This window comes from Mytilus galloprovincialis, chromosome 11 (genome assembly GCF_965363235.1).
Source record: "Mytilus galloprovincialis chromosome 11, xbMytGall1.hap1.1, whole genome shotgun sequence".
Classification (NCBI taxonomy): Eukaryota; Metazoa; Mollusca; class Bivalvia; order Mytilida; family Mytilidae; genus Mytilus; species Mytilus galloprovincialis.
This window is the reverse complement of record NC_134848.1, coordinates 77,808,911-77,922,628: the sequence shown is the minus strand read 5'-3', so window position 1 is coordinate 77,922,628 and position 113,718 is coordinate 77,808,911. Positions and strand designations below refer to the sequence as shown.

Below are 113,718 nucleotides of genomic sequence, written 5' to 3'. Positions count from 1 at the left end.
AAAATGACATTGCTTTGAAAAGAAATTTAAAGGAAACTAACCACTGTTTCATTTATTTCATATATTTGTTCGCAGTGAACATTAAATATTTGGATAAATAGATAAAGCAAGATGTGGTATGAGTGGCAATGAAACAACTCTCCGTCCAAGTCGCAATTTATAAAAGTGAACTATTATATGTCACGGTACGGTCTTCAAAACGGAGCCTTGGCGGCGGTATTTAACCTTCTAATGGTATGACACCTTTTCCCTTATATGAATCAATAGTCTAACATAACAACATTAAAAGATTCACCATACAATATCAGTTGGAATAATTTAACTCAATCAAAAAACGTAGTACGACAAATGAACATACACTGAACTAATAAATTTGATATATGATACAATGTTAATGCACAGTTAATAAAGATAAGTAATGAATTATTTAAGTAAAAAAAATATATCTAAAGCAAGCATTTATATATAAAGTACGTACCCCCTCATGCATAAATTGGATTCCTTTCCGGCTTTGTCTTTACTTTTGATTTTATCGACGACTTTCAAATTAAGTGGTCACGAGAATAACTAAAATACATTAACTATCAAAACGAGCAACGGGCGTAACACAATTTATATCTGTTACATGTTTAATTAATATCAGTATCTAGATGATGACATTCGATTTCGTGATTTTCTTTTCGAGATTTCATAAAATTATTTCTTAAACAACCAATTTATGTTTAGTTGGGTAGATTGCATCTAAAGGACATATACTATGCCATATTAAATCATTCTTATAAGTTTTTCCACTTTTCCATGATCAGACCTTTTGCTTTTGTTCTGATCATTATTTATTTTCTTACCCCTAATTTATTTTCTTGTGCAGTCAAAGGTCAAAGTCATATTGTTTTTTTTTTAAATTTTTGCTTATTTTCACTTCTTTTCAATAACCGTTTAAGCCCCAGTCCCACTAGACCACGATCGCATCACGCTCACCGCGATCTGAAATGAATTCAGATCGTGGTGAGGTCGCGGTATGAGCGGCATGAGAATTTAAATTTTCGTTGCTTTCACGATTCGACTACGTCCTCATTACGCTTCTACAACGATCCCGCTATGATAATACCACGTTCTCGCCGCGCTTATTCTGCGACCTCACTACGCTTATCAATATCTTTCTACGCTTTTCACGTTCTCACTACGACCATAACACGAGTTATCCGATTGCAACATCATCTTTCCACGCTTTTACTGCGATTACAGCACACTTTTAACACGTCCATACTACGTTCATAACGCGCTCATTCCGCGATCTTGTTACGCTCCTAGCAGTAACGTCAATATCGTGTTTCATATGAGTACTGTATCATTCCTACTATTTCTAATTAATACGTCGATTTCTCGGAAACAACACAGTCATGCCACCAAAATCTACTAGAGCACGCGGTGGTAGGGGTTGATGTAGAGGGTGCAAAGTAGCGAATCCTGATCAAGCAGAGAACGTCATACTTATTTCCAAATTGTAACCAAGAAACTAAAATTAAAATAATACAAGACTAACAAAGACTTGGGACAGGTGCAAAAATGCAGCGGGGTTAAACATATTTATGAGACCTAAACCCTCCCCTATACCTCTAGTCAATGTAGAAAAGTAAACGCATAACAATACGCACATTAAAAAATTCAGTTCAAGAGAAGTCCGAGTCTGATGTCTGATGTCATACATTTATATCATGAAATACATAAAATAAAGGAAATTATAGCATGTTAAATTGTTTTACAAACATGTTATAGTTGTTTAAAAACTGTACTGGTCAGTGGTAATTTAAATTCGTTTTTTCAAGAATACGAAGAAAAAGAAAAAGCTATGAAAATAAAAAAAAGCAAACCAGAAACTTTTTTTTAATTGAAATACTTCATTGAAAAATAAGAAACTGTAAAAAATATATAGATCTACATGTAGTCTATAAAACTTTAAGTATATGTAAATAATTATTTTAGAGATCCGAAAATAAAATGAAAGAAAAATATGGGATGCTTAAGAACATTGGATTTAATACTGAAAAACATGAAGCATTAACACAAATGAAATAAATTTTAGCCAAATTGAAATCAACTTATTTACAAATAGGCTTTTATTTGAACTAGATAAGTTACGCAGACAGCATGGAGCGTCACTTCGCTATCTCCTTAAATGGTCATTTTAGCTTCTGTCAATTAAAGACGACCTTTGTGATAACAATATTCGAAAGCTTAACTTTGGTTTGCGTAAACTTTACAAAGAAAAATTGAACATGTTCAAAACAAGAAACGGGACATACCACAGCAGACAAAATGAGTTCCTCCATAATGTTTACTGTAACTATCCAAATGAAATAATTGTTGACATGAACGAATCAACAGAAAATAGTACTGTAAATAAGGAAACTCTTACATAATTAGAAAATGCTTTCAATAAAGTAACAATACAGAGCAAAGTAACAAAGACTGAGAATACAAAACTAAAGATAGAAAATATCAGCCGAGAAAAGATAATACAAAACCTAGAGAAATTGTCTATCATTGCAAAACAAATTAACCATGAATCTACTAAGAAAATAGACACAAAAAAGAATATACAAGTCATAAAAACAAATATTAAATCCTTAGAAAAAAGGTTGCTGCTTGAAAAAAAATCCATATTAAAACAGTTAAAACCATATGCAGAATGGAGAAGAAAAGGCTGAATTGAAAAATTAAGTATTGGGAAGGTATTGCCAATAAAACCCGTCACCAACAGCAATCAGCACTCAAGAAATACAGATACAAGAACTCAGAAAGAACTCTGAAAAATTAAAGGTTAATGAAGACAAAATTAAGAAATTTTCTAAAATAGTAAATGAGCAAGCAGAACAGATTGATTATCTTACAGATTTAAATGACCGTACAATTGAACTTACTACCGAATCCAAAAATGGTCAATACACTTTTAACAGTCAAACAGATCAGTGTGTAATGGACCTTCTTGACTGTGGACTTTCATTTGAGAAAGTTGTACCAGCAATTAAAAATGTTTTATGTATGTGCGGGTTTAGATCAAGATATAACATAAGAGGTGAAAGACCTACAATTGTTCTCTGAAGTTGTCTTTTTAAGGATGTTCGATACTCTGTTAAAAAATAACAAGCTTTTCAAAAGACTATAATGAATTGATAGTATATAAATAAAGAAACTAAAAAAGGTAGGAAAAAAAATGAAGGGTCCGTCCATGTGCTCGTTTTCGAGATAAAAGCCATTAAAAATTTGTCGGAAAATAATTCTCTCTTGATTTTTCATATATTTAACATTAGCACTTTATTTGTTTCAAAGACTTAAGAAAAAATAACAAGAATTTTATAATATTTTGAAATATGGCTGTTAAAACTGTATGTAATAAAATTATGAAAAGAAAAGTAGGGGTTAGTGGGTATTTTTTTTAATGACAATACATGGATAAAACCAGAGGATTCCGAAAATATGGCAAAAATTTAAAAAAAATGGAGGAGCAAACATCCTTAATTGTATCTACTTCATGTATCGTCACGGAGGTGGATCTGTTACAGGATGTGGATCTGTTACAGGAAACTTAATCTCCATAATTATGAAACAAGATTACAATAACCTAAGTTAGTGATCATTACGGCTACACATTTGCTTCCGGAATACATGTCATACTTATTAAAAACTTGACAATATTAAAGATGTATACTCACTGAAGGATTTATATAGAATATCTGACATAAAAGACACTACTTCGTTGTTATCCATTTGTTTGATGTGTTGACGCTTTTGTATTTCCATTTGATTTGGACTTTCTATTTTGAATTTTTATTTTTTCGAAGAGTTTTTTTGTTAATTAACTGATTTTTCAAATAAACATATTTGTATGCTTCTAACAAAACTTTTTCCTTTGATTTAAAGGTGGTCACAATTATTTGAATTTAAATCTAAATATACTCCGTACAACCAGACACAGGGAGTTGATAACAGGCACATACATGCATTTAATTTTCTGTGTGTGAAATGAACAACACTTGGCAAAATGGTAAAGTTGCCTGACTTAGTAACCCAACAGGTCACATGACCTCTGAGACCCACATCACAAATGTGTGCAATCACACAAAAGAGCATACGTGTGTGGATTCATTTTGTACAAAGTTGATATAAAAAGGTCAAAAGCTAACACTACAGTCATTTGGGAATTTTATATTAAAAAAATTTCCATAGCACTGTTGCAAATACACTGTTTAACGATGAACTTGTAAACATTTAGAATCAGTTTATTTATAATATTGATTAGCTTACCCGGATCGTATTTACTTGAAATGAGTTGTCAGACTGATTGTTCAATTTGATTTTGCACTTTCTTAAAGTTGGACGAGTCGGTTACAAGAGTGGGGCGATTTTTTCATAAAGTGGCGATATAGTGTGGGCCGATTGGTCAGTGGGGCGAGTTGACATTGTTTGATATCTACTCATCGTGTTAGGGGGTCATAAAGGGTATACATCATAATATATAAAGTATATTATAACAATGTATAATGGTTGTGTGGCGTTCTAAACTAGATTTGAATCTAAAGTCGCGCGTTGATTTCGTTTACGAATCCACTACTTCTTATTAATTCTCTACTACATAAGTGTTCCTTTCTGATGCGTTCAGGTTTTTATACGCCCTTCGGTTCTTTTAGATTGGGAAATAAAACTCACTTATTAATCTACAAATACACGTTAAAAGTCCTTGCCTAGACACAATACAAATATTACTGTAACTGCATGAAGAAATACACAAATGAATTGTTAACACCCAATAATCTAATTTTGGATGTAACGCGTCCTCTGATTGGCTGACGTTATTTTGTCATCAGCCCTTAGACATAATTATGTCATGTGACCGTGAGTCATCAACGTTTTTCATGGTTTTCTACGCTTTTCAATGGAATTCAGAATTAAATGATAAGAAATGACTATACTATTTTTTCTGTCTATTCGAAATAACATACAAAATGTGGTGCACACTGTAAAATAACCCGCTACGGACGTTATTTAGTGTGCACCAAATTTTTATGTTATTTCATCATAGACAGAAAAAATATTACAGTCATTCCTTAAATAACCCTGATAACGGTGCATGAAAAATACAAGTCACTTTGTAAGTAATTTATTGTACCAATTTAGTTAATTGAATGGGATGCTATGAAGTGTTTTTTTTTCTATTTGTTAGTCTATTTGTAATGACATTTGTATCGCGTAAACATTATTTTTTCAACGATGTTTACGAATGAACTACTAGTAGTCAGAATAATTTCTTTTGAATAGCAATACATGTTTATTAAATAAAAAAATCAAGAGTATACTCCCCCGACCGTATTGTGCAGTACGTGGCTATTATTCATTAGAATATAAAAATCTGTTATCAGTTGATCGTTTGATAGAGTAAGATGTAAAGAGTTCTGGCACGAAGAGAGCACGGAATTATTAAACATCTACACACTACACGAAAACGAATATCAATACAAGAGTTTTATGAAAAGTTTAACATTAAAATTCATCTCACATATATGATCATGTCTTTTTATTGTAGTGATAAATTGACAAACCATTACGTTTGTTTCTAAAGTAAAAATGTGCATCCATGACGATTGTTTTGTTAAACTATCAAAGATTGGCTCCAATGTTGATGTAAATTATAGTTTGCATGTTTATCAAGGGAAATAATGACCTTACACAGGTAATTATTTTATGCCTTGACGCATAGTTCATTGAAACATGGTATCGTCCAAGTTGATTCTTCGAAAGAATGACCTATCGTTCTGAAAGAAAATATAGGTATATATTAAACACTTTTTATAAGTGAAAGTATATTTTTACTACACTGTACGTACATGATGTAAGTATAATCATCTTCAAGTGTATTTACAAAGTTGCCTGCTTGATCAGAATGATATCAAGTCTAGGTATTATGTCTGTTTGGGTCGCCCAATCTCGTCCATCTGGCGGAGCTATAAACAGTTCAGAAACTTTCAGGAATGTTTGGTTTGTAATGCTCTTCAATTTCGTCCTTTATTTGACTTTTAAAACATTTTTTGATATGAGGGTCACTGATCAGTCTTTTGAAGATGAAATGCGCGTCTGGGGGAAAGATAGAATTCTAATCCTGGTATCTATGATGGTTTTTTTTTATTTGTACCTTTGATTGTTTTAAAAGCATTTGTCATGCTTCATAGATTTCATCCATTTTGGATAAACCTTGTTAATTTGTCTGTATACTTAATATGTATTTTATTTTGGGAGTTAAAGTCATTGAGATTAATTTCTACAATATGTATGTATTACGACATCTTATTTTTGAAATAAATTTGTCAGCCGATTTGACCATCAGCACTTTTAAAAGAGTGCATATAAAAACTTCCAGTTTCAACTCAGAGTCCAGCTTTCTTACCAATGCCAACCGCAAATCAAATTTGTTTGAACTGAAATGTAATAATAAAATTCAACATAATTGTCACACACATAGGAAGTGGGTACACTACTACAACTGGTCAATTAAAAAAACTTACTTCTTCTGAAGAACAATGATGATCCACCTGATGCACATCGATTTATGAATGGGTGGAGCAGTTTGAATAAATATATTGACCGGTAATGCAACTAATAGTGTACGCATTTACCGATGTCTTGATCAAAACTACTGGGGATATGATTTATTTTCAAAAAATCAATTCTACGGAAAATGCATTTGATAGTCGCTAATTTTCAACTTTTCTCTGGTTTCATTATATAGTATCATATCATTTATTGATGTAATAGGCTATTTGTTTTTATCCACAGGGCTATTGCAATGTGAAACATTAAATGTTACACAAGGGGGAACTGTAACAGTTGGACGACAGTTGTCTCAACTTGATAAACTAAACCTGATGAGTTTCGGAAAGTCTGTTTCCTTTGTTATTCGCCGAACAAACAAATTATATCCGCCTTCAGGACAACATGTTTTCCTGTGTGATATAATTGTGTATTTGTTATTAATATGTTATACATTTGGTGCAATGACCATTTAATTTTCCATAGCGGCCTCGGTTATATTACACTATAAAGACAAAATATAGAATATAAAAACAAGGATATGTGATAATTACCTTTTATTCACCAACAGTAGGTTACTGGCCAAATGAAATAGAAGTTAACAAGTCCCGTATTGCCTGTTACGATTAGCAAAACTTATACCACATAGTGAGCTATAAAACGCCCCGAAATTAGTAGCTATGGAAACTAATGCAACTTTTCCATTTATGTTAAACATCGTTTAGTTAAAAGAAGACAAAAATCAACTGCAATAATACAACATCGTTCGAAAATCAAAACAATGACTATTGAAAACAATTCATAATTGAAAGTGATAGCTTTGTTTGTAAAAGACTTGTGAATATAATAGTAATATTATCACATACTGTTACGAGGGTAGTATGTAAATCTACATTAAGCCTTACATTCTTTAAAATATTGATACTTGTGCCGGTGTAATAAAAGCCAAAATTATAAAAAAAAAACTTTAAGATACAGAAAAGAAAAAGAAGAAGTAGTATCCATCGTTAACCTAAGTTGTCAATATTGATGCATCCGTGCTCATAAAACCATCAGAGAAAGCGGAAAATGATTATCACAACCAACAAAGTAATAACGCTTGGACAATGATAAATGTCATACAGTTTTGTTTACCTTTTAGAGTTGTTATATCACTTTATCATATGTTTAGTAGTAAATACAGTAGTTTTGCATATGTGATAAATAGCCTGCTGTTTAATCCATATCGCGCAACTTTGATGCGCACCCTTTATCGCATACCCTTTATCACACCCCTACCCTTTATCGCATACCCTTTATCACATCCCTACTTTTTTTTTTTTTTTTTTACATAAAGTCAGTTTTGGTTTTCCTACTTTTTTTTTTTTTTTTTTACATAAAGTCAGTTTTGGTTTTTTTTTGCTTAAGAAAAATTTTCCTCAAAATAGGTAAATTTTTTGAATGACGTCATTGTTTGGTATGTGACGTCACGAACGTCGAGTTTTCACATTGTATGTGACGTCACGAACGTCAAGTTTTCATATTTTTTGGCACACTAAATGCAACTATGAAAAATACAAAACACACAAATTAATACAATAATAAACAAAATATTTTTAAAACAACAGCACGCAAATTGTAAGGTAACCCAGGTGCTTCGGATAAGTAATTGAGCAGTTCTTTTAAGGCATTTGAAACAAGACAAAAGTAGAACTGAAGGTAACCCAGTGTTATGGATCAGAAAACAGTTCATATAATATAATACTCTTCTGTTGAAATATATGATAAAGCGTATAATACATGGCAAAATCCGTATCACATGCCGTATCACCCTCGACCAATATCATCCCTCGGGCCTAAAGGCCCTTGGGCTGATATTGATGTCTCGGGATGATACGACATATGATACGGATTTTGCCATGTATTATTCGCTATGTCATGTTCTTATGGAAATAAATGTAGTTTCGTGTTCCTGCAATCAACCATGAGTTATAGTCAATCAATATTTCCAACCGTTTCTCGAGTACAACTTTCCCTCTTATAAGATGATCTCCAGTTATAGATTCTAGTTGTTGATGGTGTCCATCTTTTTATTTACTTTACAGTTTATCCTGTATTTGTTTTCGTGCTATTATGTTCCTTTTGATCGTATGACTCATGGCATCTTTTTTATTTACTGTAAAGTTTATCCTGTATTTGTCTTCGTGATATTATGTTTCTTTTGGTCGTATGACTCATGACGTGACTTGGTATTTTTGAATCCAACTAAGACAACAACAACTACCTGTATAGTTATGACAGATATATTAATCAAAGCTTGACTTCTCAGTAAGTTGTGTTACACATAAATACATCAAGTATCAGGGTAAGCATATCCTAATGACTGATGGTGTAAGAGGTGGTGATTGCTTAGGGTTAACGTTAGATAAGAGTCAATTAGCAATATGCATTATTGCGTACAGTATTATCAGTTGGGTCAGGGTCCCTAATAGACCTTGAGATGAGGAACTCAGATGACGTAATTAAAAAACAATATTAGTCCGCGATACAATTGTGGATGCTGTGATTTTAAAAATGGACATAAATGAACAATAAGAACTGTTTTATAGTGCTGATGTGATGAGAAAAGGAATATGTAGATTTGACCTGAAATAAATTATTAGAAAGGACAATTTTTTTATTGAGTTTTATGATCAGAATTTTGGGATTATTTCATGTGGAGAGTGACATTTTTCACCATCTTCCGGGGTCCAGCAATTTGCGAAAAAAGTAATCTCACTTGCCACCCCGAAAATTTAACCAAACATGTATAAATGTATCAGCTTCGATATGAGCCATCCTACATGTTCAAGTAAACGATATGGACTGAGCAATGGAGGAAAACGTTACCATTGTCGCCTATGGAGAATTAATTAAAAATGTTGACCCAAATTGTGAACTATTATTTCAAAGGTGTTGGAGTGTTTCATGGTTCAATGATCACAATTTCGGATGGGAGCTGCTGAAATCGAGGTCAGTTACACTCTTTTAGTGCTAATTGATTAAAAAGAATACAAAATGGCTACCAATAATTTAGATTTTTATCAAAAATATACCAATTTTATACTTATAAACAGTGAAGAGGCAGAAAATGGGGCATGCATTATTTGGACTGGGGCCACTCAGAGGAGAAATAATTATATTCTAGGGATGATCAATGTCACATACCCAAATGCCAAACGTACTAAAATGAATGTTGCACGTTTAGCAAAAATTTTGCAATTGAAATCTACTGATTTAGCCAAAAATTTAGATGCTTCACACCTTTGTCATAATGCATTGTGTGTGAATACAGACCATATTGTTTTAGAACCTCGGGAGATTAACAATCAAAGAAAAATATGTGTAGCTGCACACCAATGCACCACACATATTGTGCATGGCACAAACTATACTAACTGCATGCTGAATCTGAAATTGTGGTTTGTTATGATTTTGTAGTAAACATATGCACCTTGCACATTTTACCTCCACATTAATCATCTCTGAAAATACAAGTTTTTAACACAAGTAAAAAACGAAAATGGGAAAAAAGCCCACCCTCATACCCCCAAGACACTGAAACAAACATGGCAAACATTTTTATGCAAGATTATAAGCTCAGTCAAACATTTATGTGGTTTTTTTCGCCAGTGTTTACTAATTTTTACAGTGCAAGGGGAGTAACTCTTGATGGTTTCATTACTGTGTCAGAAAACTGGGTCATTCAATCAACAGGTGATCACAGGAAGTAAACATGCGGTAGAGAACTAAATGAAAGTGAAACATAGAGACAAATCAATGAACAAAGTATGACAGTCATTAATTAAATAAGTTAACAAAAAACAAAAGAAAAAATAACAGAAAGGAAAAAATCCAAATATGACATCGAGTTACAAAGGCAAACTGTGAATGACCTAATGTTGTAATATTCATTTTACATGGTTTTATTTTGTTTATAATTTTGTTTCAAGGTATGTGTTTTCCAATAAATGCATGTACTGTGGCATGCATGCATGCATTGGGAGATATGAAGTGGTCTTTTTGTCTGATACAAGGTTTATTTCAGTGTCTTGGACCATTATCCCATTTTCATAACAAACTTAAAATAAACAAACTTTTTAATTTAAAATAAAACACAACTAACTCATATCATGCTCATATATTCCTGAAAAGTGTTTGTTTTAATATAATATAAGATGTTTAGTATTCTCTGTAAATAAATAAATAACTACATATGCTTCCTGAAAGGCTGAAAGAAAACCATATTGTGTATAACCTTTTAATATAAATGTTAATCTGGCCATGAACTACAACCTGGCTGTGGAACGAATTCTTTCGGACTTGAATTCTGACATAGCTTTGGTTCTAACTGATGTTTTTTATATCCACTAATCAACCTGTTTCGCACTCTCTTGTTTAACAAGAAATCGATAGCCTGTTTTTTACGAGCTTTTAACCTGTTTAATTTGACACGTAAACTTTTTTGATATGCACAATCATATATTTCACGTTTACGTATTTTTTTCAGAGCCACTACAGCACGAGACTTTCTACCCAGACCACAACCTACAGCTTTTAGGGTCTTAGCCAATGCAACATCCCGTTTATTATTGACTTTCAAGACTGCTGCAGATGCACGGCCTAAGGCATTGCGAGAAAAATTCTTATTCTTCGGTAGGTATGTAGAAATTGTCCTATTGACGGACTCACACTTATTTGTATTGCTGAAAAATTGCATCTGATTTAATGCGGTCTGAGACAGTTTCATTTCTAACAATGATTCTATTAATAATTTGTCAGTCTTATTTGGTTTTAAAGACCCATTTTGTAAACCATGACTGCTAAGGTTAATAGATTTGTACCACCAACTAGTTTTTATACCACCATTACATAGTGTTATGCTCCATCTACACGTATCGCTACAATTACCACTATAACAATTCACAACAGACTTAACAATGCGTGGCAAACATTTTGAAATTTGTTGTCGGTCACCATTATATTTTGCAAATAAACATTTCATTATACCATGTGAACGTAATTTTAAATCATTGGCAAAAGCTATTTTAATATCATTCCTCTGGGCCTTTGTAGCTCCAGGGAACATACCGACACTAAATTTTGCTCGCAATACCTCACGGAACTGACTTTGACCCCGGTGAATAGTATCTGCCAGTCTATTTACTGACCATAAAGGGTCAAATATTTCTTGCATTGCTTCTTGTAGACCTTGTACACTTTTTGCATCCCCATCAGTAGTACAATAGTCCACAAGTAAATCAAGTTTAGCAATTTTTTTACCTATTTCATACCCAAGATCCTTCTCACTCAAAGGATCATACCTATTTGTATTTGATGTGCAGTACTCGTGATTAGGACATTCAATGTCATAACCTTTACCGCGTAACCATGCACCAACCCAGCAAAGTTTGTTTACAAGGTGAAAACCAATGATATCATGATTGTCAGTTTCATTTTCACAGGCAATACCAATGACTTGTGATGCATTTTGTCCCATTTTATGCCTACTTTTTATATGCACACTCTGATAGGTACCATCCATTTGTAATTTTACAGGACTATTTTTATTTAACCCTAAGGTTTCATTTCTCTTTCTGAAACTCTCAACCACTTGTTCGGTTTCATTTTCCGCAAGTTTTACAACCTTGTCACAAACAGTATTTGTTATTCTCTGCATTGTTCCTTTTGACATAGGAGGAATACATGAACTAGTTAAAAGTAGTCGCGCGCTATCATTACCAATATTACAGTTTATCACGCCAGTCTGAAACCCATAGTTAATTGTAGCACTCTTGCGACCAGCACGTCCTGTGTCAATTTCTCTAAATAGTTTATATTTTTCTGAAATAAATTTACACTTGGTACACTTCATTTTCCAAATCCAACCAAGACCCCATTGAGTCTCTTGTACCAGTTCAAAATGTGGAACAACACACTTTGGACTTTTATTTAAATGACATATTATAAGACTATTGATCATTAAAATATTAAGATCTCTATCTACTGTTCTATTTTCAGTACTTTTCTCCTCTAAATATTCATCTAAATAATCATCTGACAATTTATGCGGTCTGAGTAGTTTGACTGTAGTCGCACATTTTTCAGTTTGGGGAGCTACATAAGATTTTTTATCGTAACTCTCTTTTGAGTACAGCTTAAATTCCTTTTCTGTAAGGCGGGGTAACCAGACAGATTCTGTGGTGTTTTTAGGAGTCAAATCTGTAGTGGAATTAGAAAATTTAAGTTTAGGTGGTGCAGGTAAAACTTGCATAGATAAATTTTTTAAAACCTGTGTACATGTAGATGGAGCTGTAGATGGAGCAACACCATTAATAACACTACAACCTTGATCTGTTGTTAGGGATACACAACGCAATAGATGGGCTTGGTTACCAACCTTATATTGGTTTCTTTTCCTTTTCCCTTTCATTATTGAATAAATACACACTCTGTTATGTTTGTATAATTCTAAATTATGACATCATAAAGTCATGACGTCACAAAAGCGATGACGTCACAATGTTATCTTCACTAAAGAAAAGCACCATTTTTCCCTATTTGAACACTCACACAAAAAGAACTCTAAAATGGTTATTACTTGATGGATTTTAAAACTAAAACCTGTTTTAGAATTGTCTGTGAATGATCTTAACAGTTATTAAAAAATAAAAATGTTCTATTCCTTCTATGAAAGAAATAAATATCAAAAACATTATTTTCTGAGTGAAAAAATCCTTAAATCTACCTTATTTACAGTAAAAAACACAATATTTGCATGATTCATCATCTAAACATGATGATTTTTATAAAGTCAGTTAGGTAATGAAGGTTTGTTAAATGGCACTTTAAGCTATGAAGAGTCTTAATCAATGTCTAAATTGTGAATTGATAACATATGGATTTTGTGCTTTTTTTCTACTAAAAGATATAAGGAACAGTAATAAGCATGCTTACTTAAAAATACTAAAATTTAACTTATTTTATTTCAGATGCGGAAAAAAACTTCACAGAATTGTTCGAAAAGGTGTACCGAAGAAATTCATTCTGCAATACAAGTGGAATCTGACATTTTCTGATCTAAATTGTGAACTATTATTTCAAAGGTGTTGGAGTGTTTCATGGTTCAATGATCACAATTTCGGATGGGAGCTGCTGAAATCGAGGTCAGTTACACTCTTTTAGTGCTAATTGATTAAAAAGAATACAAAATGGCTACCAATAATTTAGATTTTTATCAAAAATATACCAATTTTATACTTATAAACAGTGAAGAGGCAGAAAATGGGGCATGCATTATTTGGACTGGGGCCACTCAGAGGAGAAATAATTATATTCTAGGGATGATCAATGTCACATACCCAAATGCCAAACGTACTAAAATGAATGTTGCACGTTTAGCAAAAATTTTGCAATTGAAATCTACTGATTTAGCCAAAAATTTAGATGCTTCACACCTTTGTCATAATGCATTGTGTGTGAATACAGACCATATTGTTTTAGAACCTCGGGAGATTAACAATCAAAGAAAAATATGTGTAGCTGCACACCAATGCACCACACATATTGTGCATGGCACAAACTATACTAACTGCATGCTGAATCTGAAATTGTGGTTTGTTATGATTTTGTAGTAAACATATGCACCTTGCACATTTTACCTCCACATTAATCATCTCTGAAAATACAAGTTTTTAACACAAGTAAAAAACGAAAATGGGAAAAAAGCCCACCCTCATACCCCCAAGACACTGAAACAAACATGGCAAACATTTTTATGCAAGATTATAAGCTCAGTCAAACATTTATGTGGTTTTTTTCGCCAGTGTTTACTAATTTTTACAGTGCAAGGGGAGTAACTCTTGATGGTTTCATTACTGTGTCAGAAAACTGGGTCATTCAATCAACAGGTGATCACAGGAAGTAAACATGCGGTAGAGAACTAAATGAAAGTGAAACATAGAGACAAATCAATGAACAAAGTATGACAGTCATTAATTAAATAAGTTAACAAAAAACAAAAGAAAAAATAACAGAAAGGAAAAAATCCAAATATGACATCGAGTTACAAAGGCAAACTGTGAATGACCTAATGTTGTAATATTCATTTTACATGGTTTTATTTTGTTTATAATTTTGTTTCAAGGTATGTGTTTTCCAATAAATGCATGTACTGTGGCATGCATGCATGCATTGGGAGATATGAAGTGGTCTTTTTGTCTGATACAAGGTTTATTTCAGTGTCTTGGACCATTATCCCATTTTCATAACAAACTTAAAATAAACAAACTTTTTAATTTAAAATAAAACACAACTAACTCATATCATGCTCATATATTCCTGAAAAGTGTTTGTTTTAATATAATATAAGATGTTTAGTATTCTCTGTAAATAAATAAATAACTACATATGCTTCCTGAAAGGCTGAAAGAAAACCATATTGTGTATAACCTTTTAATATAAATGTTAATCTGGCCATGAACTACAACCTGGCTGTGGAACGAATTCTTTCGGACTTGAATTCTGACATAGCTTTGGTTCTAACTGATGTTTTTTATATCCACTAATCAACCTGTTTCGCACTCTCTTGTTTAACAAGAAATCGATAGCCTGTTTTTTACGAGCTTTTAACCTGTTTAATTTGACACGTAAACTTTTTTGATATGCACAATCATATATTTCACGTTTACGTATTTTTTTCAGAGCCACTACAGCACGAGACTTTCTACCCAGACCACAACCTACAGCTTTTAGGGTCTTAGCCAATGCAACATCCCGTTTATTATTGACTTTCAAGACTGCTGCAGATGCACGGCCTAAGGCATTGCGAGAAAAATTCTTATTCTTCGGTAGGTATGTAGAAATTGTCCTATTGACGGACTCACACTTATTTGTATTGCTAAAAAATTGCATCTGATTTAATGCGGTCTGAGACAGTTTCATTTCTAACAATGATTCTATTAATAATTTGTCAGTCTTATTTGGTTTTAAAGACCCATTTTGTAAACCATGACTGCTAAGGTTAATAGATTTGTACCACCAACTAGTTTTTATACCACCATTACATAGTGTTATGCTCCATCTACACGTATCGCTACAATTACCACTATAACAATTCACAACAGACTTAACAATGCGTGGCAAACATTTTGAAATTTGTTGTCGGTCACCATTATATTTTGCAAATAAACATTTCATTATACCATGTAAACGTAATTTTAAATCATTGGCAAAAGCTATTTTAATATCATTCCTCTGGGCCTTTGTAGCTCCAGGGAACATACCGACACTAAATTTTGCTCGCAATACCTCACGGAACTGACTTTGACCCCGGTGAATAGTATCTGCCAGTCTATTTACTGACCATAAAGGGTCAAATATTTCTTGCATTGCTTCTTGTAGACCTTGTACACTTTTTGCATCCCCATCAGTAGTACAATAGTCCACAAGTAAATCAAGTTTAGCAATTTTTTTACCTATTTCATACCCAAGATCCTTCTCACTCAAAGGATCATACCTATTTGTATTTGATGTGCAGTACTCGTGATTAGGACATTCAATGTCATAACCTTTACCGCGTAACCATGCACCAACCCAGCAAAGTTTGTTTACAAGGTGAAAACCAATGATATCATGATTGTCAGTTTCATTTTCACAGGCAATACCAATGACTTGTGATGCATTTTGTCCCATTTTATGCCTACTTTTTATATGCACACTCTGATAGGTACCATCCATTTGTAATTTTACAGGACTATTTTTATTTAACCCTAAGGTTTCATTTCTCTTTCTGAAACTCTCAACCACTTGTTCGGTTTCATTTTCCGCAAGTTTTACAACCTTGTCACAAACAGTATTTGTTATTCTCTGCATTGTTCCTTTTGACATAGGAGGAATACATGAACTAGTTAAAAGTAGTCGCGCGCTATCATTACCAATATTACAGTTTATCACGCCAGTCTGAAACCCATAGTTAATTGTAGCACTCTTGCGACCAGCACGTCCTGTGTCAATTTCTCTAAATAGTTTATATTTTTCTGAAATAAATTTACACTTGGTACACTTCATTTTCCAAATCCAACCAAGACCCCATTGAGTCTCTTGTACCAGTTCAAAATGTGGAACAACACACTTTGGACTTTTATTTAAATGACATATTATAAGACTATTGATCATTAAAATATTAAGATCTCTATCTACTGTTCTATTTTCAGTACTTTTCTCCTCTAAATATTCATCTAAATAATCATCTGACAATTTATGCGGTCTGAGTAGTTTGACTGTAGTCGCACATTTTTCAGTTTGGGGAGCTACATAAGATTTTTTATCGTAACTCTCTTTTGAGTACAGCTTAAATTCCTTTTCTGTAAGGCGGGGTAACCAGACAGATTCTGTGGTGTTTTTAGGAGTCAAATCTGTAGTGGAATTAGAAAATTTAAGTTTAGGTGGTGCAGGTAAAACTTGCATAGATAAATTTTTTAAAACCTGTGTACATGTAGATGGAGCTGTAGATGGAGCAACACCATTAATAACACTACAACCTTGATCTGTTGTTAGGGATACACAACGCAATAGATGGGCTTGGTTACCAACCTTATATTGGTTTCTTTTCCTTTTCCCTTTCATTATTGAATAAATACACACTCTGTTATGTTTGTATAATTCTAAATTATGACATCATAAAGTCATGACGTCACAAAAGCGATGACGTCACAATGTTATCTTCACTAAAGAAAAGCACCATTTTTCCCTATTTGAACACTCACACAAAAAGAACTCTAAAATGGTTATTACTTGATGGATTTTAAAACTAAAACCTGTTTTAGAATTGTCTGTGAATGATCTTAACAGTTATTAAAAAATAAAAATGTTCTATTCCTTCTATGAAAGAAATAAATATCAAAAACATTATTTTCTGAGTGAAAAAATCCTTAAATCTACCTTATTTACAGTAAAAAACACAATATTTTCATGATTCATCATCTAAACATGATGATTTTTATAAAGTCAGTTAGGTAATGAAGGTTTGTTAAATGGCACTTTAAGCTATGAAGAGTCTTAATCAATGTCTAAATTGTGAATTGATAACATATGGATTTTGTGCTTTTTTTCTACTAAAAGATATAAGGAACAGTAATAAGCATGCTTACTTAAAAATACTAAAATTTAACTTATTTTATTTCAGATGCGGAAAAAAACTTCACAGAATTGTTCGAAAAGGTGTACCGAAGAAATTCATTCTGCAATACAAGTGGAATCTGACATTTGCTGATCTAATATGGGTCAGGGTCCCTAATAGACCTTGAGATGAGGAACTCAGATGACGTAATTAAAAAACAATATTAGTCCGCGATACAATTGTGGATGCTGTGATTTTAAAAATGGACATAAATGAACAATAAGAACTGTTTTATAGTGCTGATGTGATGAGAAAAGAAATATGTAGATTTGACCTGAAATAAATTATTAGAAAGGACAATTTTTTTATTGAGTTTTATGATCAGAATTTTGGGATTATTTCATGTGGAGAGTGACATTTTTCACCATCTTCCGGGGTCCAGCAATTTGCGAAAAAAGTAATCTCACTTGCCACCCCGAAAATTTAACCAAACATGTATAAATGTATCAGCTTCGATATGAGCCATCCTACATGTTCAAGTAAACGATATGGACTGAGCAATGGAGGAAAACGTTACCATTGTCGCCTATGGAGAATTAATTAAAAATGTTGACCCAAATTGTGAACTATTATTTCAAAGGTGTTGGAGTGTTTCATGGTTCAATGATCACAATTTCGGATGGGAGCTGCTGAAATCGAGGTCAGTTACACTCTTTTAGTGCTAATTGATTAAAAAGAATACAAAATGGCTACCAATAATTTAGATTTTTATCAAAAATATACCAATTTTATACTTATAAACAGTGAAGAGGCAGAAAATGGGGCATGCATTATTTGGACTGGGGCCACTCAGAGGAGAAATAATTATATTCTAGGGATGATCAATGTCACATACCCAAATGCCAAACGTACTAAAATGAATGTTGCACGTTTAGCAAAAATTTTGCAATTGAAATCTACTGATTTAGCCAAAAATTTAGATGCTTCACACCTTTGTCATAATGCATTGTGTGTGAATACAGACCATATTGTTTTAGAACCTCGGGAGATTAACAATCAAAGAAAAATATGTGTAGCTGCACACCAATGCACCACACATATTGTGCATGGCACAAACTATACTAACTGCATGCTGAATCTGAAATTGTGGTTTGTTATGATTTTGTAGTAAACATATGCACCTTGCACATTTTACCTCCACATTAATCATCTCTGAAAATACAAGTTTTTAACACAAGTAAAAAACGAAAATGGGAAAAAAGCCCACCCTCATACCCCCAAGACACTGAAACAAACATGGCAAACATTTTTATGCAAGATTATAAGCTCAGTCAAACATTTATGTGGTTTTTTTCGCCAGTGTTTACTAATTTTTACAGTGCAAGGGGAGTAACTCTTGATGGTTTCATTACTGTGTCAGAAAACTGGGTCATTCAATCAACAGGTGATCACAGGAAGTAAACATGCGGTAGAGAACTAAATGAAAGTGAAACATAGAGACAAATCAATGAACAAAGTATGACAGTCATTAATTAAATAAGTTAACAAAAAACAAAAGAAAAAATAACAGAAAGGAAAAAATCCAAATATGACATCGAGTTACAAAGGCAAACTGTGAATGACCTAATGTTGTAATATTCATTTTACATGGTTTTATTTTGTTTATAATTTTGTTTCAAGGTATGTGTTTTCCAATAAATGCATGTACTGTGGCATGCATGCATGCATTGGGAGATATGAAGTGGTCTTTTTGTCTGATACAAGGTTTATTTCAGTGTCTTGGACCATTATCCCATTTTCATAACAAACTTAAAATAAACAAACTTTTTAATTTAAAATAAAACACAACTAACTCATATCATGCTCATATATTCCTGAAAAGTGTTTGTTTTAATATAATATAAGATGTTTAGTATTCTCTGTAAATAAATAAATAACTACATATGCTTCCTGAAAGGCTGAAAGAAAACCATATTGTGTATAACCTTTTAATATAAATGTTAATCTGGCCATGAACTACAACCTGGCTGTGGAACGAATTCTTTCGGACTTGAATTCTGACATAGCTTTGGTTCTAACTGATGTTTTTTATATCCACTAATCAACCTGTTTCGCACTCTCTTGTTTAACAAGAAATCGATAGCCTGTTTTTTACGAGCTTTTAACCTGTTTAATTTGACACGTAAACTTTTTTGATATGCACAATCATATATTTCACGTTTACGTATTTTTTTCAGAGCCACTACAGCACGAGACTTTCTACCCAGACCACAACCTACAGCTTTTAGGGTCTTAGCCAATGCAACATCCCGTTTATTATTGACTTTCAAGACTGCTGCAGATGCACGGCCTAAGGCATTGCGAGAAAAATTCTTATTCTTCGGTAGGTATGTAGAAATTGTCCTATTGACGGACTCACACTTATTTGTATTGCTGAAAAATTGCATCTGATTTAATGCGGTCTGAGACAGTTTCATTTCTAACAATGATTCTATTAATAATTTGTCAGTCTTATTTGGTTTTAAAGACCCATTTTGTAAACCATGACTGCTAAGGTTAATAGATTTGTACCACCAACTAGTTTTTATACCACCATTACATAGTGTTATGCTCCGTCTACACGTATCGCTACAATTACCACTATAACAATTCACAACAGACTTAACAATGCGTGGCAAACATTTTGAAATTTGTTGTCGGTCACCATTATATTTTGCAAATAAACATTTCATTATACCATGTGAACGTAATTTTAAATCATTGGCAAAAGCTATTTTAATATCATTCCTCTGGGCCTTTGTAGCTCCAGGGAACATACCGACACTAAATTTTGCTCGCAATACCTCACGGAACTGACTTTGACCCCGGTGAATAGTATCTGCCAGTCTATTTACTGACCATAAAGGGTCAAATATTTCTTGCATTGCTTCTTGTAGACCTTGTACACTTTTTGCATCCCCATCAGTAGTACAATAGTCCACAAGTAAATCAAGTTTAGCAATTTTTTTACCTATTTCATACCCAAGATCCTTCTCACTCAAAGGATCATACCTATTTGTATTTGATGTGCAGTACTCGTGATTAGGACATTCAATGTCATAACCTTTACCGCGTAACCATGCACCAACCCAGCAAAGTTTGTTTACAAGGTGAAAACCAATGATATCATGATTGTCAGTTTCATTTTCACAGGCAATACCAATGACTTGTGATGCATTTTGTCCCATTTTATGCCTACTTTTTATATGCACACTCTGATAGGTACCATCCATTTGTAATTTTACAGGACTATTTTTATTTAACCCTAAGGTTTCATTTCTCTTTCTGAAACTCTCAACCACTTGTTCGGTTTCATTTTCCGCAAGTTTTACAACCTTGTCACAAACAGTATTTGTTATTCTCTGCATTGTTCCTTTTGACATAGGAGGAATACATGAACTAGTTAAAAGTAGTCGCGCGCTATCATTACCAATATTACAGTTTATCACGCCAGTCTGAAACCCATAGTTAATTGTAGCACTCTTGCGACCAGCACGTCCTGTGTCAATTTCTCTAAATAGTTTATATTTTTCTGAAATAAATTTACACTTGGTACACTTCATTTTCCAAATCCAACCAAGACCCCATTGAGTCTCTTGTACCAGTTCAAAATGTGGAACAACACACTTTGGACTTTTATTTAAATGACATATTATAAGACTATTGATCATTAAAATATTAAGATCTCTATCTACTGTTCTATTTTCAGTACTTTTCTCCTCTAAATATTCATCTAAATAATCATCTGACAATTTATGCGGTCTGAGTAGTTTGACTGTAGTCGCACATTTTTCAGTTTGGGGAGCTACATAAGATTTTTTATCGTAACTCTCTTTTGAGTACAGCTTAAATTCCTTTTCTGTAAGGCGGGGTAACCAGACAGATTCTGTGGTGTTTTTAGGAGTCAAATCTGTAGTGGAATTAGAAAATTTAAGTTTAGGTGGTGCAGGTAAAACTTGCATAGATAAATTTTTTAAAACCTGTGTACATGTAGATGGAGCTGTAGATGGAGCAACACCATTAATAACACTACAACCTTGATCTGTTGTTAGGGATACACAACGCAATAGATGGGCTTGGTTACCAACCTTATATTGGTTTCTTTTCCTTTTCCCTTTCATTATTGAATAAATACACACTCTGTTATGTTTGTATAATTCTAAATTATGACATCATAAAGTCATGACGTCACAAAAGCGATGACGTCACAATGTTATCTTCACTAAAGAAAAGCACCATTTTTCCCTATTTGAACACTCACACAAAAAGAACTCTAAAATGGTTATTACTTGATGGATTTTAAAACTAAAACCTGTTTTAGAATTGTCTGTGAATGATCTTAACAGTTATTAAAAAATAAAAATGTTCTATTCCTTCTATGAAAGAAATAAATATCAAAAACATTATTTTCTGAGTGAAAAAATCCTTAAATCTACCTTATTTACAGTAAAAAACACAATATTTTCATGATTCATCATCTAAACATGATGATTTTTATAAAGTCAGTTAGGTAATGAAGGTTTGTTAAATGGCACTTTAAGCTATGAAGAGTCTTAATCAATGTCTAAATTGTGAATTGATAACATATGGATTTTGTGCTTTTTTTCTACTAAAAGATATAAGGAACAGTAATAAGCATGCTTACTTAAAAATACTAAAATTTAACTTATTTTATTTCAGATGCGGAAAAAAACTTCACAGAATTGTTCGAAAAGGTGTACCGAAGAAATTCATTCTGCAATACAAGTGGAATCTGACATTTGCTGATCTAATATGGGTCAGGGTCCCTAATAGACCTTGAGATGAGGAACTCAGATGACGTAATTAAAAAACAATATTAGTCCGCGATACAATTGTGGATGCTGTGATTTTAAAAATGGACATAAATGAACAATAAGAACTGTTTTATAGTGCTGATGTGATGAGAAAAGAAATATGTAGATTTGACCTGAAATAAATTATTAGAAAGGACAATTTTTTTATTGAGTTTTATGATCAGAATTTTGGGATTATTTCATGTGGAGAGTGACATTTTTCACCATCTTCCGGGGTCCAGCAATTTGCGAAAAAAGTAATCTCACTTGCCACCCCGAAAATTTAACCAAACATGTATAAATGTATCAGCTTCGATATGAGCCATCCTACATGTTCAAGTAAACGATATGGACTGAGCAATGGAGGAAAACGTTACCATTGTCGCCTATGGAGAATTAATTAAAAATGTTGACCCAAATTGTGAACTATTATTTCAAAGGTGTTGGAGTGTTTCATGGTTCAATGATCACAATTTCGGATGGGAGCTGCTGAAATCGAGGTCAGTTACACTCTTTTAGTGCTAATTGATTAAAAAGAATACAAAATGGCTACCAATAATTTAGATTTTTATCAAAAATATACCAATTTTATACTTATAAACAGTGAAGAGGCAGAAAATGGGGCATGCATTATTTGGACTGGGGCCACTCAGAGGAGAAATAATTATATTCTAGGGATGATCAATGTCACATACCCAAATGCCAAACGTACTAAAATGAATGTTGCACGTTTAGCAAAAATTTTGCAATTGAAATCTACTGATTTAGCCAAAAATTTAGATGCTTCACACCTTTGTCATAATGCATTGTGTGTGAATACAGACCATATTGTTTTAGAACCTCGGGAGATTAACAATCAAAGAAAAATATGTGTAGCTGCACACCAATGCACCACACATATTGTGCATGGCACAAACTATACTAACTGCATGCTGAATCTGAAATTGTGGTTTGTTATGATTTTGTAGTAAACATATGCACCTTGCACATTTTACCTCCACATTAATCATCTCTGAAAATACAAGTTTTTAACACAAGTAAAAAACGAAAATGGGAAAAAAGCCCACCCTCATACCCCCAAGACACTGAAACAAACATGGCAAACATTTTTATGCAAGATTATAAGCTCAGTCAAACATTTATGTGGTTTTTTTCGCCAGTGTTTACTAATTTTTACAGTGCAAGGGGAGTAACTCTTGATGGTTTCATTACTGTGTCAGAAAACTGGGTCATTCAATCAACAGGTGATCACAGGAAGTAAACATGCGGTAGAGAACTAAATGAAAGTGAAACATAGAGACAAATCAATGAACAAAGTATGACAGTCATTAATTAAATAAGTTAACAAAAAACAAAAGAAAAAATAACAGAAAGGAAAAAATCCAAATATGACATCGAGTTACAAAGGCAAACTGTGAATGACCTAATGTTGTAATATTCATTTTACATGGTTTTATTTTGTTTATAATTTTGTTTCAAGGTATGTGTTTTCCAATAAATGCATGTACTGTGGCATGCATGCATGCATTGGGAGATATGAAGTGGTCTTTTTGTCTGATACAAGGTTTATTTCAGTGTCTTGGACCATTATCCCATTTTCATAACAAACTTAAAATAAACAAACTTTTTAATTTAAAATAAAACACAACTAACTCATATCATGCTCATATATTCCTGAAAAGTGTTTGTTTTAATATAATATAAGATGTTTAGTATTCTCTGTAAATAAATAAATAACTACATATGCTTCCTGAAAGGCTGAAAGAAAACCATATTGTGTATAACCTTTTAATATAAATGTTAATCTGGCCATGAACTACAACCTGGCTGTGGAACGAATTCTTTCGGACTTGAATTCTGACATAGCTTTGGTTCTAACTGATGTTTTTTATATCCACTAATCAACCTGTTTCGCACTCTCTTGTTTAACAAGAAATCGATAGCCTGTTTTTTACGAGCTTTTAACCTGTTTAATTTGACACGTAAACTTTTTTGATATGCACAATCATATATTTCACGTTTACGTATTTTTTTCAGAGCCACTACAGCACGAGACTTTCTACCCAGACCACAACCTACAGCTTTTAGGGTCTTAGCCAATGCAACATCCCGTTTATTATTGACTTTCAAGACTGCTGCAGATGCACGGCCTAAGGCATTGCGAGAAAAATTCTTATTCTTCGGTAGGTATGTAGAAATTGTCCTATTGACGGACTCACACTTATTTGTATTGCTGAAAAATTGCATCTGATTTAATGCGGTCTGAGACAGTTTCATTTCTAACAATGATTCTATTAATAATTTGTCAGTCTTATTTGGTTTTAAAGACCCATTTTGTAAACCATGACTGCTAAGGTTAATAGATTTGTACCACCAACTAGTTTTTATACCACCATTACATAGTGTTATGCTCCATCTACACGTATCGCTACAATTACCACTATAACAATTCACAACAGACTTAACAATGCGTGGCAAACATTTTGAAATTTGTTGTCGGTCACCATTATATTTTGCAAATAAACATTTCATTATACCATGTGAACGTAATTTTAAATCATTGGCAAAAGCTATTTTAATATCATTCCTCTGGGCCTTTGTAGCTCCAGGGAACATACCGACACTAAATTTTGCTCGCAATACCTCACGGAACTGACTTTGACCCCGGTGAATAGTATCTGCCAGTCTATTTACTGACCATAAAGGGTCAAATATTTCTTGCATTGCTTCTTGTAGACCTTGTACACTTTTTGCATCCCCATCAGTAGTACAATAGTCCACAAGTAAATCAAGTTTAGCAATTTTTTTACCTATTTCATACCCAAGATCCTTCTCACTCAAAGGATCATACCTATTTGTATTTGATGTGCAGTACTCGTGATTAGGACATTCAATGTCATAACCTTTACCGCGTAACCATGCACCAACCCAGCAAAGTTTGTTTACAAGGTGAAAACCAATGATATCATGATTGTCAGTTTCATTTTCACAGGCAATACCAATGACTTGTGATGCATTTTGTCCCATTTTATGCCTACTTTTTATATGCACACTCTGATAGGTACCATCCATTTGTAATTTTACAGGACTATTTTTATTTAACCCTAAGGTTTCATTTCTCTTTCTGAAACTCTCAACCACTTGTTCGGTTTCATTTTCCGCAAGTTTTACAACCTTGTCACAAACAGTATTTGTTATTCTCTGCATTGTTCCTTTTGACATAGGAGGAATACATGAACTAGTTAAAAGTAGTCGCGCGCTATCATTACCAATATTACAGTTTATCACGCCAGTCTGAAACCCATAGTTAATTGTAGCACTCTTGCGACCAGCACGTCCTGTGTCAATTTCTCTAAATAGTTTATATTTTTCTGAAATAAATTTACACTTGGTACACTTCATTTTCCAAATCCAACCAAGACCCCATTGAGTCTCTTGTACCAGTTCAAAATGTGGAACAACACACTTTGGACTTTTATTTAAATGACATATTATAAGACTATTGATCATTAAAATATTAAGATCTCTATCTACTGTTCTATTTTCAGTACTTTTCTCCTCTAAATATTCATCTAAATAATCATCTGACAATTTATGCGGTCTGAGTAGTTTGACTGTAGTCGCACATTTTTCAGTTTGGGGAGCTACATAAGATTTTTTATCGTAACTCTCTTTTGAGTACAGCTTAAATTCCTTTTCTGTAAGGCGGGGTAACCAGACAGATTCTGTGGTGTTTTTAGGAGTCAAATCTGTAGTGGAATTAGAAAATTTAAGTTTAGGTGGTGCAGGTAAAACTTGCATAGATAAATTTTTTAAAACCTGTGTACATGTAGATGGAGCTGTAGATGGAGCAACACCATTAATAACACTACAACCTTGATCTGTTGTTAGGGATACACAACGCAATAGATGGGCTTGGTTACCAACCTTATATTGGTTTCTTTTCCTTTTCCCTTTCATTATTGAATAAATACACACTCTGTTATGTTTGTATAATTCTAAATTATGACATCATAAAGTCATGACGTCACAAAAGCGATGACGTCACAATGTTATCTTCACTAAAGAAAAGCACCATTTTTCCCTATTTGAACACTCACACAAAAAGAACTCTAAAATGGTTATTACTTGATGGATTTTAAAACTAAAACCTGTTTTAGAATTGTCTGTGAATGATCTTAACAGTTATTAAAAAATAAAAATGTTCTATTCCTTCTATGAAAGAAATAAATATCAAAAACATTATTTTCTGAGTGAAAAAATCCTTAAATCTACCTTATTTACAGTAAAAAACACAATATTTGCATGATTCATCATCTAAACATGATGATTTTTATAAAGTCAGTTAGGTAATGAAGGTTTGTTAAATGGCACTTTAAGCTATGAAGAGTCTTAATCAATGTCTAAATTGTGAATTGATAACATATGGATTTTGTGCTTTTTTTCTACTAAAAGATATAAGGAACAGTAATAAGCATGCTTACTTAAAAATACTAAAATTTAACTTATTTTATTTCAGATGCGGAAAAAAACTTCACAGAATTGTTCGAAAAGGTGTACCGAAGAAATTCATTCTGCAATACAAGTGGAATCTGACATTTTCTGATCTAAATTGTGAACTATTATTTCAAAGGTGTTGGAGTGTTTCATGGTTCAATGATCACAATTTCGGATGGGAGCTGCTGAAATCGAGGTCAGTTACACTCTTTTAGTGCTAATTGATTAAAAAGAATACAAAATGGCTACCAATAATTTAGATTTTTATCAAAAATATACCAATTTTATACTTATAAACAGTGAAGAGGCAGAAAATGGGGCATGCATTATTTGGACTGGGGCCACTCAGAGGAGAAATAATTATATTCTAGGGATGATCAATGTCACATACCCAAATGCCAAACGTACTAAAATGAATGTTGCACGTTTAGCAAAAATTTTGCAATTGAAATCTACTGATTTAGCCAAAAATTTAGATGCTTCACACCTTTGTCATAATGCATTGTGTGTGAATACAGACCATATTGTTTTAGAACCTCGGGAGATTAACAATCAAAGAAAAATATGTGTAGCTGCACACCAATGCACCACACATATTGTGCATGGCACAAACTATACTAACTGCATGCTGAATCTGAAATTGTGGTTTGTTATGATTTTGTAGTAAACATATGCACCTTGCACATTTTACCTCCACATTAATCATCTCTGAAAATACAAGTTTTTAACACAAGTAAAAAACGAAAATGGGAAAAAAGCCCACCCTCATACCCCCAAGACACTGAAACAAACATGGCAAACATTTTTATGCAAGATTATAAGCTCAGTCAAACATTTATGTGGTTTTTTTCGCCAGTGTTTACTAATTTTTACAGTGCAAGGGGAGTAACTCTTGATGGTTTCATTACTGTGTCAGAAAACTGGGTCATTCAATCAACAGGTGATCACAGGAAGTAAACATGCGGTAGAGAACTAAATGAAAGTGAAACATAGAGACAAATCAATGAACAAAGTATGACAGTCATTAATTAAATAAGTTAACAAAAAACAAAAGAAAAAATAACAGAAAGGAAAAAATCCAAATATGACATCGAGTTACAAAGGCAAACTGTGAATGACCTAATGTTGTAATATTCATTTTACATGGTTTTATTTTGTTTATAATTTTGTTTCAAGGTATGTGTTTTCCAATAAATGCATGTACTGTGGCATGCATGCATGCATTGGGAGATATGAAGTGGTCTTTTTGTCTGATACAAGGTTTATTTCAGTGTCTTGGACCATTATCCCATTTTCATAACAAACTTAAAATAAACAAACTTTTTAATTTAAAATAAAACACAACTAACTCATATCATGCTCATATATTCCTGAAAAGTGTTTGTTTTAATATAATATAAGATGTTTAGTATTCTCTGTAAATAAATAAATAACTACATATGCTTCCTGAAAGGCTGAAAGAAAACCATATTGTGTATAACCTTTTAATATAAATGTTAATCTGGCCATGAACTACAACCTGGCTGTGGAACGAATTCTTTCGGACTTGAATTCTGACATAGCTTTGGTTCTAACTGATGTTTTTTATATCCACTAATCAACCTGTTTCGCACTCTCTTGTTTAACAAGAAATCGATAGCCTGTTTTTTACGAGCTTTTAACCTGTTTAATTTGACACGTAAACTTTTTTGATATGCACAATCATATATTTCACGTTTACGTATTTTTTTCAGAGCCACTACAGCACGAGACTTTCTACCCAGACCACAACCTACAGCTTTTAGGGTCTTAGCCAATGCAACATCCCGTTTATTATTGACTTTCAAGACTGCTGCAGATGCACGGCCTAAGGCATTGCGAGAAAAATTCTTATTCTTCGGTAGGTATGTAGAAATTGTCCTATTGACGGACTCACACTTATTTGTATTGCTAAAAAATTGCATCTGATTTAATGCGGTCTGAGACAGTTTCATTTCTAACAATGATTCTATTAATAATTTGTCAGTCTTATTTGGTTTTAAAGACCCATTTTGTAAACCATGACTGCTAAGGTTAATAGATTTGTACCACCAACTAGTTTTTATACCACCATTACATAGTGTTATGCTCCATCTACACGTATCGCTACAATTACCACTATAACAATTCACAACAGACTTAACAATGCGTGGCAAACATTTTGAAATTTGTTGTCGGTCACCATTATATTTTGCAAATAAACATTTCATTATACCATGTAAACGTAATTTTAAATCATTGGCAAAAGCTATTTTAATATCATTCCTCTGGGCCTTTGTAGCTCCAGGGAACATACCGACACTAAATTTTGCTCGCAATACCTCACGGAACTGACTTTGACCCCGGTGAATAGTATCTGCCAGTCTATTTACTGACCATAAAGGGTCAAATATTTCTTGCATTGCTTCTTGTAGACCTTGTACACTTTTTGCATCCCCATCAGTAGTACAATAGTCCACAAGTAAATCAAGTTTAGCAATTTTTTTACCTATTTCATACCCAAGATCCTTCTCACTCAAAGGATCATACCTATTTGTATTTGATGTGCAGTACTCGTGATTAGGACATTCAATGTCATAACCTTTACCGCGTAACCATGCACCAACCCAGCAAAGTTTGTTTACAAGGTGAAAACCAATGATATCATGATTGTCAGTTTCATTTTCACAGGCAATACCAATGACTTGTGATGCATTTTGTCCCATTTTATGCCTACTTTTTATATGCACACTCTGATAGGTACCATCCATTTGTAATTTTACAGGACTATTTTTATTTAACCCTAAGGTTTCATTTCTCTTTCTGAAACTCTCAACCACTTGTTCGGTTTCATTTTCCGCAAGTTTTACAACCTTGTCACAAACAGTATTTGTTATTCTCTGCATTGTTCCTTTTGACATAGGAGGAATACATGAACTAGTTAAAAGTAGTCGCGCGCTATCATTACCAATATTACAGTTTATCACGCCAGTCTGAAACCCATAGTTAATTGTAGCACTCTTGCGACCAGCACGTCCTGTGTCAATTTCTCTAAATAGTTTATATTTTTCTGAAATAAATTTACACTTGGTACACTTCATTTTCCAAATCCAACCAAGACCCCATTGAGTCTCTTGTACCAGTTCAAAATGTGGAACAACACACTTTGGACTTTTATTTAAATGACATATTATAAGACTATTGATCATTAAAATATTAAGATCTCTATCTACTGTTCTATTTTCAGTACTTTTCTCCTCTAAATATTCATCTAAATAATCATCTGACAATTTATGCGGTCTGAGTAGTTTGACTGTAGTCGCACATTTTTCAGTTTGGGGAGCTACATAAGATTTTTTATCGTAACTCTCTTTTGAGTACAGCTTAAATTCCTTTTCTGTAAGGCGGGGTAACCAGACAGATTCTGTGGTGTTTTTAGGAGTCAAATCTGTAGTGGAATTAGAAAATTTAAGTTTAGGTGGTGCAGGTAAAACTTGCATAGATAAATTTTTTAAAACCTGTGTACATGTAGATGGAGCTGTAGATGGAGCAACACCATTAATAACACTACAACCTTGATCTGTTGTTAGGGATACACAACGCAATAGATGGGCTTGGTTACCAACCTTATATTGGTTTCTTTTCCTTTTCCCTTTCATTATTGAATAAATACACACTCTGTTATGTTTGTATAATTCTAAATTATGACATCATAAAGTCATGACGTCACAAAAGCGATGACGTCACAATGTTATCTTCACTAAAGAAAAGCACCATTTTTCCCTATTTGAACACTCACACAAAAAGAACTCTAAAATGGTTATTACTTGATGGATTTTAAAACTAAAACCTGTTTTAGAATTGTCTGTGAATGATCTTAACAGTTATTAAAAAATAAAAATGTTCTATTCCTTCTATGAAAGAAATAAATATCAAAAACATTATTTTCTGAGTGAAAAAATCCTTAAATCTACCTTATTTACAGTAAAAAACACAATATTTTCATGATTCATCATCTAAACATGATGATTTTTATAAAGTCAGTTAGGTAATGAAGGTTTGTTAAATGGCACTTTAAGCTATGAAGAGTCTTAATCAATGTCTAAATTGTGAATTGATAACATATGGATTTTGTGCTTTTTTTCTACTAAAAGATATAAGGAACAGTAATAAGCATGCTTACTTAAAAATACTAAAATTTAACTTATTTTATTTCAGATGCGGAAAAAAACTTCACAGAATTGTTCGAAAAGGTGTACCGAAGAAATTCATTCTGCAATACAAGTGGAATCTGACATTTGCTGATCTAATATGGGTCAGGGTCCCTAATAGACCTTGAGATGAGGAACTCAGATGACGTAATTAAAAAACAATATTAGTCCGCGATACAATTGTGGATGCTGTGATTTTAAAAATGGACATAAATGAACAATAAGAACTGTTTTATAGTGCTGATGTGATGAGAAAAGAAATATGTAGATTTGACCTGAAATAAATTATTAGAAAGGACAATTTTTTTATTGAGTTTTATGATCAGAATTTTGGGATTATTTCATGTGGAGAGTGACATTTTTCACCATCTTCCGGGGTCCAGCAATTTGCGAAAAAAGTAATCTCACTTGCCACCCCGAAAATTTAACCAAACATGTATAAATGTATCAGCTTCGATATGAGCCATCCTACATGTTCAAGTAAACGATATGGACTGAGCAATGGAGGAAAACGTTACCATTGTCGCCTATGGAGAATTAATTAAAAATGTTGACCCAAATTGTGAACTATTATTTCAAAGGTGTTGGAGTGTTTCATGGTTCAATGATCACAATTTCGGATGGGAGCTGCTGAAATCGAGGTCAGTTACACTCTTTTAGTGCTAATTGATTAAAAAGAATACAAAATGGCTACCAATAATTTAGATTTTTATCAAAAATATACCAATTTTATACTTATAAACAGTGAAGAGGCAGAAAATGGGGCATGCATTATTTGGACTGGGGCCACTCAGAGGAGAAATAATTATATTCTAGGGATGATCAATGTCACATACCCAAATGCCAAACGTACTAAAATGAATGTTGCACGTTTAGCAAAAATTTTGCAATTGAAATCTACTGATTTAGCCAAAAATTTAGATGCTTCACACCTTTGTCATAATGCATTGTGTGTGAATACAGACCATATTGTTTTAGAACCTCGGGAGATTAACAATCAAAGAAAAATATGTGTAGCTGCACACCAATGCACCACACATATTGTGCATGGCACAAACTATACTAACTGCATGCTGAATCTGAAATTGTGGTTTGTTATGATTTTGTAGTAAACATATGCACCTTGCACATTTTACCTCCACATTAATCATCTCTGAAAATACAAGTTTTTAACACAAGTAAAAAACGAAAATGGGAAAAAAGCCCACCCTCATACCCCCAAGACACTGAAACAAACATGGCAAACATTTTTATGCAAGATTATAAGCTCAGTCAAACATTTATGTGGTTTTTTTCGCCAGTGTTTACTAATTTTTACAGTGCAAGGGGAGTAACTCTTGATGGTTTCATTACTGTGTCAGAAAACTGGGTCATTCAATCAACAGGTGATCACAGGAAGTAAACATGCGGTAGAGAACTAAATGAAAGTGAAACATAGAGACAAATCAATGAACAAAGTATGACAGTCATTAATTAAATAAGTTAACAAAAAACAAAAGAAAAAATAACAGAAAGGAAAAAATCCAAATATGACATCGAGTTACAAAGGCAAACTGTGAATGACCTAATGTTGTAATATTCATTTTACATGGTTTTATTTTGTTTATAATTTTGTTTCAAGGTATGTGTTTTCCAATAAATGCATGTACTGTGGCATGCATGCATGCATTGGGAGATATGAAGTGGTCTTTTTGTCTGATACAAGGTTTATTTCAGTGTCTTGGACCATTATCCCATTTTCATAACAAACTTAAAATAAACAAACTTTTTAATTTAAAATAAAACACAACTAACTCATATCATGCTCATATATTCCTGAAAAGTGTTTGTTTTAATATAATATAAGATGTTTAGTATTCTCTGTAAATAAATAAATAACTACATATGCTTCCTGAAAGGCTGAAAGAAAACCATATTGTGTATAACCTTTTAATATAAATGTTAATCTGGCCATGAACTACAACCTGGCTGTGGAACGAATTCTTTCGGACTTGAATTCTGACATAGCTTTGGTTCTAACTGATGTTTTTTATATCCACTAATCAACCTGTTTCGCACTCTCTTGTTTAACAAGAAATCGATAGCCTGTTTTTTACGAGCTTTTAACCTGTTTAATTTGACACGTAAACTTTTTGATATGCACAATCATATATTTCACGTTTACGTATTTTTTTCAGAGCCACTACAGCACGAGACTTTCTACCCAGACCACAACCTACAGCTTTTAGGGTCTTAGCCAATGCAACATCCCGTTTATTATTGACTTTCAAGACTGCTGCAGATGCACGGCCTAAGGCATTGCGAGAAAAATTCTTATTCTTCGGTAGGTATGTAGAAATTGTCCTATTGACGGACTCACACTTATTTGTATTGCTGAAAAATTGCATCTGATTTAATGCGGTCTGAGACAGTTTCATTTCTAACAATGATTCTATTAATAATTTGTCAGTCTTATTTGGTTTTAAAGACCCATTTTGTAAACCATGACTGCTAAGGTTAATAGATTTGTACCACCAACTAGTTTTTATACCACCATTACATAGTGTTATGCTCCATCTACACGTATCGCTACAATTACCACTATAACAATTCACAACAGACTTAACAATGCGTGGCAAACATTTTGAAATTTGTTGTCGGTCACCATTATATTTTGCAAATAAACATTTCATTATACCATGTGAACGTAATTTTAAATCATTGGCAAAAGCTATTTTAATATCATTCCTCTGGGCCTTTGTAGCTCCAGGGAACATACCGACACTAAATTTTGCTCGCAATACCTCACGGAACTGACTTTGACCCCGGTGAATAGTATCTGCCAGTCTATTTACTGACCATAAAGGGTCAAATATTTCTTGCATTGCTTCTTGTAGACCTTGTACACTTTTTGCATCCCCATCAGTAGTACAATAGTCCACAAGTAAATCAAGTTTAGCAATTTTTTTACCTATTTCATACCCAAGATCCTTCTCACTCAAAGGATCATACCTATTTGTATTTGATGTGCAGTACTCGTGATTAGGACATTCAATGTCATAACCTTTACCGCGTAACCATGCACCAACCCAGCAAAGTTTGTTTACAAGGTGAAAACCAATGATATCATGATTGTCAGTTTCATTTTCACAGGCAATACCAATGACTTGTGATGCATTTTGTCCCATTTTATGCCTACTTTTTATATGCACACTCTGATAGGTACCATCCATTTGTAATTTTACAGGACTATTTTTATTTAACCCTAAGGTTTCATTTCTCTTTCTGAAACTCTCAACCACTTGTTCGGTTTCATTTTCCGCAAGTTTTACAACCTTGTCACAAACAGTATTTGTTATTCTCTGCATTGTTCCTTTTGACATAGGAGGAATACATGAACTAGTTAAAAGTAGTCGCGCGCTATCATTACCAATATTACAGTTTATCACGCCAGTCTGAAACCCATAGTTAATTGTAGCACTCTTGCGACCAGCACGTCCTGTGTCAATTTCTCTAAATAGTTTATATTTTTCTGAAATAAATTTACACTTGGTACACTTCATTTTCCAAATCCAACCAAGACCCCATTGAGTCTCTTGTACCAGTTCAAAATGTGGAACAACACACTTTGGACTTTTATTTAAATGACATATTATAAGACTATTGATCATTAAAATATTAAGATCTCTATCTACTGTTCTATTTTCAGTACTTTTCTCCTCTAAATATTCATCTAAATAATCATCTGACAATTTATGCGGTCTGAGTAGTTTGACTGTAGTCGCACATTTTTCAGTTTGGGGAGCTACATAAGATTTTTTATCGTAACTCTCTTTTGAGTACAGCTTAAATTCCTTTTCTGTAAGGCGGGGTAACCAGACAGATTCTGTGGTGTTTTTAGGAGTCAAATCTGTAGTGGAATTAGAAAATTTAAGTTTAGGTGGTGCAGGTAAAACTTGCATAGATAAATTTTTTAAAACCTGTGTACATGTAGATGGAGCTGTAGATGGAGCAACACCATTAATAACACTACAACCTTGATCTGTTGTTAGGGATACACAACGCAATAGATGGGCTTGGTTACCAACCTTATATTGGTTTCTTTTCCTTTTCCCTTTCATTATTGAATAAATACACACTCTGTTATGTTTGTATAATTCTAAATTATGACATCATAAAGTCATGACGTCACAAAAGCGATGACGTCACAATGTTATCTTCACTAAAGAAAAGCACCATTTTTCCCTATTTGAACACTCACACAAAAAGAACTCTAAAATGGTTATTACTTGATGGATTTTAAAACTAAAACCTGTTTTAGAATTGTCTGTGAATGATCTTAACAGTTATTAAAAAATAAAAATGTTCTATTCCTTCTATGAAAGAAATAAATATCAAAAACATTATTTTCTGAGTGAAAAAATCCTTAAATCTACCTTATTTACAGTAAAAAACACAATATTTTCATGATTCATCATCTAAACATGATGATTTTTATAAAGTCAGTTAGGTAATGAAGGTTTGTTAAATGGCACTTTAAGCTATGAAGAGTCTTAATCAATGTCTAAATTGTGAATTGATAACATATGGATTTTGTGCTTTTTTTCTACTAAAAGATATAAGGAACAGTAATAAGCATGCTTACTTAAAAATACTAAAATTTAACTTATTTTATTTCAGATGCGGAAAAAAACTTCACAGAATTGTTCGAAAAGGTGTACCGAAGAAATTCATTCTGCAATACAAGTGGAATCTGACATTTGCTGATCTAATATGGGTCAGGGTCCCTAATAGACCTTGAGATGAGGAACTCAGATGACGTAATTAAAAAACAATATTAGTCCGCGATACAATTGTGGATGCTGTGATTTTAAAAATGGACATAAATGAACAATAAGAACTGTTTTATAGTGCTGATGTGATGAGAAAAGAAATATGTAGATTTGACCTGAAATAAATTATTAGAAAGGACAATTTTTTTATTGAGTTTTATGATCAGAATTTTGGGATTATTTCATGTGGAGAGTGACATTTTTCACCATCTTCCGGGGTCCAGCAATTTGCGAAAAAAGTAATCTCACTTGCCACCCCGAAAATTTAACCAAACATGTATAAATGTATCAGCTTCGATATGAGCCATCCTACATGTTCAAGTAAACGATATGGACTGAGCAATGGAGGAAAACGTTACCATTGTCGCCTATGGAGAATTAATTAAAAATGTTGACCCAAATTGTGAACTATTATTTCAAAGGTGTTGGAGTGTTTCATGGTTCAATGATCACAATTTCGGATGGGAGCTGCTGAAATCGAGGTCAGTTACACTCTTTTAGTGCTAATTGATTAAAAAGAATACAAAATGGCTACCAATAATTTAGATTTTTATCAAAAATATACCAATTTTATACTTATAAACAGTGAAGAGGCAGAAAATGGGGCATGCATTATTTGGACTGGGGCCACTCAGAGGAGAAATAATTATATTCTAGGGATGATCAATGTCACATACCCAAATGCCAAACGTACTAAAATGAATGTTGCACGTTTAGCAAAAATTTTGCAATTGAAATCTACTGATTTAGCCAAAAATTTAGATGCTTCACACCTTTGTCATAATGCATTGTGTGTGAATACAGACCATATTGTTTTAGAACCTCGGGAGATTAACAATCAAAGAAAAATATGTGTAGCTGCACACCAATGCACCACACATATTGTGCATGGCACAAACTATACTAACTGCATGCTGAATCTGAAATTGTGGTTTGTTATGATTTTGTAGTAAACATATGCACCTTGCACATTTTACCTCCACATTAATCATCTCTGAAAATACAAGTTTTTAACACAAGTAAAAAACGAAAATGGGAAAAAAGCCCACCCTTATACCCCCAAGACACTGAAACAAACATGGCAAACATTTTTATGCAAGATTATAAGCTCAGTCAAACATTTATGTGGTTTTTTTCGCCAGTGTTTACTAATTTTTACAGTGCAAGGGGAGTAACTCTTGATGGTTTCATTACTGTGTCAGAAAACTGGGTCATTCAATCAACAGGTGATCACAGGAAGTAAACATGCGGTAGAGAACTAAATGAAAGTGAAACATAGAGACAAATCAATGAACAAAGTATGACAGTCATTAATTAAATAAGTTAACAAAAAACAAAAGAAAAAATAACAGAAAGGAAAAAATCCAAATATGACATCGAGTTACAAAGGCAAACTGTGAATGACCTAATGTTGTAATATTCATTTTACATGGTTTTATTTTGTTTATAATTTTGTTTCAAGGTATGTGTTTTCCAATAAATGCATGTACTGTGGCATGCATGCATGCATTGGGAGATATGAAGTGGTCTTTTTGTCTGATACAAGGTTTATTTCAGTGTCTTGGACCATTATCCCATTTTCATAACAAACTTAAAATAAACAAACTTTTTAATTTAAAATAAAACACAACTAACTCATATCATGCTCATATATTCCTGAAAAGTGTTTGTTTTAATATAATATAAGATGTTTAGTATTCTCTGTAAATAAATAAATAACTACATATGCTTCCTGAAAGGCTGAAAGAAAACCATATTGTGTATAACCTTTTAATATAAATGTTAATCTGGCCATGAACTACAACCTGGCTGTGGAACGAATTCTTTCGGACTTGAATTCTGACATAGCTTTGGTTCTAACTGATGTTTTTTATATCCACTAATCAACCTGTTTCGCACTCTCTTGTTTAACAAGAAATCGATAGCCTGTTTTTTACGAGCTTTTAACCTGTTTAATTTGACACGTAAACTTTTTTGATATGCACAATCATATATTTCACGTTTACGTATTTTTTTCAGAGCCACTACAGCACGAGACTTTCTACCCAGACCACAACCTACAGCTTTTAGGGTCTTAGCCAATGCAACATCCCGTTTATTATTGACTTTCAAGACTGCTGCAGATGCACGGCCTAAGGCATTGCGAGAAAAATTCTTATTCTTCGGTAGGTATGTAGAAAAAAAAGGGGGACGAAAGATACCAAAGGGACAGTCAAACTCAGAGTGTGCATATAAAAAGTAGGCATAAAATGGGACAAAATGCATCACAAGTCATTGGTATTGCCTGTGAAAATGAAACTGACAATCATGATATCATTGGTTTTCACCTTGTAAACAAACTTTGCTGGGTTGGTGCATGGTTACGCGGTAAAGGTTATGACATTGAATGTCCTAATCACGAGTACTGCACATCAAATACAAATAGGTATGATCCTTTGAGTGAGAAGGATCTTGGGTATGAAATAGGTAAAAAAATTGCTAAACTTGATTTACTTGTGGACTATTGTACTACTGATGGGGATGCAAAAAGTGTACAAGGTCTACAAGAAGCAATGCAAGAAATATTTGACCCTTTATGGTCAGTAAATAGACTGGCAGATACTATTCACCGGGGTCAAAGTCAGTTCCGTGAGGTATTGCGAGCAAAATTGTCCTATTGACGGACTCACACTTATTTGTATTGCTGAAAAATTGCATCTGATTTAATGCGGTCTGAGACAGTTTCATTTCTAACAATGATTCTATTAATAATTTGTCAGTCTTATTTGGTTTTAAAGACCCATTTTGTAAACCATGACTGCTAAGGTTAATAGATTTGTACCACCAACTAGTTTTTATACCACCATTACATAGTGTTATGCTCCATCTACACGTATCGCTACAATTACCACTATAACAATTCACAACAGACTTAACAATGCGTGGCAAACATTTTGAAATTTGTTGTCGGTCACCATTATATTTTGCAAATAAACATTTCATTATACCATGTGAACGTAATTTTAAATCATTGGCAAAAGCTATTTTAATATCATTCCTCTGGGTCTTTGTAGCTCCAGGGAACATACCGACACTAAATTTTGCTCGCAATACCTCACGGAACTGACTTTGACCCCGGTGAATAGTATCTGCCAGTCTATTTACTGACCATAAAGGGTCAAATATTTCTTGCATTGCTTCTTGTAGACCTTGTACACTTTTTGCATCCCCATCAGTAGTACAATAGTCCACAAGTAAATCAAGTTTAGCAATTTTTTTACCTATTTCATACCCAAGATCCTTCTCACTCAAAGGATCATACCTATTTGTATTTGATGTGCAGTACTCGTGATTAGGACATTCAATGTCATAACCTTTACCGCGTAACCATGCACCAACCCAGCAAAGTTTGTTTACAAGGTGAAAACCAATGATATCATGATTGTCAGTTTCATTTTCACAGGCAATACCAATGACTTGTGATGCATTTTGTCCCATTTTATGCCTACTTTTTATATGCACACTCTGATAGGTACCATCCATTTGTAATTTTACAGGACTATTTTTATTTAACCCTAAGGTTTCATTTCTCTTTCTGAAACTCTCAACCACTTGTTCGGTTTCATTTTCCGCAAGTTTTACAACCTTGTCACAAACAGTATTTGTTATTCTCTGCATTGTTCCTTTTGACATAGGAGGAATACATGAACTAGTTAAAAGTAGTCGCGCGCTATCATTACCAATATTACAGTTTATCACGCCAGTCTGAAACCCATAGTTAATTGTAGCACTCTTGCGACCAGCACGTCCTGTGTCAATTTCTCTAAATAGTTTATATTTTTCTGAAATAAATTTACACTTGGTACACTTCATTTTCCAAATCCAACCAAGACCCCATTGAGTCTCTTGTACCAGTTCAAAATGTGGAACAACACACTTTGGACTTTTATTTAAATGACATATTATAAGACTATTGATCATTAAAATATTAAGATCTCTATCTACTGTTCTATTTTCAGTACTTTTCTCCTCTAAATATTCATCTAAATAATCATCTGACAATTTATGCGGTCTGAGTAGTTTGACTGTAGTCGCACATTTTTCAGTTTGGGGAGCTACATAAGATTTTTTATCGTAACTCTCTTTTGAGTACAGCTTAAATTCCTTTTCTGTAAGGCGGGGTAACCAGACAGATTCTGTGGTGTTTTTAGGAGTCAAATCTGTAGTGGAATTAGAAAATTTAAGTTTAGGTGGTGCAGGTAAAACTTGCATAGATAATTTTTTTAAAACCTGTGTACATGTAGATGGAGCTGTAGATGGAGCAACACCATTAATAACACTACAACCTTGATCTGTTGTTAGGGATACACAACGCAATAGATGGGCTTGGTTACCAACCTTATATTGGTTTCTTTTCCTTTTCCCTTTCATTATTGAATAAATACACACTCTGTTATGTTTGTATAATTCTAAATTATGACATCATAAAGTCATGACGTCACAAAAGCGATGACGTCACAATGTTATCTTCACTAAAGAAAAGCACCATTTTTCCCTATTTGAACACTCACACAAAAAGAACTCTAAAATGGTTATTACTTGATGGATTTTAAAACTAAAACCTGTTTTAGAATTGTCTGTGAATGATCTTAACAGTTATTAAAAAATAAAAATGTTCTATTCCTTCTATGAAAGAAATAAATATCAAAAACATTATTTTCTGAGTGAAAAAATCCTTAAATCTACCTTATTTACAGTAAAAAACACAATATTTTCATGATTCATCATCTAAACATGATGATTTTTATAAAGTCAGTTAGGTAATGAAGGTTTGTTAAATGGCACTTTAAGCTATGAAGAGTCTTAATCAATGTCTAAATTGTGAATTGATAACATATGGATTTTGTGCTTTTTTTCTACTAAAAGATATAAGGAACAGTAATAAGCATGCTTACTTAAAAATACTAAAATTTAACTTATTTTATTTCAGATGCGGAAAAAAACTTCACAGAATTGTTCGAAAAGGTGTACCGAAGAAATTCATTCTGCAATACAAGTGGAATCTGACATTTTCTGATCTAAATTGTGAACTATTATTTCAAAGGTGTTGGAGTGTTTCATGGTTCAATGATCACAATTTCGGATGGGAGCTGCTGAAATCGAGGTCAGTTACACTCTTTTAGTGCTAATTGATTAAAAAGAATACAAAATGGCTACCAATAATTTAGATTTTTATCAAAAATATACCAATTTTATACTTATAAACAGTGAAGAGGCAGAAAATGGGGCATGCATTATTTGGACTGGGGCCACTCAGAGGAGAAATAATTATATTCTAGGGATGATCAATGTCACATACCCAAATGCCAAACGTACTAAAATGAATGTTGCACGTTTAGCAAAAATTTTGCAATTGAAATCTACTGATTTAGCCAAAAATTTAGATGCTTCACACCTTTGTCATAATGCATTGTGTGTGAATACAGACCATATTGTTTTAGAACCTCGGGAGATTAACAATCAAAGAAAAATATGTGTAGCTGCACACCAATGCACCACACATATTGTGCATGGCACAAACTATACTAACTGCATGCTGAATCTGAAATTGTGGTTTGTTATGATTTTGTAGTAAACATATGCACCTTGCACATTTTACCTCCACATTAATCATCTCTGAAAATACAAGTTTTTAACACAAGTAAAAAACGAAAATGGGAAAAAAGCCCACCCTCATACCCCCAAGACACTGAAACAAACATGGCAAACATTTTTATGCAAGATTATAAGCTCAGTCAAACATTTATGTGGTTTTTTTCGCCAGTGTTTACTAATTTTTACAGTGCAAGGGGAGTAACTCTTGATGGTTTCATTACTGTGTCAGAAAACTGGGTCATTCAATCAACAGGTGATCACAGGAAGTAAACATGCGGTAGAGAACTAAATGAAAGTGAAACATAGAGACAAATCAATGAACAAAGTATGACAGTCATTAATTAAATAAGTTAACAAAAAACAAAAGAAAAAATAACAGAAAGGAAAAAATCCAAATATGACATCGAGTTACAAAGGCAAACTGTGAATGACCTAATGTTGTAATATTCATTTTACATGGTTTTATTTTGTTTATAATTTTGTTTCAAGGTATGTGTTTTCCAATAAATGCATGTACTGTGGCATGCATGCATGCATTGGGAGATATGAAGTGGTCTTTTTGTCTGATACAAGGTTTATTTCAGTGTCTTGGACCATTATCCCATTTTCATAACAAACTTAAAATAAACAAACTTTTTAATTTAAAATAAAACACAACTAACTCATATCATGCTCATATATTCCTGAAAAGTGTTTGTTTTAATATAATATAAGATGTTTAGTATTCTCTGTAAATAAATAAATAACTACATATGCTTCCTGAAAGGCTGAAAGAAAACCATATTGTGTATAACCTTTTAATATAAATGTTAATCTGGCCATGAACTACAACCTGGCTGTGGAACGAATTCTTTCGGACTTGAATTCTGACATAGCTTTGGTTCTAACTGATGTTTTTTATATCCACTAATCAACCTGTTTCGCACTCTCTTGTTTAACAAGAAATCGATAGCCTGTTTTTTACGAGCTTTTAACCTGTTTAATTTGACACGTAAACTTTTTTGATATGCACAATCATATATTTCACGTTTACGTATTTTTTTCAGAGCCACTACAGCACGAGACTTTCTACCCAGACCACAACCTACAGCTTTTAGGGTCTTAGCCAATGCAACATCCCGTTTATTATTGACTTTCAAGACTGCTGCAGATGCACGGCCTAAGGCATTGCGAGAAAAATTCTTATTCTTCGGTAGGTATGTAGAAATTGTCCTATTGACGGACTCACACTTATTTGTATTGCTGAAAAATTGCATCTGATTTAATGCGGTCTGAGACAGTTTCATTTCTAACAATGATTCTATTAATAATTTGTCAGTCTTATTTGGTTTTAAAGACCCATTTTGTAAACCATGACTGCTAAGGTTAATAGATTTGTACCACCAACTAGTTTTTATACCACCATTACATAGTGTTATGCTCCATCTACACGTATCGCTACAATTACCACTATAACAATTCACAACAGACTTAACAATGCGTGGCAAACATTTTGAAATTTGTTGTCGGTCACCATTATATTTTGCAAATAAACATTTCATTATACCATGTGAACGTAATTTTAAATCATTGGCAAAAGCTATTTTAATATCATTCCTCTGGGCCTTTGTAGCTCCAGGGAACATACCGACACTAAATTTTGCTCGCAATACCTCACGGAACTGACTTTGACCCCGGTGAATAGTATCTGCCAGTCTATTTACTGACCATAAAGGGTCAAATATTTCTTGCATTGCTTCTTGTAGACCTTGTACACTTTTTGCATCCCCATCAGTAGTACAATAGTCCACAAGTAAATCAAGTTTAGCAATTTTTTTACCTATTTCATACCCAAGATCCTTCTCACTCAAAGGATCATACCTATTTGTATTTGATGTGCAGTACTCGTGATTAGGACATTCAATGTCATAACCTTTACCGCGTAACCATGCACCAACCCAGCAAAGTTTGTTTACAAGGTGAAAACCAATGATATCATGATTGTCAGTTTCATTTTCACAGGCAATACCAATGACTTGTGATGCATTTTGTCCCATTTTATGCCTACTTTTTATATGCACACTCTGATAGGTACCATCCATTTGTAATTTTACAGGACTATTTTTATTTAACCCTAAGGTTTCATTTCTCTTTCTGAAACTCTCAACCACTTGTTCGGTTTCATTTTCCGCAAGTTTTACAACCTTGTCACAAACAGTATTTGTTATTCTCTGCATTGTTCCTTTTGACATAGGAGGAATACATGAACTAGTTAAAAGTAGTCGCGCGCTATCATTACCAATATTACAGTTTATCACGCCAGTCTGAAACCCATAGTTAATTGTAGCACTCTTGCGACCAGCACGTCCTGTGTCAATTTCTCTAAATAGTTTATATTTTTCTGAAATAAATTTACACTTGGTACACTTCATTTTCCAAATCCAACCAAGACCCCATTGAGTCTCTTGTACCAGTTCAAAATGTGGAACAACACACTTTGGACTTTTATTTAAATGACATATTATAAGACTATTGATCATTAAAATATTAAGATCTCTATCTACTGTTCTATTTTCAGTACTTTTCTCCTCTAAATATTCATCTAAATAATCATCTGACAATTTATGCGGTCTGAGTAGTTTGACTGTAGTCGCACATTTTTCAGTTTGGGGAGCTACATAAGATTTTTTATCGTAACTCTCTTTTGAGTACAGCTTAAATTCCTTTTCTGTAAGGCGGGGTAACCAGACAGATTCTGTGGTGTTTTTAGGAGTCAAATCTGTAGTGGAATTAGAAAATTTAAGTTTAGGTGGTGCAGGTAAAACTTGCATAGATAAATTTTTTAAAACCTGTGTACATGTAGATGGAGCTGTAGATGGAGCAACACCATTAATAACACTACAACCTTGATCTGTTGTTAGGGATACACAACGCAATAGATGGGCTTGGTTACCAACCTTATATTGGTTTCTTTTCCTTTTCCCTTTCATTATTGAATAAATACACACTCTGTTATGTTTGTATAATTCTAAATTATGACATCATAAAGTCATGACGTCACAAAAGCGATGACGTCACAATGTTATCTTCACTAAAGAAAAGCACCATTTTTCCCTATTTGAACACTCACACAAAAAGAACTCTAAAATGGTTATTACTTGATGGATTTTAAAACTAAAACCTGTTTTAGAATTGTCTGTGAATGATCTTAACAGTTATTAAAAAATAAAAATGTTCTATTCCTTCTATGAAAGAAATAAATATCAAAAACATTATTTTCTGAGTGAAAAAATCCTTAAATCTACCTTATTTACAGTAAAAAACACAATATTTTCATGATTCATCATCTAAACATGATGATTTTTATAAAGTCAGTTAGGTAATGAAGGTTTGTTAAATGGCACTTTAAGCTATGAAGAGTCTTAATCAATGTCTAAATTGTGAATTGATAACATATGGATTTTGTGCTTTTTTTCTACTAAAAGATATAAGGAACAGTAATAAGCATGCTTACTTAAAAATACTAAAATTTAACTTATTTTATTTCAGATGCGGAAAAAAACTTCACAGAATTGTTCGAAAAGGTGTACCGAAGAAATTCATTCTGCAATACAAGTGGAATCTGACATTTGCTGATCTAATATGGGTCAGGGTCCCTAATAGACCTTGAGATGAGGAACTCAGATGACGTAATTAAAAAACAATATTAGTCCGCGATACAATTGTGGATGCTGTGATTTTAAAAATGGACATAAATGAACAATAAGAACTGTTTTATAGTGCTGATGTGATGAGAAAAGAAATATGTAGATTTGACCTGAAATAAATTATTAGAAAGGACAATTTTTTTATTGAGTTTTATGATCAGAATTTTGGGATTATTTCATGTGGAGAGTGACATTTTTCACCATCTTCCGGGGTCCAGCAATTTGCGAAAAAAGTAATCTCACTTGCCACCCCGAAAATTTAACCAAACATGTATAAATGTATCAGCTTCGATATGAGCCATCCTACATGTTCAAGTAAACGATATGGACTGAGCAATGGAGGAAAACGTTACCATTGTCGCCTATGGAGAATTAATTAAAAATGTTGACCCAGTTGATATAATTTAATGTAGTAACATGGCGGAAGTAACATATCACATATGCAGCAGGTTATGCCAACCCTTCCCGAGCACCTGCGATCACCCTGGTTTTCGTGTGGTTCGTGTTGCATATTTTTCGATGTTGTTTTCTGTGTACTGCTTTGTGTCTTTTAGTTGCTTTTTGTTTTTTGCCATGACATTGTCAGTTTGTTTACGACTTGTGAGTTTGACTATCCCTATGCTATCGTTAGACTCATGTTTATTTTATGATTTTGGTAAGAAGTTTTGACGGCCGTTTATACTTCTGGTAGGTGAGTGTCTCATAACTTGGTTGTGACAATTTGTCTATGAAAAATCCCTTTTTCCTCTCGTATATGTGTAATTATTGATATTTTCGCAATATACTAACTATACACGAAAGTGGATGTGATAATATTACTACACATTTAACGGCTTAATTTTATACAGACAGCTTTCATTTCCATTATTAATTTGGGTAACATTGCCGATTGTTTTTTTTTATTTACATTGTGTTTCTTTTGCGATTGTTGTCTCAATGTCGTATATCCAAACGTATACTGCTATTCATTCAGATATCATCATATGACGTGTGTCTAAACGTATACTGGTATTAATCCAGATATCATCACAATTTGTAAAAAAATATTGGCGAACTACCATAGCTGTTGATAATTCATAATTTATGTATATTTCTAATTCGGTAATACAGTCGTCGTCAATTCTAGGTTTTGAATAGTTGAGTCACTTGTATCATATACATCTAGCCAGTACAAGGATATAAGACATTTTTGCAGATATATATTTTATTACAGAAATAGAAATCATGTTCTAGCAATAAATCCTTAATCATTTTCCATTTTAATCATCTGTTGCCAGAGGCGAAGATTAATATTGTACATATTCTGTTTTAAGAGGTAACTATTAACATTTCAAATATTATTATAAGTGCAGTCTAAAAATGGATAAAAAATTGCCAAGCTATTTACATTGCTTCAAAGCGAAAACCTTTTCCAGATCATTGCATGGTGTATGAATGTGTCAGCTGTATGATAAAGTCTGTATGTATTTCTTATACCACATAATCTAGATATGTTTTAACAATTTGAGTTCAGGTTTGTAATCTATTTTTTACCCAATTCTTTTCTATATGTATTCCAAATATTAAAATATGCCTGCAATGCATGAAATAATTTTCTTTTTAAAAAGCTTCTTAATTGTTCTGTGACTGACTAACAATTCATTATTAATGCATAAAGTTATCGTTGATTTGTTGAAAAATATCTCCTTTCTTTAATTATTTGTAATAATCTTTTTTGTTTAATTTTGCCTTTGTGAGAAAATTTCTTGTCTCACCTTTTCCCAGTTATGATTAAACAAGAGTTACGTAAGAAACTGTACTTATTAATCAGAAATTTAAGAGGAATTTAACCTTTAAGATTTTTCTATACATTTCGACTAAAAACAGATGCGAAAAATCAAAGGAACAATTTTCCTGAATTGCATTGATTAAGTTTGTCAACGTCTAGACCTTTAAGTGTTTCAATATTCGTACTTAAATACATTTTTTTCAATTTTATTTGCTAGTCCATTAAAAGAGTAGAAGACCTTGTGATATATAGGACATATTTATATACGTGATTCATGCGAACTTTTAAGGGGAAAAACTGGTTGTGCAATGAACGAATTTGATATTTCCTGAAGTCGAACAAGCCGTTTTGTTTACACAGTTGTTTCTTGAAGTAAGCGAATCAACACCGGATCCTTCTAACCATGCGCAAACACATGACGTCTGACCTAGTTGACGCGCTTGATTGAACAGTTGTGTTGATGCAATATTGGAACCATTCTGCTTGCACAGATTGACCGCCTTATCATAGGTGAAGTTTTCAGTAATGCTACCAGAGAAACGTATGTTGATAAGTTTGCCTGAAAAAGAAAAAAGAAAATAATTTCACTCATGCATGTAATCATGAGTTAAACTACTATTGTTTTATAGTGTGAATGTATTTATAATGACGACATCGTTTCTAATTCTGGTCGACCATTTACGGTTTTCACTAAAAATAATATTTAATGGGAATGAGTTCGTTTATTATAACTTCAACAATGTGATAAGCAGGTAAATATGTTCTATATGATAAAAAAATGATGGAATCACAAAAGAAGGTATGATAAGATCACGTTTTTGGCCCATTGAACTATCAAATAATACCCTTCAAATGTTCATAAGGCATATTTGCACAAGGACTTCAAACGTGTTGTATTTAGTGCAAAAAAGAAAATCAAAATGTCTCTTTAGTGTCTTTCACCTAGTTTTAACTGGGGACATGCTACAGAACATGTTACGTAATAATATAATACCAAGAACAAAGGAAATAATATTCACCACAAAACAGGCAATTGTAGTAACTCTGTGATCCAACTGGACATGATTCACATTGTAATACTCATCGCAAAACAGGCCATTGTAGTAACTCTGTGATCCAAAAGGACATAATTCACATTTTAAATCTCACCACAAAATAGGCCATTGTAGTAACTCTGTGATCAAACAGGACATGATTCACATTGTAATACTCACCACAAAACAGGCCATTGTAGTAACTCTGTGATCCAACAGGACATGATTCACATTTTAAAACTCACCACAAAATAGGCCATTGTAGTAACTCTGTGATCAAACAGGACATGATTCACATTGTAATACTCACCACAAAACAGGCCATTGTAGTAACTCTGTGATCCAACAGGACATGATTCACATTTTAAAACTCACCACAAAATAGGCCATTGTAGTAACTCTGTGATCAAACAGGACATGATTCACATTGTAATACTCACCACAAAACAGGCCATTGTAGTAACTCTGTGATCCAACTGGACATGATTCACATTGTAATACTCACCACAAGACAGGCCATTATAGTAACTCTGTGATCCAACAGGACATGATTCACATTTTAAAACTCACCACAAAATAGGCCATTGTAGTGACTCTGTGATCAAACAGGACATGATTCTAATTGTAATACTCACCACAAAACAGGCCATTGTAGTAACTCTGATCAAACAGGACATGATTCACATTGTAATATTCACCACAAAACAGGCCATTGTAGTAACTCTGTGATCCAACAGAACATGATTGACATTGTAATACTCACTAAAAAACAGGCCATTGTAGTAGCTCTGTGATCCAACAGGATATGACTCACATTTCTAAAACTCACCACAAAACAGGTCATTGTAGTAACTCAGTGATCCAACAGGACATGATTCACATATACTCACAAAAAACAGGCCATTATAGTAACTCTGTGATCCAACAGGACATGATTCACATTGTAATACTCATTAAAAACAGGCCATTGTAGTAGCTCTGTGATCCAACATGACATGATTCATATTGTAATAATCACCACTAAACAAGCCATTGTAGTAACTCTGTGATCCAACATGACATGATTCACATTGTAATACTCACCACAAAACAGGCCATTGTAGTAACTCTATGATCCAACAGGACATGATTCACATTGTAATACTCACCACAAAACAGGCCATTGCAGTAACTCAGTGATCCAACATGACATGATTCACATTGTAATACTCACCACAAAACAGGCCATTGTAGTAACTCAGTGATCCAACATGACATGATTCACATTGTAATACTCACCACAAAACAGGCCATTGTAGTAACTCAGTGATCCAACAGGACATGATTCACATTGTAATATTCACCACAAAACAGGCCATTGTAGTAACTCTGTGATCCAACAGGATATGATTCACATTGTAATACTCACCACAAAACAGGCCATTGTAGTAACTCTGTGATCCAACAGGACATGATTCACATTGTAATACTCACCACAAAACAGGACATTGTAGTAACTCTATGATCCAACAGGACATGATTCACATTGTAATACTCACCACAAAACAGGACATTGTAGTAACTCTGTGATCCAACAGGACATGATTCACATTGTAATACTCACCACAAAACAGGCCATTGTAGTAACTCTGTGATCCAACAGGACATGATTCACATTGTAATACTCACCACAAAACAGGCCATTGTAGTAACTCAGTGATCCAACATGACATGATTCACATTGTAATACTCACCACAAAACAGGCCATTGTAGTAACTCAGTGATCCAACATGACATGATTCACATTGTAATACTCACCACAAAACAGGCCATTGTAGTAACTCAGTGATCCAACAGGACATGATTCACATTGTAATACTCACCACAAAACAGGCCATTGTAGTAACTCTGTGATCCAACAGGACATGATTCACATTGTAATACTCACCACAAAACAGGCCATTGTAGTAACTCTGTGATCCAAGAGGACATGATTCACATTGTAATACTCACCACAAAACAGGCCATTGTAGTAACTCTGTGATCCAAGAGGACATGATTCACATTGTAATACTCACCACAAAACAGGCCATTGTAGTAACTCTGTGATCCAACAGGACATGATTCACATTGTAATACTCACCACAAAACAGGCCATTGTAGTAACTCTGTGATCCAACAGGACATGATTCACATTGTAATACTCACCACAAAACAGGCCATTGTAGTAACTCTGTGATCCAACAGGAGATGATTCACATTGTAATACTCACCACAAAACAGGCCATTGTAGTAACTCTGTGATCCAACAGGAGATGATTCACATTGTAATACTCACCACAAAACAGGCCATTGTAGTAACTCTGTGATCCAACAGGATATGATTCACATTGTAATACTCACCACAAAACAGGCCATTGTAGTAACTCTGTGATCCAACAGGACATGATTCACATTGTAATACTCACCACAAAACAGGCCATTGTAGTAACTCTGTGATCCAACAGGAGATGATTCACATTGTAATACTCACCACAAAACAGGCCATTGTAGTAACTCTGTGATCCAACAGGAGATGATTCACATTGTAATACTCACCACAAAACAGGCCATTGTAGTAACTCTGTGATCCAACAGGATATGATTCACATTGTAATACTCACCACAAAACAGGCAATTGTAGTAACTCTGTGATCCAACTGGACATGATTCACATTGTAATACTCATCGCAAAACAGGCCATTGTAGTAACTCTGTGATCCAAAAGGACATAATTCACATTTTAAATCTCACCACAAAATAGGCCATTGTAGTAACTCTGTGATCAAACAGGACATGATTCACATTGTAATACTCACCACAAAACAGGCCATTGTAGTAACTCTGTGATCCAACAGGACATGATTCACATTTTAAAACTCACCACAAAATAGGCCATTGTAGTAACTCTGTGATCAAACAGGACATGATTCACATTGTAATACTCACCACAAAACAGGCCATTGTAGTAACTCTGTGATCCAACAGGACATGATTCACATTTTAAAACTCACCACAAAATAGGCCATTGTAGTAACTCTGTGATCAAACAGGACATGATTCACATTGTAATACTCACCACAAAACAGGCCATTGTAGTAACTCTGTGATCCAACTGGACATGATTCACATTGTAATACTCACCACAAGACAGGCCATTATAGTAACTCTGTGATCCAACAGGACATGATTCACATTTTAAAACTCACCACAAAATAGGCCATTGTAGTGACTCTGTGATCAAACAGGACATGATTCTAATTGTAATACTCACCACAAAACAGGCCATTGTAGTAACTCTGATCAAACAGGACATGATTCACATTGTAATATTCACCACAAAACAGGCCATTGTAGTAACTCTGTGATCCAACAGGACATGATTCACATTGTAATACTCACCACAAAACAGGCCATTGTAGTAACTCTGTGATCCAACAGGACATGATTCACATTGTAATACTCACCACAAAACAGGCCATTGTAGTAACTCTGTGATCCAACAGGACATGATTCACATTGTAATACTCACCACAAAACAGGCCATTGTAGTAACTCTGTGATCCAACAGGACATGATTCACATTGTAATACTCACCACAAAACAGGCCATTGTAGTAACTCTGTGATCCAACAGGAGATGATTCACATTGTAATACTCACCACAAAACAGGCCATTGTAGTAACTCTGTGATCCAACAGGACATGATTCACATTGTAATACTCACCACAAAACAGGCCATTGTAGTAACTCTGTGATCCAACAGGATATGATTCACATTGTAATACTCACCACAAAACAGGCCATTGTAGTAACTCTGTGATCCAACAGGATATGATTCACATTGTAATACTCACCACAAAACAGGCCATTGTAGTAACTCAGTGATCCAACAGGACATGATTCACATTGTTTTGTCACCTCTGAGTAATACTGTTTGTTCTGAGGACAGCATAAATCTCCACTTGACCTTTGTCTGCGTACGCTGCAAGTATATACGTAATTGGTGAGTAAAAAAATATAAGTATGAGTAATTAATGAGTAATACGTTTTAGATATAAGTAATTTTAAAGAGTAATAAGTTATAGGTATATGTAATTGTTGAGTAACGTTAAGAGCCCTTGCAACAACTCTTTGACGGGCCCGTAGGTGGCCTTCTGCAAGGCAAAACTTATGTTCCTATCTACTTTTCCACTGGCAGTCCAAATTTCCCCGAACTTCGAACCTGACGGACTCTAGCACAGGACCTACATATTGGATTTATTGTTAATTTGTTCTCGTCCTGAATATGCATGAAATACTTGCCACTGGACGTTAAATAACCGACAATCAGTCATTCAATCATATCCGTAATCCTGTTTTTTCTATTCTTACGCTGCTTTATTAAAAGTAATTGTGACATCTTAAAAACTCTATAATCATTAGAACGCTTTTCTAAAGCAACCGATCGTTCATCTTCGTGGGACAACCCATTTCTTGTGTTACTTGAATAAAATAACAAAAAAAAATCTTAATTGAATAATATACAGGAAACCCCGCCCTTAATTTTCAATGGAATCAGACGATTTTTATCACTTCCCTCCTGAAACAAACGTATTTTGACAGGAAAAAATGGAATGTTAACATTTTATATTCCGGCCCCCACACCCTTTTCTTAAAAAGAATATGAATTTTCTGCTGTTACAAAAAATTACAAAGACATTTTTAATTCATTTCAATGTATAGTACATGCAAATTACTGATGTGAATGTAATAAGGGACCGTTCAATATTTATCAGATGGATGGGCCGGTGCATTCTTAATTTTGATTCATTAAAAAAGTTAATGCCCATCCTTTTAAATTCTGAAAAAAAGTCCTCGCCCATCTAAAAAAATCTAAAAAAAAGTCCTTGCCCCTCTAAAGCTTAAAGCAATCAAAAAATATTAAAGTTCTTTTTCTATTTGAAAGTTTGCAGGTTTATGTCTTGAAATCAAAGAATAGACTTTGGTGTAAATACAAAATTTAAAATGTGCTAGTTAATTCCATTTATATATAAATATTTAAGTGTGTATCAGAACCATACATTTTATTGTTTTTAAAACCAGTATGAATATACATGTATATATTTGATTTTATATTTGCAGCCTCAGATACAATATTGATTTAAAATAAAGGAAATAATTTAAACTAAGGGACAATAACTCTTGGACTAGTAAAAATATTATCATATGCTGAATTACTAATTATTGTCTTAATAACACAGCATGTTAAATATAGTTCAATTACCAATGTCCCTTTATCTAATCGTTTCAAAAAAGAAATTATGGTCTTTTTAAGCAATTTAGGCAGACATATTTTTGACTTTGATGCACCCTTTTCACCTATTAATTAATTCCGTACATTTGACAGTAAAACACCAAACAACCTGGCATTCTGTAAGATTAATATATAAATGAGATAGCTGTAGAGTTATATGAAGATCTAAATTGATTTGAAAAAGTTATAAAAAAAGTTTAAAGATGACTATCCAATGATTTGGCCTAAACTGAAAATTTAAGCTTTTTTTAACCTTTTTATTAAATCCATAAGAATGACAGCAATTCACCAAACTACCAAACAACGTGGTATTCTGTAAGATCAATATATAAATGAAATAATTGTAGAGTTTTATGAAAATGCCAGTTGATTTGAGAAAGTTATGAAAAAAATTAAAGATGACTATTTGGATTTAGCCAAAACTGAAAACTTTAGTTTTTTTTTAACCTATTTATTAAATCCATAGAATGACAGCAATTCCCCAAACTACCAAACAACCTGGTATTCTGTAAGATTAATATATAAATGAAATAATTGTAGAGTTTTATGAAAATGCCAGTTGATTTGAAAAAGTTATGAAAAAAATTAAAGATGACTATCTGGATTTAGCCAAAACTGAAAACTTTAGATTTTTTTTAACCTATTTATTAAATCCATAGAATGACAGCAATTCACCAAACTACCAAATAACCCGGTATTCTGTAAGATCAATATATAAATGAAATAATTGTAGAGTTTTATGAAAATCCATGTTGATTTGAAAAAGTTATAAAAAAATTTAAAGATGACTATCTGGATTTGGCCTAAACTGAAAATTATTGTTGAGACCATGTCCCTTATGTTTTTTGTGCCTGCAAAAGGAATCTCCTACACACCGATGAAATTGAAAGCAAATTTTTTTCAAATAAAATAAGTTCTAGCCCATCCACTATATATATTAAAAAAAGTTCTCGCCCATCCAAATATTTCCACAAAAAAGTGCTTGCCCCGCCCCATTTTGCACCGGCCCATCTATCTGATAAATATTGAACGGTCCCTAAAACACGAAGTACAGATGAGAACAAAATTAATGTGAAACCAGTGTTCCATACATGAAACTAATTGTAAACAGGTTTACAGAACGCGACGTTGATTGTGAACACGGCCATCGAGAGACAAAACGAAGACTACTTGACTAATGTCGTGCGCAAAAATCACTTTTCGGATTTACTTTCATCAAGTATAGTTAAACCCAAGCATTTGTTAATAGGTGAAGTGAATCAACGGATAATTTACTAAAATATAAAAAAGAAGATGTGGTATGATTGCCAATGAGACAATTATCCACGAAAGACCAAAATGACAGACATTAACAACTATAGGTCACAGTACGGCCTTCAACAATGAGCAAAACCCATACCGCATAGTCAGCTATAAAAGACCCCGATAAGACAATGTAAAACAATTCAAACGAGAAAACTAACGGCCTTATTTATGTAAAAAAATGAACGAAAAACAAATATTTAACACATAAACAAACGACAACCACTGAATTACAGGCTCCTGACTTGGGACAGGCACATACATAAATAATTTGGAGGGGTTAAAAAGCTTGTTAAAGATCATGACATGAACAAAACAGTAAATTAGACCTGAACGGATACGAATCTTATCATTGATTAGACCTGAACGGATACGAATCTTATCATTGATTAGACCTGAACGGATACGAATCTTATCATTGATTAGACCTGAACGGATACGAATCTTATCATTGATTAGACCTGAACGATACGAATCTTATCATTGATTAGACCTGAACGGATACGAATCTTATCATTGATTAGACCTGAACGGATACGAATCTTATCATTGATTAGACCTGAACGGATACGAATCTTATCATTGATTAGACCTGAACGGATACGAATCTTATCATTGATTAGACCTGAACGGATACGAATCTTATCATTGATAAAAGTCTCACTATTAAGTACGTTAGACACGTAATTGTTATTCACATGACTCACCTTTGGCGCTTAAATCAATACAACTGGAAGACCGAAGGAGTCGGTTAAAATATTTTATTTTAATTTAGAACAAACTACACAGCTACTTTTGCATAGGTACTATTTCTGTACTAAAAATATGTAGTACTTGAAATTTACTTTTAATATTTAGTACTATTTCTTTACTTTTAAATTATTGTAATATTTAGGTACTTGTATTTTACAGTACTTGATTTGTACTAAATATTAAGGTACAGAAATAATACAATATTCCATGTTTCAAAATCATAACTTTAAGAAATTTGAAAATGTAACGGTAGTAACCAAAAATCTGTAGTACCTAAATTTCAAGTACAAATTAAGTACTGTAAAATACAGGTACCTAAATATTACAATAATTTTAAAGTAACACAATAGTACTGAATATTAAAAGTAAATTTCCAGTACTACATATTTTTAGTACATAAATATTACTATGCAAAAGTAGCTGTGTAGTAGTACGTAATGATAATTTTAGATGGAAACCGGGTACTAATGTAAGTTACTTAGACAACTAGTTCGTGCTGAAACCGGGTACTAATGTAAGATACTTAGACAACTAGTTCGTGCTGCTCAGTCTTCTTTGTTGAGTTTTGTATACTGTTGTTTGCCTTTTGGTCCTTTTATTGTATTGTCATGGATTGTTAGTTTATATCGAAGTATTTTAAAATAAAAGAATCGATTAAACATGTATGTGTCATGATCCCAATTGATTACGTAGTATAATACTAGAAGTGTCTATTATCATCAAATTATACAATAGTCCTTAATATCCGGGCTTAATCGGAACTCACGTTAAAGTAGAAACCACTTAACTGGTCGAGATTTTTCACAAAACACTTCAAAATGTTGTAGAAGCCATAAAATCACCTTCGAACTTGATGTTTAGTGATTTGTTTAATAAATAACTGAACCTGCATGGGCTGTCTCTGGATTACCACAACGGCGAAGAGAAGAATTCCGCATTATACATACCTTTGAATTTCTCTTTTCCGCCGTTGCAGAGGTCTAGATGGATCAACTGAACAGAACTTGATTCCAATTTTCAGAGGAACATCGGTGACTGGTTCATCAAGATGAAGTTGTTCATATCCCTCCACTCGTAAATTAAACTTTGAGTACATTGACGGTAGCAGTATACTTTTGTCTTCATCGCCTGTAAACAATACTTTTTTTGTAAAAAGGTTAAGATATAAGTAACTATCAATATACCAGTGTGCATTGTACATGCATAAGGTGAGCACAAGGTTGATGTAACGTATCGTAAATCGCGCAATAAATGCAGATGTTATGCAGGCATTCACTTATCTACTGATACTGGCATTGTGTATATCGATGACGATACGGTAGTGACATAATTGGAATGAGGAATGATGATTACACTTCAAATAACTAGAAACCATGAATCTTATTGCAAAATTTCAAATTTCATATATGTACTAATTTGAGGATTTAAGTTCTGGCGTTTTACAGGAATAGATAGATTGTGTTTTAATTAGATTCTAAACATAAGGTTACCCTGAACTGCGTGATTCCTTAATCTCGGTACAGTAATTGTAAATAGCAAATGAAACTACAAATACAAATTAGTATTACTTATTGAATTATGGCATATCTGTGGAAAAGATGATCGTTCCTTCCTGCCACATACTCGGTATGGATTGGGTATTCTTTGCTGACGGCAACTTGAACCATGACCTTCTGTGTATGATATCTTAAGGTCAGTCATCTGTTTTAGCGGTGAAATGATGTAGTTTGTTTTCGCATCTTGAAACAATTTGTTGTCGACGTTTGTTGGGGTGACTTGCACAAGTACCTAACGAAGAAAATAATTAAGTAAAGTAGGAAAAGATAGTCAAAACAAACCATGATACACATTCCTTTCTAAATAGTTAAAAAATTTCTCAGACACTATTCTAATATAATACTGGACGTTTGGATTCATCTGACATATAATATCCTGTCAAAATGTGAAACAGGAAGTAGAAATATTGTTTTTCCTTCTATGCTTAATACGTTTCACATTTTTGTTTTACCACGAACAATCTCTATTTGAAAGTCTAGCTTTAAAAGACGAGTGGAAGTTATAACACATAAATGAAGTAAACAAAAGTTTTTTTTCAGAAATTATTTGATTGCAGTTTTTCACACTGATAAAACAAAACATTATTAAATTTACTATAAAACAAATACAATATTTACCGGACGGGCGTCTTCGCTAACAATCGGCATATATATTTCAAACCCAGCCAGATAAAAGCTATGACTTCTTTGTGATGGTAAAAGTTGACCATGCTGCATCCACCAGTTTACGTCTGGTACTTGGAAGGGAACAGTCTCACCACGGAATAACCTAGAAAGGTCTAACCAAGAATAGTCACCAGTTTTGTTTGTCCTTTGTGTTGACACTGTTATAAATTTCAATTCAGCGTGACATTCGCTGTCTCTAGATGCTAATAACTTGTCAATATCTGTAGCCAATCCGTTACACAACTGTGGCTTTCGTCCCCGCTTATATTCCAAAATGTTACACAGCATTTGAACATTAGTTGTCTGTAGAATATTGTACGACATCGATGAAACCGCTACTAATGTTTTAATAGTGTCAATGGATAAACCACTTGGATGCTGAGCCTTTGGACCTGCGCCGAGAAGTTTAGAGCTTTGTATTTGTGTTATGCTTCGCATTAAATTTGCCATTGTTTCCATGAGGTTAAACTGGAGGTCATATACTTCCTCTTGTGTTGCTACCAATTGTGCGGCGGTAATTTTTGCCTCACGACACCTGCCAGTTGCACCAGTAATTCCTCGTATTGCATTTGCAGCTATACTACTTGTGGAAGCAATGCCCTCGCATATTTCGCTGATAAATTCTTCCCAATACAAACCTAATTTGGCTAGATCATCTTTTGTAACTTGGGGGGAATAGGCAGTATAGTCTCTCAAAAAATTGGACTGCATTATTTCATACCCATTTCCAGACGAATTTACAATTTTCGCAGCATTATCCATGATCTTGCCAACATTCTTTATCATCTTCTCATTTTTTGCCAGTTTCTTTGCTATTTCAATGCTGTAATCAACAAGCTTATGAAAATTGACTGCACTTCCAATGGCATGAGTTAAACGTCTAGATGCATCCGCGATCTCTGTTGCAGACTCCAAAATATTATCTGAATTGCCACTACCAGTCAGCCATTTAAATGGATTTGCAGCCATTGCCATTCGTAAAGCCATCTTTAAAACGGCTTGAAGTAAATCTTCCAAGGCACTACCAATGTAAATAACTAGTAACTTTTTTAGCTTTACCTTGAGTTCATCTACATATTTGACAAATCGTTTTTGATAGTCTGCAATTCTACCTTTAAGATAGCCAACGTCAGCATCTAGCTTAGCTTTCTGGTAGGAGGCCACTTTCTTGAAGTATGATCCAAGTTGTTGAAATCGGTGTTGTACATCATTCTTTATATCCAGAGCAACGACTTGTAAACTGACTGCATTCTTCTCTGCCAGCTCTTTTATTTGAGTAACTTTTAAATTCTTTATATAATCCCGAAAGTCAATATCTGAAACCAAAAATTTGCGAGGTAAACCATCAGCGTTACCGGTCCCATAGGTTTGAAGGAACAAACGGAGTTCGTTAAACACCTTAGCGCATGAGCAAATCAACCATTTGAATGATGGAAATGGTGCATTGTAATCACACGGTAAATACTGACTTTTGGGAAGTATCTTTAACAGTTTGACAGCTAGCGTTAGGTCGTTGGCTTTAAAATCGTCATACAGTTGAAAAAAGATGCTAAGTATTCCTGTTTTGACAGTTTCCTCTGCTGTGCTGGTGTCATACAGGTTAATAATATGTGTCGGCATTTTAACCCTCATACTATAGAAATTGATATACGCTGCACTTTTAAAGAACTTAAAGTTTGATGAACTCGTTCGCCATTCGGTTTGGGGAACAGTATTGCAAAGATTTGTCATTGAATCTACTAAGTCCAGCACCGGTTCTAGTCTACAAATAGGTTCTGTTTCTCTAAAGTCGCAAATCTTCTTCACTTCTTGACGTAGATTATGTGCCACTGTTTTGTCCAACGGTTTTGACCAAGTGCAGAAATTTCCCTGGGAGAGTAACTGCTTACTCCATTTAGCTACATACTCCCACTGTGCTGTCGGACGAGGCGAGTTAACATCCACTGGGCCACAATTAAGATTAAGAAAAACTCGGTCCATGTACCACGTGGACAGAAGCACTGTATACATGTACCACGAATCTTTGAATCCGGTTCCAATGTTTCTTTCTAGTCTTCTTAGATCACCAATCACGTGGTTTCCAATGGTTGTTATCCTGTGGTAAGCACATTTTTGGGACGAACTGTCCATGAATGTGCATATATTTCCGGCCTCTTCCATTCTTTTATTGTGCGGAATGTTTCCGAAGATATTCTTGCCTACTTTTTCGAGTTGGGCATCGAATAGATTCTTGAACCCGTTAATATCGGGACCATTTTTTCGTCCCGGTAATGCAAACATCAGGCAAAAAACTCTCATATCAGAATTTTGTATACTCGGCTGCGTAGCCATTCCATGATTCAAAACAAAGACAAGTACTGTCACTATAAACCATAGTCTCGTCATCTCTGTAAAATTAACGAAATTTTTGAATGAGATCATGAACATCATAATATAATAATTCAACAGACTAACATGTCGAAATGCTGGTAATAAGTGAGGAACAAAGGCTAATAAAGGCAACAGTAGTACACCGCTGTTCTAAATTCATAAATCGATTGAGGAAAAATTAATCAAATCCGGGTTACAAACTAAAACTGAAAGAAACACATCAAATATAAAAGGAGAACTACGACAAAACAGAAACACAACATTGAAATGAAAAACCCAGAAACAAGCTATAATATAACAAGGTCCATTTTCCTGACTTGGTACAGGATATTTTTAAGAGAAAAAAATGGTTGGTTGAAACTGGTTTTGTGGCATGCCAAACCTACAGCTTTTATTGCAACGTTAAATATAGCATTAAAATGACAACATTACATGACAGGACTGCAATACAAATAAATGGGAAAACATGTAGGACAGAGAAACACACGAAAAGTTGTTAACCAAAGGTACCAAATCTAAAATTTAATAAATCATATGGAATATCAGAGGTAACCTAATTAACCATCAAGAAGATATCGTGAAAGTGTAGAAAAATAAACTCATTATAGATAGCAGGATTAAATTTACTATATACGCCAGACGCGAGTTTCGTCTATAAAAGACTCATTATTGCCACTCGAATCCATTACTGTTAAAAAGGCCAAATAAAGTACGAAGTTGAATAGCATTATGGATTATAAGTACTAAACGTTTTGCCAAAGCTGAGATAATCTATACTTGAGGTAGAAAAGCCTTAGTATTTCAAAAATTCAAAAGTTTTGTAGAAATGACAGTTGTTTAATGTGTACGATTTCGTTTATGCTATTGTAATTTAAGCTTTCGAAATACGGGTATTGGTCTATTTTTTTCGAATATCCAGTTAACTACCAAAATTAATCAACAATTGAATTTAATAATTTTCAAGTTTGTGGGTGGAAAATAGTTATGTTATTCCATTTCATTTATTAAAATAACATGTTTTTACAGTTAAAAGTTAATAGATGCTAAACATGAAGACCCGCCACATTATTAATGTATGTGCCTGTCCCAAGTCAGGAGCCTGTAATGCAGTGGTTGTCGTTTGTTTATGTGTTACATATTTGTTTTTCGTTCATTTTTTTTACATGAATCAGGCCGTTAGTTTTCTCGCTTGAATTGTTTTACATTGTCTTATCGGAGCCTTTTATAGCTGACTATATGCGGTATGGGCTTTGCTCATTGTTGAAGGCCGTACGGTGACCTATACTTGTTAATGTTTGTGTCATTTAGGTCTTTTGTGGATAGTTGTCTCATTGGCAATCATACCACATCTTCTTTTTTATATAAAAACGTAACTGTTTTGGTTTAAAGAAAAGATATTACGAGACATTTAAAGAGGTCGACTCTTCTCTGAACAGCGTTTTTATTCGTTGATAAAGTTGCCTCATACAATTATTCTTTACAATCTTGCTATTGGTAGTGTTAATGGAAATACAGATTGGTGTAAGAATTTAAAATATGTGGTTGATAATTGTGGACTATTAAATATATGGAACACTAATAAGTAAAAACTGGTTGTATGAAAGTGTTAAATTAAGATAATATGACAAGTTCAGACATCTATGGTATGCTACTTTACAGAAATCTAAAAATCTCTAAAGTATAAATTATTCAAAAATAGTATAAATTTCGAATTTTCGTTGATATTTTTGATGAAAAAAATGTTGCTTCATTTTGTAGATTTAGAACTTTGAACAGACAAAAGTCTTATCGAAATTGGTAGATGGCATTATTTTAAAATTCCAAGGTATAATGAATAGCAACAACCTATCTATTTATACAAGTTTATAAGAATTTTATAACATACCTAGAATCTCCTAGGTAACTTATGTATGTCTCTTCTTTACATTTGTATTAAAAAAATATACTATGGATGCTTATTTATTCGTAAATATCTCTGTTCCACTATACTTTGGTTTACGACAATAAAGATATGTATTTTGTATTATATATGAGTCGTTCAAATATGGTGCTAGATTGTGATTTCCTTACGTTTAAACTGTTGATATTGTGTCGTACGTAGTACGGAAGCCGTAAGGGGACACACAAAACATTAGAAAATATTTTTTTTAATTCGAGATCACGATAAAACATTACCGTTTTACCGAGATCTCGATAAAAAATATATCGTTATCTCGAGAAAACGAAATTGTTATATCGAGATCTCGATAAAAAATATATCGTTATCTCGATAAAACGAAACTGTTATATCGAGATCTCGGATTATTAAATCGTTATCTCGGTTTAATATATCGAGATCTCGATAAAAAAATATATCGTTATCTCGAGAAAACGAAACTGTTATATCGAGATCTCGGATTATTATATCGTTATCTCGAGAAAACGAAACTTTAATATATCGTTATCTCGAGAAAACGAAACTGTTATATCGAGATCTCGGATTATTAAATCGTTATCTCGGTTTAATATATCGAGATCTCGATAAAAAATATATCGTTATCTCGAGAAAACGAAACTGTTATATCGAGATCTCGGATTATTATATCGTTATCTCGAGAAAACGAAACTTTAATATATCGTTATCTCGAGAAAACGAAACTGTTATATCGAGATCTCAGATTATTAAATCGTTATCTCGGTTTAATATATCGAGATCTCGATAAAAAATATATCGTTATCTCGAGAAAACGAAACTGTTATATCGAGATCTCGGATTATTATATCGTTATCTCGAGAAAACGAAACTTTAATATATCGTTATCTCGAGAAAACGAAACTGTTATATTGAGATCTCGGATTATTATATCGTTATCTCGGATTATTTAATCGAGATCTCGGATTGTTAGTTATCACGTGTTAACTGATTACAAAATGGCGGATCAAGAGGTGGCAGGCAACCCGGCGGAAGGAGTAAGTATGATTTGTGTGTTTCAAAGCTTGTTTGAATGACTGTTCACTCGATATGCATGATAAAGAAGCCCGGAAAGTTACTTCCAATATTTGATGTGATCAGGATATTTCACTATTATAGGTGCATTCACATAGGAATTGGAATATATGATACGGGTAAGAAATCTGTATGGCAATATGTGAGTGAAGCAATTTCACAAATTCGTCAATTAGTCAATTTTTACAGTAAACAAACATGTCTTATGTAGAACTTGTACTGTTACACCACTGTCCTAGGTTAAGGGAGGGTTGGGATCCGGCTAACATGTTTAACCCCGCCACATTATGTATGTATGTGCCTGTCCCAAGTCAAGAGCCTGTAATTCAGTGGTTGTCGTTTGTTGTTGTGTTACATATAGAAAATAAGAGGTGGTATAATTGCCAATGAGACAACTCTCCACAATTAACAACTATAGATCACCGTCCGGCCTTCAACAATGAGCAAATTCCATACCGCATACTCAGCTATAGAAGGCCCCGATATGACAATATAAAACATTTCAAACGAGAAAACTAACGACCTTATTTATATAAAAAATGAACGAAAAACAAATATGTAACACATAAAACAAACATATTTATTTTTCGTTCATTTATTATACATTAATTAGGCCCTTAGTTTTCTTGTTTGCATTGTTTTACATTTGTCATTTCGGGGCCTTTTACAACTGACTATGCGGTATGAGCTTTGCTCATTGTAAAAGGCCGTACGGTGACATATAGTTGTTAATTTCTGTGTCATTTTTGGTCCCTTGTGGAGAGTTTTCTCATTGGGAAGCATACCACCTCTTCTTTTTTTTATATGCGTATTTTGCGATGTACCTAAACTATTTCAGTCAAAAATATAGACCCTATATATAGTTATGAGATATGATATATAAAAACGATTTCCAAAAACTCTTGGTGAAAAAGATATACATATAATAGCTTGAAAATTCTGAGACAAGTGCCTATGGTGAGTGTCAATGTATTTATGGGTTCGTATATATATATGGTATATGAGGCTAATAAAGTTATTTCTCTTTTAGTGTATTACTCAAATTCTTATTTTATTTCAATGTGTTTTGTTTTGTTTCGGTTATTAATTCGTTTCGTTACGTTTCGTTTTGTTTCATTTCTTGTTTTAATGGGACCCTAATATGCATGCATTTAATTATGCAAGCATGGTCTTGTATTGTTTATTTAAGTTTTGGGATGGTTAACTTTCTGTTAGTAAGACCCGTTACGGCCTGTCTTTGAAACTGGATAGGCAAATGCTCACATTATTAATCTGTCACGGCCGAAACAATGTGCTAATATGTCCTCCTCTACAGCATACCTTATGGTGATGCTCCTTAGTAGGAGGTATTATACACATACAATAAGGTTCGTATCTTTCCCCTTTATTATACTTTCCATGAACTAGGTAAGACATGTTAGAATATAGCGTATTTTTCACCACTATTTTTGCAGAAGTTTGCAGTCACTTCGACACATTCAAGATGTTAAGTGATCAGCCATACTAAGTTTTATAAAGGACCGACCATTTAAATCTTAAACAGGGGGGCTTTTGTTTAAAGTTCCGAAACAAACAACACTTATTGCGATCCTGAATTTTCAGGAAAAAGACTAGTAGTCAAAATAATTATGACGTCTGGCAAGGCTATTTTAATTTTTTTTTCTGGGACGCCTTTCTACGTCTATGACGTCTGGCAAGGCTTTTTTAATTATTTTTTTTTTTCTGGGATGACTTCCTACGATGTAGGATTAATTAAAATAGCCTTGCCATATGAAGGCGTCCCAGAAAAAAAAATAAAATAGCCTTGCCAGACGTCATAATTATTTGGACTAGAAAAAGACTAATTTGATAGAGGATCTTTTCTGAGGTGGCATTATTATGCTGTATGCAAAGATCTTTCATACAGAATAATAATGCCACCTCAAAGAATAATTAAATGTTCTGGCATTGTCTCACCAACGTTATAAATCCTTATTCTTACTGAGAAAAATAAATCAAATCCCCCCCTCCCTTCCTCACCCCGGCATTTCAAGTTAAAGGGTAACTGGACCGTTTCACTCTAGTTACATGTTCGCCCTGGCCTAGGTCAGTTTGCGGTGGGTTCGTTCGCCCATGGATTTCGTTCGCCCTAGGTTCGTTTCCAATTAAAAATACTTTAGTAATTGTGAAGTCAGCTTCAACTTTTTCTAAAAACCCTGTAAGTTATATCTTTAAGATCACCCTCTGTGTTTAAAAGCAGATTTATCTCATTTGGAAAGGAATATGAAAGAAAAATATTATAATTTGTCTATTATATTAAAATAAGATTATTAAACAAAGGAATCTTAAATTATTGATTATCCCTGAAATCATATTAGGGAGTTTGTATAATAATCATTAACATGTTCAGTGAGTATGTAAAATCACTGGTCATTTTCAGGGATTATATATAATTACTAATGATTTCAGTGATTCTACATATTCCCATAAAAATCAGGGATTCTACTTTATCCCTGATTATACAAATTCACTGTAACATATATACATAGACATGATACATGTAGATATAGGAAGATGTGGTGTGAATGCCAATGAGACAACTCTCCATCCAAATAACAATTTATAAAAGTAAACCATTATACATGTAGGTCAAGGTACGGCCTTCAACACAGAGCCTTGGCTCACATGGAACAGCCAGCTATAAAGGGGCCCAAAAATTCGTAATGTAAAACCATTTATATATTATGAAGAGAAAATACATGGTGTCTGTTCTCTCCGAGTTAATGTATAAAATGTATAAATGTGATCAAATACAGAACACGATAAGTCACGACACACCTTGATTTAAAGTCTCAATACAGTAAAACAACTTTATGAAGGGAAAAAAATCACAAAGCACACAAACGTATATACATGTAAAACAATTTAGACAATACCATAAAATTGTATCACAGTGATTATATAACTTGCAGATAAATTAAATGATAGAAAATATACAGCAAAAACAAGATAAAAAGTTGGTGGAATTTCCAACAAACAATAAAATATATGAAACATGTATGAAACATCAGAGTGAACGGACATAGGACAAACAAGAAGTAGAGTGAACAGGTCCTAGGGCAACGTGAATTAGAGCAAACAGACCCGGATTCAAGTTCAAATATCCCTAAAGGACCGACCATTTTAACTTCAGGGGGCCTGACTATTTATAATATCCTGAAATTTGAGGGGGGAAATTATTTGTCCAGGAAGGGTGGAATAAATTGATCTCAACATGCTCAAAGAGAAAAGTGGGTCTCAAAGGTACAGACCATTTGATTTTTCTGAGGGGGGAGGGGGGAGGCATCTGGGTTTTCTTAGATAAAATTATCCTGGCCCTAAATTTGCTGGGGAAAAAAATCTGGGTCCACATGAAAAGCCAACCCATCCCCCCACCCCTGAAAATCAAATGGTCCATGCAACAGTTCTGCCCTTCTCCAAAATAGCTGGATTAACCGTAAATTCCTGTATCTTGGGAAAAACATGCTTTGTTTCGATGTGTGCAATAAATAAATAAAATTTCACGCACTGAAATTTTCTGACTCAACAGAGTTTTATTTTCCTACGGTCCTTTCTGTCCAGATTTAATACACAGACAGTAAGTGTGCATTCATTGTGACATGTCCACAATCTATGTGCCATCCCGGTTCCGTCAATCTCTGAAAGCAGAGGACTCCCTAGATCCACATTCTCACTACTGACCTACAGAACTAGAACTCTGTGCTATGGATATTGCGGTTCCGTGTGCCAGGATACCCGGCGTGAATATGAAAAAGTCTGAAGTAAGCATGTTTAAGTCAGTGCTGGTTGAGTATAACTTAATCAGCCATAACCCCAAAAACTAAAGTAAAGTTTTCCATACGATTATCTGTTTCTCAAAATGGGGAACATCTTTTCTCCCATTGTTGGCGAATTTCCATATTTTTGCGCAACGGCCTGATTTAATATTATTTAATTGAATTCAAAGGTATGTGTTTTCTCCATGGAAGAGTTATTGCCCCTGATAAGCATTATTTATCGATTTTTTAAATTTTATTGTTTTTATTTATTGACTACTGCCCTGGATTTTTGCTCATCAGTTCGGTAATTTTGTTATTACTCTTGATGTTATTATCATATTGATATTTGTCTTTGTTTTACAGAAAGAAATGGATGACTACTGTGAAGTATTTGAATTTTTAAGAAATGGAAATGCATCAGATGAATCAATACAAACAATTGGAGAAGAAAAGGTACATTATCATTATTACATGTATATTCACATTTCAATACACAATACTACATTATAATTGGGGGTACTTTATACTACCTCAGGCATAGATTACCTTAGCTGGATTTGGCAAAACTTTTATGAATTTTGGTCCTCAATGCTCTTCAACTTCGTACTTTATTTGGCCTTTTTAACTTTTTTGGATTCGAGCGTCACTGATGAGTCTTTTGTAGACGAAACGCGCGTCTGGCGTATATACTAAATTTTGTCCTGGTATCTATGATGAGTTTATTTATACTTTCACAGTTTTAATCATGTTTATAAGCTCTTTAAATTATTTTGCTGGAAGTTTTATGGTATACAAATGTTAGTCTATTTGTCATCCACATGTCACACTGTTAATTAAGGCCACGCTGACTATCAACGGGAGCCCAAAAGTAATTAGATTGTCAGTCCGTCCAAATTGTGTCCGCTCTACATGATTGTAGATCATGTTCCGAATGGACGTTGTATAGCAGCACGAAGTTTTTGCACAGATCACAGATCCAAATACGGAGAGTTTATAAGTCTTTATTTGCACTTGTTTCCTCACATTTAAATCTTATAGGTCACTATACCTTGTTTAGATAATTATTTCAGGCATTTTTGTATATTGCACGGTGTTTTTGAACTAATATAATTTGCTGGCCTTGCTGGACGGCCATCAAAATTTTCAGCGCCATTTTTGAATTCTGAATTTTGAGAAATAAATTTTATTTTTTCATACAGTAAGTCAAAGTTTTTCCGTGACTTATAAATAAATAGATTAAATAAATTCATACTTTTGTACAATCATCTTGATTATTTAAATAAACTTTTCCATTCCATATTCGACAACTTTGACCCCTCCTACTTTTATTTTCTAAATAAATTGTTCATACTTTTGGATAATCATTTCGATTATTTAAATAAATTTTTGCTTTCCATTTTCTACCTTAAATTTCGCCAATAAAGTCTTTTGTTTAAGACCCCTCCCCCTTTTATCTTTAAATTTTTTGTACTGCATAGATAAATACTTAAAATAGTTAAAATTAAATTTTTTCTTAAACACACTGTACTTGTGTTTCAACTAATATCCTGTTTTGAGCTGATAGAAAACCTAGTATTCTGTTCCTCAAAAGATTGATACATGTCTGAGAATAAAATTATAAAGTCAAGCAGATACTTCAGAGTAAATAAGAGAGATATTCAGGATAAAACAGCCCAAAGCCAACCCATTATTATATCGGATAGTAAAGGAAACTACATAAAAAGAGCTATAACAACTGAAGATTTCCTAAACATCAAATTCATCACAAAAAAAGGACAAAAAGTACAGCAAGCTATTGATTGGGCTGAAAAAGAATTACCATCAATCTGCCATCAACACAAAAACATCACTTTTTATATTTGGCTAGGAACTTGTAATTTAACCGAACTTAACAGAACTACCAGATACATCTCTCTTGTGAACCAAAACGATTCAAACGTCAGATATCTAAGAAGAAAATTCATCGAACTTAAGGAACTCATCACCAAAATAAAACCAAATTCAAAAATCATCTTCTTAGAAATTCCGCCATACTCTATTCAGCGTTGGAACAGATCTCAAGGCCACAAAAACCCGGACATTTTCAGTGACGACGACCAAACACTTCAAAACCAGTTATATCTCTTAAATACCTTCATCCAAGAAATAAATCAATCTACAGAAAAATCACCTAAATTTGATCTTGACATTCGAAAAACATCTAAAAGAAAAGGCGGTACTGACGAATACTACAACTTTAATCTATACAGAACTGACGGCGTACATCCAAATTCATTACTAGCAAAGCTCTGGATGAGAAGAATAGCAACCAAAATTCTCCATCAATGTTATAGATAGAGTAGAATAGAACACTATACATATATAAACTTCATATCAACCATATTTATCCATTCCATATACAATAACATTCATATATAGAAATATAAGCAGCTTTTATATAACACCAGTCTATATTGTATAACCTGCAAATATAGAGATATATATCTACATACTCATTAAACCCGGATATCGGAAGATATAAAAGTTAACTGGAAAATTCTAATCTAAGCTAGCTTTCAGTGGGGACGCCCCGCTGATTGCACATTAACTTACATAGAACTTCTTTGTTAAAAGAAAACAACAATATATATAAAGTGAAAAATGAGTATCCAGACTAGAACATCAGCAAGAACCAAGAGCAAGCCTCAGCCCTATACACCAGCTAAATATGAAAACTTTAGTATCAATAAAACCAGGGCCCTGGACAAAAAACTAGAAGCATGTAATAGAGCAATGGACATAAAAATTGAGCAGAAACATCAAAACTACATCCTAGAGCTATCAGCAGCTGCTTATGAAGTCTTAAAGGGGGAAATAGACATATACTTCGAACAACACTCTACATACAAGCTCTTGCCCAAACACCAGCATGATAATCAAGGGCTATGCATCAGAACTTCACATTCGGTCAGAAATAGAAGTAATAACAGACAACTCTATCGCATCAATCTATTCCATACTACATCAAAGGTAGAGGTTAATGGCCAAGGTATGGAACTCTTCTTGACACACATTGAAGATATAAAAGAAAGAATGAATTCAAGAGGGAACTATAAGATTTACAACAAACAGATAGAGGAACAGATAAACATAATCAAGAGAAATGAAGTTGATATAGAAATAAGAGGAACAGTGAATGAATCATTCACAACAAATAATCAACCTAAAATCAACCACATAAATAGAATACAAGTATCCAAAGGGACAGAATGTATACAAAATACAGACACAGAATTATTAAGTAACTGGAATAGAGCCATTGAATGGTCAGAAGATGAAACAACACCCAGTCAGGACACAAGTACAGTCAATATGTCTACTATACATAACTACTGTGCCATATGCAATCAGACAGCACAACCAGAAACATCCATAGATTGTATTGCATGCAGTCAACTGTTTCACTATGCATGTGAAAACATTGATCCTGCAAGAATAAGCCAAACTGAAGAAGAACAATATTCATGTAGGAGTTGCTCTATCATGGACATGGACGTGGTAAATATATCAACAAGAAGCAATAACTCAATTATAGATACAGAAGAAACAATACCAAAGTTACTTCTAGATGAACAAAGCGTGACAGAGGACTATAGCGAAATAGGCCATATAGTTAAAAATATGCCAGAATATACATCTAAAAACAGTCCAACTAGAACGCAGATCACGAAGGAAGAAACAAGAAATTCTAACACAGAAGTACCAGACATGGTAGAAATGAACAAAACGGCTTCATACAAACAGCAAAACCAAATGGTTCAGCACAGCAGGAATGAACAAATAGAAAATGTAGATGAGACAAAAAACATCAAGGCAAAACCGAAAAGGCAATATAAGTGCAAAAATGTAAATGAAACTACCCAACAGCTTGAAGATCAATTAGCACAATGCAGAGCAAGACTAGTCATAATGGAAGATACCAATAGAGACTATAGAAACACAATCAATCTACTTAGGATGCAATCAGAAGAAAGCACTATTGACAAAAGTAACTTAAATACCTACCAGCCAAAGTGTGACTGTAGCAACAACTTGCAGGAACAGACTATAAACAAAGTCGATATGATGCTGAACAACTTCAGGTTAGAAATGGAAAATAGAGACCTAAGAATAAAACATCAAATGGAGATGAACGAATTAAGAAACAAACTGCAAATAATGGAATTACAGAAAGAAGTAGGAATGTGGCAAAGAACAGGAAGTCATGAATATTATCCTTATAATCAGAATATTGACAATACTAGGAACTCAAACCAACATCAAATGAGTGATCAGCACTCTGGTGCACAGCTTATAAATCAGCAATCCAGGATTCCTAACCAAGCCAATCCACTATTCATGACACCTATGGCACCTCAACACTATAGCCAAATACCAACAGAGCAGAGCAGAATAAATCCTGGCCATATTCAAGCGCCAATGTACTATAATAACAGAATACAGGCTATACCTGTAAATAGCCAAAGTAGCCACCATTATCCTGGCTATAGAAGTATACATGTACCAACTGGCAGTATCAACACTAACATGATACAAAATGCACATTTATACAGACAGCAATATAGGATGACTCCACAACCTATACCACAAAATATAGATCAACACCAAGGATATAGTCAGCTACAGACAAACAGAAAGGAACAAAGTCAAAGAAACATCAATAAAAGAGTTTATGACCAAAGAACAAGCATGCCAGTAATAGCTAAACAAAGTCATGCAGAAGAACCTGAAAGACAAAATCAATTGCAACAACTAACAAACCAGGATGATAATACTAACCAAATAGACAAAGAACCAACAAAAGAAGCTAGAATGACCATCAATCTGACAAATTCAGCTGCCGCCAAAAATAATGAAGCCAAAGCACATACAGAAGTAAGCCATCAAGTAGATGTCATGCCCAGAACTGGTCTTATAACAACGGCTTCTAGTGGGGACGCCCCGCTGGAAGCGGACTGCCATCAGAAGTTCCCCTCTCAAAGGGGGGCCAATGTTGGTGGTCCTAAGCATCTAAAGGGACTAGTTCAGGCGGACAATCTAGAAGCAAAAGAAGATGGGAATAGAAAGAAACCAAACCATTTTTTAGGCAGTGGCCGATCAAACAAGATAAAAGGGAGGATATCATTATAGGTACACTCAATGTACAAAATGTGAAATCAAATGCCCTCTATATCAAAAACTTGTTAAGGGATGTACATGTGCTATGCATTCAAGAACACTGGCTTTTCAATGCGGAAAAGAAAATCATAGCTGAAATTACTGAAAATAGCGGATACATAGCTAAAAGTGTTGATGATAATGATGATCCTGATTTCAACATATCAATGAAAAGGGGATATGGTGGAGTAGCCATAATCTGGAAAAAAGAAATTAATGAAAATATAAAGGAACTGATAGACGGTGGAAATAGAATACAAGCCATACATATTCAACAAGGAGACAAACCAATATGTCTTATAAATGTATATATGCCATCAGATAGCAAAAATGCAGACATCGAATACAAAGACACATTGGCTCAAATTGATGAAATGATAGAGAAATATAAAGACACACACGAAATTATAGTATGTGGAGACATGAACGGGTCCCTGGATAGAAGCTCGACACCTCATGATAAAATCCTAAAGACTTTCTGCAAGGAAAAATGTATAGGAAATACTGAGAAATGCCCAGTAAAAGAGACATTTTATCACCAGAATGGTATGTCGAAAGGACAAATTGATTACTTCCTCTTCAAAAGTAACTCAGAAATTATTAACAAAATCAGACAAATTGATGTCCTTGATACTGACCCAGAGAATACCTCGGACCATGTACCTGTTATCTTGACACTGAACAGCCAACTGAAAAAAGTCAGGGAAAAAGCAACAACTATCATAGCAAAACCTAAATGGACTGACTGCGACCATCAAATTTATAAGGAAGTCATCAATAAAGAACTACCAAAACTCATGCAAAAATCAAAAGGAATTATTGAGAAAGATATAAAAAATCTAGAAAAACTGCTACATAAAGCCGGAGAAGCAGCAATCCCAAAGTATAGAAGAAAAATCAAAATCAAATCAAAGGGAAAGGCGATATGGAATGAACAAATAGATAAGGCATCAAAGCAATCAAAAAATGCATTTAAAGTTTGGAGGCAACATGGAGCACCTCAAGAAAGAAGTAATGAGCTCAAAATCAAAATGACAGCTGCAAAGAGAATACTTCGAAAAGCACAAAGACAAGCTTATGCCTCGCAGAGAGAATCAACAGCGGGAAAAATTATGAAAGCTTCAAACTCAGATACAAAACTTTTTTACAAGCTTATCAACATGCAAAGAAAAACACCACTTATTAATACCAAGATACTGAAACTAAACGAAAAGACTGCAGAAGATAGACCAAGCATAATGAACATCTGGCAAGAACATTTCCAACAACTAGCTACTCCAACAATAGAGGAAAATTTTGACACTGAAAAACTAGAGCTAGTAGAGATACAAAACAATATAATAGAATCCATAGAAAGGGAAAAAGGTCAAGGCATAGATCTTGTTAATGTAAAGGAAGTAAATAAAGCTATAGAAAAACTTAAAGCAGGAAAAGCACCCGATGAAGATGGAATTTCGGCAGAACACTACAAACATGGGATGGAAGAGTTAACTCCCTTTATAGTACATTTGCTAAATTTAATCTTAACCTATTTGGATGTACCAATCTTCCTAAAGACAGGGATTCTAACACCAATCTTAAAGAAAGAAAAAGACAAAACATTACCATCTAGCTATAGAGGAATAACTGTAACTAAAACCTTTGCAAAAATATTACAAAGTATATTGAAGGATAGAGTTGACTCTGTATTTAACAACATACAAAACTCCCTGCAAAGAGGCTTTACAGAAGGAGTATCATCACTATGTGCAGCATTCCTCACATCAGAAGCAATCGAAGAAAGTAAGAAATTAAAGATACTGCTGATCTTAGTAACTCTTGACGCAGAAAAGGCATTTGACAAGCTAAACCATGAAATACTATTCAACAAACTGTACCATTATGGAATAAAAGGAAAACTTTGGATATTACTGAGAAACTTGTATAAAGGAATGAGCATCAAGGTTAAATGGGAAGGGCAATGTACAGAAGATGTCATGGTTCTACAAGGAATTCAACAAGGTGCAAAACTATCTACAACGCTATATAAATGCTACAACAACGTCATACTTGATAGCATATTAAAAAGTGGACTTGGAGCATGTATTGGTGATATACAAGTCCCTGCACCAACATGTGCCGATGACATTGCTGTCCTGGCAAATAGTACTGCAGATGCACAAGGAATATTAGACATCGTACAACACCATACGAGCAGAGATCTAGTCAAAATCAATCCAACTAAATCTGAAGCGGTTCTATACAATGCAAAAGGCTCAAACATATCAACGTTGAAATTTGAAGACAATGACATCAATATAACCAATGAAACCAAACATCTAGGTATCAAAAGAAACGAGCAAAACCGTGCAAATATCTCAGAAAGAATAAGAACCGGAAGGGCAACAATATACAGCCTTCTTGGAGCTGGGTTACATGTCAGAAGGGGATTCTCACCCATGGTTGCATACAAGCTATGGAGAACATATGCAGTACCAAGAAGCATATACGGACTTGAGGTGATGAACTTACTTGCAAAAGAAAAGGATATGCTAGAACTGGCAGAGAGAAAAATCCTCCGACAAATTCAAGGACTTCCAAATAATACAGCAAATATGGCTGTATATACCCTGGTAGGAGCAGAACCTATTGCCATCACATTAGACAAAAATGTACTTACCTTCTTCATGAATATTGTTCGAAATCCAGGAACCATAGAATGTGAAATTCTGCGCCGACAAATAGTATTCTCAGACCAAAGAGGAAAAGACTTTATCAACAGAGTAGAAAAAACTCTATCAAAATACAATTTGAAATCCAGTAGCTACTACATAGAAAATCCACTGAATAAAATGGAATGGAAAAGACTAGTAGGAATAAAGATCAAGGAATACTGGAAAAATGAATGTCATAATGAAAAAATGGAAAAAACATCACTTAAATACATAGAGATACAGAACAATCCATTAAATGAAGCTCACAATATATGGAAAAGTGTAAAAAACAATAGTAAAGATGTAAAGGCAGGAGAAATAAAAGCAAGAATAAGTACTCAAACGTACATATTCCAAGCCAAAAGAGCTAAGTTCGATCCAAAAGTTAACCCTTTGTGTACAATTTGCGAACAGGAAAATGAAGATCTAGAACATTTTATTCTACACTGCAAAGAACTAGAGCAAATAAGATCTAAATACTGCTCAAAAATCGAACAGACAATGGATGAAATTGATACGTCAACATACAAGAAGATCAAACAACAAGGGAATTTACTGCAGCTCATAATAGACTGTACTAGCAAGGACATAAACTGTTACCCAACTGTGTATGAAAACATTGAAACTCTGGCTAGAAATATGTGTTATGAGATGCACTTGCTGCGCACAAAAAGGATAAAAAACCTGATCACAAGTACAGTATAAGTAAACTTCTTAAAATTGTTACTTACAAATAGTATACCATCCAACTATTTTACGGCTTATAAGTTTTTAAAAATAAATCTTCCCTTTAAAATTGTAAGATATCAGTTATAGTTTAAAAAGAGTAATGACAAGATCTCCATATAGAAATGAAACTGTAAAGAAAATTTTTGTATATATTATACCTTAAATTTATGTCCAAACCCCAACAACTTTACATAAGTCTTACAGGAAATTTTCATTATTATTCCTGATATATGTATAGCACCCTCAGCTATGATTATAAGTAATTTTAAACTTTTGACCATTTTAATTCTTGTAAATACATGTATATGCAGTTGTTTTTTTAACATTTTCCTACACCCTAGCACATATAAATCATTATATATTTTTTAAAAACTTTATGATGACAATCCTATGAATTAATTATGATATCTATTATTTAGTGATCATTATAACCAAATTCAGTCATCTGTATATAATATAATAAATTGTTTCCCTATGTTTTAAGGTGTAAATAGTTGCTCAAACTATACCCTTTGGGTAGTGCTCCACATTTAATGGAGGAATATACAAGAAACTGAACTGAACTGTTAACCAACATGAGAAAGTGTGTTGCATACAAGAATGCATATAATATGCATATGAATTTAAACCAATTTGTGTCCCCACCACAACTTTCTCTTGTGAGCTCACCTGGACCGAAGGTGCTTTTAAGCTATTGTCATCACTCAATGGTGTCCATTTTGTTTATCTGTTAAGTTAACAAAAGTATGAAGCCACTAAAGGGATTTAGACGAAACATTGCCACAATCCTCTTTAAGGTATATTTTCTTAAAAAATTGTGTCGCACATAGCCATTTTCCGAAAAACATGGCTGCCGTTACTAAAAAATAGACCTTGGAGATGTGGACAGCCTATTTGGCCATATCTGGGACTATTATACTAAAAAATAAAAAAAGGCAAATCCAAACTATCACCTATAAATATGACTTTACAACAAACCGAACTTGCGTAATTCTTTTCAATCAAAAGTTATAAGACATTTTATGAATCATATACTTTTTTCCACATCGTCCCCACGCTATTTTAATCCTGAAAATTTCAATGTTTATATGTTAATTTTTACAATTAAGGCGGGATTTGGTGATTTATATTAACTGTCAAAGATCGGGATATCTTTTATCATTAAAGTAATCATGTTTATGTTAAGGATAATCATTACTAATACATTGTAACTATAAAGTAGAATAAAGTCTCGTTCTAACGGCTGTGATGTAGATATTATTACACTGATTGGTGTAACGGTTTCCAGTCCCGTTAGTATTATAGTCCCAGGCCATGTAGAGACTAAAGGAGTCAACATTCCTTCTACCGAATTAGAAGATCTGCTAAAGTCTCCATTGTACGGCAAGTCGTACGACAATCCCTTATTTGGGGTTTATCCCCTTAAACTTCAAAATTGACCATATTTGCTGTTAATTGCATATATTTTGAAAATGGTATTATTAAAGATTATTACATGGCATTTTCCATATCGGCCCAATTAATAGCCAAAGACTCTCATATCGGACCAAGGGCTTTAGCCCAAGGTATAGATATGGGTCAAGGGCTGATAATAGGGTCGATATGGAAAATGCCATATTCTTCTTCTTTATTCTTTCCTCCACTATATAGATCTGGAGTACCAATACTTGTGTAGTGTAGCATGGGTAAGCAACTGAGTAATGTAAGCAACTGTGTGCATGTACAGGAATAATTTACAGTGAATAATAATCTATTTGTCACATATTTAGCAATTGAAAAAAAATGAGCTAAAAAGTAAACATTGAATAAAGAGTGTTTAGTTGTTTAATTTCTTTGTTTTTGTACATTCGTTCTTCATTCTTTATTGAAAGCTCCAAGGGAATGACAATGCCAAAAAGCAAGAGAGGAAGATTGAAATTGGGTGGTTTGATTACGATTACAGAAGTAGTGAATATCGTCAAGTCAGGACACTAAATGGTGGAGGCGTAAGATACATCAATGCACCGAAGACCTGGATGCAAGATGATATCCTGCAAGATGGGAAGAAGGTATTTTTCCTGAATGGCAAATCGAAAAGAGGAAACGTAACAGATTTTCAATTTGAAGTCAGAAATTTTATGGGAGGCAGAATGGACAATGATTGCACAATTGGAGACCTATATACTTTGACAGGATCAAAACTTCTACGATTTTACATATACAGCAAGAAGTTACCAACAACTGCTGTGGGCTGTTCTGAAATGGAATCTCCATCCGATGATAGTTTACCTGATCACAAATTACTACAAGTAAATAAACAAGTCGCTAACTTATCTTCTGATCCATCAAATGAATCACCTTCAAAGACTTCATCATTAACTCCACAAACAGTCCAGCTAAGAGTTCAAGAGTTTATGAAGACAAGAACCCAACAGTTGCAAAAGTGTTGAAACTTCTAAAGTTTCCTGATGTTCTTGAACTCAAAGAACAGATTGTGGCTGGTTATCTTTAAAAGTTTATAAAAAGTTTAGACGAGAAAGGACTTTAAAACTTTATGCGTTTTTGTACTGGATCAAACCTCATGTGTTACCAATTAAATGTAGCATTTAGTATGCTTTCAGGTTTTGAGAGGAGACCCACAGCTCAGACTTGTGGGAATATGCTACAACTGCCATCTTGTTATGAGTCTGTTGCTGACCTCAGAGAAGACTTTATGAACATATTCAAAACAAACATGTGGGAGATGGATTATGTTTAGTCACTTCTTTGATTGAAGTTTGGACATTCGACCTTTCTTTTGCCTTTATCACTTACATTCAATAAGTTGGTATTGTATGATTTCATGTAATGATTCAAAGAAGAATCGACAAAATGTAAATTTGTCAGGGACTAAATGCACATTGTTTTTAGATTGTATTGTATGATTTCATGTAATGATTCAAAGAAGAATCAACAAAATGTAAATTTGTCAGGGACTAAATGCACATTGTTTAACCATGCTTACATCAATGCTAGATCACTGCAGCATCCTTTGAGTGACTGGCCTGACTGAACTAGATATGTTTAACTGAAGATTATAACTGTAGAGTGTATACTTGTCTCAACAAAATAAACATGCATGGTTCAAATGGCATTAAAATATGTCATTTGAAGTTAATCCCACCTCTTGCATTTTTAGGTCACCAGTCTGAAAGTATTATCGATATGGGTCAACTATCCATCATAAACATATTAAAATCTTTGACCCTGTAAAAATCAAAAGGGTCCTGATCTTAACTAGGTAAACATAATCTAAAGGGTTTACTAACAATGTTCAAATGGCTTGAAATAGATCATGAGGTTAGACTCAGTATTTGTAAAGCAGTAAAGCTATCAAAATATTGGTCAGCATATTAATTACATTGCTCCAATGTCTCGTCTTGGGAGATATGTCCCTTTTTTGCCTTTTTTTTAATAAGCTGTAGGAGTACTTTCTGAAAGTATCAGAGTAGTTTCCAGCAACTGGGGTAATTTTAGGCATGTAACCAATAAATAACCTTTCCACCATTATTTTAACTCGTTGACACTTTTATTCAGTGTGAATTACACTTTTTTTCTGAGTCAGAGGTATTCCTGTCGAAATTTTGTTTTCATTTTTTTCAAATTTAGACCAATTTAAATAAGATCATAAAGTTTTTAGCTTTTTTTCTTTATTAAAACTTTAATATCATATGCACTGAATGTAACTTTTTAATGTAAATATTATTAAGTAAACATGATTAAGTTTGCTTTTCAGTTCAATATATAAAATGTACTGAGTATGATGCATTACTGAGAATGGCCTGAGCCTGTATTCATAAAAATACTGAAGTTAAGATTTCCATTTAGAGTACCTTTCGACGTCCATTGCTTTTGAAGAAAAAACTGTCCTTTACGAACAAATATAACCTTAAGATGTGTTATGCATACGGGCCCCCATTTTTCAGCTTTATATTATTTTGTCAGTTTTGTTGACCAAATAAAGATATTGAAGGAGATTTCATGATATTTATTTTTTAGCTTAGTATATCTAGCCGAAGACTATTTGTGCTTTTGCTTTCCATCGTATGTCGCCCGCTGTTTACATTCCGAAAATTTTCTCTCAAAAACCACTGAAGGGATTTACTTTGAACTTGGCACAGTCTATCTTTCATGTCCTTATGCTACATTTTAAGCTCACCTGACCATCAAGTTGCATCCGTCGTCTGTCGTAATCTTTTCACATTTTCATCTTCTTCTTTGAAACCACTGGACGGATTTAAACGAAACTTTATAGGAATGTTCAGTTGAAGGTTCTTTACGAACTTACTTATTTTTGTTCTGGTCGCTATAGCAAATCTTAGATTCTCATTGGCCGATTTTCTAAAATCTTCTCCTCTGAAACTGTTAGGCTAAATGTTTTGAAACTTCACAGTAATTACGAACGACAGATTTATTTGCTAATTTAGTTGCGTGGGAATATTTGAAAGCTTCCGTCCTTCCACCGAAACATTTCTTGTGGACACTCTAGAATCAGCATGCTTCGTTTGATGATAGTCCAAAACAATATCACGGATGCTTTTGAATTTCAAAGTCAGAGGTCAAGGTCGCAGTAATACTTGTAATTGTTTATGTTGTCCATATCATCCCTTTGTGGACACTTTAGAATCAACATCTTTCAATGAGTTTTGACGAGTTTTGATGATAGTCCTTTGTATCTACTCGGAAGATATCGATTTTCAAGGTAAAAGGTCAAGGTCTCAGCGTGGGAATGGTGGTGTGTGTGCGGTGAAACGTTAGTCTGAATCATGCTTTACAGCGTTAAGAGTCGTTACTTTCAGGGTTTTTGTCTCGCCAGCGACTTCTGTCGCAGAAAGCGAGACTTAGGAATAGTGATCCGGTGGCGTTAGCGCTTGATTTAAAAGCTTTATTTTCCAGAAGGTAGATGACCTGGATAATTCATACTTTATATATAGATGCCTTATGTTACGAACTTTTCGTCTGTCATGACGATTTTCCTTGTCGTCATTTCCATGGTTCAGTAACTACTTGAGAAAAAAATCTTTTCTTTTGCAATGATAATTTCTCGCTTAATATAAGTAATAGGATACCCGTATATTTGATATGTACTACCTTGCAAGGTCCTCATGTCTGTCAGTCAGTTTTCACTTGGCCTCGACATCATTGCATGGATCAGTTAACAAGGTTAATGTTTGTTTATGTGTTACATATTTGTTTTTCGTTCATTTTTTTTTTTCATAAATAAGGCCGTTAGTTTTCTCGTTTGAATTGTTTTACAGTGTCTTATCGGGGCCTCTTATAGCTGACTATGCGGTATGGGCTTTGCTCATTGTTGAAGGCCGTACGATGACCTATAGTTGTTAATGTCTGTGTCATTTTGGTCTTTTGTGGATAGTTGTCTCATTGGCAATCATACCACATCTTCTTTTTTATAAGTCCATATCTATAAAGCAATAGGTCTTCTATAATTGGTTGTGCAATGATTGTAAGTTGTTCATGTCCAACTGGCAGGTGACATCTGACCGTGACCTCATTTTCATGATTCAGTGGTCAAAGTATATTTTTTTTGGTGTTTTGGTCTATTTTGCAGATACTATAAGTATCCAGTCAATTATATTTGGTGTATGGAATGTTTGTAAGGTGTACATGTCTGTCTGTCAATAATAATCTGACCTCGACCTCTTTTTCATGGTTGACTGGCCAAATTAAAAATTTGTGATATGGTCTATTTCTCAGAAGTCAATTATATTTCGTGTATGGATTCCATTCTGGCAATAATCATTTGACCTTGACCTCAAGGTCATGGTTCATTGGCCAATGTTACATTTATCTGATTTGGCCTTCTTTCAGATACTAAAGGGATAGTATAACTATATTTGGTGTAGGGAATAATTGTAAGGTGTGTATGTCTGTTAAGTAGGTGTAAGTTGATCTTGACCTATATTTCATGGTCAAGGTTATTTTTTAAGAGGTTTATTCGGAGATACTTTTAGTAATAGGTAAACTAGATTTGTTGTATGGAATGAGTGCATGAACTACATTTCTGTCTGAAAGGGTTTATCTCACCTTCGTCTCATGTACATTGATCATTTAAATGTTAATTTATTTATAATGCTTGTGGTTTAAACTTGTTTTTTATACTTACAACATAAGTTATATTATGAACACTGGAACAGGCGAGACATTTCAGTGTGTCCACTCTTTTTCATACGAATCGAAATGTTGCTCATAGTGCTCAAAGCTATGCTAATACGACTCATGTCTATTTTTGAGGAATTTTGGACACAAGACACAAACACCTAACAAGTGAGTGAAAGAGACCGAGAGAGTCGTTGCTCGCAGGGTACCTCATACTACTCGTATGGTTGCTCATACGACTCGTGGCTTTTTCGTATGACTCGTTGGCTTGCTCATACGACTCATGGTTACATTTTGCATCGGCCACAGTCTCTCTTCTCCTCCTTAGCTGTCAAAATAACGCCAAAAGTAGGAAAAGCAAGGTTGTGAGCACGGATCAGAGCAGTGTAGATCACCGGGGGTACCGGGAATAGGAACGGAAAAGAGCCCATTGGAGCGAGAAAAAAAACAAAAGACAAAGGTGGGGATAAGTTGTGAGGGGAGAGCTATTTTGAGCGAAAAGAAGAAAAGAAAAAGGTTGGGATACGGTGCAAGAGAGCGCAAAAGAAGAAGAATTTTTTTTAGCAAAAAGAACAAAAGACCAACGTTTGGATACGGTGTGAGATAGAGCAAAAGAAAAAGAAGCATTGGAGAATATCTCAGAGAATTGACATACGGAACAAGATGGAACAAGTGTAATTAGCAAACAGTTGATTGACAGTTCAAGTATCAAAAGACCTATATATGTACGCACTCGGTCTGATATACAACAAAAATCATTAGCATGGTTATTTCCACGTATCATTTTGGAACGTTTACAAAGTCAAAAGCCAAGATCTTTATAAAAAAAAACTACCATATTTTGTACCTGTGTGATAGAAGAACATCGGTTACACCCATTTTCGTAAGGTACTGCTTTGTATATCACTACATGCAAATACAAAAGAGCGAGAGCATAAACCAATTTATTTATTTTGTATCTCTTTCATTTTCATAGCTGTTGAATAAACCAGCGACGCAAACTTAGGTATAGCGCTACTGACTCGTCGACGTTTTCGGGTGGTTTCAGTAGATTTTCCTCCATGTAAATGCATCCCAACTCAAAAATCTCTTCTTCGCATGGGTACTCGTCCTCTTCAGCGCATTCTGATCGACAAAAGTGTAGCACGTCGTCATCGACCTGTCGAATATGCTCCTCAGCATTGAACAAGTCGGGATAAAGATACATGTTGACAGGCCGTCCATGAAAAACATACTCTCTACTTCTCCTAATATAATGAGTGTTCCATACCTGCGCAGTGTCATCTAGTTCGTTCTGTAAAAAAGACAAAGCCATTTTTCATTTTTAATCAGGACAAAAGGCCAATCAAATCACAAGATTTTCAAATGCAATCTGATTAAAATCTTCCCCATTAATTGTACACTACCGTTAGAAGTAGGGCTGATCAGTTTGTTCCAAATGTCCCTGTAAAAATCCAATCTTGTTGGCGTAATTGTCTTCTCTAGGTTCTGATTGGCAAACATACATTAAGACGAAACGTCGACTGAAAGTATATGTGTCATTCTCAAAATATGTCCAGATTCAACAGCACACGATTAAAAGGTGGGGGAAGTGGGTGTTCCGGGTATGTGCACCCCCTTTTTTTTTGGAAAATTTTGTTAAATTCATGTGAAATATAGGCCAAAATCGGCAAATAGTAGCCTGGCACACCACCACCCCTCATTTGTTCTAGCACCCTTCCTTTTCAAAATTCTCGGATCGTCCCCCTTAGACGGATTTGTTATCACATAAGCAACACGACGGGTGCTGCATGTGGAGCAGGATCTGCTTACCCTTCCGGAGCACCTGAGATCACCCCTAGTTTTTTGGTGGGGTTCGTGTTGTTTATTCTTTAGTTTTCTATGTTGTGTCGTGTGTGCTGTTGTTTGTTTGTCTTTTTCATTTTTAGCCATGGCGTTGTCAGTTTGTTTTAGATTTATGAGTTTGACTGTCCCTTTGGTATCTTTCGTCCCTCTTCTACAATTTCGCGTTACCGAGAAATCCTAATGTGGGTAACTTTTTTCTATGATGTTATTTTTTTTTCTGTTCCAGATCACATTTGATATGTATGTCGTTTACGAGTTTATACGTTAAAATAGGATATTACTTATTACAAAAACTCCTATACGTTACAATCATTAGAAGTCAGGTACAATTTATGGAATAAATGCCAATCAGATACCAAATCATCGAACAATTAAAGCGTGACATACGGAGGCCGCCATGCAGCATGTACACCATGTACGACCGTCTATGTATGGTCCCATAGGGCATCATGAGGATATGCCAACTTAACACCAAGGCAAACCAAATGAGAAACCTTCTCCCAGAAAGAAATTAAAAGATTAATTCAAATACAAACTCTGACAAAGGTTCCTGGCATAAGACAGGCGCACACTTAAAAATATGAGGCGGGGTTAAACGTATTTAATGCAGCCTGTCCCTGATATACCAAGATGAGAATAACAATTTTGAACAAGTAAAACTTACAATCTAAATAAGAATTAAAAAGGATCCAATTCATCGAGAAAAATCATAGACAATTTACCATGTTTACAGAAAAAGAAGACAAAACATAAATAAAAAGATTCACAAGAGAACACTGGCTGTTGCTGACAGGCAGCTCAGACAACCTAAACGACTGATAATAGAAAAAAAAACCCAAGCACCTCGATATCAAATCCTTCATCCTAAAATAAATTAGTCAAATGAAGATTACTACGATGAATACGGAGTGACATTCCAATGATTTAGTAGATACAGTAGATCGTGTAATGACCTAACTGATAACTAAAATAAAACAATTTTGAAGTGTAAGCCAATTACGTAGTTATGCTCCAAGCAAGGTATCAAATAATCTATATTTTCCCTTAAAATACCGTTTGTGAGGGATTGATTAAAAAACATAATACATTCCTTATATCAAAATAAGAGTTTTTAACAAGTAAAACGTACAACAAAAATTGGTATCAAAAAGGATCTTTCAAAGAAAGCCTATTGCCATGAGCTCATATTGGAAGGTAAAATATTTCTACAAATAGAAAAGAAAGGTACCTGAAGTAACTGCATGCAACAAAATTGAATTAGGTTAATGTCAAGTTTGTCTCCTGAAAATTGACCTCGTTCCTGAAGGCCTTTCATCGCTGATATCCATACTTGACAGCACTTCTTTCGCAAAATGCCCCACCAGGACTCAATTCTAGTGTTCATAGTGCTTTTTCCGTAAATGAAAGGTATTGTCACTTCATCTCCAGCAAACAACGTCTGCATTACTGCAACCAGCCCATTTTCTGTGCCCATATCACCTCTCATGCTATATGGATGACCTCTATGCTCTTCTATTGCGTCTATAAAATACCTAGCTATGACTTTTGGATTACTACTAGATCTACCAACTTTGAGCCATATTATTTTCCTGGAAAACCCATCGATGCAAGCATTGATGCATAAGCCATATCTTTTCAATTTATCGTAGGAGTCCAAATGCCAACAAAAATTTGGCCCCCTTGAAAAATATTCTCTTCTTTTTAGTCTTCGCCGGGCTCTAAGATATACCCCCTCTGGATCAATTGTGTTAAGCATGAGGCTAATGTGGTCTCTTTTTATTTTAAACCCGTGCCGCTTACACTTCTGATACATCCAACGATATCCATGCGCTGGTCCGTATGAAGTGACTTGCGTATGAACAAAGTTAAATACAGATCGAATATTTGAGTAGTCTTTTCTACGAGCAAGATTCATTTCTTTTAAATACCTCTTAACCTGACGAAGTGATATACTAATGGCATGATTCATTTGTAAAATATTGACAATATCTCTATAAAAGAATTCCATTTCAAAATATCTCTTCACCAAACGAAGCACGTTTACCTACAAAAGAAACTGTCAAGATCAAATATTTTTGTATATATCTATAATACTAAAATAACGAGGTCGAATTTGTCAGCCGTCATGGGGTAAAAATGACAAACCAAAGAATTCAACTTTATATATAGCTTATATTAGAACAATGGTGTTGATTAGAATTTACACCACTCCAGACCCGTTTGTTTTCCACATAACATTAACAAGTTCCGGGTAGAATCCGATATCGATATAAATAATATATTCACCTGTTACCTATTACCTTATCTGTACGTTGCGCATCTTACAGGCGCACCACAAAACGGTGTATTTAGGATTTTGCTATATACACGGGTCATAATCAAAGGGTTGACACTTCTAAATTCAATCATTGTCATATTGTTCCCTATTGTAGTATTTTAATCAGTATGACTATCTAAGATGTCAATACGAATACAAAAAATCTGGACTTAAAATAAGGCGTATAGGTAGTTTTCGATTTGTTAGCCGGCATGACTTAAAACAGCGAATCAAAGAATTCAACTTTATTTATAACTAATATAGGACAATGCTGTTATTAAAAAATACTCCAATATTACCAATAACTGATAAAATCCAGGTCGACGGGTTCAAACAGAAAGATTTTGAAAGCAGAGAAAACTGTGAAACTTATAATCGGCATGACTTTATCAGATGACAATACTAGTACTAAAATAAGGCTTACGCATAGTTATATACTTTAATTCAGTCACGGACCCGTGATATCACGGGTGTGTTCTAGTATATACAAATGTTATGACTTTGGAACTTTGTTGTAATTTTTGTCTTTTTGTCTACATACATATAGCAGATCTTCCGATTATCCGACTATAGAATTCAAAAGAAAGAGTTCCTCATATCTCATTGAATTGATAAAATGTTTACCCAAAGGATTACTATACACATAATTGATAAAAATTGGGATGAAAATATAATCCTTTTTAGCTCACCTAACTGAAAGTCACCTTCTTCTCTGAAACCACTTGACGGATTTTGACGAAACTATGCAGGAATGTTACCAACAATCCTACCTTTGTTTTGGTCCAATTAAAAACATGGCCGCTACAGCAAATCTTAGATTATGAGCCTAGATCGTTCATATGACGGTCAATGGCACATTAAACAGATGTCAATATTTCTTCTAAAGGATGAACAAACACAATCAAAACATAAAAATGTACCTCCTCTAAAGTTTGGACGCTGATTTATCAACCCATCAAGAAGTACTGTCCCTTTTTCTACCTTCCTGACGGAAATGATCGTGTTCTTCAGTGTTTACAGTATGATTTCTAAGAGAACTTTACCATGTTTTGTTTATACTGTAAACATTCACTAATTGACGAATTTGTTCAATTGATTTATTCAGATATTGCCATACAGATTTCTTACGCATATCATATATTCCCAGCTAAATGCACCTATAATAGTGACACATCGCCATAACATCATATATAAAACAAGCTTTAAAGCACACAAATCATACTTACTCTTTCCGCCGTGTTGACTGTCACCATTGTGTAATAAGTTGACACGTGATAAGAAGCAATTAAATAATCCGAGATAACGATATAACAATCCGAGATCTCGATATAACAGTTTCGTTTTCTCGAGATAACGATATAATAATCCGAGATCTCGATATAACAGTTTCGTTTTCTCGAGATAACGATATATTTTTTCTCGAGATCTCGATATATTAAACCGAGATAACGATTTAATAATCCGAGATCTCGATATAACAGTTTCGTTTTCTCGAGATAACGATATATTAAAGTTTCGTTTTCTCGAGATAACGATATAATAATCCGAGATCTCGATATAACAGTTTCGTTTTCTCGAGATAACGATATATTTTTTATCGAGATCTCGATATATTAAACCGAGATAACGATTTAATAATCCGAGATCTCGATATAACAGTTTCGTTTTATCGAGATAACGATATATTTTTTATCGAGATCTCGATATAACAATTTCGTTTTCTCGAGATAACGATATATTTTTTATCGAGATCTCGGTAAAACGGTAATGTTTTATCGTGATCTCGAATTAAAAAAAATATTTTCTAATGTTTTGTGTGTCCCCTTACGGCTTCCGTAGTCGTACTGTATTCAAATGTATGTTGTTAGGATAATATATAATAAAATTCTGGTTTCAAATTACAATATGAATTGGAAAAAAAACCAATAAACATAACATAAATAAATAGTTTCTCTCCTCTCAGTTAAAACTATCCGCTATCTACCACATAAGTGGTAAAAGTGGGTTGGGATTTGTCGCTCAAGTAATTATACAACAACAAACTCCGAAACAAATGAGATTCGGAAAGTCTGTTTCCTTTATGATAACAGATTTATATTGAAGGGAGACATCATCTTTCCGGATAATAGATAAAGTGTTCCGGAATGTTTTGGACTATTAATCAATTTATATTGTCGTTTAAAGTACATTAATAGTCGTGATCACTTAAATTTACTTGATATTTTTTTATTATACTTTTTAGTTTTTCATTGTTTGTTGAAGTCCGTATATACAATCTTGAAATAATGCTGATGGTCAAATCTGTTGACATTGAAATCTTAACAATATAAGATGGACTGATACATACATGTTGAATATATCTACACTTGTATTTTTTTAGACCCTTTATAGCTTGCTGATCGGTGTGAGCCAATAAGGCCGTACCTTGACTTATATTGATTTACTTTTATAGACTGCTACTTGTATGGAGAGTTGGTCTGAGAACACAATTAATTTCCCCTATCTGTCTATTATAACATAATGATTAATAAAAAAAATCCCATCTGCGCTTTTCTAACAAGATTTGGTGTACATAAAGTTTGGCATTAACAACAAAACATATCAAAAAATTAGAAAACTTCATCGTCTCATTTTCTCTTGGCAACACAAAACACAAGGACACCAGTATGGGTTAAGCCAGAGAGCTTCCGAAAAGGGGAAATCCCACCTATGTTTACCTAACCAAATTACTCATTTCTGCTCAAAATATGAAAAATAAATTTGACAGAAATTCTCTTAGATGACCTTACATTCACATTAAAGCAAAAAAAATGGGAAAAAATTCAAAGGAAAGGCAAAAAAAAAATTTAAGAAAAAATATACTGAAATTAAAGGGAACTAAATTGTGTTCCCGGACCAGTTGTCTCATCGGCATATCACATCTCCCTGTATCTATTTTGTAGATTGAATTTGAGTGACTTTAACCATCAAGAATTGAATTGACAAATTGGATATAAAGAAGAATTAACATGGCTGATTCAAAAAGTGGACAGCAATGACACCTGACATAACTCAATGCACTACTTTATCATTCAAAGGATTAAATGGAAAACAATTGTCGTATTCAAGACTTTGTACTGGCAGTAATGAAGAACGTGACGGGAAAAACCAGGAGATCCAAAACAGACATACCAAGTTTAGGTGATGATATTAGCAACCATCAACCAAAACTGTGTAAACAGACATGTAGTTGAGAGTATATACAGCAAAACAAAATGTATTTTCAGTTTTCCTAATATTGTAAATAAGCAGCTAAAACTGTGAAAACATCCTAATTTTTACGAACATGTTATTTACCAAGCCTGTAAAATAAAATACAATTCGGATAAAGTAATCGAGCCTTGAAATAAACTTATTTTAAAATGAAACCAACTCAACTCAGTTATAAAGATCTTTCAGCATTGTGTTTGCAACAGTTCTATCGAGATTTTTTAATATAAAAAAATGACAGAATAACTGTAGCGTGTGACACCTTAAACAATCAAATTCAATTGTATGTCATCAACTCCCTGTGTTTGACACAAAGAGTGAACAAAAAAAATCAGAACACATCGATGCGTACTATCCAGAAAGAGCGTGATTATAAAAGCGCAATATGAAAAAAGATTAATTATCGTGGAACGACTATGACTAGCTTAAAGTTTAAACTATAATAGAAACATAACGACCTGAATTAATTTTGCTCCTTCAAATTAGATAACAATTTAGTTCCCTTAGAAGCATGAAACTAAGTTTATGTAAAGGAGCGTCCTTTTTCTTTGAAGTTTAATGGTTACTGAAAGATTTTTATAATACTCTAAAGTCAGACATTATATACAAGGGTATTATAAAAATGTTCCAGTAGGCATAACATATCAGTAAGTATAAATCTTTTCTATTAGCCGTTGCTTTGCCAAGTACTTGATAAACATGACATTTATGCCCGGAAACAGATGTGCTTCCGTATTCATCATTACGGTTGTTTTAATGTTGATTCATATGGAGGTTTAGTGTTTCCTTTAGCAGATCTGCTTCCGTGACGATAATAAGATACATTCAATAATGATATATACAGTGATAATTCTTATCTCATTAGCATATCTATAAATACTTGAATTGGATTGGTCAATTAGAATTTTTCTCTTGGTTTACACTTCGATAAACTATGTTTCCGAAACTACTTTTGTAATCTATTCATGCGCGATTTACATTCTTGCAGGGATACTTGGATTGTCAGCAAGTTGAAATTATAAAACAATTGCATAACAGTTGATTATATTCTAATGTATATTTAATCCAATAAAAAGAAATAAAATAAATGCACTAAACCTTCGAAAATGTATAAAAATAAGATTACGGCAAATTTCACGAATGATTTGGCGAATTTTCGTCAAAGCAAACACGACGTCATATGATTGAAAACTTTCAGACGGAAGATTATTTCGTTACTTGTATTCTTTAAATTCGGATAGTATATAATGTAAATGAAGTTTTTGAGGTAGGTGCTAGTTCATTTAAGATTCTGTTGCATTTATCGAACATTTCAGTTTTTTAGAAAGTCAAGATGGCGACGTACTCCTTATAGTTTCGACATGCCATTGTGCTTCTGATGGTGCATATAGTAGTCATCAAAGTATCAAATAATGTCAATTAATAATCGCGTATGGTCGGCTGAAGAATTATAAGTATTAAACACATTATTTTTAGAGGTTATTGATGTGTAAACCGGGGCTCTTACTCACAAACTTTACATAAAAGTACTTCGGACTTTTATTCAGTTTATGAGTTAATCGCCCCGGTATACACATCAATAACCTCTAGAAAAAATGTGTTTAATCCTATAATAGATGACCATGTCCTTCAGATTTAGCCTATACTCTTTGGGACTTCGGGACAACGTTCTTAGGTGAGTAATATAAATTGAATCTAACACAATAGTGGCACTACTTAAGGTAGATCATAGCAATATGTTTCTCGAAATAGAATTTTACTGATACTTTGACAAAATGAAGATTTTGCTAGGCTTTTCTCAAAAATATAATATAATATTTATGCGGACTTGCTACTTTGTATTGTGACGTCTCGATTTAGAAACTGCCAGTTTCTATTGTAATCTACAAGCGTTCAAAGGGACACTACTCTTTGTGGTCGGAACTACTTTTTTGGGGTTTACACCAAAGACCCAAAAAGGAAATAGAAATGAATTGACGCTGATATACGTTTCGAGATATATTCAAATTTCGGTTACCTTTTGTAACTTTTAGATTTGTTTTCTTCAAGTTTGGATTTTATTAAATGTAAAGTTAAATTTATAATTAAAACGAAAAGAAAAACATTTACATTATAAAGTCGAACCTGCAAGTGGAAACGAAAAGACTTGAAAAAAAGGCTACAATAAGACTTTATTCATTTTCTTTTAATAATTGCTTTTTCCCCAGGTTATGATATTGGAAATTTATTATGGTATCAATATTTGCCAGAATAGAAATTGGCGTATTGTTATCGATTACTTTTATACATTGGCTACAGGTATAGGGGGAGAGTTGAGATCTCGTAAACATGTTTAATGCGCATCTGGTGCAATACAATTGGTATCGTTAATTTTATTACTACCACTGGGTCGATGCCTCTGCTGGTGGACTATTAGTCCCGAGAGTTTCACCAGCCCAGTAGCTACTGGCATAAAAATACGGATTTTTTGAGTTATTAAAATTTGCTGTTACAAAATATTAGAAATTATTATAAATTAAGGAATGTATCTCCCTCATGCAAAGCTCTGATTCCTTTCACTGATGTGGCTATACTTTTTTGACCTTTTGGATTATAGCTCTTCATCTTTTATATAAGCTTTGGATTTCAAATATGTTGGCCACGAGCATCACTGAAGAGACATGTATTGTCGAAATGCGCATCTGGTGCAAGAAAATTTGTACCGTTAATTGTATTACTACCACTGGGTCGATGCCCTCTGCTGGTGGACTATTAGTCCCCGAGGGTATCACCAGCCCAGTAAAATTTCCGAACACGGCGCAAAGATAACAAAGATATGCCTAATGAAAGTAGTTACTTGCGATGTGAACTGGCGCAACTGACACAACTAAGTTTTCTGTGTATTTATTGTGTGGGTAGAGCAAACAGGGTGATGAGCTATTCGGTGAGCTTATTTTCGAGTGCTGCGTGCTTCTTACAGAAAGCTGACACAATTGTCTTTGGCAGGCCTGAAAATAGTCAAAACCAGGATTCAATAAAAAAGAGTCTTTATTTCTTGATAGCGTATGGCAGAGTCTATAATATATATTACATCACAACATAATAATGGACAGTAAACTAACAATACCAAAAACTTCATAAACTAAGCCTTTACATGGCTTAGTATAATTAAACCAAATAAAATATGAAATTTAAAGATAAAACATTCTAACTGATTTCTATTACTGAATAGGGAACATGATTTTATAACGCCTTAACCAAACAGATATAAATTTCAAATTGTCTTTTTATTACTAAAAAAATCTTTAACATTAAATTTTATCATCTTTATAAAATATTAAAACTAAATATAAACAATCTGCATTGTTTAAAATGACTCTCCAAAAACATGCCACACTGAAACATGTAATTAATCTCAAACAAGTTTATATACAAAATATTCTAATTAAAAACAAACACTTGCAAACTAATTTGCATATCAAGGGGGATAACTACTTAAGTTATCTCTGGGGACCTAGCTCACATACTAAAATTAAACATTCTGGGACTACTGAGTTAATTTACTCTAAAGTAAAATACAATTTAAATAAAGAAATATATTTAGATGCCCTTAAACTATATGCATCATTCTTAACTACTAGGATAGTAAATAAACAAAGTCTTAAAATATAGAAATCACAAGGCTGGAATGGGAAATTCAGGAGAACTAATGTTTCTTTGCTTATACAAGCTTTGTTACTTGGCGACGATGGAAAAATAACATGAATGTATTGAATAATAAATGTATTACACTAAGTCACTAACCATGACTTATTTTGGCTCTAAACTGGTGAAAATACACAATATTATTTGTCCCGCAAATTTGTCGCAAGTAAACCCTGAGTTATCTTCCATATAAATAAATCTATGGCAGCCCGCAATACCAAAACTTAACTGTACATTCAAGATATGTACACAGTGACATAATTAAACAAAAGTAATTTAACTAAAACTATTACAAACTAAACTGAAACTTATAAACAAATATATTTACACAAGTTATGTTTCTGTTTACCAATTTAAGGACTTGTTGCCAAAAGTACTTTAGTTAACTTATCAAACAATTTACATTTTTGACGGTTTCTTAAATAATTTGAATTAACAACCCAATATTTAATTCGATTAAATAACCTTTCAAAATTGAATAAATTACCTTCTTAGTTTTTAAAACATAATAGAAAAATATATATAAAATATGTACTCACCTGAAAATAGTCAAAACCAGGATTCAATAAAAAAGAGTCTTTATTTCTTGATAGCGTATGGCAGAGTGACGCTAATCAAGAAAAAAAGTGAATCCATGGAATTAAAATAATTTTCAGGTTTTGAGCCAATCAAAATTTAGTTTACAAAATTTTCAGTGTAAAAGTGGCAGATTATCGTACCACGTGCAAAACCACTCATTGTCAATGTGGCTATTTATATTTCCTTCTTTATCAACTTAACTTGTCAAAAGATGTCTAATTACATAAAGTATTTATTTGTGGTTCATTCAACCTATGCCAACATTTTGAAATTTAGGTATAAAATTGTGTGAAAAAATGTTGGCATAGGTTGAATAATTTGTTACAGATTAAGTGTTATAAAAACATAAATTAATTAGGGGCTAATCAATCTACAACCAGTTTAAACCTAGCGTTGATGTTTATTCAATATACAATTTCTTTTACAACTACTAGTGAAAATGTAGGCAATTGTGTGTGTTGAGGACCTCTATTTCATAAAGGAATAAGTTTTGTATATAAATGAAATAATGGGGGGAAAAGGGATTTTATGAATTTTTATTTAAGGAACAATCATCTAGTCATATTGAATATCTATGAGTGTCATTTTCATGAATAATATAGAAATATATGATAAAAATATTCAATTTTATGTAAGATAGATTCCTTCAAATACAATGGCATACACCACTATTGAAACTCATGAATTTCATAAGACCTGACATGTTTTAAATGTTCACTATTAATTCCAACACATTCAGAGAATAAGACAAATTTCACTAATATGATTGACTCAAAAGTCATAATTTCAGATATATACTGGTGTCATGTTGTTATCGTTTCGTAAAAAAAACAAGACATAGCAATCCTATATTCTGTAGGCGTCGGCGGTGGCGGCGTCCACAAATATTCACTCTGTGTTAAAGTTTTTTAAATTTTAATAATAACTTAATTTCTTAAACTGTTCTTGATTTCTACCAAACTTAGATAGAAGCTTGTTTATGATCATAAGATAGTATCCAGAAGTAAATTTTGTAATCCATTTTTTCCGTATTTTGCTTATAAAAGGACTAAGTTTTTCTGCCAGGAAACATTACATTCGCCCTGTGGTTAAAGTTTTAAAAATTTGAATAACTTTCTTCAACTATCCAGGATTTGTACCAAACTTGGACAGAAGCTTGTTCATGATCATTAGATAGTATCCAGAAGTAAATTTTGTAAAAGAAAAGATCATTTTTATCAGTATTTTACTTCTAAAAGGACTTAGTTTTTCTGCCAGGATACAATACATTCACTCTATTGTCAAAGTTTTTAAATTTTAATCACTTTCTTAAACTATCCTGGATTTGTACCAAACATGGACAGAAGCTCACAACTCAATATATAATGAATAAAAACAAACACAGAGTACTTGAATTTTCTAAACCAGTATCCGTAAAACAAAAGTGCAATGTCCAACTGGAAAGTTGCTGCCTATTATAAATGAACCAAACAATCATTTTTTTTATATATTTATTTTAAATTTTTTAAATTTGATTTAAAAAAAAAAGTTTCTGTTGAAGTATTTTATATTTGTATATTATGTTGCATGTTAGAGTATGTTTCGTATTTAATACAACAAAATAATGAAAAAAAATATAAAAAACAAATTGTACAATTGAAATTTTTTGTCACTTTTTTCTTAAGTATTGTATGTGATTAATTTTAGAAAATTAGTCTTATTTCATTTTTATAATAATTTAATATTTATTTCAACTCAATTTTGCTAGTATCAAGGGTTCTATTTTACAATTTTTATCTATTTAAAATTTGTTTATAATTCCATTTTTTACCACAACACAATTTTGCAAATACATATGTACTTCATTTTTGTTTGTGAATTGTTAAAGAGTACTAATATTTAATGCTTAAATATACTGACTGTATTTTACCTTTTATTAATTAATAATTGTTATAACAACACCTATTGTATTTTGTTTGTAGGCATAGGTTGAATATATTTTTATCAAATGTTGGCATAGGTTGAAGACGGTTCATTCTCATTTATCCAACTTTTTAAAATTATAGGAAGTAAAGGTAAAAAAAAAGTTGGATAGATGAGATCAAAGGTATTCAAGAACAAAGGGTTTTTCAATTAGAATTTGGGTTGAATGACAGGTGAAAAATAATACTGAAAATTATACCCGGATTAAATTTTCTGTAGTATGGTCATTTAGCATATATACATGTTAAAATGTGCAACTGACATTTAGTTAAAATATGAATTGGATAGAAAAATATCAGTTGCATTTTTATTCATGAAGAGATTTGTCAATGAGATTGAGCTTTTTTTTGTGCAATAGATAGACCCTCTTCGTTCATTTTTCTCTGTTCTTCTGACTAAATGATCCAAATAAGACAAAATATAAGTTGAATACGTTTAAGTACACAACGACTGAACAGAACAAAACTCACGCAACATATTATACATATATTTTTATATATATATTAAACCACGCCGCTCGATTAAAACTGACGTGGAAAGGTAACACACGGCCAGCGAAAGCTCTATTTTTAAGAGCCCAGGTGGTCGTGTGGTCTAGCGGGACGGCTGCAGTACAGGCGATTTGGTGTCACGATATCACAGTAGCATGGGTTCGAATCCCGGCGAGAGAAGAACCAAAAATTTGCGAAAGCAAATTTACAGATCTAACATTGTTGGGTTGATGTTTAGACAGGTTGTATATACATTATGTACACAGCCATGTATCACCATCATTGATGGCGATCCGATGGATACATCTGTTGTAGGGTTGTCACTGACTCAGACGTCCTTATATCTATAATTATTTTCTGTGACTGTATCTTACATTAATTTGTAAGATCCTTTACTAGAGATAATTTAGCTGATCTGTAACAATAACATCTTCATGCCTTATATATCATGTACTGCAGTACGCCGCTAGATTAAAACTGGCGTGGAAAGGTAACACACGGCCAGCGAAAGCTCTATTTTTAAGAGCCCAGGTGGTCGTCTGGTCTAGCGGGACGGCTGCAGTGCAGGCGATTTGGTGTCACGATATCACAGTAGCATGGGTTCGAATCCCGGCGAGGGAAGAACCAAAAATTTGCAAAAGAAAATTTACAGATCTAACATTGTTGGGTTGATGTTTAGACGAGTTGTATATATATATATATATATATATATATATATATATACAAGTCTAAACAAGTGACAAACCAAACAATATATATGCCCACTGGATCTCAGAGTGATAGAGATACATGGTTAATACAAATATTTATATAAGTCTGAAAATTACTCCAGACAGTGTTAGAGTTAGATTTTCTACTGACAATTTTTTTGTTCGTCCCTCAGCGGGATTCGAACTCACACCTTTGATACACTACAGCACCAATCGCTTAGCCTCATGTCCAGCTTGTAGTGTATCAAAGGTGTGAGTTCGAATCCCGCTGAGGGACGAACAAAAAAATTGTCAGTAGAAAATCTAACTCTAACACTGTCTGGAGTAATTTTCTATAAATTTTATATAAATATTTGTATTAACCATGTATCTCTATCAAAACCATCGAAAACCAATGCACTGATGGCCCATACAGAATATGTCGGGGTTAAACATGTGTGTAAGCACTGCATTTAACCCAAAACAGTGGTGTAGCTGCACAACATAAAACATTATGCCAATTTCTTGTGTTTACGTTTCACTCCATGTGTAAAATTTAGAAATTTGTTGGAAAAAAACTTTAGAGTCCGAATTATCAATAAAGCTCCTAGATTTCGTTTGGTTTTCTTTGTTGTTGGGTTGCTTACTAATTGCCATACATTTATATGCATGTAATTTATTATTATGAATAGGAATGACACACTATTATGTGGATCAATTGGATAATCTTTTTATCAGGATAAACATTAATATACATGTTTTCTGGTTAAAGAAATGTATATGGAAAGTATGTATAAATGTTTCGGAAAATTTAGTTGTCATAAGAACCATACAAAACATGTATATGTATAAGTGTAAATTAAGTCCCGTAATTTATTATTTATTGATATTGAACATGAATTAAAGACGACTACAATCAATCGGACATCGTTTATGGAAATACATTACCTCCGATTTATAGAGAATAAAAATATTGGACGTCGATTTGAGAATGTGACGTCAGATTTGGACGTCGATTTGAGGAACGGACGTCGATTTGAGGAATGGACGTCGATTAGAGGCCGGACGTCGATCTGAGTCTAACATATATATATATATATATATATAAACAAAAGCAATGCAAGCACAATGATTAAAACGTAGCACAGAAATATCCATAGCACACACTAAAAGAATGTTCAGTAGATCTTCATCCTAGTTTAAGTAGGAGGGATACTGCATCAGTGTAGTGATATACGTTGATCTGTCCTTGCTGTAGTCTATCCTTAAGTTGGGTCAGTCTGTTGTCTGTGTATGTTTAGGAGCGTTTCCAGGATATTTGAAAGAGGGGGTGGAGAATGAAAAATTTTTGGACCTTATTTTTGCCAAAAAACATAAAATAAATATGTAATGCACTAATGTAACGGTTCCTGATTTGGAGCATGTATATTTTATAGTGAAAATGTCAGGGTTTTACATTTTTTATGCCGAACTCTTCTCCATTAATTGTCTATGGTATGTTAAAATGATTGGATGGATCTTAACAGCAGAACACCAATAACGAGAAATTCCAAATCATACGGTATAAGGGGTTACTAAACATTTCAATAGTCCTAGGTAATGATTTTATGAACGAATGGCGTAATTACGGTTGCCCTGGTAGAGGGTCCATGGGAAAGCTCAGAAGCTCCAGGGTTTCAACAATTTAGCATAAAATTATGAAGAAACCAGACTAATAAATATCTCTCTATTGGTTTCTCTGAGCAGCACATGATACAAGACAAACAAACACTGAAGTATAAAGTTCGTTCGTTTTTAAATATTGTAGGCTTTAATGTGGAATACATGATTGAATATATGATTGACTTTACTGTACAACAGTGCTAAATTAAAGCAATCATGTCACTGTCTAGTTCCAATAGGTGGTATTTGGTACATGAATAAATATGGTGCTTAAACTTGATGGCAAAATGTAGGTCCGATGGTGTGACTAAGTTACTAACTAATGGATATTGAAACAATATGATACTACCAAAGGCTATCCAGATTGGGAAGTAAAAATGCTATACCAATTATACATGTTACTAGTATAAATGCATATTAACGCAAAACCTCAAATGAACAAATATTACTGATTTGTGGGTTTCTTTAATAGTTATCCCATAAGGACGCGGTGTGTCAGTGTAAGATCACCCCGATGGCCGGAGGCCAGAGGGTGATCTAACACTGACACACCAAGTCCGAGTGGGATAACTATTTTACATCCCAGCTCTTTTAGATTAGACGAAAAAACATTTACAATTCATAAAATCTAGTTTAGAACGCCACACAACCATTATAAATTAATATACTTTATATATTATTATATGATATATACCCTTTATGACCCCCGAACCCGATGAGTAGATATCAAACAATGTCAACTCGCCCCACTTGCCTATCGGCCCACACTATATCGCCACTTTATAAAAAAATCTCCCCACTCTTGTTTACCGAATCGCCCACTTTTAAAAATGTGTAAAATCAAATTGAACAATCAGTCTGACAACTCACTTATTAACGAAAAGGGTTAAAACCCCACCGAATAAAGGTCTGCCAACTCGCCCCACTTATAAAAAGATCTTGCTTCCTTTAAGTATGTTAAATTACTGTAAATTCATATCCAGTCGTCCTGGTGTAGTGGTATGTTTCTTGGCTTGATATGCTATAGGTCTTGAGTTCGAATCCCAGCATATCCTCTGGATTTTTTCTACGTGAATTTTGGTAGATAGTCTATTCCGTATAATTGATTATAAGTTTTATAGTGGATTTGACATTCCCGCCAAAATGATACAGAACAAAGGAAAGCATGCACAACAAAGAAACTCAAACTGGGGTGATCTGGTTGGTACGATCCGGCTCAGATCACCCCTGTTAGAACAAAGGAGCTGGGATGTAATCTGTATAAATTAATGAAACATTTATTTATTATTTGAAATATACCAAATTTTATTTAAAAATAAAATGTAACAAGTTTACTATCGCCTATGTTATATATATTTCTTGAATAATATAAAAACATACAGGAACAAATTTACTGTCAAATTTTAGGAAGACACCTTATTATTACTAAACAAACAACCCAATAATTAACAAAAATAAAAAGTTGGCTAAATGAGATTACCTTATTTTTTAAAGTTGGATAAATGAGAAGACACCGTTGAAGACACCTTATTTGTTAACCCGTACAAAAGAACTAATAGACATTACATAATTTAATCTGTCGCCTGGCTTTTTCATAGACGAGATAAATACATACAAGATAGCTTGAACATAATCTTTTCTTTGTTTAGCAGATTTACACCTACTATTTCTGTATTAAGATTGATAATAAAGTGAAAGAAAACTTGTGAACCAAACTTCAAAATGTTTTAAGCCAGATATAAAATTAAATTTCCAAAATGTCTAAAATCTTGAATATAAAAATAAGAATATTTCCTATAAAAATCCAAAGGAAATTTAATGCAATTTCTAACTATGACACAACTCTAAATTTCCGAAGGTTGTGACAGTTTAGATGTTATAACTTATCTTTGCGCCGTGTTCGGAAATTTTAAAATTGTACTAGCGTCTGTGTTATTCGCTTAAATTGTATAAATTATAATTGGAAAAAGTTTTTCAGTTTGAATATATTGACATGATTCATTTGTCAGCGTGCTATTATTGAAGAAGGATATCTGTTATCCGAAATATCTAATATTAATTTTGTTCATTTTATAGTTGTTTAATGGTGATGTTGTACCCTAATTGACTTGTTAAATATTATATTTTGTAGTGTACAGAATCATATTACATGATCCATCGCCTTGTAAGATTAATCGTTGACTACTTATTCAGTCATTTTATATTTAAATATATATATGTATGTGTAATATTCATCGCTGGACGTTAAATACTTTTTATCGATCAATCGAAACTAGTTCAACCAAAAGATTTCAAAATTATCTGTCTCAAATGACAGTTTTTTCCCATAGATTTCGTTCATTATTAAGATAAATTAATGATAAAACAATATGGTTACCCAACGTTCAACGTTCAAGACGATAACATAATAATGTGAAATGATTATTTACCTTGATTTGTACTAGACAGTGGCGGATCCAGGAATTTTCATAAGTGGGGGCCAACTGACTGACCGAAGAGGGGCCCTGCTCCAGTCACGCTTCAGTGATTCCCTATATAAGCAACCAAATATTTGCCCAAAAAGGGGGGCAGGCCCCTTTGCCCCCCCCCCCTCAATCCGCCTCTGCTAGACACTTATACTGAGGCTAATCATCAACGTGCTAGTACATAGTCAATCTGACTCCGTACAGAACAGTCTGTATTCTTATCCCTTTATGCTACGTGCTTAGTTGAGAAGCCTCAACCAACTATTTTACAGTCTTTGGTTTGGTTTGAACCATACATGCAGTATTTTAACACAAGATCCCTAGACAAACATGTTACCAGGTGACCACCGATACGGTGTTCGATTATCATGAAATAAGTGTCTTCATATGGTGAATGTATAGACAAGCTGCATACATGCATTACTTGAAATTTATATGGGACAATTTACAATTGATATAAATGTACATCTGGCAAAGATGATTGTCCATATCTTACGTCAATATTACTTAGTAGTCAGATGTTGTATAATTGCCACTTTGTCAACTCTTAAAGAGACCAAATGACACAGAAAGTAACAGCTATTTGTCACAGTACGGTCTTCAACAATCACCAAAACCCATACCGCATAAGTAGCTATTAAAGCACCGAAATGTCAAATTTAAACTATCTAAATCAAGTTAGCCAGTTATCGAATATAACGTTCACACATAAGCCAATGCAGCGGGTTTTGTGTGGCATTTTTAACGGTAACTTTCCCTAGATGCAGAGTGCCGACAGTTTTGATGCAATACGTAGCGGTTATTTGACATAGATTGTAAAATCGTTTTCCGGCAATTATTCTGCTCATTGTTAATCTTTAAAAAGTATTACTTTACTTTTAAAATAATCTGTTTCTTTGATATTTAAGCATCTTCACGCATTATCTATATAATATGTTCTTACGCATAACAGACACAGTTTTATCACATTATTTTTATTCTTGGTATAGATATAGGAAGATGTGGTGTTAGTGCCAATGAGACAACTCTCCGTCCAAATAACAATTTATAAAAGTGAACCTAGGTTTATTTTTGCAGTAAGTACTTATTCATGATTCACGTCGTATCCCCATGAAATTTTGTTTTGAAAGTAGAAATCTAATTTATAGATTCTTAGGATGATGTGTGAATAAAACGGGGAATTTTACAACTATTAATTCGTTTTAAAATGGTCATCAAAAACACCACTCGGAAAAAAATTAAATTTATTTGGATGAGAATACGGATATAATTGGGGGAAAAGCACAATACAAGCAGACGTTGAAAATCATACAGAAAATATTTTGTTTGTATGGAATGTAAAAAAAGTGGTTATTTAGCCGAATAACTTTTCCTGTGTTCCATGTGTAAACAGTCTCTGAAATTCATTAGTCTGTACAGAGTAAATTCGATTTAGTTTTGAAAATATTTTAAAATACAGTGCCAGCTTTGTAATCGTATAAACCACGTCTACTCAGGACGGACAGCAACATCGGAATGAAGATTTAGAAAGTTAACGAAGACTGAGAAATACGTGGGCACTTGATACGGCAGAAATAAAATAACAAAATTCAGGTTCCGTTACAGTCTGAATAAAGCCAGCCCCGAGTATCCGCTTGCGTCTACAAACGCAAGTTTATAGTTGGGGCTGGCTGTAGTCAGAACGATTCTGTGTTCCCTGATTCCGTTATAATTTTTTTCTCGATTTACATGCAAACGGCTTACTTTTTATTATTCAAACGGCAAGAGACTGTAAAAAAGCTAGATCTTGAAATCATTTGGATTTTATATTCGTTTTAATTTACGCTTGCATGAGTATTCGGTGTTTTTTTTTTTTTTTTATAGTTTTGAGTTGGAAATAATGTACATGTACAAGTTGGGAGACAAAACGACTGAAAGAAAATTAACAAAGTTACCTTTTAGGGCTCTAAGGGCCATTTTGCTCGCATACTAGGCGTCGGAAAGGGCCCGGAAAGTTTCTTTCTTAAAATTAGTGTTTAGAACAAGTATACAAGTATATATATACACGTTTAGCGTCAGTCAATTTTTTCCCGACCATCATCGCGGATGCCCTGTCTCTATTGCAAAACCTACCTATTGTATTTATTGTTAACTTGTTCTCGTCCTGAACATGCATGAAATATTTTCCACTGGACGTTAACCAACCAATAATCAAAGCAATCAATCCTGCAATTTACACCCGTCACTGGGAACTTTAGTTGTTAAAATTTAAATAATTGCCTGTATTTTTTTTTTTAAAATTCGACAAAGTTTAAACGCAGACCGTGAGGAAGACCAAAATTAAACAGTTACGCCAAACTAAATATCTACGTTACTATACTTGCTCATTTTGGAAGTTGGGTAACATGAGACTTTATTTGTAAAAGTACAAGTACAAATAAAAAAAAAATGTGTACATGTACAAAAGTTGGCTGATAGAATGATAAATGGAGATGTATGATATGCAATTTATAAGATAGCACAACTGGGCATTAATTAACTGACATCAACACCTTGAAGACATCAAGAAAATCGTGACTAATGCTTATTGGAATAGTATCTTTACACTTCTTATTTGTAGTTTTAGTAAACGTTGAAAAATTTTGAGTATGTGTAGTATAATTGTCACAGTAACATTTCAGTCTCTGTAAATATTAGTTTAAGTCTTAAAACTTTTGCTCTTCTCTAGAAAATACAAACCATTATGAAGTATAAGATGATGCGGTAAAATTTCCAATTAATCAAATTTCCACCTAAGACGAAATGACGGAAATGCTATCCTTCTTACATTGCTACTACATTTCAGATCTCTAAATTACCATTCCATTATATGAACTGCATATTCAAAAATATGCATCGTCACCAAATTACTTATAGAGCACCTATCATCATATTGTTTTACATTTTTCCGTTCGACCGTTAATCCCACACTTGTATATATGTCGTGTACAAGTTGCGATTTTGTACAGGTTATAACATGTACAAAAATATTGTACATGTTATAACTTGTATAATGCAAAAATACAAGTTATAATATGTACAAAAGTGCCCCATACATGTTATAACCTGTACAAAATATTGATTAAAAATGGTTTTAACTTGTACAAAATTTTAAATAAATCTTAAAGAAGTAAATTATACATAACAAAAGACATTAATTGTTTTATTCCATTTTCCGTGGAAAGAAAATGAATTTGATAACAAACATATACCAAAACAAATTTTACATGAAACATTTTACCATAACGTAGCATGTAAAAGCGCCTGACGTTTAGCGCGGTGAATAACACTTTCTCAGGTGAATATGCTTTTTTATCCAAAATCCAATTCATATAGAGAAACCTACTAAAATAATACCAATATAGAATAACAGATGATATTGACCTCAATAACATTTTCATAACTTTTCAACTGTATTATTCCTTCATGTTAGTGTGTATTGTCCTTTTTTGATACAGTTAATGTCCAGGGGTCGATATTACAAAGCATTCCTAAGACCTGTCCTAAGATATGTATCTTGATATGTATCTTAGGACATGCCTTATGATCCTCTTATGTCTATCTATGGACATATCTTTATTTGATGAATTATAAATGTGAGTGTCCACTTTGAAGGCAATAGTAAAATACTTTCTTTCTTGTTGACACTAAAAGACATAAGAGGATAGCCAGGATAGATGTGTCTACAAATAAAATTGAGAATTGAAATTGGGTATGTGTCTTCAAGACAACAACCCGCCAATGGAGCAGACAACATTCAAAGGCTACAAATACATGCTTTCAAAGTAGAGGATATATATTTAAAACATCAAAATGACATTCGCCCCATGCAATGATCTTATAGTTTATAAACAAAAAGTGAGTTATAAATTTACATAAGTCATGCTGAAGGCCAAAAATGTTGAAGAGTAGATCCAAAGATATTGATAATGAAGCGTGGTCCCATGAAAACTATTTCAGCTGTCTCTTGTTTTTACAAAGTAAGCATATACTACATTGTTTTAGTCTTTGCATGCTATAAACACGAGAGGGATGAGTATTTCCCAAAATTATTAAGAATCGTTTTTAAATTTTTTGGAAGAATTTAGAAACTATTATCTAATGTAATTGTCATTGAGGAATGCAAGCTTTTAGTAAATAGTTTCACACTTATTTCAACCATGATGGACTGCATAAAACATACAATTACATGAAAAACACATTTTGCCAACATTATTCATGAAACATATATTTCTGAAACTTTGTGATCATTGTCCTTAACAGAAAAAAACACGTTCTGGCCTATTTATTGTTGTTCTTTATGCATTGGTGAATTTAAATGTATATTTTACTTCTTTAAGATTTATTTTAAATTTTGTACAAGTTAAAACCATTTTTAAGCAATATTTTGTACAGGTTATAACATGTATGGGGTACTTTTGTACATGTTATAACTTGTATTTTTGCATCATACAAGTTATAACATGTACAATATTTGTGTACATGTTATAACCTGTACAAAATCGCAACTTGTACACGACATATACATGTATAGGGTTAATTCGGCTAATTATTTAGAACTTGCTTCAGCTTTAAAACTATGTACCTGGTATTACTAATCATATTATAGGTGCGCATATCGTGTGGGATTTCTTTTTTGTTTCATGACAGGTTGCTGGATTTGGCATTTTGATAATAAACAAAGGCACACGAATACAGACTCCGGCTTACATCTGATACAGGTTGAATTTCAAGCTGGTACTTTTAAATTTCTTAGTTGTTTTACTTATATAAAGAATGCATATATGATCTCAAGATTTGTTATGTAAATAATTTTTCACAAATAACAGAATGTTTAATCTTTTTTGACTGGTGCATCAAACGTGTCTTTTATAAACAACTGTTTTCAAAATTGTATTGTATCGTCCCGAATATGCATGAACTATTTGCCACTGAACGTTAAACAACCATCAAACCGAGCAATTAAAAAACTGTTAAATGAATCAAATTTTTTAACATACTTTATTTCTGCATCACGGGATTAAGTGATGATACCACCATTGTCTAATATGATGTAGTTAAAAATCAGTAATTCGGATGAATCTCACGTGAAATGTTTCATTTAGTTATCACGTAAACTTAACAAAATTCTGAAGGTATTTTTTTATGGTTTTAATCAAAATTTAGAACAAGATATTATTTAAATAATTTTATTTCAAATAATTACGTGAATTTAACGTGTACAAAATTCCGGTGATTTATGCATGAACTATTATCATAAGATCACATGGAACCTGTTCACGCAAGTTTTAAGTATATGCTCGTTTGATATGAAAATTGGACGATATTGATATTAATTCATAGGAGTGAAATTCCATGTGCAGGACGAAAAAAAAATGATATCTGATTCAGTATAATTTTATATTGCATTACAAGGAATTTTACGACAGTCGACAGGGGAAATGAAAATAAAATATACTCATTCAGACCCTGACACATATTTTTTTCTCCATTTCTCTGAGAAGGAATAACGTTATATTCCGTACACCATAACGTCACACGTGTTTTTGTCAAATTCTAGGCCTATCGATTACTTTTGAAGCCATTTATTTCAAAAACAAGGATGGTGACATATGAGTTTCTATACGTGAATGGGTTCACTATGCAATCCTGGATATTATGTTAGTTTTTTGTTTTTCTCCGTATATAAGAAAATAGCCATCCATTCGAAAATCTAAAAAGGTAAGCGGAAAAAAAGGCATTTCCCCTATATACCTAAGTAAATTTGTCGCCAAAATTGACGTTTTCATATGAAAATTACAGAAAAACAAAAATGGTGACCCCCATTTTTTATAACATATTCCAATGTAACTCGATTCAAAGTACACGTCTGCCAAAAATTTTGGAAATCGGGAGATATGCCATTCGGTATCGTGTTACCTTAAACAAAGACTGCTACGACAAAGTAATGCGGAAGAATGACCGAAATCGACAATCACGAACTGGTGACGCATCTGGTCTGTATCGTACAAGAAAATTTAGGCCAATACTACATCCAATATACACATGATACAGTGGCTGATTCTGGTCGACGTTTAAACGCCCCTGTTAATCGCTCAATTAATTTTTTTTTTTCTCACGATTAATAAGATTTGTGGCATAAACTTAAGTTGTCAAAAAGTTGTATATTTCAAAAATCGGAACCCGCTGATATATATTTTAGTACTGAAATATTTAGAGACAATATTCTTTTTTTTAAACACTGGAATATAAATTCATTGCACTAAAGCTGTTAACAATGACCTTGCCGCTACATCTTTAACTGTAAGGTACCCTGAAATGGTTAGTATCTTTAAAAATAGGGTTTCATATAGATAAGTAGATAAGTATTATTTTCTTAAATTTTATATTAGAATATAACAATTAAATACAATGTTCAATAATAATGTAGTACACTTCAATACCCTGATCTGAAATAAATGATTTATTTTCCTTCAATACATGTAATCAAATTAAATAACGTCCAAATAATACTCTTATCCGAAATTGATTGTTTGGTGTCAATTATCTCGTTTAAAAATTACATGATTTATTAAAGAGTGTGTGACATCGATTTTCTTGATCGGATGGTTTACCTTGTTTAAAGGTGAGAGAGAGCATGCTTTTTAATGGATGTATGTTGAATTTGGCTACTTTATATCTTTGTTATTTGGATTTTGAACATTTTAGGTGAGTCTTTTCTTTTTTTATTTATTTAGTTAAAGTGTTCTAGAAATATCTTCTTTAAGAGTGTTTTATTTTGGAGAAATTAAAGTTTGAAGCACTTGGACTGTAGTATATTCTTGTACATTGTAGGATCTTACGTATTCGTCAAGTTCAAATTTAAACAGATTGAATACATTAGTAGATTTATTTCTTCGATTGGATACATAGTATAATGTGTAGATAGCAAATCCTATAAGTGTCAGAATTATATTGAATCCGATATACTCATTATCTATTATTTTATAGCCTATTACAATATCTTTTCAGTTAATGTTTTTAATAAAACTCATTTGAGATAAGATTTGAATAATGATTTCCCAAAAATCTTTTAGAAATTTACATTCGATAAAAAAGTGTTGATAGGTGTCTTTAAGTTGACAAAATTGACAAAACGGACTAGTGTCTATTTTCCATTTGTAGAGATTTTCTCTATTCGGTAAAATGCAACTTATTAGTTTCCATCTAAACATTTTAAGTTTATTCAGTTTTAAATGTTGGTGTATAAACTTAAACATATATTTGGTAAAGTCATAATTTATTTCTAATTCATTTTTCCATTTATTTATGCCAATGTTTGGAGAATTTTTTTTTGAACGAGCAATTGATACACGTTTTTGATGCTTAAATTTTCAATTTTAATGTTTTCTTTGTTTATATTGATAAATAATCTGTTAAAATTTACTTTTGATTTGATGGATTCTTCCGTAGCTAAAATTTTTAGCCTTGAGGTTTGAATTGAGCTTTTTACTTTTGAAATTTCTGCTATCTAATTTTTAGTGTTTCGCAGTTTTCTAAATATTTTATCTTGGGCAATTTTTCCATTATCGTCAATAATATCGTTAATGTAAATAATATCACTGTGTATCCAGTTATGCATAATAAGCGGCTTGTTTTGAAATTTTATAAATTTATTACCCCAGATAACTTGCTTTCTTATTTCGACAAAAATTTTCAATTCTGTGATGTTCGTTTCATGAAATAAAATCCAATTTTTTAATATTTCTAAGTAAAGTTCTGGAATGTCCTTAGTTATGTAATCTAGTTTTTTTTTAAAGTTTGGTTGTTTAAATTCATTCTAAAAATGAGGAAATTAGAATCTAATTTATTTAAATATAATTTTGGTATCAATGTCCAATTTTCTTGTTTTGCCTGCAGCAATCTAGAGACCCATCTTATTTGAAGAGAGGAGAAGTAGCTTTTTATGTCGGTCATTTTAAGCCCTCCCTGGTTGTAATCTGCTACCAAAGTATGTCTTTTAACTTTGTCTTTCTTACTTTTCCATATGAAACTAAAAATTTCTTTTCTATATCAACTATTTTTGAGTTACTTAAAGCTGTAACATTTGCTAAAAAAGTAAATTGTGGTATAATGAGAGTTTTAACTATTAGAATTTTACCTAAAATGGTTAAGTTTTTTTTCCACGATGTTATCAGGGTTCGACTCTTTTCAAATCTAGGATCCCAATTTAATTTTTCTTAATTTTTTTTATTAATGCCGAAATATATACCAAGCACTTTTACAGGTTTGTCCGTGAATTTAATTGCATCTATTTTATCTCTACAATGCTTTAGTTTACCAATCCAAATTCCTTCCGTTTTATTTTTGTTTAGTTGTAATCCAGAAAAAGTTCCAAAAATTTCGATAATATTTAATGCTGTTCGGATTTCTTCTTTAGATTTTAGGAATAGAGTTGTATCATCAGCGACTTGCGTGATTTTTAAACAATGTGTTTTACTATCAATTTTTAATTCTATGCCTCTTATATTTTTGTTTTGCCTTAGTCGGTTAGCCATTATTTCTACTGACATTACGAAAAGTATAAAAGAGCACGGGCATCCCTGCCTGATACCTCTTAGGGGTCTAAAAGGGGCAGATATCCAACCGTTATTAAATATAGAACTATCTATATTTGTATACAAGATTTTTATCCAGTTTATGAAGGGTTTATTATAACCAAAATATTCTAAAGTATGATACATAAAATTCCATTCTAATGTGTCGAAAGCTTTCGAAAAATCTATGAATAAAATTGCTCCTTCTATATTAAACTTGTCTGCGTAATCTATAACATCTTGTATTTGTCGTAAGTTAAACCCTATAAATCTGTTCTTTATGTATCCTGTTTGATCGGCATTAATGATTAAATTTAAGATGTTTTTATTCTTAAGTGCCAGTCTTTGTAAGAATCAGGAAATTTAGGTAAAAATTAAAACATGGTAAGAAAAAACCCACCGAGCTAACCATGTTATTCAATACTAACCATATCCTGAGTTAAAAGTATTAGTCTTTCGTTAGTGTCTGTCTGGTAATATCAAATAACTTCGTTAGAAAATTGGTTATAATGATAGCAAATTACAGAGTTATCTCCCCTTATTTGTTAATTTCTAGTGCATTTCAACCAAATTGTATCTTCTATTAGCAGAACAGAAAATGGAAATGAATGTTATTTTTGTGCATAACTACATATTATGAACTGAAATCAATGTCAAATTGGGTGGGTTTTTTTGGTCATGTTTTCACCACTGCCTGATTCTTAGCCAGACTGGCACTAAAAAGCTAGAGTGTATGAAAGTATTTTGTAATCACTATTTAATAATGATATTGGTCTATAATTTGCAAGTTCTAAAGGATCATTTTTTTTTATAAATTAGATTCAGTAAAATTTGTCTTTGCGTAAATGGCAGATGTTTATTTTCAAAGCTAAAATTAATTTTTTTTACACGCATCGGTCCGAGAAGTTCTCAAAACTTTTTATAAAAGTTTATACTTATTCCGTCCATTCCAGGACTTTTATTTATCTTTAGATTATTGACTGCAATGGTTAATTCTTCTTGAGTTGCATTTCCGTCACAAGACTTACTTTCTTCTTCTGACAGTTTATAATTACGTTTTGTTTCAGAAATGTATTTTTTAACATCTATATCCGGTTTTTGTTTAGTGTCGTATAGATTAGCATAAAAATCTCTTTCAAACTTTAATATTTCATCTTGATCTGTTACTATTACCCCCTTATTGTTTTTTAGTTTAAGTATTGTCTTTTTCGTTTGTTTAGATTTTTCAAGACCTAGGAAATATGCATTATTTTTTTCTCCCCTTTCTACCCACTCTAGTCTTGATCTTATTTGAGCTCCCTTTGCTTTGTATTCATATTGATTTTCTAGCTCTTTCTCTAAAGTGGATATTTTTTCTTTAATAAAATCATTATCTTCATTATTAGATTTTTCATATAATATTTATAATTGTAGTTCTAAATTAGGCGTTACATTTTTTCTCAGTTTAGCTTTACTTTTACTATACTGAATATACTGTATTTGTTTATTTCCAACTTGAGGGAGTCCCACAGAAGTCTAGGTTCTATTTCCAACTTGAGGGAGTCCCACAGAAGTCTAGGTTCTATTTCCAACTTGAGGGAGTCCCACAGAAGTCTAGGTTCTATTTCCAACTTGAGGGAGTCCCACAGAAGTCTAGGTTCTATTTCCAACTTGAGGGAGTCCCACAGAAGTCTAGGTTCTATTTCCAACTTGAGGGAGTCCCACAGAAGTCTAGGTTCTATTTCCAACTTGAGGGAGTCCCACAGAAGTCTAGGTTCTATTTCCAACTTGAGGGAGTCCCACAGAAGTCTAGGTTCTATTTCCAACTTGAGGGAGTCCCACAGAAGTCTAGGTTCTATTTCCAACTTGAGGGAGTCCCACAGAAGTCTAGGTTCTATTTCCAACTTGAGGGAGTCCCACAGAAGTCTAGGTTCTATTTCCAACTTGAGGGAGTCCCACAGAAGTCTAGGTTCTATTTCCAACTTGAGGGAGTCCCACAGAAGTCTAGGTTCTATTTCCAACTTGAGGGAGTCCCACAGAAGTCTAGGTTCTATTTCCAACTTGAGGGAGTCCCACAGAAGTCTAGGTTCTATTTCATTTTTTACTATCTCATTACTTTGTTTTTGTATAATTTTATTTATGTTGTCTTCGTATTCTTGCTCGTTGAGAATACCGTTGTTAATTTTCCAATATCCCGGGCCTCTTGTTTCAGACGATACAGATTGTAATTGTATTGATACTGCTTGGTGGTCAGTCCTTTTAATTAAAAAATAACGATAGAGAACTATAGAAGTGATGATCTGACATCTGTCATTTAAAATATTAAGTAGACCAATTTCAAAGAAACAAGACCATTTAAAAAAGTTAACGAAATTATTGTAATATAACGTAATTAATTAAATTCTTATAATGAATAAAATATTACTATTAACCCCCCCCCCCCCCTTTCTGACTTCCAGGTTCTTGATACGCCCATGTTATTTTTCGGTATATTTTCTATACGTGTTAATCGGTATACTTTCTCATTTTCTTGTTATAAGATAACTGTTCCAGACCGTATGAGGATTTGGACCGTACACGTACGGTCTGGACCGTATGCGTACTTTTTTCAAAATACTCATACGGTCGGACCGTACGCGTACGGTCTGGCTAATTATAAGAAGTTGGTCAAGTTCATAAGATACAAATGCATATACCATGTATAACAGATCAACATAACTTAACTCTCAAAATGATATAAAAAGTTCAATTGTAATTGAAGTAAAAAATATATTTTAACTATCTTAAAAATTTACGCTAATTAATTCCGTTATTCTCGTGTATTTAGCATGCGATCTGTAATACATTAATTAAATCATGATCACTGAAATCGAAGATATAGGAAATACACATAATGTGGGAGGATATTTTTAAGAATATTTTCGCAACTTTACAAAAATGCAAATGCAACGGAACATGCATGAACTGCAAACGTGTAAACGAAAAAAAAAATAATAGTACGTTATACTTGTGGTAGCAAGTGTCACCTTGGGCGAGAGTACCAAAATAGGATTCAGATACAATAAAACAAATATTGGATTTCAATTACTCGTTAATTCATTTTATTTATCTTATTGAAGTAATAACAATTTGTAAAACGAAAAAGAAAGAATGTGATATGTATTTGTTTAGATTAAACCCAAATGATCAAATGACACGTATTGTTAGCTCGTACTGGACCATACGCGTATACTCATACGGTCCGACCGTTCGCGTATGGTCGGACCGTACGAGTATACGTATACGGTCCGGACCGTACGCGTAAGGTCCAAATACTCATATGGTCTGGAACATAACCACTTAAACACTTACCGGCTTTCTTGTATATGTAGAATTGCTCTGTACTATAGTGTACTACTTTCCAGACACCTCGAATCGGACGGCATAACAGTTACTAAGTGGTAACTCTATTTTGTAAAAAAGAAACACTTCCTTAATTCGATTGGATGTTGAACTGAAAAAGAAACATGCATATAAATATATTACATATCTAAAACTTGCAAAACGCAAAAAAATATTCTTCCTTTAATATTCGAACGACCAAAAGACGATATATATATATAAATTTAGTGGCAAAGAACGTATTTGAAGAAGAAGAAAAACGTGTCCGCTTTCATACTCCAAATCTCTCATAAAAAGGAAAAAAGATCGTACCTTAACATAATTTCTTTCGAAAGATTACAGGTTAATGTTAAATTCGATTACACAGTGTCCGTATAATTTTGTTTGTTACCAGACTTTACCTGACATTATTTAATGAATGGCTATTATCTATTTTGAATTTATTGAACCATAAAACTAATTTTTGACTCTTCACATTGAATAATCCGCGAAGCGGATTATGTAAAATGTGAAGAGTCAAAAATTAGTTTTATGGTTCAATAAAATCAAAATATATTATTGCCATTCATTATAAATAAATTTCTATCAAAAGTAAGGCTCAAAGAACTTTTTATATTGTATATTTTAACAATAACAACGTACACACATGTTGGCGCATGAATACACAACGTCAGAGTGGGCGTGTCGCCATCAAAATTGACAACATTGAAAATAAAACTAATAATTTTAACCAATCAGAAGACAGTAAAAACACCAAATTTATTTATACAATCTTACATAATAATACCTATGTGATAATAGTATTAATGAGGATATTTGTCAATTGCAATATACAGTAATAAATAACAACCATGTCAAAACTTATTTTGTTAAAGAGTTAATGAAATGATTGTTACATAACATAATTAATCAAATCATTAGAATGAATTATATATTAAACTTAATCGAAAATTAGAAAAAGTTCCCTTATAACATTTAAAAATGAGGACCCAAAAAACTAGAAAGTAAAGCAGAAAGTCACAGGAAAAAAAGTCACAATTCATTTTTTTCTGATATTTTCTTTGAATAAAAAACGCTTATTTCTACAAAAATATTTTAGTATTTTTCTTGAAC

General features: G+C 33.2%; 3 protein-coding genes and 1 long non-coding RNA gene across 8 annotated transcripts; 2 read left to right on the top strand and 2 right to left on the bottom strand.

Moving 5' to 3' along the window:
- The first annotated feature begins 9,014 nt into the window (after nt 1-9,014).
- On the top strand, nt 9,015-31,578 carry LOC143052843 (uncharacterized). Of its 3 annotated transcripts, XM_076225952.1 has the most exons (13): nt 9,016-9,573; nt 11,111-11,260; nt 13,593-13,766; nt 15,304-15,453; nt 17,786-17,873; nt 18,334-18,419; nt 19,957-20,106; nt 22,439-22,526; nt 22,987-23,072; nt 24,610-24,759; nt 27,092-27,265; nt 28,803-28,948; nt 31,285-31,578. In XM_076225952.1, exons 1-13 carry the CDS (start codon nt 9,434-9,436, stop codon nt 31,359-31,361), a joined length of 1,659 nt encoding a protein of 552 aa, XP_076082067.1. In that variant the 5' UTR covers nt 9,016-9,433; the 3' UTR covers nt 31,362-31,578. The 3 variants fall into 3 exon arrangements, with proteins under 3 accessions (XP_076082068.1, XP_076082067.1, XP_076082069.1); XM_076225953.1 differs by lacking the exons at nt 28,803-28,948; nt 31,285-31,578 and having other exon boundaries at nt 9,015-9,573; nt 24,610-24,755; nt 27,092-27,230; XM_076225954.1 differs by lacking the exons at nt 22,987-23,072; nt 24,610-24,759; nt 27,092-27,265; nt 28,803-28,948; nt 31,285-31,578 and having other exon boundaries at nt 19,957-20,102; nt 22,439-22,732.
- On the top strand, nt 31,356-45,544 carry LOC143052844 (uncharacterized). The gene is made up of 8 exons (XM_076225955.1): nt 31,356-31,918; nt 33,455-33,604; nt 35,937-36,024; nt 36,485-36,570; nt 38,108-38,257; nt 41,058-41,231; nt 42,769-42,918; nt 45,251-45,544. Exons 1-8 carry the CDS (start codon nt 31,779-31,781, stop codon nt 45,369-45,371), a joined length of 1,059 nt encoding a protein of 352 aa, XP_076082070.1. The 5' UTR covers nt 31,356-31,778; the 3' UTR covers nt 45,372-45,544.
- A 1,050-nt stretch (nt 45,545-46,594) lies between these two features.
- LOC143052842 (uncharacterized) lies at nt 46,595-112,717 on the bottom strand. 3 transcript variants are annotated; one of them, XM_076225949.1, is made up of 6 exons: nt 112,576-112,717; nt 57,755-60,189; nt 57,149-57,368; nt 56,528-56,708; nt 52,087-52,214; nt 46,595-47,735 (listed from the first exon to the last, which is right to left on the bottom strand). In XM_076225949.1, exons 2-6 carry the CDS (start codon nt 60,185-60,187, stop codon nt 47,461-47,463), a joined length of 3,237 nt encoding a protein of 1,078 aa, XP_076082064.1. In that variant the 5' UTR covers nt 60,188-60,189; nt 112,576-112,717; the 3' UTR covers nt 46,595-47,460. The 3 variants fall into 3 exon arrangements, with proteins under 3 accessions (XP_076082064.1, XP_076082063.1, XP_076082066.1); XM_076225948.1 differs by lacking the exon at nt 112,576-112,717 and adding an exon at nt 92,107-92,189; XM_076225951.1 differs by lacking the exon at nt 112,576-112,717 and adding an exon at nt 91,956-92,083.
- LOC143052840 (uncharacterized) lies at nt 82,637-85,520 on the bottom strand. Its single transcript, XR_012971269.1, has 2 exons — nt 84,782-85,520; nt 82,637-83,002 (listed from the first exon to the last, which is right to left on the bottom strand). It is a non-coding gene; the product is annotated as an uncharacterized LOC143052840 (long non-coding RNA).
- Nucleotides 112,718-113,718: the final 1,001 nt, after the last annotated feature.

Coding starts and splice junctions, on each gene's coding strand:
- LOC143052843 (XM_076225952.1), top strand. CDS start 9,434: ATGGAGGAAAACGTTACCATTGTCGCCTATGGAGAATTAATTAAAAAT. Junction 9,574..11,110: donor TGGGAGCTGCTGAAATCGAG/GTCAGTTACACT, acceptor TATTTTTTTCAG/AGCCACTACAGCACGAGACT. Junction 20,107..22,438: donor AAATTCTTATTCTTCGGTAG/GTATGTAGAAAT, acceptor ATTTTATTTCAG/ATGCGGAAAAAAACTTCACA.
- LOC143052844 (XM_076225955.1), top strand. CDS start 31,779: ATGGAGGAAAACGTTACCATTGTCGCCTATGGAGAATTAATTAAAAAT. Junction 31,919..33,454: donor TGGGAGCTGCTGAAATCGAG/GTCAGTTACACT, acceptor TATTTTTTTCAG/AGCCACTACAGCACGAGACT. Junction 41,232..42,768: donor TGGGAGCTGCTGAAATCGAG/GTCAGTTACACT, acceptor TATTTTTTTCAG/AGCCACTACAGCACGAGACT.
- LOC143052842 (XM_076225949.1), bottom strand. CDS start 60,187: ATGACGAGACTATGGTTTATAGTGACAGTACTTGTCTTTGTTTTGAAT. Junction 57,369..57,754: donor TTAGCGAAGACGCCCGTCCG/GTAAATATTGTA, acceptor TTTCTTCGTTAG/GTACTTGTGCAAGTCACCCC. Junction 47,736..52,086: donor CTACAATGGCCTGTTTTGTG/GTGAGTATTACA, acceptor TTTCTTTTTCAG/GCAAACTTATCAACATACGT.